Below are 144,179 nucleotides of genomic sequence, written 5' to 3' on the forward strand. Positions count from 1 at the left end.
ACAGAGACCTTTTGCTACTTTAAATCTCCATCTGGCTGCTACAAAAAAATTTGCTTTCAATGGCTAGAGTCAGGTTGGCTGGTACACAGCTCTGTGTCATGACTCCTTTGGACTCATTTGAATATGAATAGTGTCAGATATTATGTTTAACAAGATCACACTGCCAGTGGAGGGAGAGCACTTGCTTTCTTCAAACAATGTTCTTCCTTAGGAATACTTTAAGAGTTCTTATTTATTTATTCTTTATTTACCAACTTCCAAAGCAAAACATGGGCATTTTAACAATCAAAACCACCCTTTCACGATTCCGGTTGGCGCCATAGACACTTCACCTTCTCTTCATTAATTCTAAATCTTCCACGTGCATGCCTGGGTTGTGTGCATGAGCATTGAAAGGGAATAATTAGAAACATCTGTTTACATTTACCAGGAGCAGATATTAAAGGAATTAAAATAAGCATAATCATCACAAAACAGCTTAAAAAACTCAATATACGAGAATGTCTGAATACCATGAGAGTGCTATATAAACTTCTATATAAATACACTATATGAATGCATCACTATGTGAATACACTATATGACATAAAAAGATCTTTCATTAAATGATATAAATAGCAAGCAAATTTAACATGTACTAAATAAGTATTCGGGAATATTCATTTCTATTATTAATTTACTGAACAGCCCGCCAGTGTGGTGTTTGAAGGTAATGGCACATGTTGGGTTGATGGCTGTAGTTATTAATGGCATCAGGGCCTGGAACAAGGCAGAACATCCATGCTCTGAGGCAGCCCTCAGACACCCATGCTGCAGCCCCGTCAGAGACCTGTGGTTCTAAGGCCCTGACCCACGTCTCCCCGTTGTCATGTCAGCTGTTGCCATGGAGTTGCTGGGTTTTGTTCAGAGCTTCTTGAAGTGGTTTGCAGTGAGACTGTCCTAGCATCCACCTGAATCTGAAAGCACGTGGGAAGATTGTGTTCTTGCAGTTGGCCCAGCACAGACTCTGCTCTCCACGGCAGTGCATGGCTAGAGCTGTCCACATGCTGCCTTTCAGTACACATGTGCCTGCTTTCTAAATATAGAAGTAGAGTTTCCTGATTTTAATGAAATTAAAAGGTTCAGTAAAATTTTAAGTCAAAATAATGATCAGAATATGAACATGCAAAAATAAGAATTGCATAAGGAGCTTTTTAAAATTACCAGCACTGGGTCTTACCTCCTGCAATTCTGATTCAGTGTAGCTGGGGTGGGCCCTGGAATTGGATGGGGCATAAGGAAAGAGAAAGAATAAAGATGACAAGGTACAACCAGATGGAGCAGTCTCCTCAGGTGGCTGAGGAGAAAGTCAGTGCTCAGAGGAATACCCGGCCTGCAGGTAAAAATGAAGAGTTAAACATCTTAGGAATGAATGATCTCACCCTGGAAGAGAGGAGGAAGGGGGCAGGGCAGGGATGAGCCTAGGCAGGCGAGCCTTGAGACCTGGATGAGGGGGGCTGGACTGGAGCCCTGAGCCCACAGCCATTGCAGTAGAAAGGGCAGGAGAGTGTTATCAGAGGCTGAGCAGTGTCCTGAGAATGGGCTTCAGCCCTGCTGCAAGCTGCTTAGATAGCGTCAGATGAGGGCAAAAGAGTGCCCTCTGGAGGTCGTTAGGCAACCTTGCTGGGCCCGGGCTGGAGATGGAAGCAAGTCCCAGGTGAATGATGAAGGGATAAATTCTAAAGAACTCTCAGTATAAAACCATTAGAAAGGGTGAACAAATCATAATAAACATCATTTAAATGTGTCACTTAATTCACAGAGAAATAAGAGAAAGCCCCAGGAGCCACAGAAAAGGACAGAGATTCAATTTGGAGAGAAAGCTGAGGATGAAAGTGTTGTAAGCTGCACTTGAAGACCTGGGGTCATTTGCCCCATGTAACCAAGTGGCTTGAGGTTAGTGGTCAGGCAGAAACAGAGAGACTAAAGAATTCCACAAAGCAGAGAGTTAAAATTGAGTCTTTATAGAGCAGCACACTCAGGGGCTACACACCCATTGGAAGGGTGGTCTAGAAAAAAATTCCCCAACCATCAAAGGGTGATAAGAAAATGTCTGTCTCACCTGGGCCTTAGGTAGCATGGAAAACATCTGCCCTGAGAATTTGTATCGTATACCTGTACTAATCTCGATTTGGGGTTTGACTTAAAACTGTGGAGAAATTTTCACTGAAAGTGATCCAAAGTTATCAACCAATCTGGAACACTGGATGAAAGCACGTGCAGATCTTTTATGAAGGGACACACTGGCAACCCAGTTTACATAGAACTTCTGCTTATTATTCAGCAAATGTTTATGAAATTTCTCTTATGTGCTGGGCACTGTCCTAGCACTGCGCTGGAAATAGATCATTGAACAAAACAGACAAACATTCCTGTTCTCATGCAGCGTACATTCTAGCATGGGAGAAAGGAAGTAAGCGTAATAAATAAATATATCAAATAGAATGTAATCAGGGTTGACAGGAAGGGAGGATGCAAGGGATGAAGGTTGCCATTGTCAGAGAAGGCTCATTAAAAATGTGAATTTGAGTAAAGACTTGACTAAGGTGAGGAAGTCAGCCAGAAGGTTATCTGGGGAGACAGAGTCCCAGGCAGAAGGAACAGCTAATGAAAGGGCCTACAGCGGGATAGCGCCTGGTTGTTTGAGGAACAGCCAAGAGGGTATTGTTGCTGAGGTGAAGTTAGCAAAGGAGATGAGGTCAGAGAGGTGGTAAGTGGGCCAGAGCACAACTACTTGGGCTTTACTTCCATAAAATAAGGAGCCATTGTATGGTTTTGAACACAGGAGCAAATTATCTGACTTAAATTGTTAAAAAGTCACCTGTTGAGAATTGGAGCATTGGAGAGCACAGGTGCAGGGAACTGGTCTACAGAATTCTTAACCTCATGGTCATCTGTAGGCACTGTGCTCAAGCAAGGGAAGAGCACAGAGGCTTGAGAAATGCCACACAACCAGAAGGTGGACAAATCACTCACGTCTCCAGGTGTAATATTCTCCCAGTTTGAGTATCTTTCTAATATAAAGGTATTGAAGGCAGCTTGCACAAGCAATATGGCTGTTTCTCACAGCCAGTTCTTGGAGCACCTTTGCATAAATGACATATTTGAGTCATTGCATCCTCCTTGGAAACCTATTAATCAAAGATAGTTGCTGGAAAATAAAGCTATGTATCTGATTATGCACACACACACATGTTGCAGACTATATATATATATAATTTCCTGAACAGTTTGGTGTCTTTAATGAATGTTATTCAGATAAATACTCATTTAAAATAAAGCAGAATATGAAATGACTCCTCCCCAGTTTATCATACATTCCAAAAGTGCATTCATACAATGTTTGTGCTGAGTTCGAACATCTGTTCCCACATGGAGTGTGAGACATTTGATCATCTTGTATATTCTTCTATTTAACCCACAATATATCTGAGGTCTGAAGTTGGACTCAGCCTACTCCAGACACCATAGGTAAGCCGTTCTTCTGAGGTGCAGTTTGGGAGTCCAGGAGCTCATCTCTAATCCATTGTCATGGGGACACTAGTGGAAACACAGCCCACCCTCCTACTGCTGCTGCTGACTCATGATCCAGTTCTAGATGTGGAAGGTATTTAGGAAATTGGGTCAACAGAACCCAGTGACTGAATGAATGCTGGATTTCAGATGTGAAAGAAAGAAGAGGTTGGTGTATATAGCCTGTTTTTGGTTTGGTTCAGAAGATGGGTAGATGCTAGCAGAGAATGGGGAACAGATTTGAGGTAGAAAGATAATGAGTTAATTTTAGACACATTGAACTTGGTTTACATGTGGGGCATCTGGGTGGAAAGATTCAGAAGGCGCTGGATCCATACATGGACATCTCAGAAAAGTGAAATAGGCCAGAGACACTGATGGAGGAACAAAAACCTGGAGGCTGGAGTTAAGAATAGGAGATGCTTCTTGCTCCTGGTTCCTTGATGCTCAGTTTGGGAGAATCAATTTTACAGTTAAAGGGGGCTGTGCAGGGGCACTTAGTGAAATGTTTTTTGTATACAGAGGGGTAGTGGGAGGTAAGCCCTGGGGCACCTGAAGGTCAGATTAGCCACAGCAGATCAGGCCTGGCAGGGTGACTGGTTTGGTATTTTTATTAGTGCTGTAGCTGTTATACAAATTTGTGTTTAATTTAAATTTGTAATTTCAACATATTTCACAGCAGAAAAAATGTTTTATGGAAAATCTAGTAACCTGATACATTTCAGGAAACAATCTTGCATCTTTTGCATTTGGATACTGAGTAGAAGATGGAACTTGGGATTTTAGAAGCAAAGAGTGACGCCTGCTTCAGGTGGTGCTGAGAATTCTACACCAAAGTATTAGGCTGAGTCTTTCTTTCTGGCATCTTGGGATAGTAGAGAACAGTAGGGTTTTTTAATTTAATTTTATGTTTTTAGAGTTTGGCATGTACTTGACATGGAGCAATGGGCTGGGGATCCTTTTTCATCAGGTGCTGGGGGGCTTTTGGGATGATGACTGGCGCTGCTCTAGGATGAGGGAAGAGAATGTATAATTTTCCAAATGCCTATTATGACTCAAGCACTGTGTTAAGCTTTGTTAGCTCAGTTAATTGTTAGAGCACTTTTGTAAAATGAGCATTTTTAGTTTCATTTTTCCACATGAGGTTGCTGAGGCTCAGAGTGATTAGGTAACTTTTCCAGGCAAGGCACAGGGCAAGAAGCTGACCTGGTGCTCTAAAGTGTCCTGCTGCACCACCTCCTGCAAACTAGCCCCTGCTGGAGATTTGTTTAGCCAAGGACATCTCTTTTAAATTTTCCTGGTTCTCATTGGTTTAGGTTGAATTCTCGATTTTTTCTGATACTACATAGTTTTTTGTCCTTTGAATGTAGGCCAGTATAATCATTTTGCATTTTAAACTTACTGGACTCCAGAGAAATAGCTATGGTATCTTTTCATACTTGAAAAGAAAGGCAACTTTTCAAAATAATTTATGTCCTATGCCAGTTTTTCAGATGGCTGTAGAGGACTGGGGAACTTGTAACTATTTTCAGCAGCCCATCCAGATTTCATACAGAGGTGACTAGTTCATCTTCTAAATATATTTAGCATTTAAGTGGATGAATAAAAATTGCAGACTATGAGCCTTTCAGCAGGTATAATAGCTATATGAAGACCAGAAAGCCTCAGCAATCTTCCTCTGCATTTGCACACCAGCTTCCTCCCCTGCCAGCTACAGACTTAGTAGGTATTCCTTAAATATACACTTCTTTTGCATTGTTGTACACTTCTTGGCTCCTCGTGTGTGCCCTCTGTGATGCTAATCACTTCAGAGTGTATGACAGGCAGACTTCCCAGATGGGTAAATGGGCTTATAGTGAAAAGGCTAACCCACCTTTGCCCAGCGAACAGGAGGTAGACTTGAGATTTGGGCATTTTTGAGTGCAAAGTGCCTTCTCTTAATCACTTTAATTTTACTTGATTTGATTTGATGAATACCCCACCAGAATGTGAGCTACTTAAAGGTACAAATGATATCCTCCTCATCTCTGGGTCCATAGCACCCAGCAAGGTTCTTGGCCTGTAGTAGATACTCAATGAAGGCTTGAGGCAGAGGGAGGGAGGAGGAAGGGTGATCAGAAGGAGGTGGTCTTGCTTTATTCTCATAGATCACCATGTTACCAAACTCAGGTCCAGATGCTCGCCACTCAAAAGCCAATAATTGTGAGGCAAGTGTTGGTAGAAAGGAAAGTTGCTTTAATCAGAAAAGCCAGCAATCTGGGGAGAAGGTGGACTCATGTTCTGAGACCAACTCCAAAGATTCTGCTCAGTCATGACAATTTTTAAAGATAAAAAGGGGAAACAATCACAGTTAATCATCTAGTTAGGAGGTCAGATTCTTCATCATTTTTCCACTGTGTGCAGAGCTGCTGACTTCTGATTTTCCTGTGGAAGCTGTCTTGCCCACATGGTCCGCCTGCAAATTTGCTAAGGGGGAAGCTGGACGTAAAGAGTCAGTCATTCTTTAACTACTTAATTCTTCATTCTTACTCTATTTAATCCAGGAAAGTAATCAACAGATTAGGCAAGGCATTGTGTACCTTCAATAGAGCAAAAGCAGGAGTTAGGTTAAATGTTACCTAGTGATCTCATTTTTATAATTAAGGCCTGAGGAAAACAGAAATGGGCAAACAGGAAAGGAGCAAAAGAGCTGCTTACACTTGTCAGACATCATTCCATTTCTATGGGATTAGGGACGAAGTTCTGTCTTCTGTAACTTCTTCATGCTGACATAGGGTGCTGTATTCTTAGAGTGGAGGATATAGAGACAAGGGTCTGTACAATCTCTTTACTGACAATTTTAGTTTCCTGCTTACATATATGGGCAGAACAAGCTATAATATTTTGATGCCCACAAAGATGTAGATTATTATGAGCAATAATGTTAATCCCATTCTCTTAAGGCCAGTTCTTGGAATTGTGCTAGCCATAGATTTAGTACTGCTCAAGATGGAGCAGCTTATGTCACGGCTACAGTCTGGTCATCACGCAGTTAGCTTGTTCCCTCTGGTGGCAGTTATAGTATCTGTACAACGACTCAGGAATGTGCATCAGAAACTGAAGGATTCTGTGACTCTATTGTCCTGATCATTAACAGCTTGAGCCTGCTCTTTTGTGACTCAGGGAGGCCTGAGAGATGTATGTTTTTCTACAAACAAAAGGCAGGGGTCGTGGAGGGGCCTTTGTTCTTGGTGTGGCAGGGGGGTGGCCTGTAGGGTTCTGCTGGGTTCCAACCACATGAATTCAACAAATGGAAGCCTAGGTACCAGCGAAGTCTGTTGTGGGAGGGGAGATGGATGCAGTGTTGGATACTCATTTTTAGGCCATTAAAAGGAATGGATTAGGATTTTCTAAATAAATCTTGTTAACAGAAGTGCCAAGATTCCCTCAGCCTAATTTTAGTTGCAGAAATGCCTGCAAAGGAAGCCTCCACCATCCAGGGCTTATATAAGCTTCTCAGAATAATTTTCTGTCCTCCCTGACCTGAGAACAACTTACCTGTGAGTTTTTGTCTCGTAAACTTGCTGAACCAGAAGCAAATGCAGGTGTCCTGTGGGTTTCACAGCTGCAGTTAAATATTTAAATTTGGCTTGGAGATTGCATTTCTTTCTCAGGATTAGTAAATTTTTTCATTTCCTGTGCTGAGGAAATCTAGTCAATTACCTAATTGCAGAATAATGAGTAGTGTTTCCACTTTCCAATATGTATTCTTGTCATTTTAATGCGATAAATACCAACAAATTTCTGCAAGCAGGAAGAAACATTATTGTTTATCTCTTATTGAAATGTATTTGAGCTGCTTGAGTTATACACCTAAAGGTTTTATTTTGTTGTTATTTGTTGTTACCACTGCTGTTCAGTATATTCTCAGGAGATTTTAAAAGGACAGTCACCTATGCATAAATGCTTGGCCCCTGAATGCCTCATATTCAAGAATGCCTGTTCCCAGCCCCCTTAGACTTCCTGCCTGCCCCTCGTCTCTCCCTGCCCCAACCTCCGCTACCTCAGCCCACTGGCTCCCAACCACGGGAGACTATGGGCTGGGCTGGTGTCTTACCCAGAAACTGTGGCATCTGACTTTTGCATGAAATGGAATTTTGTAATCTGGCGTAAAACCTAGCAACCCTTGTGTCATGTTTTTTCAATGAGAAAATATGACACAAATTTTAAACAAATGACTTACAAGCTTATGGAACCCCACCTACTAGTATTTGCTGTCCCTTTGTGAAGCCAGTGTAAAGCCTTCAGGGACAGGCCTAACTGGACTTCAGGGTTTCATGTTGTTTGATTTAATACACACACGTAAACAGAGAGAGAGAGTGGAGAGGGCCCTGAGTTCATTTAGTTATCAAAGAATCAAAGAGCTTTCCCATCCCTAAGAGAAGACCCAGGAATAAATGGCCCTTTAATTGAATGCTTTTGTTTTTTGTGATTCTTTTTAAGAAAGATTCTTTGTTTTGAAAACAATTCCTGAATATTTCTTCATGCTGATTCCAAGTTCATCCTAAACCTTTTATAATACAGAGAGAGAGAGAGAGAGAGAGAGAGAGAGAGAGAGAGAGGTGTTCCAGGCATTTTATCTTACCTAATGATTTTGATGAACTATCTTAGTTCAAACCAATTCTAACTGAATAACTCACGATTATGCATTATACCCCAGAAAGTCCCAGTTCTCAGTGGCCTGGAGAATTCTGGATGAAGATACACTTGCATTTTCCCTCTCACTGCCTGACCTCTCTCCAGTGAATCCCATCTCCTAGGAAATCAACACTTTTACTCAGGGCCTCCCACTTACCCGGTGCCAGCCCCATTCCATGGTTGGATCTGCACCTAAACCGGAAGCCGGGTGTTCTCAGGGTGCCCAGGGCTGTTCACACATCTGCTAACACAATGGGTGTGAGTCAGTATTCGTGCACACACAACCAGTATGTCAATTAATTAATTTATAGGAGGGTACTTTATAAATGCTTGAAGTACTACAAATCTCAACCCTCACCCAAAGCACGGTCTTCTAAAATCAAATGATATCAGATTATAACCAAAGGAGCTTTGTGAGCTAGATTCTGCAGCATGTCTGAAGAATGTGGGGGTGGTGTGCAGAGTGGAGGTTATGGGGGTCCCACCTGCAAAAGAGGAGATTCTGCTTCTCTGGGACACAGGGCCCTGTTACTGCAGCCCCACTGGCAGCTGCTGTTTCTGTAAACCCTGATCTCTGGGCCGGTACCTGCTCTTTCTTCTGCCAACATGCTCTGTCTAGATGTGCTGATATGGCTGGGTGTGCCACAGCCAAGAATCAGTGCATGGAGACCACTGTCCCTTCTTTGTGTGTGCGAATCTAAGTAAGCCCCTGGCACCAGAGAGGGACCTGCTGGTCCTCAGCACCCACTGCTCCCAATGCCCACTACCCCCTCCTGCCCGCTCCTCCCAGTCTCCCACTTCCCCCATGCCTCTCCTCCATACTCCCTGCTCCTCCCCACTGTCTCTCCTGGAGCTGCAGCCTCCCTGCAAAGGGTGGAGGTGGGGAAGGAGGGGACAAGCACGAGTTCCTCTCAACCTGGTGTCCCTTTCACTGTGCCATGGACCTGTAGACTGCTCCCTGTACCCAGGTGGATCACGCCACAGAATAGAAAAGATGAAAGGGACACAGTAAGCTCAACAAAGGCCCAGGAATGGAGATGCTCGTCATTGCCATCAAACCAGTGCTGCCTGGTTCTAATCCCTATGACCCTTGGAGCCCCCGAAAGCCCTTTATTTAAGAAATGCCACTTCAGGGTCTCTGCCATGTCCCCTTTCTTCCTCTAGAGTCTCCCTCAGCTGCACCATGTTTGGGGGTGACACCCAAGGAAGACGGCAAGGAAGGCTCAAGATGGCCCTATGGGGCCACCCCCTTCTTTGCCTCTTCCTCCCCTTGTGCTATCCTGGGGCTCACTAGCACTGGGTGGTGTGGTGGCTGATTCTGTGAGCAGCACCCTGTCTGTCTCATCTTGGTGTCTAGTGCCCCAGCACGAGCTCCAGCAGCACAGGGCCTCTGCCTGGCTGTTATTTGAGAGGCTCCACCCCTCGCAGCCCTGTCTCATCTCTCTGCTGCTTTTCATACCAGCAGATATCCATGCAGACGGCACCTGAGTCCACCTCAGTGCTAAGGTCAAAGACCAAAAGCTTACTTCCCCACCTCTACCTTATGTTCCCTGAGGAGTCCAGGATTCCTGCTTTCCACCCCTTGTCCACTGCCATCTAGATCTCTGTGGATTCCTGGAACTTTTACAATCTCAAGGTATCTTCTTTTTCTGAGGACTGACTCAAATCCAACCCTGGCAGACTCTCCAATCCATACAGATTGCATCTCTTCATGGCTGTGTTCCTTGGTCCCCGCCACATCACTCCAAACCTGGAAACCAGCAATTTGTCTGGGATTCCTTGGAGGAAACAGACCTTCACAAGGCATCTGTCTACAGAGTAGCTGTGCTCAGTGTCTGCAAGGATGAGGGGCTTTGGTGGTGCCATATTTCTCATTACTCCCCTTCAAAAATATGTTACTGTATGTGGCTGCATCCTCCACTCTCAGGGGCATCTTTGCAGACCTCACCCACCAGGCTGGTTTATTTGGCTGCATAAAACCTCACCCTAGAGCTGTGAGGCTGAGACCTGCTCCCAGAGGGAGGTGGCCTCAACTTCAGACCCCACATCCCCGAGTTACTTGTGTTTAATGGGATGGGGGGTGGGGAGGCAAATTGTTTGAGCTCTCTAAATTTTTCTTTCTTCATTGATTGGGGATGGTAATGAGAACAGCAGTAATATCTGCCTTGTATTTAAATAAGATGATATAGCATGAGGCCTGGCACTTGCTGCCAGCCCACGTTAGCTGCTGCTGGTAGTGTGTGCGATGCTCCTCACTACCCCTCCCAGGAGTCAGTGCCATGGCCCCCCAGTCGCACAGTCTCCCATTAGCTGTCCCCCAACTGCACAAGAGAGCAGAGGGGGCTTGTTCTGTAGAGTCACCTTTCCTTCATCTGCCTCTTTTTTCTCTGCAGGAGAATGAAGTGGGATACTGACTAGTGTCCCACTGATTTCATGATGCCCTTGCTTTCCAAGGCATAGCCCATGCAGCAGATTTGGGTTTAAGTACTACTACTTTTTCTCCCTCTGTTACCTAAGCTCTCCCCTACCGCAGTCCACTCAAATCACTCAGCAAACCCCCAAGACCAAAACTGAGAGTTGCTGCTGATGCTGTAGAGAGCAGCAGAATCCAAAATTAGACCCTGATCCTGAGCTTGCAGACTGTGAATGACAGCTGGGTTCCCAGGGCCAACTGACACATGGCAGTGCCTCCACCCTCATGGCAGCCCATGTGAATGCCAGCTGGAAGGGAGATGGGAGAGCAGTGCTAGACTTCACAACTCAGGCGTAGGATGAGAGCTTAGAAACCAGGAGAGAAAGATGAAACTCTTCTATTTCAATAAGAATGCAATTTGGAGGGTTATATTTAAATTGAAAATCCTTTAGCTGCTCCTGCTAATTTATCTCCGTCTTGTTATGCCACCAAAACTTTGCATGTTTCAGTTAAAATGCATCACCTACATTAACTTAATGGTAATGCGGGGGGCATGATTGAGAACTTTACAGGCCATTTGCATCCCAAGGGTCTACATCAAGCCTACTATCTGTGACTTCCTAATCAGCACTCCTTTTCTCTGTCCTCCCACATCACCTATCAACAAGCTCTCCCACTCACTGAGGACTTTGCTCATCACCCGTCTTACCCATTGAACTCGCCATTGCAAAACTGATCTTCCTCTCCTGCAGCTTTGTGCTTAAAACATAGCCTTATTACTATTCAGGTATGGCAAGGCCAACAGGTCAGGAGACAGCTATCATTGAAAAGAGAGTTTGTCACCCACAGACCCCAAGAGAAGGGGGCATGCCATGCCATTGTGGAGGGGATGCCTGGGGAAGCACCAGGGCAGGCCACAGAGAGTGAGCCTTTATTGTAGCTTCCATGGAAAGAATGGGCATGGCCAGGCTGGGTAAGCAGGCTTAGGATTGGCTAGTTTGAATAATTAAAGTAGGCCCTGGGACCTAGTCTATCCTTAGTTGCCTGGTACCTGAACGTGGAATGAAGTACTGGCCTGGAGTGTGAGAACCTAATAAAGAAGGCAGTTCGAGGTATGAGCTCTGGGGTGGTTGGTTTGCATATGAAAAGTACAATCCAGCACTTGGCAGAGTTGTTTGATCGCTCTAGGAACTAGAGGGAGAGAAGGCAGTCCCTCCAGGGCCCAGAGATTAAAGCATGAGAAATCAGAAAATAAATGACATGTTCAATACACACGGTTTTGTCACCTGCTACTTGGAAACCTTCAGTGTTCATTGGCTTTGGAGCTGGTGTTTGAGTGTTTCCACTTTATGGTCACTGCCACAGGGTCCTGCCTTGCCCACAACTCTTTACTTTCCTCCTCTTGCACACCAAGTTCCAGCAAAACTGCACTCCTTGGGGTTTCTTGTCAATTCAGTAAAAACAACGGTCTTGGTATGACTTTTCATGCCCCTACCTCGTGTCTAGCTGACCAAGGCCTATCTTCAATACCACCTGCTTTGTGAGAATCTTTAATTGGTGGTGGGGTTTTTTTGTGTGTATGGGATTTCACACAGTTAATACCAGGCATAGACCTCTGCCGTGTAGGTGACTAGGAAAAAATTCCCGTTTCTTCTCATCCACTGAAATGCTGCCTCTCCTTCAAGTTGTAGATAAAATGTCAATAGACTCCCCAGGCCATTTGCATATTTTGCTTCCCTCTCTTTCTGATTTTTTATGGGCACTATAGCTTAAAACTTCTTTTGTTCATAGTTGTTTAGTACGTATTGGTTTTGTCACTTCCTTGTCTGTGACACCACCTGGAGAGGAGCACAAGTGTACTTTGGCATTTTGGAGGCTCCTGTGCCCCAGCACTCTTGCAGTCAGTAACAGATGGGTGTTATTGGGTTAGCAAGCTCTGAGAACCGCCCTGTGAGGCAGCAAGAAGAGTCTGCCTGTCTGGGATGGATTCTTTAGCTGATTTGTCATCCCGCCTCTCACTGCCTGCAAAGCAAGGGTGTTGCAGACATGCTCTGCCGGTGCGTGAGCCTAGGCGCTCCTGCCTGTAACAACAGTGATTTCTCCTTCCCTGGTTGGAGAGTTTACCGCCTCACCTTTGGATTTTCAGCTTGTATCCTTCCACGACAGGGTTTAGGATGTCCAGTGACTATGACCAGATTTTTAGACCTGATCGTTCTAGACTTGAACAGTGATTGCCAAAAAGAATAGAAATTTAAAAATAGAATTTCCATGCTCAGCCTCTGATTTGTCTTTTTTCCCCACTTTCTTACTGCACTAACTTCTCTGCAAAACAAAAACATGGGGTCATCTGCCTATTTTGCTTCTTACTTTGTTGGCAAGCCTGTGGGGCTGCACTGCCCCTGGCTCCCTCTTCCCACATCTGGTTTTAGTCCCATTTTCTCTAGATGTCATCCTCTAGAGGTGATGACATGTCCCAGTTAGTGTAGAAATGGCTGTGTAGTGTAGAATGGCAACCTAGAAGGAAAGGAAAATGTGATGCATGAGGTGTAGAGACCCTCCCACAGGTCATGGTGTCTCCAACTGGTATTTCTATTCCAGAGGTTTTCTATTTACAGCTGTGTGGAGGGCAGAAGGAGAGGAGGAGTCTGACTGCAGAGAACTCGTAGCCAGGCCTGGCCTGTCATGGGCGGCTCAGGCCTAGGTTTGCCTGGTGAGAGGAGGAGGACCTAGGCCAGCGCACGGGTTCCCTGCCAGCACCCTGATTTTATGATGACTTTTTGGGGGGCCTTTATTTCTAGGTTATCTCTTAAATGCCAATTTGTATAGTCTGCTTCTTACCTAAATAAAACAGAGAACTTATAGACATGATGTACACCTATTAAAACTGGTATTTGTGTTTACAAGAAAGCAGCCACTGCTTCCTAACTCTATCTGAAAATAACATCCATTTCTCCTGGATTCCAACCTGAATTGGGCCAGTTGTGGAGGAAACAGGCCTCTGGCTGAGCACAAACTCATTTTTTTCTTTTCTTTTTTATTCCCCAGGATTACACCTTGACCATGTATTTTCAACAATACTGGAGAGATAAAAGGCTCGCCTATTCTGGGATCCCTCTCAACCTCACGCTGGACAATCGAGTGGCTGACCAGCTCTGGGTGCCTGACACATATTTCTTAAATGACAAAAAGTCATTTGTGCATGGAGTGACAGTGAAGAACCGCATGATCCGCCTCCACCCCGACGGGACGGTGCTCTACGGGCTCAGGTCTGTCTGCCCTGTGGGCTGGGCTCGTGGTTGCATGGTGCGCTGGCCTTGAGTTTTCACTGGAGGTGATTACAGTAAGTGAGGCCATGTCCTCAGATTAAGTTAAGAGACACCCATGAAACACTTGGAGCTCTGCAGAAAAAAAACCTTATAAATCTAAGATTTGGGGCATTACTGTTACTATAAATAGACATCAAACAAGTGAAAAACAAACTCCTCGGATTGAGTTGATATAATTGGGTTGCCGTATCTAAGAACACAGATTCTCTTGGGGTGGATTTCCCATATCATAGTCACAAAGGTCTGTAATTAATATCACCCTGGTACTTAAGAGGCTTTCAGTGAAGTTTCCCAAAGCCATTTGCAGAGTTGAAAAAATGTCTAATTATGCTGACATACAGTATAGTCTCCATGGAGCTTTATGAGGTGGTGCCACCAATATTTATGGGAATGAGTAAATGTGAGGCTTCCTGGTGAGAATCGTCTCTCACCAGGTCTCATAATGAAGGCACATGAATTGGGAAACCAGACTGCTGTCTGGAACCCTAAGGAGGTCCTGGGCTTCCCTGGTTACACTGGAAACCACTAGGCCTTCCCGTGATGCTCCACCACTGCTGGTGGTTAGTGATTTTGACTTTCACTGAACAGCAGCCTTAGCAATCTTTGTCTCTTGTGTTGATTTAGCACTGGTTTTTGTTTTGTTTTGTTTTAGAGTAAGTATGTCTGTGTCTTTCTTGATCTCCTGGGCTGAGAGTGCCCAGAGGCCTTCCAGGAGGGGCTCACAATCTGGAGTGGGGCACAGGTGGATATCTTGGAGAAAAGGTTTATCTCAAAATGTTGTGAATCTTTAACTGAGACTCCAACAGTTCTAAAGAGTAATCATAACAATGTAAGCTTAGATACACACCACTGTGACTTTTAGTGCTTCAGGGAGAGTAAAGGGAATTATTTAACATTGCCTTAAGTAGAAAATGTTAAGTGACTTCCTCAAAACAGCAGCATATAGAATGAGAGTTGGAATTTTAGCAAAAATCAGACTTTTTGAACTGTAAGAGAAAAAAAGTGGCACGTGTCAACTAAGCCATGGTGTTACTCCAAAAAACATCTAGATGATGTTTCCTTGGGATGTTTTCAGCATTTTGTATTTTTGCCTGGAAGTGAGAGATGTGGTTGAAAAGTTCTGGAGTTCTGAGAAGTACAAAAATCGGTTGTTCAAAAGATTATCCAGAGACCATGTGAGCATAAAATGAGGAGTCATGTCCTTCATTTACCTACCCACCCCCAAAAAAGTGAATAGAAATGTGTGTATGTTTGTGTGTGTGCATGTGCATAGTGGGGGCGAAGCAAAAGGAAGCAAATACCAGTAAAAACTAGGCTAGGCCTTCTTGGCTTTTTAAACAAAACTTGCTATTTGGGTTCTTTCCCTTTTTATCTTTGCATTATTTATTTTCTCACCAGAGTTAAAGTATGTTAGTTTGTCTAAGACAAAGAGCTTTCATTCTGTTAGGATAGCATCTGAGTCCACTTGGGCCACTGTAGCAAAAACCCACAGCAGACACTTATTTCTCACACTCTGGAAGCTGGGAGTCCAAGAGCAAGGTGCCGGCAGACTTACTGTCCAGGGAGGGTCTGCGCCCTCATTCATGGCAGGTACCTTCTCACTGTGTCTTCACGTGGTGGAAGCTGTGTGGTGTCTCTTTTACTAGAACACTAATTAATCCCATTCATGGGGTTCCACCCTCATGAGCTAAGCCCTCACCTCCCAATACCACCACATTTGGGTTCAAATATTCAAATATGAATTTGGGGAAGGACTTAAACATTTGGACCATAGCAGACAAAGTGATACAATATGAATGAAAGAACTGAAATAAATTTCCAAACTCCACTTGAAAGTGTTGGATTTCATACCATAAAACAGGCAAGAATAAGAGAAACCAAGAGATTAAAACTGTATCTTTATAACTTAGCTAATACTCTGACTGTAAATCTTAATATAAAAGTTAAATAAGGGGCTTCCCTGGTGGCGCAGTGGTTGAGAGTCCGCCTGCCCACGCAGGGGACACAGGTTCATGTCCCGGTCCGGGAGGATCCCACATGCCGCGGAGCGGCTGGGCCCATGAGCCATGGTCCTGAGCCTGCGCATCCGGAGCCTGTGTTCTGCAATGGGAGAGGCCACAACAGTGAGAGGCCTGCGTACCGCCAAAAAAAAAGTTAAATAATAATGTAATAATAAGCTATGGGATACTTTTAATAATAAACTTTGTACAATAATCTAAAAAAAGAATCTCTCTAATGAAATTTACATTCATTATACATCTCAACCTCTAAATCAGTAAGTGAATTTCTAAATCAGTAGCTGTTTTTATCCAAATGTAGTCTCAATATACCCCTTAGATCTTTATTTAGAACCTTATTTTTTTTCTTTTTTTTTTGGCTGCATGGGGTCTTAGTTGTGGCATGCAGGATCTTGCACTGCGCACGAGCTTCTGTCTAGTTGTGGTGTGCGGGTTTTCACTCTCTAGTTGTGGCATGAGAGCTCCAGGGCATGTGGGCTCTGTAGTTGTGGTGTGCAGCCTCCAGAGCGCATGGGCTCTGTAGTTTGTGGCATGCGGGTTCTCGAGTTGAGGCACTCAGGTTCAGTAGTTGTAGTATGCGAGCTTAATTGCCCCACAGTGTGTGGGATCTTAGTTCCCTGACCAGGGATCGTACCCATGTCCTCTGCATTGGAAGGCGGATTCTATACCACTGGACCACCAGGGAAGTCCCAAGAACCTCATATTTTTTAAACAATTCTTCCATCTGGACCTGGACAAGCTGTCAGAAAGGAAATCTAAATAACAGACCATATTCCACACGTGCTTATCAGCTACACTGTGCCATCTGAATTCCTTTTGAAATTGGCTATTCTAGAAATTTCTGCCTTCAGATTTGAAAAAGAAAAACACATAGCTATAGAGATTAATTTGAATTTGAAGTAATTTGAATTTTTGGACAAAAAGCACATTAGTGCTTCAAAATACTGGTAATTTTATTAAATTCATATAAATACATATTCTGTGTCATTCTGTGTGAACTGAAGTACGATTTATATATATTCCACAAGATACACACATGCACACTATATGTATTGTGTTTTTTGATAACAAAGTATGAGTGCCACTCTCCACCCTCCCCTTGGCCCCAAACCCTACCTTCCCTCTGCTCTTGTTTTACTGTTGTACTTGCTGGATCATGTTGGTGATAGGGCAAGACAAGGATGGCCAGTGTTAGTAACCTCAGTGATACATTGTATCCTTTTGGTAAATAGGTACCAGGGCCTGGACCTGGAGGGGGTCTGGTGTAGCTGAGAGCTTGAGTGTGTTAAGCTCCCCAAGGACATTCATGGAGCACTGGGGTCGTTGTCAGTCTCCTGCTTGTAAGGTATTGCTCATGATGGCTAAACCCAACAGAGATTACTTTCCTACTGGCTGTATCCTTAAGATGCTAGTTGACCTGGCTGTGTCCTTGGGACCTTATGATCGAATTCTTCTCACCACTGGAGACTAGGATTGGCCTTCACCCCAAGTAACCTGCAGTCATCCACACTGGTAGGTCAGTCACCATTTAGCTCTTCTGGGCTCCTTTGTCCAGGCATGTCCAGCCATCTCAGTACAGGATCAATGGTGGCTTTTCCTTTATCAAGAGTAGATGAGGATCTCTGGCTGGGGATGAGCTCTCCATGATGCAGGTTTGTACATCATCTCAGACTTATTCTGGGAAATCATTAGTCCATTACTCTGATGACTCTGCAGAAGTGGTTGATGGCTGCTCACAAAGATGCTGGAGAGGGATCATGTTCACGTAGTGATAAAAGGTAGTTTTAAATCATGAACTCTTTTTTCAATGATTCGTACAGCCCCTGAGTATGAAACTTGGGCTAACACTAGCTTGATGTTACCTGCTTGGGCTCGGCTGAATGAGACAGTGAACCAAGCTTCTTGTACAGGTCCAAGTCACTGTGTGGTGTAAGAAAATGCTCTTGATAGGGCATATATACCATCTTGAAATAAAACTTGGGCTCTTTGAAAATTTCCTTTGGGCAGCCAAATCTTTTCAGAAACTAGGGAGATCTTGGCTGCCTAAGAGGCTCACAAGTCTTGGTCCTGTTCCCATGACAGCTTTTCTGTTTCCTTTGGTGCCAGGCTGAAATTTTCTGCTGTCTGTCCCTATTCTGTCTTCCCATCTTTCTTTTTCAAGTCAGCCAATCACCTGATATCATTGAATATCTTACCTGCACCACTAAGGATACTTTGTAATGTGATCTTCAGGCCATGAATTTTGTGTCTTCAGACCTTTTTTCTGAGGCTAGGAATTGGTAATGGGTTCACAAAATAGTATTTGATTTGCTCCATAAAGAACTTGGATGTCTGAGGTTGAGTCATCTTCATCAAAACAACGTGACTGAGAAGCTTACTGCAAAATTTGTTGGAAAATATCTTGTAAAATTCCCACTTGCTGTCAAAAATGGCTTGAAATTGTTAAAGTTGCCATTCCCATACTTAAACGGTTGATGCAATATTAAAATGAACCTAGAACTTCATTCAGAAGATTCAAATTAAGTCATCTAATTGGTCTGGCTGCCATCTTTTTCCAAAACTGTATTTTTAAGTTGGTTCTGGCCAAACACCTTTTTCCCCCAGAAAAGATGTAAGCTCACAGAATTAATAAGGCCCACATGATTTGAGTGCAGGTGTGTTTAACTCCCAAACTCTTGTTTTGTCACTGCCTCCCAATTACTTTTATGTAAGTAAAAAACATATTGATAAGTTGCTTTCCAAAAGGATTATGCCAATGTTTACTCCCACAGCAATATATTACATATTAGCTTCAGGGTTGTGAAACCTGGCTTTGGGTTTCATCATTTTTTAAGCTACTGTAAATAACCTATTTACTTCATCCCTTGAGGCTGGAGAAAATCACCTGTCTCACTTTAAATTAAGGCTCACAAAATCCTCTATTCTCCCCAGTCACATTCATTCTTCCCATACTTTTAAGAGCTCTTTCACACCTTCACTTCAGGCATCTCTCTTCACTGTCATTTGATGATATTACCTTAAACTTTAATTGAAAACACAGTAACTTCTTCATTTTGCTATTTACAAAGAGACCATTCCACATACCTGCTACTCATACTTTGCCTTTTCTCTCAAAGTGGAAAGTGGGTCCCTGAGCATTTCAAGAGTCAGCTTCTCCTTGGTATCCTCTCTCTACTTGAGGATTTGGCTCCTGAAATTCTAACCCCTCTCGGTTTACCACTGTTCTCCTCTCTCACCATGGTTCTGGTATGCATACCTTACTTCTGCTCTTCAGAAATAGTCAAGGATTTTTCTGTTTTAGAGCCTTTGCACATGCTCTTTGCTGGATGCAATACTTTGTTTCTAGATATTCATGTTTTTAGCATCACAGTGTAATTAGGTAATTGAAGACAGTTCACCTGGTCCTGCTCTGATCACCTATTCCCTTTTTATTATACCTTCTTGTTTTATTTTTGTCATAGCACTTATCCAGATCTGACATGATCTTGTCATTTTATTGCATTTCTTAATTTACTGACTCTGTTCCCATCCATGATGGTGGGGAGGCCACCATCAGAATATAAATTCTCTGAGAAAAGAACCTGTTTCTTGTTTATTATTACCTCCCCCAAATCTAGAGTAGTGCTGGGTAGAAAACAAGGAAAAAATATTGTATCAGGATTAAGTTTAAATTCCAATTCTTATTTCTATAGTGCTTTATTTTCTATTTAGATTCTTAATCCATCAGAATTTATCTTGGTGTACAATGTAAGGTAGCTGTCCAGTGCTTTTCTTGTCAGATGGTTAGCTGTTTATTCCAGTACATAAGTTTATTCTTCCATATGAGCTTTAGAAACATTTGTTTTATCAAATTCCTAAAAATATAATGTAAGATGTTGGTTGGAGTTTTGCTCAAAAATATGACTTAAGAGAAGAACAAATGCTATATGATATTCAGTCTTTCCTACATAACCGTGACACATCTGCATTCATGCATGCCTTCAGTCATGGCTTTTAGTAAAGTTTTGTCATTTTCTTCATAGACAACTGCTCATTTCTTGATAGGGTTATTCCTGTCTTTTATAAGTGTGGTACCATTAGGAATGGGATATTTTTACATTATCTTTCTAGCTCTCATTGATACGTGGGGAAGCTATTGATCTATTTGTTTATGGCTGTCTTTGCTTATGAATTTGTCCACTATCATATCCAGCCAGGCTATTCTCTTACTATGTCTAATAATTTAGTTAATACTCTTGAGGATTTTAGTCTTACAATTGTATTGCTTATAATGATTTTTTAATCTCCATTTTTATTGGTTTTATTCATATTTCTTTTTCTGTTTTATTGCAATGGTTTCAACTTACAGGAAATGAAAAACAGTAGGGATAACAGTGTACAGCATCCCCTAGTTCTTCATTATAGTAAGAGTGCTTCTTGTGCCCCACCATGAAGGATGATTTGCACTCTTAGTTTAATGTAGTTCTGACTCATTCTTTTACTTCCTTTAAGTATATACATACATACATACTCTCATTTTCTGGGAACTGTGTCATGAGTTGAATAACAGATATCACCAATTTATGGACTTTATATTCAGGAAATAATTATAAATCAGATGACTGACCCTAGATGGCTTTTTTTACATATCAGAAATAGAAATAGATTTTGTTGATTCAACCTCTCTTTATACATTCGTTTTCCTTTTTTAACCTGTAACTATGATGTATTAATTTCCTACTGTAATCTATCCTTGAATTCCTGAGATAAATCCTATTTTATCATGGTGGGCAATACTCTTAAGAAATTATTAAGTTTGTTTTGCTCATGGTTAATTTATAATTGTTCTTTTAAAAATCTGTCGACAACCAGTTTATTGGTAATCAACATACCTTGTGATCTAGTCAGTGCAATCTTATTTGTCCCCCACTATCCCCCTAAACACTATTAAGTGAGGTATGAAATTTCTTTGCCTTGGGTAAAAATTTGGGCAGATTGCATCATTTTCTGCCAGTGTTTTAATAGTAGTCTTTTTCCATTTTTATATTACACAGGAATTCTCAGTTCAATGTCTAATATTAAATGCAGATACAGAATTAATATTTTCCCTTCCACAGGCCAGCCCTATTTCAGGCTGGAAGCTTATCATGGCAGAGGAAGTGTAGTTGACTTCTCAACTTCGGTGCTTCTGCTTCTCCTTTGTCCCCCCCCAATCCATCTTGATGGCCTACATATGACCTCCTCTGGTTTTGAAGGTTTATTTTAGGGGGTGGAGGGAAAATAAGTAAGAAAGGTGTTACTTGAACTGTACCATTTCCTGGTGGCTTCATGCTCTCTGGACCTCAAAGACATGCAGAATTAGCTCTTCTCAGAGCTTCCACCATCAGGCAGCTGTCTCCAGGTGGCCCCTTGACCAGCACTGGGGGTGGGAAGAGTGGGAGAGTAGGATATGTTTCTCCATGGAGTCCCTTGGAGCAATTTCCTTAGCTCTAGGACTCCGTCCTTCATGGACACATCCCATCTCTCCACCCATCCATGCAGCCCTAGTATAGAGGATCCAAGAAATCTGCAGGTCCTCCATTTTCCCATGGAGCCTGTGTGTGATCCACAGGAAATCTGCCTGCATTCCTAGTCTAACATCCAAGTCCTATTCAGTCTCCACTATGCCGCCACCTGTACACCAGGTGTGAAGCATCCACCAGTCTTCCTAGAGACCCAGCTGAAAGATGTTAATCTCCCTTAGTGATGGCTAGAAACTCTATTAAGAACTCTATCCTGAAGTTAGTTCCCTCTCTCTCATTACTCTGACTTGAATTAACGTTCACAACTTGGCTGAAGATTCCAAGAACCATGAACCAATTCAATGAAATTCACTAGTAAATTATCCAATGGTGAGGTGGTAATGTAGGGCCCTTTTACACAATTGTGGTATATATCATATAGATTCTATTAAATATATTAATAGATTATATCTATCTTTAAATCTCTTTGTGTTTTGACATAATATGAATCAAGAAGATTTCTCTTGATCTTTTTTGTGTTTTTGTATATTCTGTAATAGATTATATCATATGGTAAATATCTGTTTCTAGAATGAGTTGATATTCCTGTAAGTATTTTAAAAATTTACCTATAGACATATACAGTTGACCCTTGAACAGTGTGGGGGGTTAGGGGCACTGACCTTCCACAAGTCAAAAATCCACATATACCTTTACAGTCGTCCCTCCGTATCCTTGGTTCAGCATCTGTGAATTTAACCAACTGTGGATCGTGCAGTACTATAGTATGTATTTATTGAAAAAAATCCACATGTAAGTGGACCTGTATGTTTCAAACCCATATTGTTCAAGGGTCAACTGTACTATACATAAAATGTTTTTTATAGATGCATGGGACTTTGAATAGGCTCTTGAATGACATTTTCCACTCTGGCACACATGGCTTTAATTTTTGCTATACTTGCAGGTCTCTCTAGATTTTCTTCTTATATCAATCTTGAAAATTCATGTTTTTCTTTAAAACATCCTTTTTATCTAGACATTCTAATTCATTAGCATGCATGTATGCATTGCCTTCTAGAATGCATTGTTACATTCCCTTCTTCATTTATAATTCTGTTCAGTAGCATCAAGAAATACTTATCTATTGTATATATATTTTTTAAAGAGCTAGGCTTTAATTTTATATCATAATTCTGTTCATTAATTTCTGCCTTATCTTTATAAACATCCTCCTCTTGCTTTTAAAGCTCTCTATTGGGGAGTGATGTCAGCAAAATGGCAGACTGAGAAGCTCCAAGCTCTTATTTCTCCGCAGAAACATCAAAAAACAAGCAGAAGTTGTCTGAACCACTTTGTAGGAGCTCTAGAAAATATTCCAAGGCTTATAGCAACCAACCAAATGCCAAATAAAGAAAAATCTAAATTTGAAACAGTAGGAAAATTTTGTGGCATTTTCCCCTGCCATTTCCCCACCCCCTCCCTGGTGCAGGGGCAGTTTTGATCCTGAGCAAGTGGCAGCTCAGTTACCAGTTCTCTGGCACTGGAGGAAGCAGAACAGACCTTATTTATGAAGCATTATATACATTTGTTCTAAACTGTCTGGAGAATACCTGAAGGACTGAAGCAAGATGCTCATCTCTATTTTGCATAACTCAGAAAGCAGACAGGAAAAGAGACAGGTACTACTCATAAAGACTTCAACATGTCTACAGACCCACAGATATCTAAGGCAAGAGATTCTGAGTGGAAATATACAATAGACCATCTGAGGCCCAAAGGAGAAGCTAGGATGAGACTCTTTGGAAAATTAGGTCATTCAAAAAGCAGCCATGCAGAGTCAGGATCAAAATGGCCAACGAGTAGGAAGCAGAATTCACCTCCCTCCACAGAAACATTGCAAATACATCTACAAGTGGAACGATTCACACAGAACAGCTACTGAGGGCCAACAGAAGACCTCAGACATCTAAAATGACACAAAAACCTCCATGTAACACAAAAACCTCCATGTAACTAGGTAAGACAAAAGGAAAAAGAAAAAGAAGGAATCAGAATGGGGCCTGCACCCTGGGGAGGGAGCTGTGAAGGAGGAAAGGTTGCTGCACCTTGGGAAGGCTCCTAACCAGTGAGGAAATTAGACTGGAAAGGGGGAGTTTCAGAGCCTAAGAGGGGGAGAGCAGCAACTGGTTTGTGAAAGGCAAAACAGAGAGTAAACTGCACAGAGGGTGAGCACTGCCACTCTGCACTCTCCAACCTGAGATACTCCTCTGTCAGAGGTTGGGCATTGAGTGCTGAAGCTCAGACTCCCAAGCTCAGTCCCAGAGAGAGGACCAGGGTTAGGTGCAGAAACAGCCAGAAGAGGTTGGGCCACGGCAACTGAGGGTGTACTAGGAAGAAGGCTGGGGCTGCCAGAGAGGCAAGGAACCATTGTTGGGAGGCACACAAGAAGAAGGGAAGGCCCACCATAAGAACTTCTTTCCCTATGAGCACTCCCAGGCAATAGGAAACCACCTACAGGAGCTCCAGAGGCAGACACAAGTTGCTGCTGCCATCTTGGGCTACAGAGGTGGGCACTGGCTGACTCTTCCAGGCCTGCAGGCAGATGCCAGGCCCTGCCACTGCTGACCTGGAAGGGCACCTACAGCTCCCGACACTAGTAATTCCACCAGCGGGTCCCAGGACCCACCCCTGCTGACCGGGATGTGCACAGACAGCTTCTCCCACTAAGGAATACTGCCAGTGAGTCTCAGGACCTGCCCCTGCTGACCCGGAAGAGCGCAGACAGGTCTAGCCACTAGGAATTCCGCCAGCAAGCCCCAGGACCTGCCCACACTGTCCTGGGAGGGCATGAATAGCTTCCACAACTAGGAAATCCATCAGTGGGTGCCAGGACCTGCCCCGTTGTGCTGGGAGTGCACAGAAACCTCTCACTACTAGGAACTATGCCAGTGGATGCAGGGACCCACCCCGCTGTCCTGTGAGGGTGCAGATAGCTCTCCCCACTAGTAAATCTGTCCAGAAGAGGGACAAAAACCACAGCTGAGCCCCAGGGGCTGTGTAATTAATGAAGAAGAGCTGAAATCTCTCCTCTCGGCTGTGAACTGTGGACGTACTCTTCCACTGACATCTTCCTAAATTCAGTGCCTGCAAAACATCCAAAGGACAACAAATGCTCTTACAGCTGAGACGGGTCCTGATTTAGCAGCTGTGGGCTCTCTGGGCATGTACACATGGCAGTTGGGCCAGAGCAGAGTCTGAGCTGCCTCCATTGTTCCCACAGAGGGTCCAGGTGCATGATTACTGCAGTCCTGGGACCTGACCTCAGTGGGCCTGTGCTGGTGGCCAGGTGAAAACAATTCCTGAGAGTCACCAGGGCCAATTGCTGGCATACCCACAGTTAAGGTGGGATCAAGAGCAGTGCCAGCAACAGTATACTTTGTGAGCCCACATAACGAGCAAAAGGGGACACAACAGAGCACATTCACAGGTGAACAGCTCCAGAGGAGGAACACACAGTAGATTCTCTCCCAGTGGGAGTGCTCCAATCCTGCCTACCTCACACTGCAGATCAGAATCAAAGCTAAGAAACAGATCTGGGGGCATCTACCCCAACAGCTAGGGAGCAGACTCTGCCCCTGAGAGGTCAGTGACAACCACAGGGAAAAGGGGGAGCCCTGCTCAATACCCAGGGCAGGCTGTGATCACAACACAAATCAAACCCTCTATCAAGGGGATAATGGCACAAGCCTGTGGACCAACCTCACCTGCCAGGGGGAAGACACCAGAAGCAAGAGGAGCTACAATCCTGCAACCTGCAGAAAAGAGACCACAACAGATTTTTAACAAAATGAGATGACAAAGAAATATTTCACAGATGAAGAAGCAAGATAAAAACCTAGAAGACCAACTAAATTAAGAGGAGATAAGAAATCTATCTGAAAAAGAATTCAGAGTAATTATAATAAAGATAATCCAAGACTCAGAAAAAGAATGGAGGCACAGATTGAGAAGATACAAGAAAAGTTTAACAAAGATCTAGAAGAATTGAAGAAGAAACAGAGATGAACAATACAATAACTGAAATGAAAAATACACTGGAAGTTATAAATAGCAGAATAAAGGAGGCAAAAGAACAGATAAGTGACCTGGAAGACAGAATGGTGGAAATCTCTGCCATGGAACAAAATAAAGAAAAAAAGAAAAGAAAAGAAATGAGGACAGTCTCAGAGACCTCTGGGACAACCTCTGGCACAACAACATTCGAATTATAGGGGTCCCAGAAGAAGAAGAGAGACAGAAATGGTCTGAGAAAATATTTGAAGATATTATAGTTGAAAACTTCCTTAACATGGGAAAGGAAATAGTCAAGCAAGTCCAGGAAGAGCAGATAATCCCATACAGGAGAAACCCAAGGAGGAACACACCAAGACATGTGTCATGTGTCAAGCTAACAAAAATTAAATACAAAGAAAAAATATAAAAAGCAAGAAGGGAAAATCAACAAATAACATACAAGGGAATCCCCATAAGGTTATCAGCTGATTTTTCAGCAGAAACTCTGCAGACCGGGAGGGAGTGGCAGGATATATTTAAAGTGATGAAAGGGAAAAACCTATATGCTACCCAGCAAGGATCTTATTAAGATTCAATGGAGAAATCAAAAGCTTTACAGACAAGCAAAAGCTAAGAGAATTCAGCACCACCAAACCAGCTTTATGACAAATACTAAAGGAAATTCTCTAGGCAAGAAACATAAGTGAAGAGAAAAAAGAGGAAGGGAAGAAAAAAGACCTACAAAAACAAACCCAAAACAATTTAAAAAATGGCAGTAAGAACATACATATTAATAATTACCTTAGAGGGGTTGAGGAAGATGGCGGAAGAGTAAGACGCAGAGATCACCTTCCTCCCCACAGATACATCAAAAATACATCTACACGTGGAACTGCTCCTATAGAACACCCTCTGAACGCTGGCAGAAGACCTCAGACCTCCCAAAAGGCAAGAAAGTCCCCACATACCTGGGTAGGGCAAAAGGAAAAACAGAGGCAAAAGAATAGGGATGGGACCTGCACCAGTGTGAGGAAGCTGTGAAGGAGGAAAGGTTTCCACAAACTAGGAAGCCCCTTCACAGGCGGAGACTGTGGGTGGTGGAGGGGGGAAGCTTCAGAGCCGCGGAGGAGAGCACAGCAACAGGGTTGCGGTGGGCAAAGCGGAGAGATTCCCACACAGAGGATCAGTGCTGACCAGCACTCACCAGCCTGAGATGCTTGTCTGCTCACCCACTGGGACAGGCGAGGGTTGGGAGCTGAGGCTCAGACTTCGGTCAGATCGCAGGGAGAGGACTGGTGGCGAGAACACAGCCTGAAGGGGTTAGTGCACCACGGCTAGCCGGGAGGGAGTCTGGGAAAAAGTCTGGACCTGCCAAGAGGCAAGAGACTTTTTCTCCTCTCTCTGTTTGCTGGTGCGTGGGGAGAGGGGATTAAAAGCAGCACTTAGAGGGCTTCCCTGGTGGCTCAGTGGTTGCGAGTCTGCCTGCTGATGCAGGGGACACGGGTTCGTGCCCCATTCTGGGAGGATCCCACATGCCACGGAGCGGCTGGGCCCGTGAGCCATGGCCGTTGAGCCTGCGCATCCAGAGCCTGTGCTCCGCGTTGGGAGAGGACACAGCAGTAAGAGGCCCCAATACCACAAAAACAAAACAAACAAAAAAAAAAACAGTGCTTAAAGGAGCTCCAAAGATGGGTGCAAACCGTGGCTAACAGCGTGGACGCCAGAGACGGGCATGAGACGCTAAGGCAGCCACTGCTGCCACAAAGTAGCCTGTGTGCGAGCACAGGTCACTATACCCACCTCCCCTCCCGGGAGCCTGTGCAGCCTGCCACTGCCAGGGTCCCATGATCCAGGGACAACTTCCCCGGGAGAACGCACGGTGCGCCTCAGGCTGGTGCAACGTCACGCCAGCCTTTGCCGCCACAGGCTTGCCCTGCATCCGTACCCCCCCTTCCCCCTGGCCTTATTGAGCCAGAGCCCCCGAATCAGCGGCTCCTTTAACCCCCTCCTGCCTGAGCAAAGAACAGGTGGCCTCAGGCGACTTACATGCAGAGGCAGGGCCAAATCGAAAGCTGAACCCTGGGAGCTGTGCGAACAAAGAAGAGAATGGGAAATTTCTCCCAGCAGCTTCAGGAGCAGCGGATTAAATCTCCACAATCAAGTTGATGTACTCTGTGTCTGTGGCATACCTGAATGACAACAAATCATCCCAAATTGAGGAGGTGGACTTTGAGAGCAAGATTTATTTTTTTTTCCCCTTTTCCTCTTTTTGTGAGTATGTATATGTATACTTCTGTGTGAGGTTTTGTCTGTATAGCTTTGCTTTCACCATTTGTCCTAGGATTCTGTCGGCCCATTTATTTTTATTTTTAAAAATTTTTTTCTTAATAATTATTTTTTACTTTAATAACTTTATTTTATTTGATCTTACTTTATTGTATGTTATTTTATCCTCTTTCTTTCTTTTTTTCTTTCTTTCAACTTTTTCTCCCTTTTCTTCTGAGCCATGTGGATGAAAGGCTCTTGGTGCTCCAGCCAGGAGTCAGTGCTGTGCCTCTGGGGTGGGAGAGCCAACTTCAGGACACTGGTCCACAAGAGACCCTCCAGCTCCACATAATATCAAATGGTGAAAATCTCCCAGAGATCTCCATCTCAACACCAAGACCCAGCTTCACTCAACGACCAGCAAGCTACAGTGCTGGACCCCCTATGCCAAACAACTAGCAAGACACAACCCCACCCATTAGCAGAGAGGCTGCTAAAATCATAATAAGGCCACAGACACCCCAAAACACACCACCAGACATGGACCTGCCCACCAGAAAGACAAGATCCAGCCTTATCCACCAGAACGCAGGCACTAGTCCCCTCCACCAGGAAGCCTACACAACCCATTGAACCAACTTCAGCCACTGGGACAGACACCAAAAACAAAGGGAACTGTGACCCTGCAGCCTGCAAAAAGGAGACCGCAAACACAGTAAGATAAGCAAAATGAGAAGACAGAAAAACACACAGCAGATGAACGAGCAAGGTAAAAACCCACAAGACCTAACAAATGAAGAGAAAATAGGCAGTCTACCTGAAAAAGAATTCAGATTAATGATAATAAACTGATCCAAAATCTTGGAAATAGAATAGAGAAAATGCAAGAAACATTTAACAAGGACCTAGAAGAACTAAACATGAAACAATCAACATTGAACAACACAATAAATGAAATTAAAAATACTCTAGATGGGATCAATAGCAGAATAACTGAGGCAGAGGAACGGATAAGTGACTTAGAAGATAAAATAGTGGAAATAACTACTGCAGAGCAGAATAAAGAAAAAAGAATGAAAAGAACTGAGGACAGTCTCAGAGACTTCTGAGACAACATTAAATGCACCAACATTCGAATTATAGGCATCCCAGAAGAAGAAGAGAAAAAGAAAGGGACTGAGAAAGTATTTGAAGAGACTATAGTTGTAAAGTTCCCTAATATGGGAAAGGAAATAGTTAATCAGGAACAGGAAGCACAGAGATTCCCATACAGGATAAATCCAAGAAGAAACACGCCAACACATATTAATCGAACTATCAGTAACTAAATACAAAGAAAACATATTAAAAGCAGCAAGGGAAAAACAACAAATAACACACAAGGGAATCCCCATAAGGTTAACAGCTGATCTTTCATCAGAAACTCTGCAAGCCAGAAAGGAGTGGCAAGACATATTTAAAGTGATGAAGGAGAAAAACCTGCAACCAAGACTATTCTACCCAGCAAGGATCTCATTCAGATTTGATGGAGAAATTAAAATCTTTACATACAAGCAAAAGCTGAGAGAGTTCAGCACCACCAAACCAGCTTTACAACAAATGCTAAAGGAACTTCTCTAGGCAAGAAACACAAGAGAAGGAAAAGACCTACAATAACAAACCCAAAACAATTAAGAAAATGGGAATAGGAACATACATATCGATAATTACCTTAAATGTAAATGGATTAAATGCTCCCACCAGAAGACAAAGTAGGGGCTTCCCTAGTAGCACAGTGGTTGACAGTCCGCCTGTCGATGCAGGGGACATGGGTTTGTGCTCCAGTCTGGGAAGATCCCACATGCTGCTGAGTGGCTGGGCCCATAAGCCATGGCCGCTAAGCCTGCATGTCTGGAGCCTGTGCTCTGCAATGGAACAGGCCACAACAGTGAGAGGCCTGCGTACTGCAGGAAAAAAAAAAAAAATACACAGACTGGCTGAATGGATACAAAAACAAGACCCATATATATGCTGTCTACAAGAGACCCACTTCAGACCTAGGGAAACATACAGATTGAAAGTAAGGGATAAGAAAAAGATATGCCATGCAAAAAGAAATCAAAAGAAAGCTGGAGTAGCAATTCTCATATCAGGCAAAATAGTCCTTAAAATAAAGACTATTACAAAAGACAAAGGAGGACACTACATAATGATCAAGGGATCGATCCAAGAAGAAGATATAACCATTGTAAATATTTATGCACCCAACATAGGAGCACCTCAATACATACGGCAAATACTAACAGCCATAAAAGGGGAAATCGACAGTAACACATTCATAGTAGGGGACTTTAACACCCCACTTTCACCAATGGACAGATCATCCAAAATGAAAATAAATAAGGAAACACCAGCTTTAAAGGATACATTAAACAAGATGGACTTAATTGATATTTACAGGACATTCCATGCAAAAACAACAGAATACACATTTTTCTCAAGTGCTCGTGGAACATTCTCCAGGATAGATCATATCTTGGGTCACAAATCAAGCCCTGGTAAATTTAAGAAAATTGAAATTGTATCAAGTATCTTTTCCGACCACAACGCTATGAGACTAGATATAAATTACAGGAAACGATCTGTAAAAAATACAAACACATGGAGGCTAAACAATACACTACTTAATAACGAAGTGATCACTGAAGAAATCAAAGAGGATATCAAAAAATACCTAGAAACAAATGACAATGGAGACACGACGACCCAAAACCTATGGGATGCAGCAAAAGCAGTTCTAAGTGGGAAGTTTATAGCAATACAATCCTACCTTATGAAACAGGAAACATCTGAAATAAACAACCTAACCTTGCACCTAAAGCAATTAGAGAAAGAAGAACAAAAAAACCCCAAAGTTAGCAGAAGGAAAGAAATCATAAAGATCAGATCAGAAATAAATGAAAAAGAAATGAAGGAAACGATAGCAAAGATCAATAAAACTAAAAGCTGCTTCTTTGAGAAGATAAACAAAATTGATAAACCATTAGCCAGACTCATCAAGAAAAAAAGGGAGAAGACTGAAATCAATAGAATTAGAAATGAAAAAGGAGAAGTAACAACTGACACTGCAGAAATACAAAAGATCATGAGTGATTACTACAAGCAACTCTATGCCAATAAAATGGACAACCTGGAAGAAATGGACAAATTCTTAGAAATGCAAAACCTGCCAAGACTGAACCAAGAAGTAATAGAATATATGAACAGACCAATCACAAGCATTGAAATTGAAACTGTGATTTAAAATCTTCCAACAAACAAAAGCCCAGGACCAGATGTCTTCACAGGCGAATTCTATCAAACATTTAGAGAAGAGCTAACTCCTATCCTTCTAAAACTCTTCCAAAATATAGCAGAGGGAGGAACACTCCCAAACTCGTTCTACGAGGCCACCATCACCCTAATACCAAAACCAAAGATGTCACAAAGAAAGAAAACTACAGGCCAATATCACCGATGAACATAGATGCAAAAATCCTCAACAAAATAGTAGTAAACAGAATCCAACAACACATTAAAAGGATCATCCACCATGATCCAGTGGGGTTTATTCCAGGAATGCAAGGATTCTTCAATATACACAAATCAATCAACGTGATACACCATATTAACAAATTGAAGGAGAAGAACCATATGATCATCTCAATAGATGCAGAGAAAGCTTTCGACAAAATTCAGCACCCATTTATGATAAAAACCCTGCAGAAAGTAGGCATAGAGGGAAATTTTCTCAACATAATAAAGGCCATATATGACAAGCCCACAGCCAACATCATCCTCAATGGTGAAAAACTGAAAGCATTTCCACTAAGATCAGGAACAAGACAAGGTTGCCCACTCTCACCACTCTGATTCAACATAGTTTTGGAAGTTTTAGCCACCGCAATCAGAGAAGAAAAGGAAATAAAAGGAATCCAAATCAGAAAAGAAGACGTAAAGCTGTCACTGTTCGCAGATGACATGATACTCTACATAGAGAATCCTAAACTTGCTATCAGAAAACTACTAGCACTAATCAATGAATTTGGTAAAGTAGCAGGATACAAAATTTATGCACAGAAACCTCTGGCATTCCATACACTAATGACAAAAAATCTAAAAGTGAAATTAAGAACACACTCCCATTTACCATTGCAAGAAAAAGAAAAAAAAATATCTAGGAATAAACTTACCTAAGGAGACAAAAGACCTGTATGCAGAAAATTATAAGACACTGATGAAAGATATTAAAGGTGATACAATAGATGGAGTGACATACCATGTTCTTGGATGGGAAGAATCAACATTGTGAAAATGACTCTACTACCCAAAGCAATCTCCAGATTCAATGCAATCCCTATCAAACTACCACTGGCATTTTTCACAGAACTAGAACAAACAATTTCACAATTTGTATGGAAACACAAACGACCCTGAAGAGACAAAGCAATCTTGAGAACGAAAAATGGAGCTGGAGGAATCAGGCTCCCTGACTTCAGACTATACTACAAAGCTACAGTAATCAAGACAGTATGGTACTGGCACAAAAACAGAAAGATAGATCAATGGAACAGGATAGAAAGCCCAGAGATAAACCCACGCACATATGGTCACCTTATCTTTGATAAAGGAGGCAAGAATATACAGTGGAGAAAAGACAGCCTCTTCAATAAGTGCTGCTGGGAAAACTGGACAGGTACATGTAAAAGTATGAGATTAGAACACTCCCTAACAGCAGACACAAAAATAAGCTCAAAATGGATTAAAGACCTAAATATAAGGCCAGTAATGATCAAACTCTTTGAGGAAAACATAGGCAGAACACTCTATTACATAAATCACAGCAAGATCCTTTTTGACCTCCCTCCTAGAGAAATGGAAATAAAAACAAAAATAAACAAATGGGACCTATTGAAACTTAAAAGCTTTTGCACAGCAAAGGAAACCATAAACAAGACCAAAAGACAACCCTCAGAATGGGAGATAATATTTGCAAATGAAGCAACTGAGAAAGGATGAATCTCCAAAATTTACAAGCAGCTCATGCAGCTCAGAAACGAAAAAACAAACAACCCAATCCAAAGATGGGCAGAAGACCTAAATAGACATTTCTCCAAAGAAGATATACAGACTGCCAACAAACACATGAAAGAATGCTCAACACCATTAACATTAGGAAAATGCAAATCAAAACTACAGTGAGATATCATCTCACACATGTCAGAATGGCCATCATCAAAGAATCTAAAACAATAAATGCTGGAGAGGGTGTGGAGTAAAGGGAACACTCTTGCACTTCTGGTGGGAATGTAAATTGATACAGCCACTATGGAGAACACTATGGAGGTTCCTTAAAAAACTACAAATAGAGCTACCATACGACCCAGCAATCCCACTACTGGGCATATACCCTGAGAAAACCATAATTCAAAAAGAGTCATGTGTCAAAATGTTCATTGCAGCTCTATTTATAATAGCCAGGAAATGGAAGCAATGTGAATGTCCGTCATTGGATGAATGGATAAAGAAGATGTGGCACATGTATGCAATGGAATATTTCTCAGCCTTAAAAAGAAACGAAATTGAGTTATTTGTTGTGAGGTGGATGGACCTAGAGTCTGTCATACAGAGTGAAGTAAGTCAGAAAATGAAAAGCAAATACCATATGCTAACACATATATATGGAATTTAAGAAAGAAAGAAAAAAAAAAGGTCATGAAGAACCTAGGGGTAAGACGGGAATAAAGACACAGACCTACTAGATAATGGACCTGAGGATATGCGGAGGGGGAAGGTAAGCTGTGACAAAGTGAGAGAGTGGCATGGACAAATATACACTACCAAACGTAAAATAGATAGCTAGTGGGAAGCAGCCGCATAACACAGGGAGATCAGCTCGGTGCTTTGTGACCACCTAGAGGGGTGGGATAGGGAGGGTGGGAGGGAGGGAGAAGCAAGAGGGAAGAGATATGGGGACATATGTATATGTATAACTGATTCACTTTGTTTTAAAGCAGAAAGTAACACACCATTGTAAAGCAATTATACTCCAATAAAGATGTTAAAAAAATAAATAAACAACTACCTTAAATGTAAATGGATACAATGCTTCAGCCAAAAGACGTCGACCAGCTGAATGGATACAAATACAAGACCCGTATATATGCTGTCTACAAGAGACCAATTTCAGACCTATGGCTACATACAGACTGAAACTGAGGGGATAGAGAAAGATATTCCATGCAAATGGAAATCAAAAGAAAACTGGAGTAGTAATACTCATATCAGACAAAATAGACTTTAAAATAAAGACTGTTACAAGAGACAAGGAAGGACACTACATAATGATCAATGGATCCATCCCAGAAGAATACGTAACAATTGTAAATGTATGTGCACCCAACATAGGTGCACCTCAATATATAAGGCAAATGTGAACAGCCATAAAAGTGGAAATTGACAATAACACCGTAATAGTAGGGGACTTTAACACCCCACTTACACCAATGAACAGAAAATTCATAAGAAGGGGCGGTGGTTGTGTGATTAATTGGGAGTTTGGGATTGACATATATACACTAATATGTATAAAGTGGATAACCAATAAGAACGTGCTGCATAAAAAAATAAATTAAAAAAGAGAAAATTAGTAAGGAAACACAAACCTTAAATAAAACATTAAACCAGAAAGACTTAATTGCTATTTATAGGACATTCCATCTGAAAGCAGCAGAATACACTTTCAAGTGCACATGGAACATTCTCCAGGATAGATCAAATCTTAGGTCACAAATTAAGCCTCAGTAAATTTAAGAAAATTGAAATCGCATCAAGCATATTTTCAGACCACAGCACTATTAAATTAGAAATCAAATGCAGGAAAAAAATGTAAAAAACAGAAACACATGGAGGCTAAACAATATGCTACTAAATAATCAAGAGATCACTGGAGAAATCAAAGAGGAAATTAAAAAATACCTAGAAACAAATGACAACTAAAACAAGACAACCCATAATCTATGGGATGAAGCAAAAGCAGTTCTAATAGGGAAGTTTATAGCAATATAGTCTTACCTCAAGAAACAAGAAAACTCTCAAATAAACAACCAAACCTTACACTTAAAGCAACTAAAGAAAGAAGAACAAACAAAACCCAAATTTAGTAGAAGGAAACAAATCATAAAGATCAAAGCAGAAATAAATGAAATAGAGATGAAGAAAGCAATAGCAAACATCAGTGAAACTAAAGTTGATTCTTAGAGAAGATAAACAAAATAGATAAACTTTTAGCCAGACTCATCAAGAAAAAAGGGGAGAAGACTCAATAAAACTAGAAATGAAAAAGGAGAAGTTACAACTGACACTACAGGAACACAAAGGATCATGAGAGACTACTACAAGCAAATATATGCCAATAAAATGAAAAACCTGGAAGAAATCGACAAGTTCTTAGAAAGGTACAACCTTCAAAGACTGAACTAGGAAGAAATAGAAAATACGAACAGACCAATCACAAGTAATGCAATTGAAACTGTGATTAAAAATCTCCCAACAAGCAAAAGTCCAGGACCAGAGGGCTTCACAGGCGAATTCTATCAAACATTTAGAGAAGAGCTAACACCTATCCTTCTCAAACTCTTCCAAAAAATTGCAGAGGAAGTAAGACTCCCAAGCTCATTCTACGAGGCCACCATCATCCTGATACCAAAACCAGACAAAGATACTACAAAAAAATGAAAGTTACAGGCCAATATCACTGATGAACATAGACACAAAAATCCTCAACAGAATACTAGCAAACACATTAAAAGGATCATACACCATGATTAAGTGGGATTTATCCCAGGGATGCAAAGATTCTTCAAAATATGCAAATCAATCAGTGTGATACACCATATTAACAAATTGAAGAATAAAAATCATATGATCATCTTAATAAATGCAGGAAAAGCTTTTGACAAAATTCAACACCCATTTATGATAAAAAGTCTCCAGAAAGTGGGCATAGAGGGAACCTAGCTCAACATAATAAAGGCCATATATGACAAACCCACAGCAAACATCATTCTCAATGGTGAAAAACTGAAAGCATGTCCTCTAAGACCAGGAACAAGACAAGGATGTCCACTCTCACCACTGTTACTCAACATAGGTTTGGAAGTCCTAGCCATGGCAATCAGAGAAGAAAAAGAAATAAAAGAATCCAAATTGGAAAAGGAGAAGTAAAACTGTTTGCAGACGACATGATACTCTACATAGAAAATCCTAAATATGCCACCAGAAAACGACTAGAGCTCATCAGTGAACTTGATAAAGTTTCAGGATACAAAATTAATGCACAGAAATCTCTTGCATTTCCATACATTAACAATGAAAAATCAGAAAGAGAAATCAAGGAAACAATCCCACTTGCCATTGCAACAAAAAGAATAAAATACCTAGGAATAAACCTACCTAAGGAGGCAAAAGACCTGTGTACAGGAAACTATAAGACACTGATGAAAGAAATCAAAGATGATACAAATAGATGGAGAGATATACCATGTTTGTGGATTGGAAGAATCAATATTGTGAAAATGATTATACTACCCAAAGCAATCTACAGATTCAGTACAATTCCTATCAAATTACCAATGGCATTTTCACAGAATTCTAACAAAAATTTTTACTATTTGCATGGAAACACAAAAGACCCCGAATAGCCATAGCAGTTTTGAGAAAGAAATACGGAGCTGGAGGAATCAGGCTTCCTGACTTTAGACTGTACTACAAACCTACAATCATTAAAACAGTATGGCACTGGCACAAAAACAGAAATATAAATCAATGGAACAGGATAGAAAGCCCAGAGGTAAACCCACGCACCTATGGTTACCTAGTCTATGACAAAGGAGGCAAGACTATCAAGTGGAGAAGACAGTGTCTTCAATAAGTGGTGCTGGGAAAACTGGACAGGTACAGGTAAAAGAATGAAATTAGAAAACTCCCTAACACCATACCCAAAAATAAACTCAAAATGGATTAAAGACCTAAATGTAAGGCCGGATACTATAAAACTCTTAGAGGAAAACATAGGTAGAACATTCTTTGACATAAATCGCAGTGAGATCTTTTTTGATCCATCTCCTAGAGTAATGAAAATAAAGACAAAAATAAACAAATGGGTTCTAATTAAACTTAAAAGCCTTTGCCCAGAAAAGGAAACCATAAACAGAAGAAAAAGACAACCCTCAGAATGGGAGAAAATATTTGCAAACAAAGCAAGTGACAATGGATTAATCTCCAAAATATACAGCTTATGCAGCTCAATGTCCAAATAACCCAATCAATAAATAGGTGGAAGATGTAAATAGACATTTCTCCAAAGAAGACATGCAGATGACCAAGAGGCACATGAAAAGATGCTCAATATCATTAATTATTAGAGAAATGCAAATCAAAACTACAATGAGGTATCACCTCACACCAGTCAGAATGGCCATCATCAAAAAATCTACAAACAATAAATGCTGGAGAGGGTGTGGAGAAAAGGGAAACCTCCTATACTGTTGGTGGGAATGTAAATTCGTACGGCCACTGTGGAGAAAAGTATGGAGGTTCCTTAAAAAACTAAAAATTGAACTACAATATGATCCAGCAATCCCACTCCTGGGCATATACCTGGACAAAACCACAATTCAAAAAGATAAATGCACCCCAATGTTTATTGCAGCACTATTTACAATAGCCTGGACATGGAAGCAACATAAATGCCCATGGACAGACAAATGGATAAAGAAGTGGTGGTACATATATACAATGGAATATTACTCAGCCTTAAAAAAGAAAAAAACCAAAATTATGCCATTTGCAGCAACATGGATAGACCTAGAGATTGTCAAATGGAGTGAAGTAAGTCAGACACAGAAAGACAAATATCATATGATATTGCTTATATATGGAATCTAAAAAAATGCATACAAATGAACTTATTTACAAAACAGAAGTAGAGTCATATATGTAGAAAACAAACATAGTTACCAGGGGATAAGGGGTGGAGAAGGATAAATTAGGAGATTGCGATTGACGTATACACACTACTATATATAAAATAGGTAACTAATAATAATCTGCTGTGTAACACAGGCAACTCTACTCAGTACTCTGTAATGGCTTATACTGGAAAAGAATCAAAAAAAGACCCATTCAAAGGAACAAAATAAGTTCACAGAAAGTATTTTTGAGTAAGCCCAGACATTGGACTTATTAGATGAAGACTTTAAATTGTCTATCTGTATTATGCTAAAGGAGCTAAGGGAAAACATAGACAAAGAAGTAAAGGAAATTAGGATAATGATATATGAATAAAATGAACAAAATAAAATAAAGAGATAGAAATTACAAAAGTGAACAAAAATTCTGAAAAATACAATAATTGAAGTGAAGAATTCGCTAGAGGGGTTTCTGAGCAGATATGAACAGGCAGAAGAAAGAGTCAGCAAATTTGAAGATAGGACAATTAAAATTATTGAGTCTGAGGGGAAAAAAAAGATTTAAGAAGAGTGTATAGAGCCTGAGGGACTTGTGAGAAACCATCAAGGGCACCAAAACATGTATTATGAGAGTCCCAAGAGATGAGAGTGAGAAAGAGGCAGAGAGATTATTTGAAGAAATATTGGCCACAAACTCCCCAAAGTTGATGAAAAACATGATCTACAAATCCAAGAAGCTCAGTGAAATCCAAGTGGGATGAAACCAGAGGCCCACACTAAGACACATAAAATCAAACTGTGAAAAGCTGCAGACACAGAGAGAATCTTAACCATCAAGAGCGAAAAAGCTTGTCCCGTATAAGGGAGCCTCACAAAAGATTATCAGCCAGTTTTTCATATGAAACCTTGGAGGCCAGAAGGCAGTGGTATGATTAAATATTTAATAACTGTTGAAAGGCCAAACCTGTCAGGAGAGAATTCTGTATCTGGCAAAAGTGTCCTTCAAAAGTGAAGAGGAGATATAGAGAACAAACTAGTGGTTACCTGTGAGGAGGGGGAAGTGGGGGAGGGGCAATATAGGGTAGGGGAGTAAGAGGTACAATCTCTTAGGTATAAAATAAGGTACAAGGCTATATTGTACAACATGAGAAATATAGCCAATATTTTATAATAGCTATAAATTGAGTATAACCTTTAAAAATAGTGAATTACTATATTGTATACCTGTAACTTGTACAGCAACTATACTTCAATATAAAAAATAGGAATTCATAAATTCTCAGATAAAACCTAAGGGTGCACCTGAAACTCTTGCAACATTGTAAATCAACTATACTTCAATAAAAAGGAAAGAAAAAAAAAAACAGAAGGGCCAAGCAAGGAATTAAAAACAAACAAACACAAAAACTGAGGGACTTTATTACCACTAGACATGGCCCACAAGAAAGGCTGAAGGGAGTTTTTCAGGTTGAAATGAAAGGATGCTAGACAGTAACTTGAAGTTGTGTCAAGATATAAAGATCTCCAGTAAAGTGAATAAAACTGGTATTATTTTAATTTTTGTTTGTAACTTCTTTATTTTCTACATTATTTCAAAGACAAGTGCATAAAAATAATTATAAATATATGTTATTAGGTACATAATGTATAAAGATGCAATTTGTAATGTTAATAACATGGAAGGTGCAAAGCAAATTGAGTATATGTGGTTAAAGTAAAGCTGGTATCAATTCAAATTAGATTGTTATAAATTTAGGGTGTTATATATAATCCCCATGGCAACCATAAAGAAAATATCTATAGAATGTACACAAAGGAAATAAAAAGGGAATCAAAACAAAAAAAATCAACTAAACAGAAAAGAAAACAAAGATGGAGGAACAAAAGGCTCTAGGACATACAGAATACAAATAGCAAAATGGCAGAAGTGAGTGTTTGCTTTTCAGTAATTAAATGTAAATGAATTAAACTCCTCATAGAAGAGCTAGAGATTGGCATAATGGATAAAAATTAAAACAGGATCTATCTCTCTGCTCTCTATAAGAGACTCACTTTAGATCTAAAAATCTAAAGATCAAATAAATGTAAAGTGAGAGGGTGGAAAATGCACTCCATAAAAATAGTAATCAGAAGAAAGCTGCAGTGGCTATACTAATATGGAAGAAATATCCTTTAAGTCAAAGGCTAATAAGAGACAAAGAAGAACATCATATATTGATGAGTCAGTTCCCCAAGAAGATAAAACAGTTATAAACATATATGCACCAAACGTCAGAACTCCAAAATACATGAAGCAAACATTGCAGAATTGAAAGGAGAAATGGACAGTTCTACAATAATACCAAAACTTATGAGATGCTGGGAAACAGTGCAAGGAGGGAAATTTATATCTGTCTACACACCCGTTAAAAACAAGAATTCAACTTTACACCTTAAGGAACTGAAAAAAAAAAAGACTAAATTAAACCTAAAGCTAGCAGGAAGAATAAAATAATAAAGAGTAGAATAGAGATACATAAAATAAAGTAATAGAACTGTGTAGAAAGATCAGTGAAACCAAAATCTGGCCCATTGAAAAGATCAACTAAATAGACAAACCTTTAGTTAGATGGATGAAGAAAAAAGAGAGAAGATGCAAATACCTAAAAGCAGAAATGAAAAGGGGAACATTTCTACCAATTTTATAGAAATAAAAAACTTTATAAGAGGATACTATGAAAAATTATATGCTGGAAAAGTGGATAACCTAGATGAAATGGACAACTTCCTAGAAATTATACAACCTACCAAAACTAAATCATGACGAAGTAGAACATCTGAACAGACCTATAACTAGTGTGTTGAGTCAGTAATTAAACCTCCCAACAAATAAGCCCTGGACCAAATGGCTTCACTGGTGAATTCAACCAAACATGTAAAGAATAATTAACCCTAGTTAATGCAAACTTGAACTCTTCCACAAAAACTGAAGAAGAAAGAATTATTCCTTACACATTCTATGAGGCTGACATTACCCTGATACCAAAACCAAAGATATTACAAGAAAAGAAAACCACAGACCAGTATCTCTTACAGATACTAATTTAGAAATCCTCAACAAAACACTAGGAAAATGAAATCAGCCCCATACACCATGACCAAGTGGGATTTAACCCTGGGATGCAAGGATGGTTCAATATGGGAAAAGGACATTAACAAAATGATGGGGGGGAACACATGATCATCTCAATTGAAGCAGAAAAAGCATTTGATAAAATTCATCATCCTTTTATTACAAAAATGTACAAAGAACTAGAAATAGAAGGAAACTTCCTCATAAGATAAAGGCTATGTATGAAAAACTCACAAAATCATATTCGTTTGTGAATATGTAAAATGGTTTCCCCTAAGATCAGTAACAAGTCAAGGATTCCTGCTTATGCCATATTTTTTCTAACTGGAAAGTAAAAAGTAAAATTGTCTGTGTGCAAATAATATGATCTTATGTAGAAAACCTAAAGATTCCATACAACCCCCCCACCCCAGAACTGTTACATCTAAAAAACATATTCAGTAAAATTGCAGATTTCAAGATCAACATGTGAAAAATCAGTTGCAGAGTATGGGGGTTGGGGAAGGATCTAGATGTCCGAGTAAGAGGATGTGGAGCTCACCTCCCGCCAGGAACACATCAAAAATACATCTATATGTGGAAAATTCTCACGCAAAACTAACTAGAGATTGGCAGAAGGACTCTTGTACAACCAAGACTAAGAAAGATACACACGTAATCAGGTAGGAAGGAAAGAAATGCAATTGGGTCAGGATCTATGCCCCTGAGAGGGGACTTAGAGGAAAAAAGACATTACATGGGCAGACACCCACCTTGGGGAGTGAGCAGCTCAAGCCACAGATTGAGTGTCCCAGTCCTGGGGCCCTATGCTGGGGAGACAAGCCCTCTTGGCTGGTTGGAGGACTGTTGGGACTAACAAGAAAGTGGTGGGAAGCCTGGATTCCACTCGTGAGGAGCTCACATGCTCCTAGTTGAGTGAACACTGTGAGGAGCTCACACGCTCCTAGTTGAGTGAACACTGGCTCCACTCTCTCCATATTGCAGCATGGCACTGGATCTGGGGCAGCCATGACCGGGAAAAGACTCAACCGTGGGATGCAGAGGTAACCCTGTCCCAGGGCAGAGCCTGGGTGGGCAGCAGCAGCCATTGTTAGCACTTACTCAAGCAGAGCATCAGAAGCAGCCCAGATCTCTGATGGTGGCCCCTGTACCACAGCTCACCTCTCCATACACCTGAGAGTCCACATGCGCCTTACTAACCCTGCAGAGCTGTTCCACAAGAGGGTGGAGGCGGCAGAGGCTAGGGACAGTGATTGGCAGGGAGGGACAAAGGGGACTTGCACACAAGGCTGCATCTGAGCAGAGCACAGGCAGCATATTGAACCTCTGTCTGTGCACGGGCGCTACTTGCTTCAGCACTACTCGCCTCTGGAGAAAAGGTAAAATCACACACATAAATGAAACAGAGCTAGTTCAGGTATGACCCTTGGGGCTTCCACTCCAGTAGCTTGGGATCTGAGCTGGCCCCTGATAGGGTGGTGATGACTGCTGAGCAGAGAGGGAGTTCCACCACACACCCAGTGCCAGCTCTAGTCCCTCCATCTCTGACCCCACCACCTACCTAGGTGATAGCTGCCAGCACACCCAGAGGAAAGACGTGCCTTGCACCCAGCTCAAATCCAGCTCTCCCATCAAAGGCATTGTACACAGTCTTTATAGGGATGCTTTCACATAAGAACACCTGTTTAAGACTGCAATAGGTAACTGTTTCCGCTAAATTCATATAGGCAGAGAAAGTTAAGCAAAATGAAAAGGCAGAGGAACTACTTACTCTCCATTGAAAGAGCAAGAGAAAACCACTGAAAAAATAAAAATGAAACAGAAATGAACAATTTACCATATAAAAATTTAAAGCATTGATAATAAGTTGGCTAACTAAACTAGGGAAAAGAAGAGATGAACACGGTGAAAATTAGACCCAATTAGAAATGAAGAGTTCAATAGCTGAAATAAAAAACACTAGGAGGAATGAATAGCAGACTAAGTGATACAGAAGAAGGCATAAGTGATCTGGAATATAGAATAATGGAAGTCACCCAATTGGAACAGCAAAAAGTAACACAAATTAAATATTGAAAGCATTTAAAAGATTTCTGAGGTAATATTAAGTATACCAACATTTGCATTATGGGGATCCCAGAAAGAAAAGAGATAGAGAAGGGGATTGAAAATGTATTTGAAGAAATGATGGCTAAAAATTATCAAACATGAAGAAGTAAATGGATATCCTCTGTACAGGAAGCACAGAGGGTCTCAAACTAGATGAAGCCAAACAGAGCCACACCAAGACATCATACTTCAATTCACAAAAGTTAGAGAATTCTAAATGCAGCAAGAGAAAAAGTCACATACAAGGGAATCCGCATCAAGCTACCAGCTGATTTCTCTGCAGAAACTTCACAGGCCAGAAGGGAGTGGCATGATATATTCATGCTGAAAGGGAAAACCTGCAACCTGGGATACTCTAGCCAGCAAGATTATCATTTAGAACAGAAGGAGAGAGAACTTCTCAGACAGACAGACAAAAACTAAAAGAGTTTATCAACACTAAACCTACACTGAAAGAAATGTGAAGGGTCTTCCCTAAGTGGAAAAGAAGTTAGAATCTATAGGAAAGGGAAAATCCCACTAAGAAAGGCAATTGTGTAGTAAGAACTGAGGATCCACCACTTACCCTAGTAAAAAGATTAAAAACTGAAAAATTATAAAAGCAACTGTAAGTATAATAAACAGTTAAGGGATAAACATGACCATGTAAAATATGACATCAAAAACACAAAATTTCGGGGAGAGCAGTAAAGACATAAATCTTTCAGAATGGGCCTGAACTTAAGTGACTACCTGTTTAAAACAAGTAGATACAGTTTTATGTCCACATCTATGAACCCCATGGCAATCTCAAATCAAAAACCTATAGTAGATACAAAAAAAAACTAAAAAGAAAGGAACCCAAGTGTACTACTAAAAAAAAAAAAAATCATTAAACCACAATGGAAGAAACAAAAAGAAGAAATGAATAGAGAATAACTATAAAGACAACCAGAAAACAAGTAATAAAATGGCAGTAAGTACATTCCTATTAATAACTTCTTTAAATGTCAATGGACTAAATGCTCCAATCAAAAGACAGCATGGGTGATTGGATAAAAAAAAAAGTCCCTTCCATATGCTGCCTTCATGAGACTCACTTCAGAGCTAAAGGTACACACAGACTGAAAGTGAAGGGATGGAAGAAGATATTTCATTCAAATGCAAAGGGCAAGAAAGTGGGGGTGGCAATACTCATATCAGACAAGATAGACTTTAAAACAAAGTCTATAATGAAAGACAAAGATATAAATATACAATGATAATAGGATCAGGCAAGAAGAGGATGTTACAATTGTTAACATTTATGCATGCAATTCAGGAACACCTAAATATATAAAGCAAATAGTAACAGACATGAAGGGAGAAACTGACAAAATGCAATAATAGTAGGGGACTTGTACACCCCACTGATGTCAATGGACAGATCATCCAGAGAGAAAATCAGTAAGGCAACAGCAGTCTTAAATGACACAATAGACCAGTTGAACTTAATGGTACCTATAGGACATTACATCCCAAACAGCAGAATATATACTCTTTTCAAGTGCACATGGAACTTTCTCCAAGATAAGTCACATACTAGGCCTCAAAACAACTTTCAACAAATTTAAGAGGGTAGAAATTATATAAAGCATTTTTTCCAACCACAACATTATGAAACTAGAAATCAATTTTAGAAAGAAAAATGGGAAAATAACAAATGTGGAGACAAAACAACATGCTACTACAAAGCCAATGGATCAGTGAAGAAATCAAAGAGGAAGTCAGAAAATACCTCAAGACTAATGAAAATGGAAACACAACATTCCAAAATCTATGGGTGCAGCAAAAGCAGTTCTAACAGGGAAGTTTATAGCAATACAAGAAAAATTTCAAATGAACAACCTACCCTACCACCTATATTAATTATAAAAGAAGATCAAACAAAGCTCAAAGTGAGCAGAATGAAGGAAATGATAAAGATCAGAGAGAAAATAAATAGAGATTAAAAAAAATAGAAAAGATCAATGAAACCAAGTGTTGGAAGTGAAATTGAATTGTAATTAAAAAAAAAAAAAACCTTCCAGCAAACAAAAGTCCAGAACTGGACGGCTTTATAGGGGAATTCTACCAAACATATAAAGAACTAATACCTATCCTTCTCAAACTATACCAAAAGATTAAAGAGGAAAGAACATTCCCAGCTTCATTCTATGAGGTCACCATTACCCTGATACAAAAACCAGACAAAGACACTACAAAAAATAAAATTTCAGGCCCAAATCTTTGATGAATATATATGCAAAATATATGCAAAAATATTAGCAAACCGAAGCCAACAATATATAAAAAATCCAACAATATATCACAACAATATATATATCATACACCATGATAAAGTTGTATTTATTCCAGTGCAACAAGGATGGTTCAACATTAACAAATCAATCAATGTGATACACCACATTAATAAAAGGAAGGATAAAAATCACATGATCATCTCAGGAGACACAGAAAAGGTATTTGACAAAATTCAGCATCTGTTCATAATAAAAACTCTCATCGAAGGGGGTATGGATGGAATGTATCTCCACATGTATCAACATAAAAAATGTATCAACATAAAATATGCCATCTATGAAAACTCCACAGCTAACATCATACTGAACAGTGAAAATCTGAAAGTCTTTTCTCTAAATTCAGGAATGAGACAAGGATGCCCATTCTATTTAACATAACATTGAAAGTCCTAGCTGCAGGAATCAGACAAGACAAATAAATAAAAGGCATCCAAATTGGAAGAGAAGAAGTGAAACTGTCACTATTTGCATATGACATGATACTTTACATAGAAAACCCTAAAGTTTCCACTGAAAAAAGTATTAGAACTAATAAATGAATTCAGCAAGGTTGCTAGATAAATCTGCTGCTTTTCTATACACTATTAATAAACTATCAGAAAGAAAAAGTAAAAAAAAAAAGAAAACATACACCATGATGTATATGTAGCAAAACAGAAATAGACTCACAGATACAGAGAACAAACCACTGGTTACCAGTGGTGAGAAGGTAGGGGGGTAGAGTAGGTTAGGGGTATGGGATTAAGAGATACAGACTACTATGTATAGATAAGCAATGAGGATATATTATATAGCACAAGGAATTATAGCCATTTTCTTGTAATAACTTTTAATGGAGTATAATCTGTAAAAATACTGAATCAATATGCTTTACTCCTGAAACTAATATAATATTATACATCAAAAATGCTTCAGTTAAAAAAATAAAATGGAAAAATATCATCCTTAGAGATATGGAGAAAAAAGTGATAATAGGCAACCTTTATTAAAAAAAAAAAATCAGGTGCATTTCTATGTACTACCAATTAACAATCCAAAAAGGAAACTAAGCAGTTTCTTTCACAGTAACATCTAGAAGAATGAAATACTTAGGAAGAAATTTAATGATAGAGGCAAAAGACTTATGAACTAAAAGTATAAAAGAAAGAGTAAAACTATATGACCATGTGACTATGATTTGGCCCAAGAGCTATAAAAGGAACTTTGGCAGGGTTCTTGCCAGGATATCTCTGTAAAACGGAGGGGGTAAGAGAGCTTTGGCTCTTCATTTTCTCCTGGCTGCTAGTGTAGAAGGTAGATATAATGGCTGGAGCTGCAGCAGCCACTTTGAATCAAGAGATGACCTTGAGGATAGAAGCCACATGCTGAAGGAATACATAAGCAAATGGAAGGACATCTTATGTTCATTGATCGGAAGAATTAATATTTTTTTAAGATGACAATACTACCCAAAGTGATTTACAGTTGCTATGCATTCCCTTTAAAAATCGTAATCACATTTTTTTCAAATGGAAAACTCCATTCTAAAATTCATATGTAATCATACGGGACCCCAAATATTCAAAGCAATCTTGAAAAAGAAGAACGAAGTTGGAGGTTTCACGTTTCTTTATTTCAAAACTTACTATAAAGCCATGGTAATCAAAATAATGTTATATTTGCATAAGAACAGACACATAGGCCAATGGAATAAAGTAGAGAGCCTAGAAATAAACTCTTGAGTATATGATCAGATGATTTGCTTCAGGGGTGCAAGACTACTCAGTGCATAAAGGAGTGTGTTTTCAATAGATAATGCTGGGAAAGCTGGGTATCCTTATGTAACAGAGTAAAGTTGGATGCCTACCTTATACCATATACAAAAATGAACTTGCAATTGATCAAAGATATAGTACATAAGAGCTAAAAGTATAAAACTCAAATGGACAACCCAAATGTCCATTAAAACATGAATGAGGTATATACATACAATGGAATATTATTCAACCTTAAAAAAGGTTTGGAAATCTGGTACATGCTACACCATGAAAACATTATAGTAGGTGAACTAAGCCAGACACGAAAGAACAAATGTTGTGTGATTGCACTTATATGAAATACCTAGTATCAGTAAGAATAGAAGTTGCCAGGTTACCAAGTCCTGGGGGGAGGGGAGAATGGGGAGTTATTGTTTAATGGGTATAGTGGGGTTTTTTTTAGATGATAAAAAAGTTCTGAATATGGATAGTGGTGATGGTTGTGAATGTAGTTAATACCACTGACCTGTACACTTATAAATAGTAAAAAAAGGTAAATTTCGTGTTATGCATATTTTACTTTAACTAAAAAAATTCTTTGTTTCTTATTGAATTCTATTTTGTTCATTTGGATGCTGTTTGTTTTTGCTCTGTTTAATAGAGCTCAGTTTCATACTGATTTTCTGTCCTGTACATCTTCTCTGTGTTTTCAAAGCTTTGTCTTCTTCCTCTGCCCTTAGGAAGGTTTTACAAGTTGGCCCTCTCCTTCCCACTCTGACTGTGGTCCCCAGACCAGCAGCAGCAACATCATCTGGGAAATTCAGAACTACAGACCTACCCCAGATGTCCTGCTCAGAATCTGCATTTTAACAAGATCCCTCAGTGACTTGTGTCCCCTCCGAGTTTATGAAGTCATTCACATCATTAAATGGCTTTCAGCTGTGTAATTCTGCTGTCTCTGTGTTCAGTACAGATTTCAGTTCAGCACTTACGCTCCGATTCTTTGCATTCTTTTCTCAGTTTTACATCATCTGTCTATGCCTTCATCTCAGGCTTTTCTTTCCTTATGTCTTCCTATCCTTGTTTTAAAGAGAATTCATGCCTTTTGACAACCAGACCAACATCTTCCCAAGTTTTCAACTTTCATTTTGCATGCTTGCATACTTTTCATAGAATATCTCTTTGTTTTATTCATAATGTTTATCCTTAGATGAGCAGATCCATGGAGACTAAGTGATATTCTAATGAGACTTTGGACATGGCGACCTTGGCCCCCTTCTGTCTCACGCTCACATTGGAAGCCTTAGTCCCTAGGATACAAATCTGAAGATTGGGTTAATGCATTCCCTTTGTTATGCCTAATTGCCATTCTTTTACGGTAGGCCCTCCCCTCAGACTGCTGGTTAACCCACTGAGCCATGAAGTCAGATGCAACGTAAGATACTTTGAATAGTCTTGGAATGACACCTTCTACTCTGGCCTGCTTGTTTCCATGCCCTGTGGATATCTGCCTCCAGCTGCAGTGGCTTTTCTTTGAGGTGATAGGTTGTGTGCATTTGACTTTGTCGTCCAGCCACTTTCAACTAGAGAGTGTGTCCTGTAAAGCTATGGTGGCGAGGGGGCCGGAGGGAGAAGGAGGCTGGGGGAGAGGGAAGGGGAGGGCGGGGGAAAGGAGAGGAGAGAGAGAGAGTTAGGGAGGGAGAAGAGCTGGCAGGCTGCATTAGCAGGCAGGGCCAGGTCTGTCACCCTGCCTGGCTCACGCTGTTTCTCACCCTTTCCGATGGAACTTACCGTGGTGATGAAGATGTTCTAAAATCTGTACCATCCAGTACAATAGCCACTAGCCATAGGTGACTATTGAGCACTTGGAATTTGGCTAGTGCCTTAGAGGAACTAAATTTTTAATTTTATTTAATTTTAATTAATTTAGAATTTAATTATAAATAGGCACATGTGGCTAGTGGCTACCTTTCTAGATATAAACCCCACACACACCTCCCAAGTACCATCATTAGATCCAGATGGTTGGGGAGATTCAAAATCTCAAAGTACTTTTTTGATTCTTTCAAAATATTTCCTTCCTTCCTCTTAGAGAGTTGAACCTAAGTATTTTCCTTGAGACTCCCTCAGTCATCCACCCTGACATTTCTGTTCCTGTCAGGTGCTTGAGGATCTGACACATGCTTTCTTTTGGTTTTGGTTTTTAGCATTATTGCTGGTTTTGGCCTTTGAATTGCTTTATCACCATATTGTTTGAAAATCAGGACGTGGCCCATCTCATTTGCCTAATGTGACTACTCATTTCACCAAGATTTATGTTCCTACAATGCTAGTGGATTTATGCTGAAATCCAGAAGTAAATGCTCCCGTTGTAGGAAAATACTATCTGCTAAGGGCTTTGCTATCTTATGGTACCCCTGAGAAGTATCAGGTTGTGATGTCCATTTATTTATAAGATAATTTATGCTTTTCTATGTGTGTAGTTACTTGCGTTGGTTGTTGTATCTGTTATCTATGCCCACAGCATTGCTGCGTAACAAACAGCTGGAAAGCCTCAATGTCAAATGATAATGAGTGCTCATTGCTTGTGAATCTGGGTGATTAATCAGCACCTCTGCAGATTCTGGCTGGTTCACCCACAGGCCCAGGGATGGGTGGTCTCTGCCCCTTATGTCCGTACTCCTCCTAGAACCAGCAGACTTATATGAGCGTGGTTTTCTCACAGCAAAGGCAGAAGTACAAGGGGACCAGAAACACAGAATGTCTCTTGGAGGCTAATCTTGGGACTGTTAGTACACACATTCTATCGGACAAAGCAAGGCACAAAGTTGGCCCATGTTCAGAAGCGGGCAGACAGCTCCTCTTTAGTGAGAAGAGCTGCAAATGACATGGCAAAGAGAGTGGATACTGGGGAAGATGAAGGAATGGGGCTGCCAACACAATCAACTTTCTATAGCAATTTTCCCAGCAACATCCTCAACGAATCTGCACAGCAGAGGCCTTTGGACATTTCTGTGCGTGTATCTTCTTATATTTATTGTAAAATAAAACAAAAATTGGGGCAACTTCAATGTTCGTTTATGTCCTGTGCCCTCTCCACATTGAATAATAAGCACTTGCTTTAGAAGGATGCTTGGTCAGTCTGAATTATTTGATTAGGTCCTTAATCCTAGCATCTGAATTTCTATTCTTGGAAAAATGATAGATGCCTCCACTGCCTGGTGCACCTGGGGTGAAGCCAGGAATGGAGATGAGTAACTTACCTGAGAGCAGTTGCAGAGGGCTAAGTGATTACCTGTAAGGCAGTACCCCAGGTGTACTGCTGTTCTGGGGCCATGGGTAACAACCATTGCCCAGGGTTCTCGGACATTTGGACATCCCCAGTACAAGCCAGAAGTCACACAGGACGTGCTGCTAACTTGCTCCCGGTCCTGCTAGTTTGACAAGATTGTGATCAAAGGGCCAGAACTCTGCCTATGGCTGCATTTTGCTGCAGTCCTCACAGCCATGGAAACTAAAGCTTATGGGCATTAACATCAGCCTGCTAAGGACTCATTCTGCAGCCGAAGGATTCAGAGACCACCAGGATGTCAGCACATAGAGCGTCATCCAAGCACCTTTTTTTTTTCATACATAATGGAATGTTTTATTTTTATTTATTTATTTATTTTTAACATCTTTATTGGAATATAATCATCCAAGCATATTGACCAGGGAGGCTCTCAGAGGGTCAGTAAACATTCAAAGTCAGATCTCCTGCTGGGAGTGCTTGCAGGAGGGTGGGTATCCCCTCTGGCTCTTCGATTTGGGGGATTGAAACCAAGAAGGGCCAAGCCACCTCTTTTCCTTTCCACATTTTGCTTGAGTTCCACGCTGTCTGTTAGTCCAGGACACCTGCCATGTGCATGTGGCTGCGGTTCTAGGCACTTATGACTGCAGGGGACCAAGCCCTGCTCCAGGCTCCCCAGAGGACAAGCAAGGGCCTGCAAGTCAACAAATGGAAGGACATTCCAAGGGTAGATGGTCCTAAGTATAATGACGATACTAAAATGGGTGATGAAAGGAGAGATAGCAGGGCTGAGATACTTTAGTTCTACAAGGCCTCTGAGAAAGCTAGTCAGGGACATTTTAACCTCTGTTCTCTCTGGTATTTACTATGAATCTAAAATATTCGTATAAGTGGGGAAGAGAGTGTGTGCATTGCCTTGTGATTCACTGTAAGCGTGGGTCCCAGGCTCAGCTCAGAGTCCCCCTTTCCCAGCAAAGACAGAGAGAGAGCAGTGTCGTACCTCGGCTGACAAGCAGGCGTACTACCACCACCTAGTAGCTGTGTTCCTGAGCAGCCAAAAGCGATATTTCCACCACAGCCTCTCCAGGCGGTCTGTGGAGAAATCTGTGTTTGTGGGATGACACAAAGAGTTTGTGTCTGCCCTTAATATTCTTTTTAATTGGTGGAAATTTTAAAATGGAAGTGCTGATACCAAAGTAGATCTCATAAGCTTGATATAATTGAGACAAAGTTAGAACCCTTTGACCTGCTAAAAGCTGTTCTTCCCAGGAGTAGTTTCTAGATGGTGTCCAAAGATGGCAGGTGTCTCATAATAGGATTTTAAACTTGTTGGGATGTTGCTGCCCTTATAAACTTCACATTTATTCCTCGAATTTTCATACTTTTGACTCTTAAACATATCTTTAGGGATATATCACTTATAATAGCAGGACTACCTACTAAACTCTACCCTATTCCACAATGGGCAAAATATCACTGCTGTTGCAGCAAGTGTAGCCTTAAAATATTTATTTTCTCCCCTTACGTAGTATATTTCCAATTTGTCATACATATGAGACATATACATGTATATGATCTCTCTGTGTGTGTGTATATATATATATATATATATATATATATACACACACACACATGTATATAACATATTCCTCTACTGAATTCGCTCTTCTTTGAAAACGAGAATCTCATTCCCCGAGTAAGCTTTTAAAAGTTGAATATATTTTGTAGTTTAAGGCAGAAGAGGTGTCAAGGAGGTAGATGAGTGAGTGCAGGATTCAGGCTGCCTGGATCTGAATGCCACATGTGCCTTCCAGTAGCATTGTAAATGTTGCCGACCTCCTTACTCTTTCTGATCCTTGGTTTGCTCATCTGCAAAATGGGAAGAATAACAATACCTCTACAATGTGGTTGTTGTGAGATTAAGTGCATGAGTGTTCAATTGCTGAGCACGGCGCTGGGCCCAAAGCCAACTCACAACCAGCCTTACATAAAGTTCAGATGTGACTGCATGCTACGACTAAAAACAATGGATCTACTGGAGAGAATTCCTCACGCAATATTTCTTATTGACTTCACCACTATTTCTTAGAAATAGTGGAATTCTCAGCTTTCAGATGGAAGTGGAGCTAGAAGTTGGTTAAAGTCTTTTCTCAGGACAAATAAAATTGATTAGAAAAAAATACAAAAGGTGTGTGTGTGAGCGCATGCGTGTTGGGGATTATGCAACTAGAGCTCGAATGTCACTGGGGCTTCCCTGCCCTTGGTCCATCTCCATTAACTAGGCTTGAATTCTCATTCTGCAGACTATGAAATACCCTCCTATGGTTTCTACAAAGTCCCAGGGGTGCAAAATTTGGTCATTTCATTCAGAAGGTCCAGTCCCCAAACCTGTCATGAGTTTAGCCAATGTGGATGATGGCCTTGTGGCTTGGGGAGGGGTTTTGGCCTGCTGTCCCCTTCTTGATCTCTTTATTCTCCCCTTTCTTTTTTTCTTGCCTTTCTGTCCCAGTGGCAAAAAGACCTCTTTCCTTCCACTGTGTCATGAGTAGGCTCTTATGACTTACTTTCCACCATAAGAGGGTTTTCTGTGTATTTCTTCCATAGGAAGAAGAGTAGCACATAGATGTCTATACCTTATTCCTCAAGTCAATAGGAATAGGGCTCCATATGATAGCCAGTATGATACCAGAATGAGAAGACAGGACAACAGCTGTACTAAAGGTACTCACCAATTCTATTAGCTTCATGCTTCCCACTTCCAATGATTCCTATGAAACACTCTACATAATATCACAATACATGTGAGTCTCCAAACAATTTGGATGTGTGTGTGTGCACTTGTGTGCATGTATATTAATGACGGTGATTGGGAATAAATAAGGAAAAACAAACAAAACATGGTAATCTCAGTTACTGAGTCTTCAAGTGAATAGGTACTAAAACATGTAGGAAAATTTAAAAATTTGAACATTTCCAGTAGAGATCTTTTTCTCTTATTTACAAAAATTTGTAATTTTAGCAGAACTTTCTTCTAATTTTGCCTTGTAGGCATCTTGTATGGATGTTGGGTTGACAACCTGCCATAAAACATGCCAGAATTTCAAAGTGTGAGGCTGGTTCTTCAGTTGGCTAGGAAGTCAGATGATGTAGAAATATATACCAAAGAGCTATGTGTTGACTTCGGATAGAATGTAATCCACTCTTTGGAATGATAATTGGAAGTGTTATGACATTTGGAAAGGACACAGTTTCATCATTGGTGTGGATCTTATAGCATATGTCTGCACGGCACTTGCATGCTATTTGCAAAGAAAAAATTAGCGTTGTCCCATGATTGGCAAATTGGTTGACGTTTTCCCTCACTGTTCTTCTCAGTCATTGAAAAGTAGAACTTTCCTCTACCTGCTGCTTAACCCAATGCTAATAGAAGGACATGCTTTACTCCTATTCCTTTAGCACCGGCACTTAGGTTCAGTGAGACAAGCCCAACATAATTAGCACATGACTGGTGTCTGATGGGTGTTTTGGAGCAGAACTTGCTCATGTTGCCTGAGTGGTAGGAGGTTTGTTGTGAATGTTCACATGGAAGGCTGTCTATAGAAAGCTCAATACTGGGCTTTGAGAAGGGTGGAGTCTAGAATGTGGCTGGGATTTCAAGGTAAATCTAGGGATCTCAGGAGAAGACATTCTCACTTTTTCCTTCTTAAGATTCACCATTTAATGAGCACAGCCCGGGCCGCCATTTACACATCTTCCATATCAGCTCTGAGATGCTGCTCCCTGAGATGTGTCGTACATGTCCTGCAAGGCTGTGTGCTATGGCCCAGGCTTAGCTCTGCTGTCTCCTGAACCATCAACTCTCTGCATTGTCTTCACCTCTGTTATGCTTTCTCATGCCTGACTCTCCAGTTTGAAAATAGCATCACAAGCCTCTAATTCATGAACTTGCAAGTTTAGCTCCATTCTCATCTTTAATTCATTCTCATGGAAGAGAATCCCTTTAGCTCCATTCTGCCTTTTAACTCAGGCCACATCCTATATTCTTGTTCAACTAATGGTTGGCTGTGCTTGATTCAGGGACCCAGCCCAATCTGGTTAGCTGGGACTGTGGTGCAGAAGGGGTAGGATTTCGAGAAAGAGAATAAAACATGGTAGCCTAATCGTTGCATTTTCAACAGAGGCTTTGGGTAGGTTGGTTTCCCTAAAATGAGGCTTTCGGCAGAGTAGGAAATGAACTTGACGTTTCTCAAAGTGTTTTATCTCCATGTACAGTGGGTTTAACCATTGCACGGCAGAGGCTTAACCGTCCTTAGGCCACGATATAAATTCTTTCCATGGCTGCAGCTGACCTCAAGGGAAGCTAACCCAAGTTTTCATTCATAATCAATAACATACAAGCCAAATATTCTCTTTGAAAAGGTAGATGATCCTGTGGTGAAAAGCCCTGGAGCATTAGCCCAAGAGGCAACTATAATAAGACAGAATCAAATAGAAGCTTGGCTCACATTTCAAGAGTGCAGCCTGTGGATTGGGAGCTACTTGAACACTTCACACTGAAAGTCAACGAATTAAATTGTAATCTAATCAATGTTGTTACCATAGGTAAGTTTTCTCTGTGCTACAAAAGTTAGAGCGTCACTAGACAATGAGGCAGAATAAAAATTGAAGACAAGAGCTTCCTAAGAAGCCCCTTTCTCTTCCCTTGATTATCCAAAGTCAACAAGTTTGCATGAATAATTTTGTAATTATATATGTACTGCTTTTTTGGATAAAGCTGGCCTACAGTATAATGAAAACTTGTCCATTTAGTATATATCATGAAATATGTTTAATCAGGTGTGCTTTGGGGAAGGGGTCCTACCTGAGGGTTACTCAGTGTTTATCTAGAAGCAGTTTTTCTGCTGTATTTCTCATCCCATCTTTAATATCTGCCCTCACTCTGTGTGTTTCAGAATCACCACGACCGCAGCATGCATGATGGACCTGAGAAGATACCCTTTGGATGAGCAGAACTGCACCCTGGAGATTGAAAGCTGTGTGTATCTGTATTTCTTTTTCATCCACTTTGTGTTTTAGGCCTTTTTATCATTATTTGGCATGGCATATATAATTTTCTTGACATAGTTTTTAACTATCCTAAAGATTAGAGGTTTAATCCTCCACTCTGCAAATATCACTTTCATGACAGAGAGAGGGCAAGAGAAAGAGAGAGACAGAGACAGAGGCTCAGTATAAAAGAATCCTCCACTCTGATCTAAGAGAGTCTGTTTGCTATGCTGAAATAAAAGAAGACAGATGCTCTTCATCTCGACCCCTTCAGTGAGAAGAGAGCAGACGCCGAGAGGCGGTCCCTCTCAATGTGCTTCATCAGGCACAAGTGGCTGTACTCCTGGGACCCTCTGCAGTTGGAGTAAACCTCATTTCCCATTAGGAGCTCAGCTTTACAAGCCAACTATTTCTACATCTTGGCAATTTTCTTCAATTTGAAGAGTATTCAGATGCCTTATTGATAGTTCAGTGTTGAGTGATACTTCTCTGTGAGGGACGAGAGCTGCAGCCACGTAGTCTAAGAAGAAAATTTCCTGCTCCCTGACCTGCAACCCTGGCATATCCGGTTATGGCTGCTGCTGTTGTGTCTTCCCCTGACCCACCATAGACTGGTTTATCATTAGCCTCAGTTGGATTTCGGGTTGTCGGTATTTGTATTGAATTTTGGGGGGATGGCAAATGACTTACTTTGCAGCACATTCGATGCATGTATAGTGAGAAGTGAATGCCTTGGTGAATGAACACACTGGGAAGCTGTACTGGTGGCAGGCCAGTGTTTAGACCCCTCACTGTGCCCCTCACTTTCACACGGCATCATGGCCCTGCTTTCTGAGAGCTGTGCTTTCAGAAGATGAGGGACGTGAGATCATGTGGCATGATGCATAGTATATTTAGTATGAAGGCTCAGGGGAAAGATGATGGTTTCCCAATAGTTGAAGGGCTACTTTAGGAAGTTAAGTAGATTCTGTGTGGCCAGAGGACACAACTCCAATGAGTTGATGAGAGTTTCAGCAAGGCAAATTTGGGATCTAAGTGAGGAAGCAGCTCCTATTCCAACTGTGAGCCGTAGTGAGTGGCGTTGAAGAGTGTAGATTCTGTTTCCTTGATGTTTAACTAAGGTGGAAGATGGGCAGGAAGGTCCGTTGTCAAAGAGATTTCCTCAGAGTGTGTGAGGTCCCTCCCCCTCAGAGAATTCATGATTAAAGCAGTTGAACAGAAGAGGGATTCTCCCAGTTTTCTGGTGACCTGACTACACACGTGTGCAAAAGTTTTTATTAAAGTCAAGATGCAAATGTATGGAAGAGTTAGCCAATTGAAGATCTGGTTGTCCCGCTGGGGGGCATGTAAGCACTGGGCACAGCATGCTGATCTGAGCCACAGCCAGAAGGCCAGAGGGGCTGGACTGGGTGGGCAAGGGAGTGGGCGTGGATGTACTTAACAACGCACACAGGGACCAGTCCTGTGGGTTCTTGGGGTCCTATTAAGGACTTTGGACTTGTTTTGCTAATTGCATTGGGAAACATTTGAGTGCTTTAAGCAGAAGAGTGACTTGGTAAGATGTGTGTTTTATTAGCGATCGCTCTGGCCGCCAGGTGAGAATGCAGTGTAAGGCAGTCGGAGGGAAGGGCAGAGACAAAAGGTGTGCCCACCGTGATCCTGGAGGCAGGCCAGCAGACAGGACCAGGGAACCAGCAGGGGCTGTGGGGGGCAGTCATCCCCACAGCTTTGGTCTATTTGTTTGTCTAACGTCAGATATTTAGTATCTGCCTCTTGTTGTGTTATATGTTCAAATCAAAAAGTCTGTTATATTCATAGGCTACTTTTCTACAGGTGTGAGTTTTAATTTTCCTTACCGCTAAAGTTGACCTAATTCTTTAGAAGACTCCTGGGTGCTACAAATAACATCAGACACTATTGTCCTATTTAGTCATTCTCGGGAAGCATTGATTAATTACCGAGCGAGCATGAGACCATGCCAAGAGTTGGCTTTGGAGCTATAATCTGGCAAATGACCACTCCTCTTTCTGCTGAGACCACTGCTCAAATCTCTAAGGGCCAAGAGGGTCCCTACAAAAGGTGTTTCTAAGGACGGCCAAGCTCATGGCCAGGAACACCTCATGACACCATCCAAAAATGCCTGACTTTATCAAACATTGATTGGTCAAATTCACCCTCAGTGTTTTAACTTTTTAATAGTTTTTGAGAGAGCTGCCTTTCTAGAATTCTTCATACTCAAGTTCTTACTTTTTCTTCCAACTATCTTATTCAGTGCTATGAATATGTTTTTAATTCATTTATGTGCAGTCGAGGCCAGCCCTACAATTAGTCTTTGCAGACAGAACTTTGGTCAGAGCACTCTGCCTCCACAGTTTCTCAGCCTGGTTCAAATCGGACAGCAGAGGTAACGTGAGAATATTCGAAAGTTAGTTCTTTGATGATGCTTCTTTTCACAGACAAGCACATCAAACAAATTTACTTCAAACATGGGCAAGCTGTTACTTCCATTTATTAGTGACACTTTAGACAAAATAATGCTTCATTTCTGCCATGTCCTTGCTTCTCTCTCCTGGCAGATGGCTACACCACAGATGACATTGAATTTTACTGGCGTGGTGGTGATAAGGCTGTTACTGGAGTGGAGAGAATTGAGCTCCCACAGTTCTCCATCGTGGAGCATCGTCTGGTCTCCAGGAATGTTGTCTTTGCCACAGGTGAGTCCTGCATCCCCTCATACTCCCTGGAAAGACACTGGCTGCCTGGCCATGATGCTATCATTGTGAAATACCCTGCTGCTGATTCACAGTGCTGAGTCAACCAAAAAAGGACTGTCATCAATATTTCATCATTTTCTCTACCCTTTTCTCTGTATCTAGAGGGGATGGATAAGCTTTGATGGGTAGGAAGGAGCACCTGACCAGGAGATGCTCTCTGTACTGGTTATTGAAAAGTTAAAAGACTGAGGGTGAATTTAACCAGCCCTTGTTTGATAACATAAGCAGCTTTCATTCTGGGCAGACAAGAGGCCACTGATGGCCTTGGAGGCAGGAAGGAAGGAGAGGGAGGAAGACCTGAGGAGGCAAGTGCTGTGCTGTCAAAAGTAAGAGACCTTCTCCCCACTTCTGGGCTGGCAGTCAGCCCTGGTCCAGGAACCTGGACACCTGCAGTTAGTGATGCCTCTTCAGACATGGTCATCTGCTCCTAATATCATCTGGGAGGCTGCCCTGGCCTGGGTTTCATTGTCAACTTTGTTTCAACTGTCCAAAGACAGAGTAGTTATCTTCTACTCTCCTGTCTGAACTTGCTGAGGTTTTATTAAGTTCCAACCATGTCTCTCACAATGGGAAGTGCTTTCTCGGTGTTCTTACTGAATGCTGTGCTGTAGCTGAGAGAATAAACAAAAGCGCTCCGTAAAGTGTAGGGTATTCTAAAGACCACAAACTCTGGGTGGAGAATTCTCAAGAAGGCAGAGCTGGGATCTCCCATCTTGGCTTTCTCCTGACAAGGTAGCTTAAACCACACCAAGTGGATGGTGGTTAGCCCTGGTCCTGTGCCAGCATTCATGAAGCCTGCGGCCTTCACTCTCTGCCTGTAGCCTCTAGCTTGAATGCCTGTGACCCATGGCCACCTTGAATCTCTTCACCTGGCCACCTTCTACTCATTCTTCAGCTTAATCGAAACGCTTTTCCTCTGTGAAGGTTTGGCCCCTGCTCTGCCCACACACTGCCTCCCCAGGTTGGCTTAGGTGACAGCTCTGCATTCCTTCAGTGCTGCACTGACCACCAGTGCCTGTGACTTCAAGGAGACCCCTCCCATAAGAGAGGCCTGTCCTGGGCACGGCTGACCCCACTCCCCGTCCCCTCCTTGTGGGATGCCTGCCATGCTGCGGACATGCAGCCAGTCCGCACTGGGCCCGTTTCTCTCCTCTCTACCTCAGCCTCAAGAACAAAGGGACGTGCAAGTAGAGACAGAAGCCTGAATGTTTAAGGTCCATCTTCATGGCGGTGCCACCTTCTCCTGTGTTGCAAGACGTCCTGCAAATGTGCTTGCAGTCCCTGTAGAGTACGCACGGAGGTGCTCACCTTGGGTGGGTGGTGAGGCCAAAAGGCACATGGGCTTATCATTAAGGAATAGTTTCCACAACCAAGAAAATTGCCCTGTGATGTGTTGCAGAAAATGATTTATTGCTTTTAAAACTGGATTTCAAACTGTTCCATGCTCCAAATGATGTGAGCAGAGGTCTGCTCAGAACGCAGGGATAGTCTTGTCTTGGTGTAGGAGTCCTGCCCATGCCTGCCTTTGTCTAGAAGATTGCAGATAGGGCTGTTAGGGCACTGCCAGGAGGCCCTTTTATTGCATTTTCATGCACCCTCTTGAAAGCCTGATGAGGCGTCTGTGGAGGGTGTGGTGCTTCCATGGGAAACTGCAACCACATAGAATGGCCTTCCTGAATCCTCTTGCTCAAAAGCACTGGAGCCACTTTTTTCTAGGTGCAGTCTCTGTCTTTCTTTTAACTATGTGTATGGCAGAACATATCCTAAACACATCTGGAGAAGATACACAAGATCATGCCCTCAGAATGCAGTGTTGAGTCCTCTTTTCTGTGCTCACCAAGTTTCTGCATTCGCAGGGTGTCACCAGGAGCTCCGTATCAGTCAGTTATAAACCTCCCATCCTTCAAAGACCGTGCTTTAAAATTATTCTAATTTGCTTACTTATGTAAAAAGGTCATAAGCCACATTGTTACAAAACTATTTCAAAATTAAATATACTAATTTATTTTCCTTTACACAAGTGTTCTGAATTAATGAGGTTTCAATCAGTAAACTGGACTGAAGGATTCTGTAGCCTGAAAGAGAATTCTCAGAAAGGGGACTAGGAAAGACACAACACTCTGGAGGTTTCTGGAGATGCTCCTTCTCAGGGTCATGCAAGCGAAATTCTGTGGCTGGCCCACCTCTCCCTTGTCCTGCCTCTTTGAGGACCTTGTGAATGGCGTCTTGCTGTGGTTTCCCAAGGTGTAGAGTCCTAATCCACCTCCTGGGTAACATGAGGTTGCAGGCTGCAGGGCAGGGAATACATACAAAAGGAGTCGTGAATATTCACTCAATGGCTGGCATGAACTAGGCATGGGGCTGAACCCTGGGTCAGAGAGGGAACAGGGAGTGTCTGGTCCAGTGGGACTGCTCACAGCCTGCAAGCATTCAGCAGTGTGCCCCGGATGACATCAGGTAGCCTCTTACCTAGTGGGGTGTTTAGCGGGAATTGAGCCACAATAAGAGAGCTCGAGTTCAAGAAACAGTATATACAAGGTTTAAAGAGTCAGACCCTGGAGCCAGAACTGCCAGAGCTTAAGTCCAGACTCTGGAACCTTCTAGCAGGGTGACCCATGATGATCTTTCTGAGAAAAAGAGGACATTGATAATATCTATTTGGTAGGATTGTAGAGGATTACATGAGTTAGTATAAATAAAGAGCCTAGAATAGGGTGAGCACTGATTAGCTTTCATTAATTAAATTGCGTGGGTCCAGGCATGAGACATATTTTGAGGAGTCTGAGAATAGACACTCCAGTGGCTGCCCAGAGCTTTAAATATTAGAAAATGTATGACATTATTCTCCTGGATTATTGAGCATGATGTAACTGACTCCTAATTGCTTGTCTGAGGGTTTCTTAAGAATAGGGCTTGTTTGGGATTCATATTTGTATCCCTAATACATATCCCAGCATCTAGCCCACTCAATAGTTTGAAAACTGCATGGTTGTTGAATTACAAGAGGAAGTTTGACTGTCATTACTAAGTATGTATTCAACCCTAATCAAATGAATTGTTTCTGCAGAAGAGATACTATATAAATTAATAACATTATATGTTCAAATATTTAATGTACTAAAATATGATGTTTTAAAAAGAAAAATCCACATAAAACCTCTTTGTACCTGGGGAGGAAATTAAGTATGCCTTTGCCCAGAAGGAGGGAGCTTTGTTCCATGAGTGCATTTTAAAGAAATAACTGAGTTAGTTCACCTCAACAATAATTATTCCATTTCTGCCATGACTCAGCAAATAGGTTTTGGAAAAAATATTTCGATCCCCTTACAACTCAAAAGAAAATGAAGTAAAACTTTATTACTCACTGTTATTTCTAACAATAACAATGGCGTGCTACATTATAATTCATAGCACCTTGTGTTCGAGATTTTTCACTAATGTCCCTGGGAGACTGGTACTTGACAAACAAATTAGCCCAAGTTAAAGTATAGGAAAACTGATGTTCAAGAATGATAATGATTTGACCAAATTTACACAGTAAAGCTAGAAAGGACAGAAATTAATCCACAAGGTTCCTGACAAATAGGAAACCCTGATATATTTTTTGACAAAGATTTTAAAAACTAATATTTTTAAGCTTTATTTAAATGATTATTTTCCATACTTTTATATATTAATGTTATAAGCTACACAGCGTGTAGCTGTTGGGATGACAAACAATGTCTACTGTGCCTGTCCACGGCATCTGTGTCATTCCTTCCCTTACTTTCCAGTATTAATGGGCTGTACATTCTTTTTTTTTAAATTTAATTAATTAATTAATTTATTTATTTTTGGTTGCGTTGGGTCTTTGTTGCTACACGCAGGCTTTCTCTAGTTGCGGCCAGTGGGGGGCTATTTTTGTTGCAGTGCGTGGGCTTCTCATTGCAGTGGCTTCTCTTGTTGCAGAGCACAGGCTCTAGGCACGCGGGCTCTAGAGCGCAGGCTCAGTAGTTGTGGTGCATGGGCTTAGTTGTGCCACGGCATGTGGGATCTTCCCGGAACAGGACTCAAACCCGTGTGCCCTGCATTGGCAGGTGGATTCTTAACCACTGTGCCACCAGGGAAGTCCCTATGGGCTGTACATTCTTGATGAGCAGTGCTTTTATGCAAGTTTCTAAAACGGATGTCGGGATTGGAGGCCTCCAAATTCTTAATCCAGAGACCTAGAATTGATTCATCCAATGTCCAGAAATCCTTCATGGCAAGAAATGTGCCTCTGCCTTCCAGTCCATCCTGCATTTTGCTGGCAAATTAGTAACCATGCAACACTTTGCTTTTTTTATTGACGTATAGTTGATTTACTATGTTGTGTTAGTTTCTGGTGTACAGCAAAGTGATTCAGTTATATATTTATACTTTTTCATATTTTTTTCCATATGGCTCATTACAGGATATTGAATATAGTTCCCTGTGCTATACAGTAGGACTGTATGTAGTAGTGTGTATCTGTTAATCCCAGACTCCTAATTAGTCCCTCCCTTACCCCCTTTCCACTTTAGTAACCATAAGTGTGTTTTCTATGTCTGTAAGTCTATTTCTGTTTTGTAAATAAGTTCACTTGTATCATATTGTAGATACCACATGTAAGTGATATCATATGGTGTTTGCCTTTCTCTGACTTCATTTAGTATGATAATCTCTAGGTCTAGGTTGCTGAAAATGGCATTATTTCATTCTTCTTTATGGCTGAGTAATATTCCATTGTGTGTGTGTGTGTGTGTGTGTGTGTGTGTGTAGATATATATAGATAGATAGATATCTATAGATAGATATAGATAGATAGATTACCATGTCTTCTTGATCCATTCATCTGTGGACAGATGGACATTTAGGTTGCTTCCATGTCTTGGCTATTATAAATAGTGGTCATGCAACACTGTTTTCATGAAGCCACTTTTCAGCTCCAGAACCTGTGATGACTTGCCTTTGCCTGCAGCAGCAAGGAATCCAGTCTCCTTCACCGTGGATCCACATCTAGCTCTAACCTCTCCTCTTCAGTTTAGCTCATAAACATCCCCAACACAAAACTTTGTTTTAGTTGCTGCATTCATCTCTTCTTCTCTCCTCCACTCACTCCTGCATGCTGCCTAAAGACTTTTGCTCCTATTACAGCCCACATTTGATGTATTCTCTTCCTCTTTTTTCTATTCATATCCAGTACATTCATCAGTGGACAGTTGAAACACCAACATCTCTGATTGGCCTTCCTTGAGCATCTCTGCCAATTATCCTTTTCCTTTGAAAAGCTTCGAGTCACAGTCTGACTGTATCATTCCTCTATCAATTGTCATATGTTATTACTCTCACTCTCTTATATATCTGGCATTCATTTAAAATCTTCTGAATTAATTCATTTGTTCATAACCATATGTTCAGGATTCCCACAAAATACCAAAACCTCGATTACAGATTCTGCTTGAAAGTCAAACAGAGAAGAGAAAAAAGAAATCTTTCATTAGATCCGTGGTATATCATTGACTATTTAAATCCACTGGATTTCTTGGAAAGTCCTGAATCTATTACCAATATCCCTTCTTGATTCAGAGCTATATTTTTTAAGGAAAGAGTTTATAAAGTGAATACTCAGATCATTCTTTAGCACCTACAGTCTATAGAATTAAGCCAAACCTGAAAACACGCATGGGGAAGCCTTTCCAAGAAGGAAAAGGGAGACCAGATTAAAGAGAAATAATGAAAGAAGGGAGCAGCTTGCTGTCACCTAGATGTGAGATTACCTGATGTTTCATTTCTGCTTTAACCCTAGAAATAAAGTATGTTTTTACTGCAGTTCACAGATTTCTACTTTAAAGTGTGATCTAGTTCTATATGACTCATTAGTGGTTTATGGTTGAATTTCAGAAAATACTGAAAATGTATTTTTAAAAATAAGTGCAAGTTGAGATTAGTCTTTGAAATCTTTTGATTGAAACCTGAAAAGATATTGTCCTTCTATACAAGCTTTGGGAATTGTGTAAGAAATTTTTACTGAACTTAGCTTTTAAACCTGTTCTAGATAGGCAAGCCATAATTATTTAAATGTTGGGGTTTGAAAACGTCTTTCAAAAAAACTTAGCAAAGCAAGTATTATATCATTATTTTCTGCTTACTGAAATTAAGCCAGTGAGTGACTCAAGCAGAATCTCAATAAAGGAAATATTTTCATTCTTTTATCTAATTTCTACTTAGTTAAACATAATAAATATACATGTGTTGCTGAAGTACTTGGGATGTGCCAGAAATATCAAGTTGAATGACCTTAAAGCAAACAGATCTCAATTCATTAAGAAATATGTGAAAATTTTACGTAAATTGTCAAACAGAAGTTGGTGGACCTTCTAAAAGAATGTAATTAATTAAAGCAAGACACTCCTAGGAAGGTTTAGAATTTTTCTCATGCTTTATTTTTAATACAAAGACTTATAGATTTTTATGACTTTAAGGATAATCTTTATAACTTTTCTGTATGTGTACATACAGAAAAATATTTAAAATATAAATATAGTACTAAGTGAATTATCAGAAAATGAAAATCGTGTAAAAAAGGAAAATCAGGTCAAAAAGTAGAATGCTGTGGGCACTCCCAAGATACACACTATGACCCCTCCTAATTTCTTTACATCCCTCCTTCTCAAAGGAAACCACTATCTTGTTACAGTATAGTTAATTTTGTATTTTTGAACTTTATTGAATGGGATAGTAGAGTTTAAATTATTTTGTGACTACCTTCTTTAATTGAACATTATGTTTGTGAAATCCATCAGTATCGCTATGGTTCATTTATTTTCCTTGCTATACTACTGTGTAAATACACCACAATTTATTTTTCCAGTCTACTGCAGGTGGAGATTTATGAGTAATGCCACTGTGAACATTCTTGTACTTGTTTTTTTGTGAATAAATGCTCACATAAATGTTGAGAATATGCTTAAAAGTGTAATTGTGAATGTTCAAGCTTAATGATTATGCCAACCTGTTTTCCAAAGTGGTTTTACTAACTTACATTCATAGCAGTAATGCCTGAGTGTTCCTTTCGCCCCACAACGACCTTGCTAATATTTCACATGGAAGTCACCTGTCGGATGTTGGGTGATGTCTTGTGGTTTTAACTTCCATTCCTCTGAGTGCTAGTGGGACTGAGCACCTTTCCCTAATGGCTCTTTGGAGAGCCTCTTTTGTGAATTACCTATGCAAGTCTTTTTGTGTGAATTTCCTGTCAATAATTTATTGGAGTTATTTATAAATTCTGGATGCAAACTTATACAGGTATAATGTGTTACAATAATGTACTTTTTACATTGAGACCTACAGTCCACCTGGAATTCATTTTTTGGTGAAAGGTGTGAAAGTTTCATTATCTTCCACAGCATCATTGCACTTGCAGCAACACCTTTGTCATAAATTGTTTGTATGTGCATGGATCTGTTTTTGACTTTGTATTCTGTGCCATGGGTTTATTTATCCATCTTTGTACACTTCCCTCACTGTGTGGATTGCTGTAGCTTTTAAGTAGAGCAGATCCTTCCTTCCCTTTCTTTTTATTTACTATTGATGATTATTTTTGGCCCTTTACATTTCCATAAAACTTTTATAATCAGATCATTAATTTTCATTTAAAAAATGGTTTGGCTTTTTATTGGGAATGTATTAGTTAATTTAGTGAAAAGTGACCTTGTTATAATTCTTTCAATCTGTATATATTTTATCTCTCATTTTGGTCTTCTTTAATTTGTCTCAATAACATTTAGAGTTTTCTGTGTAGAAAACTTGTACATCTTTGTTAAACTTTTCTATATGTTTGATATTTTCTGATGTTATTATAGATGGTAAAATTTTCTTAACATAATTTCTTATTTGTTGCTGGTATATAAGGACACAATGATTTTGTATTGAACAACCTTGCTAAAGTTTTATTACCTCTATTAATTTATCTGAGATGGTATTTTTACCTATTCCTGAGCACTGGAGGGGCCTTTGTACATTTGGATTCCATATTTCCTCATTCTGACTTATATATGCTATTGTCATTATGTCTTATAATTTTATATATATTTTAAACCCTGTACCATATTATTATTGTTATTAGATGCAGGAAATTTTCACTTAGATGTAATTATAAATAATCCTCTCTTCTTTGTTATTCATTCTTTCCTTTACCACCAAGTCTATCTGTGAATGTTTCCTTCTGCCTAAAGAAGAATATTTTTAAAATATTTTCTTTAGTATGAGCCTCCTGGTCAAATTTCTTCTAGGGTTTTTTTTTTTTAAAAAAAAAAAAACAACAACCTGTGTATGACTTTATATCATATTTATTCTTATAGGATAAATTTGCTGGTTACAGAAAGATAGGCTGGCATTTTTTCTTTTTCCATTTGAAGATATGACTTCATTTTCCCTGGTGTCCATTGTTTCCATTGAGAAGACAGTTGTTGGTCTAATTGGTGCTACTTTCAAATTAATCTGTTTTTCCTCCCCCTCCAGATCCTTTTATAATTTTTCTCTTTGTTTTGATTTCACTGGCACTTACGATGTACCAAGATATAATTTTCTCTCTAATTATTCTTCTTGGAGTTTGTAGATCTTCTTGAATCTTTGGCTTGAGGTCTTTCAGCAGTTTTAGAGCTCTGTTAGCCACCATTGCTTTTCCTCCATTTTCTCTCTGCTTTTCTCCTTCGAGGGTTCCAATTTCAATTCTGACAATTCCAACATTGGATCTTGTTACTATATCTTCTATCTTGTCACTATATCTTCACCTTGCTTTCTGAATTTTTTATTTTCTCTTCATGCTTCACTCTGGAAATTTTCTTCTGGTTTATCTTTCAGTTCAACAGTTCTTTCTTCATCTGTGTCTAATCTGCTAGTATTGTACATGGGAAAATTATAGATGTAATTCAAAATCTATGATGATGTTTTCTTTCTTCAGAGAGAATTTATGCTTGCCTCTATCAGGCATCTAGAGGCATTAGCAATCCAGAACAAGCTTCATTTACTTTCTGGGATTTGGGTAATGCTGAGTTCAGATTCATTCCTTGTGCATGCTTGAATCCTTGTGATTTATCTTTACATCTTGGACAGAGCTCTTTGGAATCCCTATTTGATGGTGTCTATCTCCAGTTTTTGCTCCCTTTGTTCCATGAGTCTGTCAGATGTTCTACTTAGCTTCTCATCTTTCTGTTATAGAAACTATAGCTATCTGAAACGTGGAGCTCACCTCTCCCAGTTTACTTTTTCTCCCAAACCTTAGCCCAGATTCTTACTGGCTTGTTATCGCTCCAGTGCCTCTAAGGAGATGTATTTAAGTTTTGTCCATTTTTCCCAGTTGTTTCCAATAGAAGGGTTACCTATTCCACAATACTCAAACACCATAGCTTATTTTTCACTCCTCTTTATTTTTTCAGAAAAATTTACAGTTGTTTCTATATTTAATTCTTATTTAGCTTGGACTATTAATTACATGAGAGTAAAAAAGAAGAAAATTTGGGGTACATTTTTTATAATCACAGTTCAGTAAATATAAATTATTTAATTCTGTATTTTTCTGATAACATTATAGAGAGGAAACACTTATCCATAATAGTGTACTACTGAGGAAAGTGCTGTAAAGCTCAAAGTCAGGAGATCTGGGTCCTTGGTTGCAGCAATACAAAGCTGTGAAAATATGAGCAAAGCACTTCAATGGCAGATAGTAAGAGGATTAGGTTAAAAGAAATACTGTGTTAAATTTATTTCAACAAGCATATCCAGCTAACAATCAAAGAGCCCTTTAAATATCACTCTGGACACGGGATCACTTCATTGGGACTTCAGCTTTTGTACTGGTCTTGAATGTACTTCTGCTGACCCACAAACTTTGGTATATATGGTTTTTGCCAAATCTGAAATTTACTCCTAACTTTTTCATTTTCTTTGAGCCAAAAGACTGAGATTTTTGATAAATTCATGGAGAACAAGTTACTTAATATGCCTCTTTAATTATGTGATGTTTTTATTTCTCTCCTTTTTTTCCGGGGTACATTTGGACTGATACATTCTGACTTCATTTCAAAATACTTCTGCCAAGATTAGAAGAAAGAAAAAGAAAAGAATCCAAAAATAAATGATGATGATACATTTCTGTTAAGATACCTGAATTTTCTATTCTTCAAAAATCAACTTTCAAAATACTATTTTGCTTTTCAATTATGATTATGAAACAAATTACAAAATTTTTAAAAGTCTGCATGTCACACCCTTAATACATTCACTTAATTTTCTCTAGAGTCCATTCGTGAACTCTGTGCTTTAGTTTTTTCCTAAAGTAAAGCCCTGTGATCAAATTATTACTCATTGGGTCTCTAAATAGCATCTACTATTGGTCTAGAGCCAATATTATATGAAAGGTTAGAAGAAGGAATTATCATCTATATCTCATTGTCTTTTAAATTCCAGAGACAAATTCCCGTTCTTTTTTCCCCATCGACTGTTTTTAGAAGGATACTTAGAGACAAGTCACCTGTGCTTACTAGCCAAATACTACTAATCTCTCAGTGCAAAATGGCAGAACTAGAGCAAACTTACTCTCTCAGTGCCAAAGGAGAGCTTAACTATCTCATCTTATTGCTATGAAATCACTTTCCTTTAAGGGCTCCTGACCTATGAAAAATGTCTCACTACAGAAGCCAGATTTCCTCAGAAATTCATTGTCCCACACCTCCTTTGCAAAGCTAACTCTCGTCTATCTTCATCTTTTAGAATTGCTTTTAAGACTTCCACACAATTTTTAAAATATGCTCAGTGGTAAAAATGCTTAGATTACAGAATCTTGAGCACAGAAGTCACCACAGAGGAGAGAAAGGAAAGGAAGAAGGAACTTGCTTTTATTGAGTGTGTATTTGCAGCCAGATAGTATGTTTGGTACTTGATATGAATGAATTAAGCCATTTAATTTCCAGTAAAGTACACATAGTAGGTATTCTTTTTCTTATGACAGAGTTATTAAAATGTAATTTACATACCATAAAATTTAAGCATTTAAAGTATATAATTCAATTGTTTTTAGTGTATTTACAGAGTTTTGTAATCATGACCACAATCAATTTCCAAATATTTTAATCACCCCAGAAACCCTGTACTCATTAGCAGTCACTCCCCATTTCCCCCAATCTGCCAACCCTAACCCTGGGTAACCACTAATCTAATTTCTGTTTCTATGGTTTTGCCTATCCTGTACATTTCATGTGAATGTAATCATACACTATATATGGTCTTATATGTCTGGCTTCTTTCACTCAGCATGATGTTTTCAAGGTTCATCCTTGTTGTGGCATTTATCGATACTTCATTCCTTTTTATTGCTGAATAATATTCCATTGTATGACTATATCATTTTTTGTTTAACCATACATAAAGTTGATGAATGTTGGGCTGTTTCCACCTTTTGATCATCAGGAATAAAACTGCTATGAACATTCATGCACACGTTTTTCTGTGGACATAAGTTGTCATTTGCATTACATATGTACTTAGGATTGCAACTGCTGGGTCATATGATAACTATGTTTAAGCTTTTGAGGAACTGCCAAACTGTTTTTTAAAGTGGCTGTACCATTTAAGTTCTATAAGCAATCATGAGGGTTCTAATTTATCCACATCCTTACCAACATGTATTATTGTCTCTCTTTTTTATTGTAGTCATCCTAATAGTATGAAATGGCATCTCATTGTGTTTTTGACTTGCATTCCCTTAATGAGTAAGATGCTGAGCATCTTTTATGTACTTACTAGACACTGTAAATTTCTTCTTTGGAGAAATATCTATTCAAGTCCTTTGCCCATTTTTAAATTGGGCTGTTTGTATTTTTTGTAAACCTTCTTTATATATTCTAGATATAAGTTCTTCATCAGATACATGATTTGCAAATATTTTCTCCCTTTCTGTGGACTGTATTTTCATTTTCTTGATGGTTTCCTTTGCAGAATAATAGTTTATAATCAATGGAGTATGATTTATATTTTTTCTTTTTTCACGTGTGATATTCTTGCCCTAATTTTACACACAAGGAAACTAAGGGTCTGAGAGGGTAGCCAGCTTCCTAAAGGAATATCCCAAATAAACCCTGAGCCTGAAACTGGATCACTCAGATGCCCCTGCTCTTTGCTTCAGAGTCATAAGATAGAACATTCTGGCTTTACTGTGGAGGATCAGAAAGAGAATCATTGCCTGGTTGAGACAGTCTGAAAAAGTTTTGTTTTTCCTCTTTCTCTCTTTCCTATTTCATATATCTCCTTTCCTTTATGGAATTTTTGAACATATATCAGTTAAGGTGACTAGCAATGCAGGTGAGAAAGTTAGGAACACCATTCTGAACTTTAGGTTGTTTTATAAAGTAAAAAAGGTAGATATTAAATGAGACAGCGTCATAAAGACCCCAAGAACAGCACCAAGCTCACAAAGCTTCCTAGGCCATTGTGACAGAGCCCCCACGGTGGCCGCCTTGGAGGGGGACAGGTATATGTACATAGGCCAGCTCTGCTGCAGTTGCTAAAATATCAGCTTGTTACTTTATAGATACATTTGAGTGGCTCTGATCACTCCGCAAAGGTGACATGATACTCTGCATCCACATTTTTATGAGTTCTTCAACAATATTAATGCCTTAGAAAGTGCTATTAATTGAGGCTGGATGAGAGATCCAGAGCCTTGTTTCTGGCCTCAACTTTTAGTGCATCTGGGGAGAAAGGGTTGAGATCAGCATCTTCGATAGATAGTTTTATGAAGGAAGCCCTGAACCAGAACAATGAACTTGTATTTAGGGACTGTACCTTTGTCTTTTTACTCAGCATCTACTTGTGGACCTGATCACATCTGCATTGGCACACAGACTTTAGGGCTTCTGTGCCTTTCTGTTGTAATTTGTAAGCTTCTATTGCTCTTTTGAAGGTTATGTCTTGGTGCAGCTGACTCACTACTTCTGAACTTTAAAGCCACTTATTATGATCATTTGAGGAGTTTCTCCATAGATATAGGATACATCAGGACATCTGTTGTACCAGTGTCAGGACTTTATCTAACAGAGCTACACAAAGACTCTATGTGTTCTTGAAGATGCACACCAAATGGCAAAAGTCTTTGCCTAGAAGAATGGGTCTTGACACCTCTGAAGATTCTTGTGTTTATTAACATTCTGAGGTCTCTGTCTCATGGTATCTTGAAAGGCTTTTCTTCATTTGGCCCTGGTGGATCTTTTACCTTGAAGGCTATTCTGCTTCTCTGCCTGTAAAGACTCTTATTCAACCAGTAGTATCTCAGTTTAGATACTGTGAAACCTTTCTTAAACTTGTGCCCTAGAATATCCAGGGTAGCCCTTACCTGCGGTTTACAGAGGCCAGTTCTGTATGAGTCTCTCTGACAGATTAGGAGCTAGTTGAGAGCACAGACTATCCTCTTATTCATCTTTGTTTTTCCTCCACTAACATTGCCACCTGTGGGATTAGGAGATTGGGATTGGGGGGGCGGCACATGGTGAATGCCTAAAAATTTTGTTGATTTGAAGGTATATTTCACATTTAAGAAATAGAATGTATTTACTAAAAGAATACATAAGAAAATAGTATATTTTCTTAATTCTATGTTCTGTGTTAATGAGTACCTTGGTGAATACATAGTTTTGAAATCTGAGTAATATTCCCTTTCTCAGGGTCACTAATGACCTTCCAAGTGTTTCACTATGCAATTGTATCATTGGTCCCCATGTTGCCTGGGGCAAGTATTCTCAAAAGAGTATCAGTTGTACTTCATTGCATAAGTATCAATATTTGCCTTGTAGGGAACAGTTTCCCTAAAGAAGATGCATTTTGGAAAAAGTTAAGAAAGTTGACTCAGAAAATGGAAAGTTGGGGAATATGGTAGATTGCATTATCATTCAAAAAATATTTGTTGCACTTCCCTGGGAGAGGACTGAACTGTCCTACTCCAGGGACATAAAGATTGACAGTGAGACTTGCTCTGGACAATGAAATGTGACGGGAAGTATGTGTGGCACCTCTTCCACAGTGTCCAGCTGTCTTCCAGATAGGGGAAGCTAAGTGGCTATGGAGCACAAGAAAGAAAAAAAAATCTTTGTTGTAAAGCTACTGAGATTTGAGGGGTCTTTTGCTACTACAACATGAGCCAGTCTATCCTGATGGAATCAAACAATTCCAAGTAGAGTGGATATAGTGACAAATATTTGGAGCATAGAATAGCAAATGACAAGTAAAGGCATAATATTGCCATGAAACTGCAAACTAAGATCTGATTTTGAAGTTACTTCAGTAAAAATGTTGAAGTTGTGGGCTTCCCTGGTGGTGCAGTGGTTAAGAATCTGCCTGCCAATGCAGGGGACACGGGTTCAAGCCCTGGTCCGGGAAGATCCCACATGCCAAGGAGCATCTAAGCCCGTGCGCCACAACTACTGAGCCTGTGCTCTAGGGCCCGTGTGCCACAACTACTGAGCCCATGTGCCACAGCTACTGAAGCCCGTGTGCCTGGAGACCGTGCTTCACAACAAGAGAAGCCACCGCAATGAGAAGTCCGCACACTGCAGCAAAGAGTAGCCCCCACTCACCACAACTAGAGAAAGCCCATGCACAGCAACAAAGACCCAACGCAGCCAAAATAAATAGATAAATAAATAAAATCAATTTATTTTAAAAAATGTTGAAGTTGCTATGGGATTTCAAACTAATATTTAATAGAGTTACTGACTGTTTTGAGTATTAAACTTGCTAAAGAGTCACATAAATAAACCAAATATGCCTGTTTTCTTTTTCTCAGTACACAGATGCATTTATTAATCGACAGAGATGGTTTAGACGTTTAGCTAGGCATGACAGTATATGAAAAATACAGTACCTCACAAACTCTGCCTAGGGGTATGTACAGCTTACTAAGGAAGATCTTACCTTGGTAAATATTAATAATTATAACTTTAAAGAAGAAAGAAAATAAGAGGGTAATTACTTACACTTGGAGGGAAGAAAAAGAAAGGATTTATGGATGATGTGGCATTTGACCAAGGCCTTGAAGTATGGTTGAAAGAAGACATTTCTTAAGGGGAGAACAGTGGGTGTCAATCAGCAGAGGCAAGAAATATGAACAATTATTTTGAGGCAATGACGATACTTCTTGGCTAGAAAATGTTATGTTTAATGCAGAGACATGGTGGAAAATAAAACTAATGTTAAATTGGGAAAACATTTTGGAGAAGCTAAAATTCCCAGATGACTATTTTAACCTTTATGTGAAGCCTTAGAAGTTGTTGAACACGGGATGACTGTGCTTGTGAAACATATGGGGCCGGGGACCCAGAGGTGTTAAAGCCCAGGCAGGGCTCTGACTTGGTTCATGGGCACATCATGTCTATGGACATGTCCATGTCCATGTCCATAGACATGGAATGTACTATAAAACAACAGAGTGTATCAAATCTATGTCAACAGAAGCTTTATTTCATAGAGGTGTTGGAAAACTTGGTTAGTTGTTTGTGGAACAAAAACCAACAACATGCATGTTCAAATTGCCAAACCTCAAAATAAGTTTGTGGTTAGCTCTCTATTGTGAACTTATCTAAACCTAAAAACAGGTTTTAAAAATCACAGGGAAAAAAATAAAATGGATAGACTCAACTACATAAAAAACTTGTTTTTATATGTCCCCCACTTTACCCTATTCAGGTTTTTAAACAAATAACTGGGAAAATGCTTGCAGAGGATACAAGCAAGTATTAGTATTAAAAGAACTTTAATGAATAGGTAAAAACAGTAAGAGGAACAAAAAATGGGAAAGATGAATGAATAGTGTAATTAGATTATTTATAAAGTTAAAATCAGGGGAAAAACAAACATTTAGGAAGTGATCAATTAAAGAAAGTGATTGAAAGGACAAATTTTCCCAAGGAAATTAACAAAAGTTATTTTTAAGAAATATTATGGGGCTTCCCTGGTAGCACAGTGGTTGAGAGTTCGCCTGCCGATGCAGGGGACACGGGTTCATGCCCCGGCCCGGGAAGATCCCACATGCCGCGGAGCGGCTAGGCCCGTAAGCCATGGCCACTGAGCCTGCATGTACGGAGCCAGTGTTCCGCAACGGGAAAGACCACAACAGTGAGAGGCCCGCGTACCACAAAAAAAAAAAAAAAAAGAAAAGAAAAGAAATATTATGCAGTATTGTTATGTTTACAAAATGAGATAGGCACTTCTATAAAGTACTCATAGTGGCATGTATGCTTGTGTGGTTCTTTTGCAAAGTAATTTGGGAATATATATCAAAAGCCTTCAACCTTGGCTTAGCAATTCCTCTTTTGGCACATTCATCCTAAGGCAGTAAGTTTAAACATAATGAAAGGACTCTGCTCAAAGGTATCCCTAAGAATATTACTTACGTTTTGTAAAAATGGAAGTACCCTAAATTTATTGCAGTCAGGAAAATGTATTTATAAACTATAGAATGCATGTGTATGTATTTGATGGAAAATTAGGAGAACTTTAAAATTGTATTTATAAGTAATTTGTAATAAGGATGAAAGTGTTTATGCTATGGTGACAATACAATATATGCATTTGATCAGAGTTATATAAAAGAAACTATACACACACAGGCACATAAAAGATTGGAGGAAATTTCCAGATTGTCAGCTTTTAAATGCTGGGTCCATTAGGCGATTTCTTTTCTCCTTTATATAATTTGGCTGAAAATGTGGTTGATGCTAAAGTAAGAGCCAAGAGGTTAAAGTCTTTCATCTACTACGTAGAACAAACAGTCATACGAATGAATCAGACTGGAAAAGGTATAGAATATAGGGATAAAACCAGAAAGGGATGTGGAGTAAAGTCAGGAAAATGCATATACTTTGAGGCAGGAGGAGAACAGGAGCCTGTCAGGCTTGGAGTAGGAGGAAGACAAGAAAAGTGAGGCCTCCTGAAGCTTTGGGTGGAAGAATTTCAGGAACAGAGCACCACCCATGAGTGAAGGCAGGAGGGGAGGAGGCAAGGAAGTTGATGATTAGAGAAGGTTGACCTTCCAGCGACCTCAATTGAGTCCAGAAAATTAAGAGCTGAGAAGTTTGAAACTGATAAAGTGGGCTATTGAAATGGACAGGAGGAAATGGAAGCCACACTTGCCTTGCTCCAAGAAAAACAAAATCAAACAGAAAAGGCAAATATATAGCTATAGGTGGCATAAGCAGTGGGCTTTTTTCTCTGCACTGGCAGTGGTGGTGGGGTTCAAGGCTGTCTAAGTGGGATGTGCACATCAGGAGGTTAGCACTGGGATTCAAATACAGGAAAGCAGACTGGGTGCTTCTCCTCAGCTCTCCTTGATGCCTTTCCTGTGGTTGGAGCAGAGCATCTCAGAGTATACTCCTGCCCTCTGTGCCTCTCCAGCTCTCGGGTGGGGGTCCCTGAGCTATCCCAGGCGTTCCAGGGTCAGTGCCTCAAACATCTGTGCACTGTTGCTCTAGATGGACTGACAGGGGATGACTGATAAAAAACCATTTTGCTCAGTAAAGCCTTGAGCCAAATCTCCCCTATCTACAATGGAGAAGAATGGGACCATTAGTTGAAAACTAAATGAGATATTTGGCACTATTCTGTGTTCTAAGCTAAAGCCTTCCCCCAAAGTTTTCTCAGGGACAGTTCTCAGCTGAGTATTTAACCTTAGAAGAGTATCCTCGTCATGACCTCATACATAGACTGAAAATCATTCCTCTCCCAAGTTCTTGATGGGTACCATTAGGCGCACGGAGGCAGATTGTATGGTTGTGGACCACCCCTCCGTTCTGGACTTTTCAAATGCATGCTGTTGACCCCTGGAAGTCAAAGCAAACTCTTTGTCTGCTGTGTCTGATCTCCAGTGTAACTCCTGTCTGTTTACCATAGGTGCCTACCCTCGGCTCTCACTGAGCTTTCGGTTGAAGAGAAACATTGGATACTTCATTCTCCAGACCTACATGCCCTCTATCCTAATTACAATTCTCTCATGGGTGTCCTTCTGGATCAATTATGATGCATCTGCGGCTAGAGTTGCCCTTGGTATGTGCTATTTTTAAATGATACCTAAAATGTAAAGTCACCATGTCATTACAATATTAAGGGAGTTCAAAGACTATAGTTCAACTACAATTTTTTGACATCATGACACCAGTCTTGCCCATATAGTCACTTTTTATCTTGAAACACTAATTTCATGCATGATTCTCTTGATGTGTTAATTTAATTATAAGGCTCAAATGTGAATTTTCATGCCTATGAAAGGGAAAATATGCTTGCCGAATACTTGCATAATAAAACTATTTTTGACACTAATTTTAAGCAAGGATTAACATCTCCTGTTCAAAATTATTCTATGGCCCAGAAAGAAGACTTGATTAATTGTGTGCATTCTTTTTTAAGTCAGAAAAACAGTCAAATGTTATACCATATAATTGGAATTACACAAATTAATGAGCATTAAAATGTGACGTTAAATTCTGAGTGGTTCCCAAGAACTCTAGTGATCTCTTCTGGCCATTGGTCACTTGACAACTGGATTATTAGCTGATGTACAATATACATTATACGTTCCAGTATGATTTCTAATATTTTTTAATTATTAAGGGAAGGCTTATATTTTCAGAAAAATTATTTTCTACTGAACTAATTATTATGAAACTGCATGGACAAAATAATTATTTAAATACATTTTAGGTAAGTACTGAGCTTTTAGAGCTGAAGAGCAATTGTCCAGTTTATCCCTTCTTTGGGTAGGGTTGAATTTAATTCCTGGGAGTGAAGTCATCAATAATACCTTTCAAAATTGATGGGAAAGAATTACAACACATCTGCTGGTAGCCTGCAGAGAAGCATAAGAATTCAGGGATCTGCTTGTCCCTCTTTCTTACTTTTTCTATTTACCATCTCTTCCCAGGAATATAAGTTGCTTAGCATCATGCTTCCAGGAGAATGTGTGTACATGTGTGTAAGTGGACGTCTGGTTTAGATGCAAAGACAGGTGACTCTCACTGATTCAAGATTAGATTTCTTTTCTCATGAAATAACATTTAACAGTGACTTATTTTTTTTCTAATGAAATAACATTTAACAGTGACTTAAGAAACTTAGGTAGTTATCTCTAAAGTATTAGGTGAATGTAAAAACACTTTGAGCAGAATAAGGTATCAAAAAATCAGAAGTGCTGTTAATCTATTTCTAATGGGCTTGGTAAAGGAAAAATCTCTCGAAAAAACCTTCAGGATTTTTTACCACCTGCAGAGGTTACCCTGTAACATCAGTCCTTTCTGTAGGTTTTGCCTTTTTTGTTATGTTACTAGATTGCCCTTTGTTAAACTATTTTCTCTTCTCACCTGGAAAATTCACAGCTAAAATGAATTTGCTAGGGCAGATCCAAATTTTGTGGAGCTGCTAGCTTATACAACTTCAGGAGCTCTCTTTAAGGGAAAGAATATTAAATACAGAATTTCCGGAACCCCTCCCGAGCCTGTAAGAGGCCTGTATTAGAGAAGATCAGAAGCTGAAGCTTCCTGAGCTTCCAGGGAATCTGCCTCAGAGAATCTGTTATTTTTGAGGTAATTAGAGAAATATGAGTACCAAAGAACCAGAATTATCTGGCATCATCAGAAGAGAGGTGTACTGAAAATGCAAATTTCTCAATTTTCTGGATGATCCAAATTCTATAGCTCCTAAATTGTAAACATCGTCTTCCACAATATTAAATAGATAATCTATCTGGAGTGGATTAGAGTCAACATAGCCTCATTACAGCGTATGAAAGTAGACTCCACTTTTTCTTGTCAACTCAGTATTGTTACTATAAACTTCAGTCATGCTTCTGGGATGTTTTCATGTTCATGAAAACATGAACATGCTTCATGTTTTGCTGGGACAGAGGAGTGGTCTGTCCAGACTGGCTAAGGCGTTACCACTGGAGGTGTGCAGGTTCTGATGGATATCAGAAGTCTGGGAGGCAGAATTGAAGGCATTTGCCAGTGTTGGGGTGGACCTGAGGCCTGGAGGTCGAGAAGGCAGCTGGGATCTCCAGGCTGCAGTGTCTGGCCAGATTGATGTCCAGCAGGTCCCGCTCTCAGCGTGGGACCCCAGTCCTCTCACTCCTTGTCTCCCAGCTTCTGCATAAGACATGGTCTCTGAGCCTGGGCCTGCAGGACTTGGGAAGTGACAGCACGGCAACTCCAATTGGTTAAGGAAAAGTGTATCATCGGGTAATGAACCCTAAATAACAGCAACAACAACAACAATCATTAAGGCTGAAACTTACCAAATACTCAGGTTCTAAGTTCTGTGCAAGGTCATTGGAAAGTGGTTACCTGATCCATGGTGCAGAAGATCCATAGCATGATAGGCAGGGTTATCGTTCCCATTTTACAGAGAAGGGAGTGAGGTGCAGAGAAGCTACATAACTGGTGCAAAGTCAGATAATATTAAGTGTCAGAAGAAAGATTTTAATCCAGTTTGTCTGACTTCAGGGCCCTTAACCACTACACGTGATTTCTACAGTGTCAATAGACAATACACAGAAGGGTTCTTTGGTCTATTACATTGTAAAAATGATGGATTTTTTTAAAAGCTCAGCAAGAATTATTATTAACCATTCTTATTAAGGAATCTCTCAGAACCTTTAAGATGCTAATGTGCTCAGTACCTCTTGGAGAGGATATGGCCATGGTTTGGGGGGCTTTGATTGGAGAACTCCCCCTCCCCCAGCTCACTTCATGTGTCTTGTCATGAACTACACCCTTTGAAATGTTTAGAGTGCTGTTTGCCTTCATCCTGAATGATTGCACAGTGGTGAGTTCTCCCCACTTCTAAATGAGGTCTTAGAGGTGTGGGTCTGCACAGAAGGGTGCTCAGTGAAGACCTCCTTGGCATGTCCCTCCAGCTCAGGGCACTGTTAGACCTGGAATTGTCAGGGGTTGTCTCCTCTGAGAAGGGAAACGCTGGTTCTTCACCCAGTTGTGCTGCACAGATGCTCTGTGTGCTTCAGAATCTTATGCCCAGGGTCTGACCCCCACATCCGTTGAACTGTTAGTGTTAGAAGCCGCCAGACTACAAAGTTGGGAGTTGTAATTACATGGTCATCCTCAAAAATCCTGAAGTCCACTTATCAGTGAATAATAGTATTGGTCCTTCTGAAAGTGAAAATTTACACTAAAATAATTTAAGTCACATTATTTAGGTCACAAAGAAGAAAAATTAAATATCTTTTGATTAAATGATATAAATTATATTTTTATTTCACAACCTTCTTTATAAATGCAGTTTTTCAAGCATAATATTTCCTTAATATAAATGAGAAATAATTTGAGGCTAATAGTTAGCAAGACAACAGCTTGGTAAATGTATGAAGAACACAGAAGGCACCACTCAGTCTCCCATTCTGTCTTTGGATGGGGTCCCCTTTAGAGATTAGAAGTTCAGAGAGAGCCTGCCGGATCTGGGTCTCCTGCCAAGAAACTGGAGGCTACCAGAAAATGTATTTTTCTGTGATGCTGATAATGATAACATCTGTTGTTGCGAGTGTTAACAATGCCAGTTACTGTTATCCCATCACCGTGGTGTTTAGACTTCACAACACATTTAGACAACAGTTGTGGACCTATCAAGTTCATTCAGGTCCTGCTGCTGGTACGTGGTGGTGCAGGGCTTTTGGCCTGCGCCATGTGGTTCTACTATCCAGGCCGTGAACCATCGCATCCACCACTCTCCACGGTTATCTTGATAGGAAGGAAAATGATACAAAGAATTAGAGAATGCATGGCCTTTCAAGCTAAGAGGTCATGTGATCCCAAGCTGGAAAGCCAGGGAACACTCACCACAAAACCTTACTCTTAAGGGACTCCTTGAGCTGGCACTGATGGGCCTGAAGCCAGCATCCTTGCCCATTTTCCTCGCCTTTGCCAGGCTGAGTTCTCGTTGACATGTGCTGGCCGTCCCTGTTTTGTGTTACTTTAGCCCATTTTCTGGGGACATCTACTGAGGCCTATGTTATACACATCCACTCAGAATAATCAACTGGAGAGCCAAAGCAACGACTAAAGCAGAGCACTTTCCAAAGTCCATTTGGAAAGAAAAAAATAAGTTGTGGCAACAACATTACAAAATTTTTGAATAATAGTGAGAACAGCTAATTTTGTAGCACCTGCATGGTGTTTTTGCACTTCTTTGTAAACTATAATTATCCCATTGCCATTTTCAAATCTTAAAAGTCCCCAGGTACACCTGAATTTTATGTTAAAGGCGAGTCTTAAAATATCCTGACATCTTTGACTTCCATATATTCATCGTCAGCTCTTGTTTGCAGTCAGACATGAAAATAGGTTCTCTGCTCCTCGCTTCCCTCATCTCCTGCTAACAGCAGCTCAGCATGTGTGGGATGGAAGCCTGGGCTCTCTTCCCTCTTCTCCAGGTGGTCACTAGTGAGGGGAGTCCTACACTCTGGCACTCATCCAAGGATGGGATGGGAGTCCAGAGGGCATCAGACTAAAACGCTTAACAAACCCAGCCCCTTCCCCGGAAAGTTGAGTGGGGGTCCAGTGGGGTCAGAGAAGTGGTCTGGTGGGACCATGTGTCTGGGTGGTCAGCCTCTTGGGCTTGCACTGCCTGCTGGTCTAGGGGACATCATTGGTTTTCTGGGTTACTACGGCTGAAGGACCATGGCTGAAGCTCTCACCTTGCAAGTCTCCTTGAGAGAAGTCCTCATGTGGCAATGACCCTCTCCTTTGGGTCCTGGAAGACACATGAGTAATCACATTCCATGGTACCAGTCAAATGGGTAGAAAAGAGTTGGCTCTTTGGAGCTGCCTTACTTTTTTGAGACTTCTTAATATTTCAAAAGTACTGTCTCAAAGAGAGCAAGTCAGCTGCAGTAATGCCCGTGCCACTGAGAAGTGAGTGATGCAGTTCATTCCCACACATGTAGCTTCATTCAGCTCAGCAGCTCTGGTCATGTCATGAGCCAATGGGTCCCCTGCTCTCTGTGGCTTCAAATCATCCCATATGGAATCTTTATACACCAAGAACATGCCCACTGCTATGGGAGAATTACAAAATATGGTCCTTACATGTTTTTAGAGACTAAACTGAGCTCCCTTAGAGAAAAATGGTATTATTCACCTGATACTATCTAAAGAATTCAAAATAATGACATTTAACAACAAAAAAAATACCAACAGAGATCTGGCCACTTGCCCCAGAGCATGGTAAGATCCTATACTTTGGGTAAAATCATTAGCCCTTGCCCACAGCCAACATGTGCTGCACAGCTTATTAGCCTCTTTCTTAGCTGGGGTGGGAAGTTGCTACATGAGGTAATCTGTTCTCCGGAGCTACACTCGAACATTCCCTCTCTGAGCTAAGGACTGGTTCCCGTCCTTAGCAGCTTTAAGTCATTGCCTCATTCCCCTTGCTTTAAGGCCTTGTGGTAAGAATCATTTTCTTCACTAGTGGCCACACATGGCCTTCCTAGATTCCCCAGATTCATTTTCTTCCCAGAAACTTCTCACCCAGACACTTAGTGTTTTATGATAAATTCCGGGTTTATTTTCATTTCTTACAGCTTTCATGCAGGGCAGCCTCTGCCTTGTCCCCAACCCCTCTCCATCCACCTCCATCCACGGGCCAGGTGCAGTGGGAGGCGCCTCCCAGGTGGCGCGGGCAGGGAAGAGATGTTAACTCCCCAGCCTGAGGTGTGACCTGCCGCCCAAACTGTGTGTTCTATATTCTGTTGTGTTTCGATCACCCAACAATATTCAACCGTGATTTTCAACTACTTCACACTGTTTGAGAAAATAAAGCAGGAAAGTGAAAAGTGAGGAACTGAGCGGTGGACCTGCAGGCTCTCACGCTCCCATTTCTTTTACAGGGATCACCACCGTGCTGACCATGACGACCATCAACACACATCTTCGGGAGACGTTGCCCAAAATCCCCTATGTCAAAGCCATTGACATGTACCTCATGGGCTGCTTTGTCTTTGTGTTTCTGGCCCTTCTGGAGTATGCCTTTGTCAACTACATTTTCTTTGGAAGAGGCCCTCAAAGGCAGAAGAAGCTTGCGGAAAAGACCGCCAAGGCAAAGAATGACCGTTCAAAGGGTGACAGCAACCGGGTAGGCCTCTCGGCCTCGGCCGCCCCCACTCTGCCTTTCCCAGACCTGCAGACCCCGCGGCATCACGGCCTTTGAGTAGGAGTGATGCAGGCTTGTTGATTGTAGCCTGAAAGGTGGCGTCTGCAAGTCACTGAGTTTTATAGAAAAGCAAAATTGGTGCAGAAATTGGAGAAGCCAAAAGCTTGCCAGTTTCCTGTGAAAAGAAAAGGAAAGATATAGGAATGAATGGATCTCTGGGGTGTGGGGCCCAATCTTGACAGTCAAAAGCATTTTCAACAATGTTGCAGTTTTCCTTCAGTGGTCAAATTACAAATGTGATAGCCAGCATGCTGTTGTTCTTTGCACGGTGTGGACAGCCCCCTCTCTCATCTGCCCTGGTTCAGGGTCCCTAGTGCAGGGCAGGAGCAGTGCACTGTCCCAGGGCTCTCGTACATCTGCCCTGGCCCAGCCCTGCTGGCTGTGTTCTGCAAAATGCCAGGCAAGCAGCCCAGGACAGCAGCAGCCAATCAGGGAGCTGCTCTAGGACCCATGGGCTCTGAACCCAGAGAGAGGGCACCAATCAGGTCCCTCTCCAGCCCCCCTCATCTCACGCTTACATCCTTCCAATTACAAAGTTTGCAGTTAGATGTCATTTCGGTTTATTTTTTTAATAAAAGGAATATGTTATTGCAATTATAAATACTATTTTAGTGAAAGCACATTGTCGTTTCTATAAAATTTTTATCTTTATCCTTTTACCTCTTGCATCCCTTCAAGTCCTCAAAAATATACCTCCACCCGTTTACATACTGGGCTTGTTGCTATATTTCTTCACTTTTAAATTCTTCTTACTAAACATACTTATTTCTCAAGCTCGTGAAGTTTCCTTGTTCTTTCTGGTGCTCTTGGTGCATTGCCGGCCCAAGCCTCTCCCAGGGGTGCAGAAGCTCCCTGGAGGAGTGCTGTGCCTGTGGCCCACCAGTGGCCCAGAATAGGTCCCTGGATGTTCATGAATGAGTGAAGGTAAATGACTGTAAATGGCTCCTATCCTTTCAGCAACACATAAATAGACTTGGTCAGAGAAACTAGGATCTGTGAATAAAATCAGGCTTCCACAGGCAACATGACCCTGAATTTCTTACTGGAAACTATACTTAGCACCATACTGGTGTGTTTCTAAATTAGTCCACATCCTATTATGCATACACGGTATACTTTAGTAATACTGTTTCCAAGGAAACTAGAATTCATCACATCATTATTTTTTCCATTACACAGACACGCAGACACATACAATGCTGTTTTTCCAAATTCCCTCATAATTTAAACAGATTTAAATTTTATTTCCTTTCTTCTAAATGACACTCTTTAGAAAGGTTAAATTGTTTTGCTACAGAAATATCTTTTTGAGTGTGAAGCTTAAAATTTAAAACAAAAGGAAACAAAATCCCCCAAATCTCTAAATCCACAGACGAAATTAAGCAGAATGTAGAAATAATATATTATAAATCAGATGCAGAGGAAAATTCATGAGTCCATTTTTACTGTTTGCTTTTCTGAAAATTTGTTTCTGTTTTCCCAACAGTTTTCTTAAAGCCTTTGCATGTTCATATTTTTAAAAATCTGTAATTGTAGACATCAGCTCAGACATACAAATGCATGTATGCTAGTTTTAAATGCATATTTGATGCTCTTAAAGGTAAGCATTAAAAGCTGTTGCTGACTAGATGGCAAACAGGCACATGAAAAGATGCTCAACATCACTAATTATTAGAGAAACACAAATCAAAACTACGAGTTATCACCTCATACGGGTCAGAATGGCCATCGTCAAAAAATCTACAAACAACAAATGCTGGAGAGGGTGTGGAGAAAAGGGAACCCTGCTACACTGTTAGTGGGAATGTAAATTGGTACAGCCACTATGATGAACAGTATGGAGGTTCCTTAAGAAACCAAAAATAGAGTTACCATATGATTCTGCAATCCCACTCCTGGGCATATATTTGGAAAAGATGAAAACTCTAATTCGAAAAGATACATGTACCCAAGTGTTCATAGCAGCTATATTCACAATGGCCAAAACATGAAAACAACCCAAGTGCCCGTCGACAGATGAATGGATAAAGATGTGGTACATATATACAATGCAATATTACTCAGTCATAAAAAAGAATGAAATAATGCCATTTGCAGCAACATGGATGGACCCAAGAGTATCATACTAAGTGAAGTAAATCAAACAGATAAAGTCAAATATCATATCATTTATATGTGGAATCTAAAAAAAAAAGATGATAAAATGATCATATTTCCAAAATAGAAATAGACTCACAAACATAGAAAAGAAACATACGGATACCAAAGGGGAAAGTGGGGGGAGGGATAAATCGGGAATTTGGGATTAACAGATACACACTAATATATGTAAAATAGATAAACCACCAGGACCCTGTATAGCACAGGGAACTATATTCAATAGCTTGTAATAACATATAATGGAAAAGAGTGTATGTATATACATATATATGTGTATATATATATAAAACTGAATCACTTCGCTATATAACGAAACATTGTAAATCAACTGTACTTCAATTTTAAAATATTGTTGCTGACCACACCTAAGAATTTAGTGATAATTTTAAAGTAGAAATGCACCTCCCAAAAGTTCATATCACATGATCCAAATGAATTAAAAGAAAGTAAAGAATAAAAAATTTAATGCAAAACAGAAATGGCACTATGCACAGGCCAACAGTTTCAAGAGTTCTTTGTAATTATAATTATTCACTCATTCATTTTCAGTGATATCTCTTGGGATTGTTTATCAGTATGGCCAGCAATGGCCTCAAGGAGCCCCTCTGTCATAGTTGGGAGCCAAGAGGCTCGGGGGCTGAAGCTTTTCTTGGACTGATGGACACTGGGTGACAGCAAGGACTTGTACTGTCATTGTCTTTGCTTGTGTCCTGTGAGAGATCTCAGGGTGGTGTCCTCAGGGGCTCTGCAGGCCACCAACGTGACCATGACGCTATTGAACCTAATGTCAGACCATGAGTAGATTTTCCTTAAATTTAGTGATTGAACTCTATTTTAACTTAGTGGCAGTGTTCACATAGTCAGTTTATCCTCAGATCAGTGGTGCAGTGAAAATCCTGACCTTAATTTATTTGTGCTTAACCTCTGTTTGTTCCTGAGTTGTTTCTATACCCAAGAGTTAGTCTTTGGTTGTAATGCATGTATTATGGTTACAAGCCTTGTGATATTTTGCAAGTTGACCAAATGGTATTTGAATTTCATGAAGTGGCAGAAAGTCTTGCCAAGGAATCAGAGCTGCTGGCTTGACATCATTCCTCTTACTAAAGAGCAAGATTTCATTTCTCACATGATAAATAGTTCCTTATTTTCCTGAAACTAGAGTATTTTACTCATTTTGAAGATTGAAGGTTAGTAGAGAATGAGACGTCAACAGTGTGCCAATCTGGTGACAGATTCTTGGAAAAAGTGAAAATCCCTCTAGGATACATTCCACATGAGATGTTTTTCATCTCTGAATGTTTCTGCCTGTCCAGGTTTTGAAGTGGGAAGAAAAACTACATTGAAATCAATGAATCTAATTATAGTAGATATGAGACAAACTCCTCAAAATAAGTAGTATTCATGAAATGCTTCAGAAATTACAAGTCATCGCTGTCATTCTATACAGGACATTTTTACAATCCCATCTGTTTTAAGATTTAAATTCTAGATGATAGGAAAACATTAGCATCTCTTCTGGAAATATTTGTTTAAAATGTTTGGTTTCTAAGATTTAAAAGATTTTAGTAACCCTTTAATTCTTGCAGAAAAAAAATACCTTCTAGTAGTTTCAGTGTAAATTTTCTACACACTGGTTCACGTTTAAATGAAAATTATGCAAATGTAAAACTATGTCAAAAGCAGCCAAACTAATTTACTCTAAATTCTTATTAATTCCATGTATATGTTCAAGTTCCTTTTGACATGATTGTTCCATTGTAGCTGTTCACCCCACTCTGAAATGGAGCGATGCAACCATATTGGTTCTCAAACAGCTTTGAGGCAGCCACAGGTGTCAGATAACCCTGGCACCCCAACTTTGTAAACATTGACAACATCAGGTTCGGCTTCCCTCAGGGTGGGCTTCCTTCACTGGAATCCAAGAGTGCAGACTTAGACCCACCCTCCGAAGTTCTTTTCCAAATGCACAAAACTGGCCACAAGTGATAAAGGAAGACAGGATACTGATTCGTACAGATTTGTCATTAAATCTTGAAAAATCAACTCAGCATCCAGTTGACCTTACTTCTTATGTTTTTTTCACTCTCCCTATGCGCTTCCTGAAATCACCATACACCTTATTATCTCTTTGCCTTTGATTCCCTCTTCCCAGAATCCCTCTCTTTTTTGTCCACATCTCCCCCTCCTTCAAGACCTAACCCAGATGCTCTTCTCTATGATGTTTTCCTGATTTTGTCTACCACTTGTTCCCATCCTGCCTCTGACAATCCCCACTCCAAGCAGGTGGTCTTGTCCCTGTTCTTCTAACCTCCAGGGCACATGCTCTGTGCTTCGGAGATAGATAGCAGGTCACATTTCATGTGGCCACTGTGCCTTCTGTCCTAGACAGCATCCCATTCTTTGCATCTACCAAAAGGTGCACACTGGGGCTGGATGTGGTAAGTGCTCAGGGAATGTGTGTCCATGAATGAGTAGTGTTTGTCATCTGGTTCCACTGAAGCCACGTGTTTTCTCACTCTTCTAGTGGGAAGGGGGGGAAGGTTCATAAATGTACCTTTTGTTTTTTCTATTTAGAACTATATCTTTTTAAAAAAATTTTATTGACGTATAGTTGATTTACAATATCGTGTAAGTTTCAGGTATACTGTACAGTGATTCAGTTATACATGCAAATATGAATGTATACATACATAAGAATCTTTTCCAGATTCTTTTCCCTTATAGGTTATTACTTCACGCTACTATGTATAAAATTAAAGCCAGGTGAAATTCTGCGTCATTAGAACCATCAAAGTTCTACCTAATAAACGTATCACAGAATACTCCTTTCCTTCTTTAATAGTAGACATTCCTTTATTGGTGTTTTGTTCTACAAAGTCATTCATCACAATCCCCTAGATTTTGATAAAAGGAGATTTGCATATGGCATTTTTGATAACTAGAAAAGAGATGGAATTGTTGGCATGTATTTTAAAATGTGCTTTAAGGGCAATAGGCAGTACCTTCTAAAATGCATTTGCTGATTATTTGAAGCTCTCACCTGTTCCACCCCTTGAGGGCAAGGACCTTCTCTTACTCCTCCGTGCATTTCAGTAAAGGCCAGCTAATCTGCCCATCACCCTCACCTCCTTGTTGCCTTAGGGCCAACTGCCCACAACTTCCGAAGCAGGTCCAGACCACCCCCTTCTTAGGGAAGGTGATGTCTTCTGGTGGCCCCAGCACATCCCCAGTTCCTAGGTGGTTTCTACAGAGGACATGCTACTGCCCAGTCCCTTGCTGGCCTTTCCTTTGCTGTCTCCTCCTGTTTCAGCCACACCTTCATTTACCTGTTGGGCTGCTCCTCCCACATGACTCAGCTCCAAACCACCAGATGGATGCCTCACTGATCCCCCAAACAGGAAAATAGACTTTTTTGTTGTAAGGATTTTACTGCCAGTCATTCCAGGGAGAGATGATGAAAAGAACAGATACAGAACACAAGTCCTTACAAAGGTCTACTATTCCTGGTACTTTTGAGATACAAGCCCCATTAGAATTTTAACCTCCATTTTAGAATAAAAAAATAATAAAACTTTAATTTTCTTCTGGCAGTGCTCTGCTTCTTCCCCAAGAATGGGTCTCCATGAAAAGCCTTCTCCCTAATACGAATGGTATTATCTTGGTCTATTCGTGTCTCCCGGCACCCCCAGGTGGGCTGTCTTCCATTCTCAGGAGACCGTAGACCACAGTCCATCCCACCTTGGCCCTTCTCACTCATCATGCAGGAACACGGAGCCCAACCCAGGCTAACATGGGCCAGCTGCTGCACCCTGAGTCCACATTGCGAGTATTTCTTCAGGGAGCTCAGGAAGGGCCAGGAGGCTGGGTGGGAGTAGGGTGATGAGTAACTCTCTCTCCACTCCTTTCTCACCTTCTTAACTGCAGAGATGCAGAAATGACCAGGTGGTGGTGAAGCATCACTGAGTGTCCTGCGTGGTCTAGAGGAAATGCTGGGATGGGTTTCAGTGGCTGGCGGGGAGCAGTTACCACCTCCTGGCATTTCGCTCCCAGACTGCCCTCAAGGAACAGAGACCAGTGCAGTGCACACCAACTAGGGTCTGTCTCTTCACTTTCTACCTTCAAATCCATCTTTTATTCTTTATTCTGCCACTTAAGTTGGGTTTCAGAAATGTGTCACTATTTCACTTAGAAATCACTTTTATTTCTCATTACCTAAAGGGTAAAGGTGAAATTCCTTTAATGGCTTGACTCTCATCTGCTTGCCATTCACCACCAGGTTTTCTTTCCTGTAATGATAAGGTGATAGGTAGATGCTGCCAGGGATGAGAATGACAGTCACCTCCTCTACCTCCAGCTGAGCATGGGCCAGGAGTTGAGCGTGTGCATCCATTCTCTCCAGGACTTGAGTCCCACTAGTTTGCCCATCTCAAAATACTTCAGCCACTCTTCAAGTCTTTGTATGTATGTTTTTCTGGCTTTTTGCCTGAGAAATTTCTACTCATTCTTGAGGCCCAGTTCAAATTCATCACCCCTCTGAAATCTTCCCTTTTGTGTCCTATAGTAGTTTTGATTACAGCCACACAAACTTAACACTTAAAACAACACCCAAATGTTATCCCGCAGTTGGGTCAGTCAGAAGTCTGGGTATAGTGGGGCCAGCTCAGTGGGTACCATGGTTCCTTGTGGTTGTAGAACTGAGGTCCCCGTTGCCTTGCTGGCTGTTGGCCAGGGCCCATCTTTTCTCCTAGAGGCTGCCCCTTTCTTCTCAGGCCTTCCCTGAAGTTCTCAATCAAGGGTGAATCCAGTCCTCACGCTTCAAATCCTCTTGGCTTTCAATTTCTGCCACATCTTTCAGACGTTCTCTTCTGCTTCGAGCTGGAGAAAGTTCTCTGCTTTTAAGGTCTCATGTGATTAGATTGGGCCCACTTGGATAATCTAGGCTACTCTCTCTATTTTAAGGTCCATGACCTTAATTATGTTTGCAAAGTCCCTTTTGCATAACATACTCAAAGGTCTAAGGAGAAAGGGGTGACATCCTGATGACCACACCTTTCCTTCCCCAAGCATAATTGAGTGGTATTCTGAAACCAAGGGGGGGCGGGGGGGGCACCTCTGAGTCTTTTTTTGTGCCTTTGTGCCAGAGCCTGAGTGGCCCAGGGATGTTGGCAGCCCTTCCTGTGTCTAGACAAACTTGGTGTCTGGGGCCATCCTACCTGCAGTCCAAGCACCACTCAGAGATCTGCACGGGCCCCTACTCTTCATGTTGGGAGTCTTCTCTCCCAACCTCACCTCCTGTACATCTACCTTAAGGCCTAGCTTCAGGCATGCTCCATGAAAGTTTAGTGGCAGACCAAAAAGTAAAATGGACCATTGGCGTCATCATGAAAGGTCTGAAGCGGTATTTAGCACAGAATAAAATGTTATTTTAAAGTTTGGCTCCGATGTAAGAAAGGACTTTAGCCTATCTTAAACATAGCTCTTAAAAAGAAGGTCTCCTGCCAGGAGTGGAATTGAGTGGGGATATTGTATTTGGGTGGGGGTCTTTATCTAATCCACCAAGGTCATTAGGTGTGTCCATTCATCACAGTACTCGCTTGTTTCTTCATGGTAATTTGGATATTTTTGTACCATCAGAAAAGGAGACAAATCAACTTCCAAAGAAGAATGGGAGAGTTTAGTTTCTATCCAGTGTATAGTTGTGAAAAATGGTTATAATACCTGTTAACATCTTGAAAGACATTTGTACTTTAATCTTGTCTTCAATAAGGACTTGTACCCATAATGTGGAATTTCAATTTGAAAAGGGCCCCCTTATTTTATCTAATTTTCTACATGAGAATTTTTAAATCAAGGAAATCAAAACTCTAACCTGCAGTTAAGCCCACAAAATGACACTTTCCACTAAACTAGAGTGCTGGCTTTGACAGATGTGCAATTTCTCATACTATATGTGACATGGCTGGCTGCATGACGTAAGTCTGTCCTGGGTTTGTATGTAGAAATTAGGTTTATTGGCATGCTATGCTAGCTGTCTAACAATGTGTGTTTTCTTCCAATTAGGTGGATGCTCATGGAAATATTCTGTTAACATCGCTAGAGGTTCACAATGAAATGAATGAGGTCACAGGTGGCATTGGTGATACCAGGAATTCAGCAATATCCTTTGACAACTCAGGAATCCAGTACAGGAAACAGAGCATGCCTCGGGAAGGGCATGGGCGACACATGGGGGACAGAAGCATCCCGCACAAGAAGACCCATCTACGGAGGAGGTCTTCACAGCTCAAAATTAAAATCCCTGATCTAACCGATGTGAATGCCATAGACAGATGGTCCCGGATCGTGTTTCCATTCACTTTTTCTCTTTTCAACTTAGTTTACTGGCTGTACTATGTTAACTGAGTGACTGTACTTGATTTTTCAAAGACTTCATTTAACACTGAGTGAAATATTACTCTGCCTGTCAAGTTTTTATACCTGTACACACACAGACACACACACACAGACACACACATATATACATACGCAATTGTATATATATGTGAACTTTCTCAGCATATATATAAAATACACGTGTATATGAGGATGTATGTGTATATGTTTATACACACAGGTGTAAGTACCCATGTGTATGTCAAACAAATACACATACATATATACATTTTGCAGCTATGGACAATTTAACACAGGATGCATATTAAAGAAAGTCATAGTTTTTTCTTTTTTAATTGAAAGGGACAAGCATCGTCTAAATATTATGCCTTGAGAATGAGGGCGCGAAACACAATATCATCCCAAAATGTGTCTTTTACTATCATTAGTTAGATGTTTTAGTTTAAAAATCAGGAAGAAACTTAGTTATTCTTCGAAAACTCATACAGTGGTATTGCTAGTTTAAAACCAGTCACACTTCATACCCTCTCTTTCAGTTTATTAAGTGAAGGCTTTTCGGCTTTCTTGGCAATGGGATTTGTTTTCGTGGGGCAGACTTTTTCTGTACGGTTCCATGGGTGGGGTGAGCCTCTGGTATGCGCTCACCTGTTTCTTAAACATAGGTAGAGCCCACATTGATGTCTGCACGTCCATCTTTTGAAAGCCCATCGGGGATGGATGGCATCTCATTGTAAGTACTCTGCTGTACAGTGTATTTCTCTGCTCACTTGGAGTGGATCCAGCTTCCGCATCATGTGGGACACGGCAGCACATTTTGGCAAAGTTGAGTTGACATTTCAGTCAGTGAACACGTGCTCTACATCTCTTATGGATTTCTAGGCCTGGTATCTAACGGAAAGCTTAGACGTCTCAGGTTATTTGTTACTCTAAAGTAAAACCATCTAGGATGAATTTCCCCCTTGTCTTTAAGTTATCAATCACTCATAACATTGTATGTTAATATCAAATATATTTGCATAATATGCATATATATGTATATTTACCAAGATTTTCTTTCTTACTCTTGCTATCATGGCAGCATGCGATGTCATATTTTCTTTCTGTGATGTAACTACTTTCTGTTCTCTAGAATTAAGATCGAAACGAAAAACATTTCTGTTCAATTTCAGAAACCAAGAAACATCCTCATGCCTTTATTTCTATATCTGACATATTTCACAAGCACATCCAACTACTCCTAGTGTAACTAGGATGCTGCAGGAACACGACCAGTCCACACCATGCATCACCCAGGGACCCATGACCGTTCTCTTGAGGCAAAGGAGAGCAACATGACAACAAACACAGTCACTTTTGGTTCCTTCCGATCCACAGCCTCATCAGTATTTGGACTTTTTAAAGCTCGTAGAAACAAGACAAGGTGCACCGGTTTCATAGATGCAACCTTAACTTACTATTTAGATGAGATCTTTCTAAAGAAAAAAAAAGAGATGATATATTTTTTGTAAACAATATTTCTATCACAGGCATCCATAAACTGAAATGACTACAGTTGTGCAAACAGATGTCACAGTGAAGTTAAGCATTTGGAGAAACAAAAAAGCAAAACATTCAGGAAAGAACTGCTAAATTAATACTTTATCCCAAAATGCCACATATGCCTCACCCTCTCTGTTCTATCCAAAACCAATGACCAGAGTCTCGCCCAGTATTCTCAGAGCTGACCCCAGTTTTCCCCACTGGTAGGGGTACCACCCTCCTTGCAGGTGTATGTGCTGTGGGCTATCCCCAGGAGCTGACCACTACTTGATTTACCCTGGTGGCTGATGACAACCTTTAATTTGTAAGAGTTTGTAACAGGTCAAACCCACCATCAGGTAGTACACAGACCACAAAGTCTCATGCTAGAAGCAGTGACCAATTTTTATACCCTTTCCCCTCTTTCATTCTTATCTTTCTTCAGCATCTTCTCCCAACCACTGCTCTCTGGTTTTACTTTTATCTGGAGACTAGCCAGTGACTTCTTGTTCCTTGGCTTTTTTCTGACAATTTTTTTTCATGGGTAACAATGGGGGAATCCTAAAAGTTAAACAGATTGGGAAAAACCTTGTAAGTGGCCTTATCATTGTTAACATGTTAAAGAAAAAAAAAAAAAAGGACATTGTGAAGACCTTATCCCTTTCAATACTTCAGGTATCTTCTTCTGTATCAGTGATTCAAGGAGTGAGCTCCACATGCAGAAGAGGGACCCCAAAATGCAAATGAACATGGACAAAAGTGTCAACGGTTGATTTAAATGTACAATTTATATATTCAGAACTGTGACATTAATTCTTTCTGGGAGAAAAGTGATTCAAAATGTTTTTGATGCATAGTTAAGGTACCCAACTGTCAAAAGCAGAGACCCCGTGGGGCTCAGAAGAACTGCAGTCTACGTCCCAAGATTTTCTGGATATAAATTTGCATGGTATAGTCATAATAGCTTTTGAGCTTTTTATATGCATTTGGCACCGAGACTGGGATCCACAACTTTGTAGACACTGCAATGACGTTAAACATAATAGCTATACTATAAATAGTGTTTGTAACTACACACACACGCGTGCACACACACACAATTACATACATATATTCTGTAAAAAAAAAAAAAACTTTTTGAGATCCTTGGGTATGTGTTTGCTTTACTCCATTTTAGAAGAAAACCACTCTTCTTCTAATAAAATTATTTTATAGCTTCTCCATTTTTAAAAGCTGTGAGAAATGTTGAGAAGCAGAACTCTGTGCTGCCAGAAGAGAGTCGAGGTTGGCTCTCTGTTCTATTACGATGCCCTTTCATTACTGCACAGCAGTTCCTGGAGCCAGTGAGTGTGGTGTATTGATGAATCTGAACACGGACCCCTGGCATAATGTGAGGTGGTTGTTACCCTCGTCCAGACCTCTTGAGTAAGGAGAGAAAAGTTGAAATTGGAATCTAATGGTATCTCTTTCTCAACAACTGAACGTAATAAAAAGTTGATTTTCTACATAGCCCTGTCTTTCCAAAATGCTTCACAGGGGCTCAAAGCATACAGAAGAATCTTGTTATGAGTTTGTTATTACCCATATTCGAATATAAGTATATTCAAGACAATCCCAGAGCCCTACTACATAAAATCCCGACAGAGAAGGATGGATAACACAGAGTAATCTTTAAAACAAGTATTGTTCTTGTTCACCAGCCCCAGGACTGTAGGGGGTTTCACTGTCTATACCATGATCCACTTGTTTTCCTCTGATCTGAGTGACCTCAGTGTATATCATGATAATGTTCCTGTCCCATGTATATGTGTAGTACCATGTGTTTCTAGTGCCAGCACCCAGAACTTTGGACATGTTCAGTCGTTGACATCAAGACACTTCTCACCGTCCAGCTATGGGATTAATGTTTTCACCAAGGAGATCATCCTCTCAGAGGTGATGCCAAGCACGTGGGGACTGGTTTTAAGGGGACAGGCATACTGCAGCTGGAGGTGTTCATTTTCAGCATCTCATAGATAATCCCATTGGTGTTTGTCCCACAATAGTGTCTTCTAAAAAAGAGGATGTGTCCAACTTTGAATCTCGTGGCTTGAAATGATAAACCATCCCATAATTCTTAATTTAGCTCTCCATCTGAAAACCAGTTCATATTTAGGGCCATTTTAATGTAAGCAAAACTGAACAATCAGTGAAATATTTTGTTACTTGTGGAATAGAGTCCAGCTCTCACCTTACATGAGCTATTGGCCAGGGCAACATTGAATCGTGGAGCAAAGAGCTGCCCAGGTGGATTAAATTTTCCCAGGACACAACTAGTGTGCCTTGGATTGATTATTACCTCTTCTACTGCATTGAAAGGTGCCATGTTTTCCTGAAATTCCCAGCACCTGGGTAAATAGCAACCTCCCAGAGAGTGACTCATGTACCATGCCTCTCCCTAGGGCAAGCCCCAGAAACAATTTTGTCATTCTTGTCTCATATTTCTACTTCATGAGTCAGTGAGTGTGTTCAAGGTAAGTACAGGATTATTCTAATAGGAATAGGCGATTGCTGTCATGATCAATTCCCGCATTGATTTCATTTCATTGTAAAGATCAATTAAAACCCAATTTTGCTTAAGCACATTGATGTAATTTTTTTGGTATTATTTGACATGAAAAAAACAGCAAAACTGAGTGATAGATACAATATGAAACTTGTTGATGAATGACTTCAAATTTATTAAAAAAGGACTAACTGACTTCAATGTGAAGGGTGATTTTTTTCCCCTTGTCTATTTTCAAACTAGTGTGGTTATTTTAATTCTAGGTATTTTTAGTCATACATTCCCATTTCAATTATGCTGAAAGTAAAAAGAAATAAGCTCAAAACTGACTGTATGAGACCAATTTGAACCATGACATTTTTTTTTAATTGTGATTTATTCTGAACATCAAAGGACAACTAGACACACAGATCCACCTTGCTCCTCTCTTCAAAAAAGTGATTTCAGAGAGAATTATTTCTATATTAAAGGCCAGGAAACTAACCTACCAATAAGCTCTGGCACAGGTGGTGTTGGTCCCTACTCTTTAGCTTTTCAGGACTAAAAAGCAATTTCCCTTGTTTCCTCTCCAGTGGGAGAGTAACAAGCAATGTCTCTGAGTGAGTGAGTGAATGAATGAAGATGCTCAGACACCTCAAACCATACAGAACTTTTACTGACACACATTTCTAGGCCCCTGAAATGCTGCTGGCTCACATGTATATGCTATATATAAAAGGAAAGTGTCCCACAGCCAGCTAGGATTTAATAGAGGCTTAGCTTCCAATGTGCCTACTCTAAACAAAATAATACAGTCTTTGGTAATTCTTTACATGCCACATTTTCTAACCTATGGACAAGTTTTTTACCTCCCTCGTCTACTTTGGGACCCTGACATGGACATATTTCACACTAATTCTCTGTCTAGGACTGGCACTTCACAGTAGGGACATTTCTCACTTCATTAGGCTACAACACTATTCATTCAGATGCCAAGATTAAATTACCAATAACTGCAGAAAAAAGGATTTTTGAATTTTGATCAAATTTCTTAAAGTTTCTTTTAAAAGCATCTCACTTTTGGTTGACAAAGAAAGCCTCACTGAATGCAAGGTCCACCCAGAATCCACTTACTCCTGGTCCACGTGGCTGCCACGGGCCACGTACACATTTGGCACCATTTCACAATTCTTTCTTACCTCCTCTTACCAGCTTCTAAAGGAGAGGGAATGTCAACTCTCCTTTGAATGGGAAAACTCTTCTTCAGGGAAGATTAACTCTTTGGAACCTGTGACATTTGGCCCCTTATAGGACTAAAACAGCAATGGTTATCGATTGAGGCACTCCTGGTATTAGAGGGACTCACATTCCATGGCCCTTGCCTTTTATATAAATAGGTTCCACTTAGAATCCATAGGCAAGCAATGTAAAGGGAACCTGTAAGAAAAATGCAGTCCACAAAAATGGCTGACTTTAAAAGACGTCTGCTGCAGGTGTGGGTGTGGGTGTATGTGTGTGCATCTTGAAACCAAATAGGAAACTACTTAGTGGCCCTGGTAGCCATTGATTGCAAGAAAATATCTTGCAATGCATTTCTGATTTCCCTAGGGTCCAGCTTGACTCTCCATTCTTGAGGTAAAGGTGCTCACGCCCCATCCTTCCACGCATTTCCCTTTCCCTTTTCTCATGCCCTATCTTCTTTTTTTGTTTGTTTGGGTTTTTTGGGAATTTCTCCTTTGAAAATTAAAAAGTGATTTTGATTACCTGTTGCTTTCAGAGCAGTTGAGACCTTGATGTTAGCACTTCCAGTTCCTTTCCTGAAATAGAAGAATCAACTGTTCCTCTTGCATGTTGAAGCATTAGCTGTGCACAATCATTCACCTTGTCAAGGGGGCTTGAAATGCTGTATTATAGGCCATGTTTATCTCCCATCTTCTGTTAACTGTAACTATATTTTTACATTATCAAGGTCAAAAACATTTACATTCTGCCTACAATCATAAGATTTTACTGTTTAACATTATGTTTATAGAGTGATTCTAAACTCTATAAGTAATAAACTCTATAGGTTGAAAAGTAATGAACATCTCACATCATTGAGTAAGTACAGTTCAAGGTTTAGTATTTCAGTCGAATGTATTAAGATACATATTAGAAGAAGGAAAAAACAGAACTCCTATAGTTAAGAGTTTTTCTGCCTGGAAAGTGTGATCAGTTGAGGATGTATGAAAAGAGAGATGTCATCTCTTACTGCTTCATGGAGGTTGAGAACTTTTACATTCAGCACTGTGACTGTACTTCAGCCTTCAGTATTTTACTTATAAATTATTCTATAAGTTGAAAAATATTGAAAAACTTTGATGTTATCAAGTATATAAGTATCATTCAAAGCAGAGCTAAGCAGTCTGCTCAGACCAATTTAGAAGTCCAGTGACTTCCTAGGACTATTTGAAGGAGAATATTCCTAAGGTCCAGATTAAATGAACTACTTTTTCCTACACTACTTTAGTTGATCCAAACCTTATCACATGCATGTTTGCATTAGGACTTTCCTAGATTTATTCCCTCCCAATCACCCATAAATATCCATTCTGAGGTTTCTAATTTGCATTATTTTTTCTTAATTAAGAAAGAATGGTATGCTTTCTTGACCATGTATATAACATTATCTACCACCTTAGTCATTAAGTTTATTGTTTGTTATTGTTTTTCTTAATGAAAATATTCTTCTTGGCATTGACTGACTTCCCATACAAATGAGAACTGCTTGCCTTTTGGACCTGCTGCAAAACTCTCATCCTATGATTTCTGGATTAGTTCCAATATTTCGAAATAGCCCATGGCTTCCTCTTTCCTGGTTTTATTCTTCTTTTTTGCCAAAGTTCATCCTCAGTTAATGTCTGAGGAGTAGGTATGAGACAGAAGGTTTCTGAGGCTTTGATTACCTGAATTCATTCCCTGGTCCTTTATATTTAATTGGTAGTTAGCTAGGTATTGACGTGGATTGAAAGTAATTTCCCCAGAACTTTGAAATCACTGTACCATTGTATTTTACATTCCAGTGATGCTTATAATGAGTTTCATACCAGCTGATTCTAATTTACTTAAATGCACTAACCCCCAACTCCTCATGCCCCTACTCAACTTGCTTTTAGGACATCTTTCTAATATTTCAGAAAGGTTTATTTAGTGTGAGTCTTTTTTGTATATTGTATTGGATCCTGGTTGAAACTCTAAATCTAAAGATCTATATCTCTGAGCTCTGGACACTTTTCTTATATTATTTTTTAGAAAATCCTCTCTGTCTTTTTTCGTATGCTCCTACTACTCAGATTTTGTACTTAATGGTTTGCTCCTTAATATATAACCTTTCTTTCCTGTTCTAGTATTTCATTTGTTAGCTATGTGTTTGGGGTGATTGACTTTTTCTTTTAACAATTCTATTTCATTTTCTAAATATATTTTTAGAAGTATAAATGACATATAAAAACTGTACATGTTGAAAATGTGTAATTTGATAAAGTTTGACATATGTGAAACCATCATCACACTCAAAATATTGAACATATTCATTCCTCCCAAAGTTTACTTGAACCACTTTGTAAATCTCCACCCTACTCTAAGACACCCATTCCTATCCCCAAGCAACAACTAATGTGCTCTCAACAAATGCCACACTAAAGATTAGTTTCTTTTTCTAAAATTTTATATAAATGAAATTAGAGTACACTCTTTTTTCTCTAACTTCTTTCACTCACTATAATTATTTTGGGATTCATACATGTTGTTGTACTTTTTATTGCTGAGTAGTATTCCACTGTACAGATACCCACAGTTTGTTTATCCATTCACTTGATGACAGACATTTGGATTGTTTCCACTTTTGGAACATCCATATACAACTTTTGCATAGACATATGCTTTCATTTTTCTTGGGTAAATATCTAAGAGTGAAATAGTTGGATTTTATGATGGTGTAGGTTTAACTTTTTATAAAACTGCCTAACTGTTTTCCAAAGTGGTTTTACATTTCACCAGCTGTGTTTGAGGGTTCCAGTTTCTCCACATCTTCTCCAGCACTTAGTATGGTCAGTATTTCTAATTTTATCCATTCAATAGTTACATGGTCATATCTCCTTTTGATTTTAATTTGCATTTCCTTATTGACTAATGATGTTGAGCATCTTTCCATGTGTTTTTTGTCATCTCTTTATCTTCACTAAAAAAAGGTTTGTTTAAATCTCTGTTCATTTTTAATTGGTTTTCTTGTTGTGTTTTGAGAGTTCTTTATATATTTTAGATAAAAATCCTTTATCAAACATGTTTTCTAACTTTTTTCTCCCTGTCCATGGCTTGTCTTTTCATTCTCTTAACAGCTTTTCAGAAAGCATATGTTTTAAATTTTGATAATTTATTTTTTCTATTTTTTTCGTTTATGGGTCATATATATGGTATTTTTTCTAAAAAATCTTTGCCTAATTATAGGTCACAAAGATTTTTCCATATGTTTTCTTCTAGAAGTTTTATAGATTTAGGTATTACATTTAGACTTATAATACATTTTTTGTTTTGTTTTGTTTGTTTTTTTGCGGTACGTGGGCCTCTTACTGTTGTGGCCTCTCCCGTTGCGGAGCACAGGCTCCGGACGCACAGGCTCAGCGGCCGTGGCTCACGGGCCCAGCTGCTCTGCGGCATGTGGGATCTTCCCGGACAGGGGCATGAACCCATGTCCCCTGCATGAGCAGGCAGACTCTCAACCACTGTGCAACCAGGGAAGCCCTGGCTTTGTTTTGACATTTCCATATAAATTTTAGAATCAGTTTGTTTCTCTCTCTCTCTATATATATATATATATGTTCATTCTCTCTATATATTCATATATATATGAATATGTAAATTCATTCTTATAATGTGATTAGGGTTACAATGAATTTATGCACCAATTTGTGGAGAACTGCCATCCTAACAGTGTGGGTTTCTTGACCTTGGCATATTGATACTTTGGACTACATACTTCTTTGTCGTGGAGAACTGTTCTGTACACTATAGGATGTTTACCCACATCCCTGAGGCCTCTACTCACTAGATCCAGTGTCAGAATCTGCCTCCTCAGTTGTAACAACTGAACGTGTCTTCAGATATTGCCAGATGTCCCCAGGGATGGACAGTTGGCTGAGAACCACTGCTCTGGATCTTTTAAAATTTCTCTTAGCAGTAGTTTTTGGTTTTAAATGTAGAGACTTGTACATCTTTTTTTGGGTTTATCCTTATATTTAATATTTCTTGGATGATGTAGTTTTTTAAAAAACTTCAATTTCTCATTGTTGCTAGTAAGTGGATATGCAGTTGATTTTTGTATATTGATCTTTGTCTTAGTATAGGCTGCTCTAATTTTTAAATCTCACTGAGAATAGCAAAGGTTTTCTTGGATCCCCAAAGTATTAATTTTTAACACTAATTTTTCTGTTTTGTTCATTGTGGTATTTTTTATGCCAGTAGTTTTCTTTCTAAAACTGGTGGCCTTTTGTGAAATGTTTTGTGAGTTAGCTTTATCTGGTTTTCTTTGTATCATATATCTCGTGTGTTTCTCTTTTACAACCAGCTTTTTCCTGTAACTATTAAGACTAAATGAGTGGTCTGAGTATGTTTCTGGGGCTTCAGCAGGAATGTTTTATTTTAGAGTGAGCAGAGAGGTGACCTAAATGCTGGGCACCCCAGTACCAAAATAAAAAGGGCTTTTCTTTTCTGGGCTACTTATGCCCTCTCTAGGAGTCTAGCTCTTCATAGGTAATTGTTTTTCGTGTATTTATTAAAGATGTCTGTGCTTATTTGTTGTTGCTCATTTGCTTGTTTTATCCTGGTGATGATACACATTGTATGGGTTGGAGGGAAGGGGATGGAGTGGTGTTTAGTGTGGAGACCCGCTGGGACTGATTGTTCCAAATAGAGATTTCCAGTAACCCCTCAGCTTTTTGGACACCTCTTTCTCATTCCACTAACATCCTTTATAGCCACTGTATGGGCCTATAAAATCCAAACTATTTACTTTCTGGCCTTTACAGGAAAAAAAATTGCAGACCCCTGCTTTGATGCTTTAGATGAATCAGAAGCACATGGTTTGGAAACCAGCTTTTTAGACACAATAAAATTCTAGTCTTTGGTTCCAAAAAGGCTTTTCTCCTCAAATAATTACTCTTATCTTTATTATACGGACTGAACACAGTAAAATTTTCCAGTACACTGCCTTGAGTTAGCAATGGATTTCTTTTCCCATCAAACCTATATCTGGTCATAACTTTAGCCAAATACTTCATTTATGGATCCTTTGCTCATTTTCTGAATGAGGAAACTTTCCTTCAGAAGACAAGTCTAATAGTAAGACTTAGAATAAAAAATATTCATAGTTTTAAATAAACCAACTAAAAATTATTTAGCATTATTGTTTCAGAAATTAAATGATCTTACTTACCAAAATGAACATAAAAAATTGCTGGATTCACCAGAGTGATTATTCTTCACTCTCAAAAGAATAAGTCTCTTAATAGAAGGAGAAAAAAACTACTTATGTAGAATCTACTATGTTGGGTTATTTACAAGATTTATATACAGTATCTTAATAGAAAAATAGTATTATTTCTCCAATGTTAAAGAAATGTGAGCTAAAGGGAAAAAATAAATTTCAGAGCCCTGAATCTTTGATAGATGACGTCCTCTTTCCATGTCCTATCTATTTAAGACAAAAATCATTATTTGTGGAGATTTATTGCAAGGCGTAACTTTTACTCTGAGTATGTCTCTGGGGTTTACAAATAATTTAAATAAAGCTGACTGTCTCTAATAATGAGAATTGAGTTTTAATACAGAAAAATCAATGAGAACAAAAGCTTCTTCAAAAGATTAAAAAATTGAAAAAACAGACAAGTTTACCAAGAAAATAAGAGAAACTAGTTAAATTATTAGAATTAGAAATTAAATAGAAGACATTACTACCAACTTTACACAAATAAAAAAGATTATAAAGGAAAACCATGAACCACTGTACACCAAAAAATTAGATAACTTAGGTGAAATGGACAAATCCTTAGAAAGACATAAACTGCTAAAACAGACTTAAGAAGAGATAGACCTTCTAAATAGACCTGTAATAAATGAAGAAATTGAACAAGTAATTTTTTAAATTACCCACAGAGAAATTCCCAGATGCAGATGACTTCACGGTTGAGTTCTACCAAACATTTAAAGAAATAATAGCAAATCTTCACAAACTCTTCCAAAATGTAGAAGAGAACACTTTCCAAATCAGTTTATGATTTCAGTATTACCCTTATACCAAAACCAGGCAAAGGTATCACAAGGAAATAAAATTAGAGATCAATATCTCTTATGAATATGAATATAAAAATCCTAGTAGACTAAACCCAGTAATGTATTAAAAGAATTCTATACTATGACAAAATGGAACTTATCCCAGAAATCCAAGGTTGGTTTTAATAAATTAGTGCAATACATCATATGAATAGAATAAAAAATAAAAATCACACAATCATCTCAATAGATGCAGAAAAGACATTTGAAAAAATTTAAAACCCATTCATGATTTAAAAAAATATTCACCAAACTGGAAACAGAGGGTCTGCCTCAACCTGATAAAGGACATCTACCAAAACCCACAGCTAACATCATACTTAATGGTGCAAAAGCGGTATTTTTCACCCTAAAATCAGAAGCAAAACTAGATGTCTTCTCTTGCCACTTCTATTCAACATTGTGATGGAGATTTTAGCCTGGGCAATTAAACAAGAGAAAGAAATAAAGGGCATCCAGATTGGAAAGGAAGAAGTAAAACTAACCCCATTTGTAGATGACATGATCATATAGAGAATCCTAAGGAATTTACTAAAAACCTGTTATAACTAATAAATGAGTTGAACAAGGTTGCAGGATACAAGATCAAAACACAGAATCAGCTGCATTTCTATACATGTAATGAACAATCCAAAAATGAAATTAAGAAGACAATTCCATTCACAATAGCATCAAGAAGAATAAAATATTTAAGGATGGATTTAACAAAGTGAAAAATTATACTCTGAAAACTATAAAGCATTGTGTTTTTTGTTTGTTTTTTCCTTCGAGTTTTGTTGAGAGTTAATTGACATACAGCACTAAGTTTAACATGTACAGCATAATGATTTGACTTACATACATCATGAAATGATTATCACAATAAGTTTAGTGACCATCCATTATCTCATATGGATACAAAATTAAAGAAAGAGAAAAAATTTTTTCCTTGTGATGAGAACTCCCAAGATCCACTCTTTTAACAACTTTCATATATAACATACAACTGTGTTAATTATATCTATCATGTTGTACATTATGTCCCTGGTACTTATTTATCTTATAACTGCAAGCTTGTAAATTTTGACTACTTTTATCCAATTCTCCCTCCCTGTACCTTCCCCCCGTATAAAATATTGTTGAAAGAAATTAAGGAAGTTCTAAATAAGTAGGAGAACATCCCATGTTCACAGATCAGAAGCCTTAACCTCATTAAGATGGCGAATCTCCCTAATTGATCTATAGATTCAACACAATCTTTATCAGAATCTCTGATGACCATATACATGCACAAGATGATTCTAAAATTCATATGGGATGGCAAGGGACCCAGAATAGCTAAATAATCCTGAAAAAGAAGAGCAAAGTATGAGGATTCACACTTAATTTCAAAATTTACTACAAAACAATGACAATTAAGACAGTATAACATTGGTACAAGAATAGATATATAGATGAATAGAATAGAACTGAGTCTAGAAATAAATCCACACATCAATAGTCAACTGATTTTGACAAGGGTTCCAAGAGCATTCAATTGGAAAAGAGCAGTCTTTTCAACAGATGGTGCTGGGACATTTGAATAGTTACATACAAAAGAATGAATTTGGACCCTTACCTCACACTATATACTGAAATTAGCTCAAAGTGGATCAAGGAGCTACATGTAAGAGCTAAAACTGTAAAACTCTTAGAATAAAACATATGGGTAAATCTTCATGACCCTGGATTTGGCGAAGGAGTCTTGGACTTGTCATCAAAGCACAAATGGAAAAAGAAAAAAATAGACAAATTGGACTTTATAAAAATTTTAAAATTTTGTGCCTCAGAGAATACCATCAAGAAAGTGAATAGACAATCCATAGAATACAAGAAAATATTTGCAAGTCATACATCTAAAAACGTCTGTATCTAAAATATATAACAAACTCTTACATCTCAATAATAAAAAGACAAAAACTCAATTGAAAAATAGACAAAGGATCCGAAAAGAAATCGCTCCTAGGAAGAAATACAAGTGGCCAATAAACACATTAGTCATCAGGAAAATGCAAACCCAAATCACCACTTCATACCCACTGGGATGAATAGAATTTAAAAGTCAGATAACAAGTGTTGGCAAGGATGTGGAGAATTTGGAACCCTCATACACTACAGGTGAGAATGTAAAATGGTGCATTCACTTTGGAAAACAGTCTGGCAGTTCCTCAATTGATTAAACATATAGTTACAATTTGATACAGCAATTCAACTCATAGGTATACGCTCAAGAGAAATGAAAATATATGTTTACAGAAAAGCGTGTACATGATTACTTATAGTAACATTATTCTTAATAGCCAAAAGGTGGAAATAACGCAAACATCCAACAATGGATGAATGAATAAACAAAATGTAGTATATCCATACAATGGAATATTTGCCCATAAAAAGGAATGAAGTACATGTTACAACGTGGATGAACCTTGAAAACAGTATGCTAAGTCAAAGAAGCCAGTCACGAAAGAAAACATATTATATGATTCCATTCATATGAGAGTCTAGGAAAGTAGATTATTGGTTCCTCAGGACTGGTGTGGGGTGGGGTGGGTACATAGCAGAAAAATAGCTAAAGGGTACAGAATATCTTTTTGAAGTTTAACCATAGTGATGGTTGCACACTTCTGTAAATACCATTGAATTATACACTTTAAATGGGAGAATTATATGGTATATTAATTATATTTCAATAAAGCTACTAAAAATTGAGTTTGGTTGGTAGCAAAAAATTTTTTTTTAAATAACAGTGGTTTGAGTAAGATATGTTTAATTTTTATCACATTCAAAATATTTGGAAGTAGCCCAAATATCACAGTCCAAATTTTCAAGGACCCAGGGTCCTTCCAATTTCTCATGCTCATCTGGCGGCTAGATGCCAGCTCTACTATCTGAGGTTAAAAAAACAGGAAGGAGGAAAGGTGTGGGGGAAGGTCAGGCCCCTCCCCTTTTAATGACACATCTCAGAATTGTACCTACCACAATTGGCTGCGGCCTAGTTACATGGCCGTACCTCTATGAAGGTGAGGATGGGGAAGAAGAACAGTTGTAAGGGAACATTGGCAATCTCTGTCATGTTAATGAAGTAAATCTTTAACTCAGGGTGGTCACATAAAATGTAATGCTCTACTAAAATCTAAAATGACTTTGTTACTGAGTTATGAGGTGGGGAGGGTGAGAATATTTAATTAAAAATATAAAAATAACAAAGATCTATATCAGAGATTCTGAGTGACATTTAGTCAATATAATCAGTTATCAAAAATAAAGGTTTGGGCTTCCCTGGTGGCGCAGTGATTGAGAGTCCGCCTGCCGATGCAGGGGACACGGGTTCATGCCCAGCTCCAGGAAGATCCCACATGCCGCGAAGCGGCTGGGCCCATGAGCCATGGCCACTGAGCCTGCGCATCCGGAGACTGTGCTCTGCAACAGGAGAGGCCACAACAGTGAGAGGCCCGCATACGGCAAAAAAAATAAAATAAAATAAAAAAATAATAAAGGTTTTATAAGCTACAAAGAACCAAGCTTAAGATTCAAGAAAGCAGCTGATATCAGGCAGCTTTGAAGTAATAGGAAGATAGATGACGTTTGGTCTCTCCACAAAAAAGGAAGCAATATAGACTCAAAAAAATCAAGTAAAAGAAAGCTCATTCAGATCAATTAAAAGTTCAGGAAGCATATATTCCTTTTTATATCCTGTCTCTGCTATCATGAAATAGAAATGTATACTAGGAAAAGCTTTTCATAAGTGATGACATTTGGAAATAAAATTTTTTTATTTTATTACAAAATCTTGAGAACCAGAACAAAGCAATTGTTGGTGTAGTTAGGAAAGTAATTTGATTCACAATCCTTATTTTTGCCTGATTACAAATACTGACACTATCAACGGTTTGAGGGGGAAATTTAATAGCCAGACATGTTTCCTTTACCTTGAATTCATAGTTCACATTGTGGGATTGATACTGGTATCACTTCTGTCAACTGATGTATCAGTAAATAACACACGAGGAATCATTTAATAACCAGAAGAGGTATTGGTATTTAATGTGAATCATTTTTATTTGCAAACTAAACTAAGTAAAACGGTAGATTTGTATCCTCACACTTATAAATGTAAAAATAACTATCATAATAAAAATAATCATAAACATTGTAAATGATGGCTTACAATAATAAAATTCTTGGAAATAGAAGGAACTCATTCATAGACCTTATTTGAAAGTGTCTGGGAAAAGAAGACAAATAATGCATGGATATAAAAGGAAAGAACCAAATTTCTCTAACTTTTCTCTTGCTCTAGAAAAATGTTACTAGAATTATATGTAAGAACATTTGATGAACCCAAAAAACCTGGACGCAAAATACTTTCTAGCTATGTTACCTTGGAGAAATTAATTAGTCTTCCTGAGCTTTAGTTGTGTCTGGTACAGAATGATAATAATCCTCATCTCCTAATGAGAGATTACATTAAAGTACTTGCAATCTTAATAGGTACTAACTTTCCCTATTCCACTCTCCCTCTTTGCTCCTTTGTGGAAATGTGTCAAGATCACAGTAGAAAAAAGGCACAAAATCCAATCGTGTAGGCCACAGACATTTATTTTTCCCTTAATTGGTTCCCAAATTGGTATTGTTCTACAATTTGGTTGAGGACAACAGTTGATAGAAGATGCTCTGACTGAAGGGAGCTTTCATATGACATTGGTTCTGGAGTCAGCCCCACGTAACACAGGATATTTTTATCCCACAGCTTTGTGTCCCAGGCATGGGCACATCTATGCCTCCTAATTGACTCCCGGAAGCCTGGGAGCTGAGCAAATTGGCTAGAGGAGAGGAGCCAGGTTCCCTTCTTCTCCTGCCCACTGGCTGGCTGAACTTCTCCAGGGCCTCACCAGCCTTTCTTTTCTCTACGTGGCACTAACGACGGCTAAGGGACTAATAAGCACATCCAGACGAATGACTAATAACTTCTCTACCATCAGCTCTCATTTATCACAACCAGATCATTTGACCTTCAAATTATCTCCAAGAAAACCTCCCTTCTGAATATTTATTGACATTTCAACAACTCTTCTTAATTAAGTACTTTATAGGAATGAACAAGATCTTTGTTTACTCTAGTCCAGCAGAAGCGTGAAGAGTCAAAACAACACCATTTCTGCTCTGTAGATGTCGAGAAGAACTTCACCAAGAAGGCTTTGTTGTGCTTCAGATGGGTTCCTCATTCACCCAGCTGGCATTGAGTGTGATCCTGGATTCTGGGCACGTGAAAAAATACATTTGCTGACCTTGAGGAGACAGACATGCAAAACGGTAATATACAAAGAAAAGTATCTCATGGAGGGCACAGTGGAGAACAGGAGACACATCTAAATCAGCCTCGTAGAATCACAGGTGGGACAGAGGAGATGGTGCATGAGCTGGGCCTTGAGGCAAGGTTTGCATGGCTGCAAAACTGGGAGAATGCCTTGTGTCATGGCACTGCAGTGTGACAGAAGAAAGATCAGTCCTTTGTTTCTAATGTAAGCTTTCTGAGTAGTGAAGTAATCCTTTTCCTACAGAGAAGCCCTCTCTCTATGGTGGTTTCACTCTTTAATGTAACACGTGAATCTTCAGAATCTTCAGAATATCACAGGCTCCCACTTTCATACTTTGATTTTAAATAAATCAAAATATTTAATTATTTGTATATTTATTATTTCAAGCTGTTTATGACAGGTTGTCTGCATTCACTGTTGTATGTCATTGGCCTCCATTTGAAGTGTTATGCTGTGCGATTCTTATTTCACTAGTAAAGCATATACATTGCTACTTTGGTTGTCACCTGAGCAACGATAATAAAGGGCTCCATGTATTAAATTTTTACATACATTATCTCATTAAATAATATACACTAATGATGAATTTTAGTTATGGTTATTTTAAAATCTCTGTAAGCCCCTTTGTCAGCTAAAGAAAAATATTAAAAATTTAGCTACTTTTCTAGAAACAGACTCACAGACATAGAGAATATACTTGTGGTTGCCAAGAGGAAGGGGAGGTGGGGGAGGGAAGAATTGGGAGTTTGGGATTAGCAGATCCAAACTATTATATGTAGGATAGTTAAACAACAAGGTCCAACTGTATAGCACAGGGAACTATATTTAATATCCTGTGATAAACCATAATGGAAAGGAATATGAAAAGAATATATATGCATAACTGAACCAGTTTGTTATACAGCAGAAATTGACACAACATTGTAAATCAACTATACTTCAATAAAATTTTTTTTTAATTTGCTGTTTTTCTTTATGTGAACTTTAGTTTTTTGAAAAAAGATTTCCTTTGAATTGAACCAATAATTCTATTTAGGTTTTGTATGATCTATAAATATATCGTTAATAAAAAGTTTCCTTAACATTCATCATACTATGTACCTATGTGTTTCAATAATTAATGAATAAAATTTTTATTTAAAAGATGTTTTTATGAAAATGATTGAAGAATCTATATATTTATAAAGAATAAACCAATTCAGATGCATAGAGACATTTTTTCGATACAGTCCTGGGAGTCAAGTGGTAATAGAATTTAAAGGTCATTTTCCCCACACCTACCCAGGGCAAGTCACCTTTTTTAAAGCTGATTTGAACAAAAGGGTAGAAGAAAAAAATCACCTCCCTGGGAGTGGAAGAGATGGCAAGGTGGATGTGCCGTATAGAGTCTGTGAATCGGCTGACACCCTCAGTGACACGTGGACGTTTTCCCTTGACTTGTTCTGTTCTCCTCCCCTATCGCTTCTCCAAGCCTGGCCATGTGAGTGGGAAGGGAACAACTGCACACACCAACATGGCCTGGATATATAAACGGCTCTGCATCCTCATGGCCTTCTGACTGATTGATGTCAGACTCTTCTCACTGCTGTTTACGACTGGAGAATATGTAAATTACTTAACATTCTTCCCCAGGATAAATATTAACATTGTATCTTCAGTGACAAAAATGAAAACTTTTAAACCAGAAAACAAAGATAAAAAGAATATTTTCGGATTTTGCTAACAATGAATAGTTTAAGGCAGAATTTTCCCCTGGATTTAAATTTTTTTAATGTTATTGTTTTGTAATTGTAATGTGATAACTAAATTCTATTTTATCTTGTGCATAACAATCTAGCATGGATGCTTCTCTTAAACAGAAATTCATTTTATCAGCTCTGCTTTAACAGGAAAGTATATTAGCTTCTGTTCACCAGTGAATATTAAGGATTAGGAATACAATTTTTGAAACAATGGTGTAGCTCGGTTGAAAATCACCAACTTTATTTTCCAGTTGCCTGAATTTCAGAATTAGTTGACACGAATTGAAAGAAGGCCCACAATGTATGCTGCTGGTGGGAATGTAAATTGGTGCAGCCACTGTGGACAACAGTAAGGAGATATTTCAAAAACCTAGAAATAGAGCTACCATATGACCCAGCAATCCCACTCCTGGGTATATATCCAAGAAAAACAAAAACACTAACTCGAAAAGATACATCCACCCCAAATGTTCATAACAGCACTATTTACAATAGCCAACATGTGGAAGCAACCTAAGTCTCTCAACAGAAGAATGGATAAAGAAGCTGTTGTATATATACACAAGCCATAAAAAGAATGAAATTTTGCCATTTGCAAGAACATGGATGGACTTGGAGGGTATCATGCTAAGTGAGATAAGTCAGAGAAAGACAAGTACTGCATGATTTCACTTATGTGTGAAATCTAAAAAATACAACAAAATAGTGAATATAACAAAAAAGAAGCAGACTCACAGATATAGAGAACAAATTAGTGGCTACCAGTGGGGAGAGGGAAGGGGGAGGGGCAATATAGGGGTAGGGGATTAAGAGGTATAAACTAGTATGTATAAAATAAGCTACAAGGATATATTGTATAACATGGGGAATGTAGCCAATATATATATATTTTTTTTTTGCGGTATGCGGGCCTCTCACTGTTGTGTCCTCTCCCACTGTGGAGCACAGGCTCCGGATGTGCAGGCCCAGTGGCCATGGCTCACGGGCCCAGCCTCTCCACAGCATGTGGGATCTTCCCGAACCGGGGCACAAACTCGTGTCCCCTGCATCGGCAGGCGGACTCTCAACCACTGCGCCACCAGGGAAGCCCAGCCAATATTTTATAATGGAGTACAACCTTTAAAAATTGTGAATCGCTATATTGTACACCTGTAACTTACATAATATTGTACATCAACTATACTTCAATTTTTAAAAATTAATAAATAAATAAAAGAAGGACCACAAAACAAAATAGAACAAAAATCTGTTATGAGTAACAGATTGGGATTATATTCCTTTAAAGATTTTCTTGGTCTCATCTAGGGCTCATTGTCCCTCCAAGCAGAGCCAGAGACAGGCATTCAGGTTTAGCTGATTTATTGGGGATGTTCTCAGGTGAAGGGAAATCCCAGCATAGACTGGTTTCTGTCCCATCCTAGCAGTGTCTTTGTCTGCCTGTCAGTCAATGGCCCAGGTCTGGGGGGACATGCCTCCTCTTTGGAAGAGGGCGGTTCCCCAGAGACTGTGAGGGGCAGTGGGCCCAGCTGTCCAAACACACCAGCAATGGCTCAGGCAGCCACCTGGAGGGGGCAAGTGGATCCCTGTGGAGCTGTGTTAGATGCCCTCCCAGAGCTGACCTCCAGGTGGCCCTATGGCCTCTCTAAATTGCGCTATTGACATCTTGGGAAGCGGAGATCTCCCTGGTTTGGTTTTCCTGTAGAAGCTCTCCCTAAAGGGGTGCCGTTTGGCAGGTAAACCACACACAGTGCCAGAACTTTCCCACAGAGACGTCAAGCCTTCCAGATTTTGGTAACGCACAGGTGAGAATAAATTAACACTGCTGAGTAAAAGGAGAATGACCCCAAAAAGGAGAATTGTTCATCAGTAACAACAACAAGGGGACTCTGTGGGTTCCCGAGTCACAGAAAACATCCTCATTTGCTGAGAAGAGGTCTCCCACCCGCTGTGCTGTGACACCCTAAATAAAGCTGTAACCATCTGAGTGGGGAGGAAGCAGAGGCCTGCTGCCTGACAGCCCAAGGTCTGCAAGTGTGGGGGGGACAAAGGGACTTGTGTCGGTGCTAACCTGGGCAGTCTCTCTCCTTTCCCTCAGTGCGGGAAGAGCCAAAAAGCAAACGCTGTCCGATGCTGCCTCTCCAGGAGCTTTCCCGCCGCCTTCTGCCTCCCACTGCTTTACAAGCCACCAGTGATCCGGAGCGAGATTTGAGGAGCAGCTTCCTGGGGCTGCTGCTTTAGTCTCATGTTCCAATACAGCAGAGAAGCATTCTGGGCCTCCGATGCAATGCTCATTCAGTTGCATAGAGGTCCAAAAGCAATTTAAAAATCATCACTGGATATTCTTCTCTAAGCTGGATGCTGTGCCTGGTGCTTTCATAGGCATGTTTATTGTTTTCTCACATCCTTAAAAGAGTTATAGGACGCAGCATTATTAGCTCCGCTGACAAGAGAAAATCCTACAGCCGTGTCACCAAAGTAACCTAAGTTGAAGAGCTGAGAGAATGCTGGTCTAAATTGAATTAGATGGTGCTTGTGGGTTAAAGGTGATTAATTTACTAATGAACTTATTTGTTCATAGGTAGTTAGAAAGCAGAGAAGAGGGGAACCTAGGCCAGTCTAAAGGGGAAAGGGAGATGCCCTTGTTTGTAACTCTTGTAGTATCACTGACCATTAGGAAGGATTCTGTTACCTGATGTGGAATGTCTGAACGGGTACCCCTGCCTTATGGCTAAAGGAGTAAAGGAGTCTTACCTCGAGGCAGCAAGGATTTTGGGGAAAATATATGTAAGTATATATAAAGATATCTATACTCACACTAAGTCTGGAGGAGTGACTCCCACCTGCCCAGGAACTCACTGCACCTGCTGTGCATCTGTCACAGCCAAGAAACCTTGAGCTTAGGAAACCTCCCTCTTATAAGAGGCCCAAGAAAACCTACTTCATCTTATTACCACACCCAGGAGATGAACATGCCCTCTGCCTTCCAAGGCTGCCACCAGACCCGTAAAAACCCCATGGCAACTGGCCTCCACCAGGCATCATCTGGCCCTGTTAGACATGCGAACTCCAGGGCCCGCCCCTCCAGCCTCCGCATGAGACTCTCTGGGGAAGGTTTAACAGGCCAGCAGGTGATTCTTTGAGAAGTTGGACTCTACCTCAGCGCCCCCTTGTTTCTGATTAAGTTACGTGCTGCTGTGTAGGCGGCAGAGTGCTTTCAGGCCCAGGAGGTGCTTATGTACAGTGCACCCTGCACATCCACGGGCTGTTGGTCAAATTCGCGGGTATGTAGGTCAGACTGTACCACACCATTTACATAAGGAACTAGAGTACCTGTGGCCTTGGCTATCCACAGGGATGGGCGTGGAGAGGCTGTTCTGGGACCAGTCTTCCACAGACGCTGAGGGACACCTGTATCTGCTGATGGGAGGTATCCTCCAGCTGACCCACATACCCTGGATTGCAAAGCGTTTTCTTAACTATGTAGTCCTCGAGATAATTTTATTACAGTGATCTCACTGATGTACAATCTCTCATTTTCTTTTAATTTCGTACAATTATAACATTGAAAATGCAGATGACAGTTTGACATTCACAAAAATGTAGTTTTAATTAGCATGTTGATTGCTTGATCTAAAAAGCCAGATGCCTAAATATCATGAAAGGTCACATAGAACAAACCTTCAGTTTTCATCTTTCAGTATTCTAATTTTATTGAATTAGAAGTGATTTTATTTAGTTGCTTTAGAAGGTGATTTTATTTAGCTCTCCACCCTACCTTTTAAAAATTTTATTCTTTAGAATAATTATGGAAATTCAAATCTCATAAAAGGAAGAAAAAAATAAGATTATGCAAGTCCTCCCCATATCTGCTTTCATTCCTTTTCCTTTCCTAGTATCAAACATTTATAATAAAATCTCAGTGTATAAAAAAATTGTAGCATATCGATACAAGGAAGAGTTCTTCGCTTGATGCAAATTATTAAGAAGACAAGTTTAAATAGAGTTTCATTTAGAAAGTGATTTTAACAAAACTATCATTCTAAGGAGGTTAGAGCACCATGTCCAGTTAGGTGAACTTTCCACAATCTAACTTAAAATTAAAATGTCATCGACACTCCCTGTACTTCCATTCAATAAGTGTGGCAATGGAATTAAATTAAGATGGGTACTTATTCTTGGGCAAACACAGTCTGAGCTATACCCAAACTGGGTTCACTAAACATCTCCTCATTCTTGCTCTATCGTGCTAGAAAAAATAAAAGCTAATGGGGAAATTAATGTGAAAATTGAGATTCAACTTAAGTTCATATTAGAACAATTTCCAATTGTCTTCTGTAAAGTGAATCTGGTTGTATTATTAATTATGGAATGTTTCATCTCTACGAATCCCAAGGGTTTGGTCATCTTGTAACCTTTTCTTCTTCATGCCTATAGCTTGCAGTTCTTCAGTAGTAATTGATCTCACTTTCTGCTCTGGCTTGAATTAGCAAGGGAAATGTTAAGTTTCTCTGATTGGATCTTATCTCCTTAACACAATATAAGAACACCCTCAATTGAAAAGAAACTTGATTTTAATAATTTAATCAATATTATAGGCTTCTGTAATATAAATAATCACCCACATTTTTAAAGTGTAATTTTGTATGTGTTGATTAATAAGCACAGTCAGACCCATCTGTCTTAGAGTTACTACCTCACAGGAGGAGTTCTGCCAAAGCAAAGTACTTGATGTTATTTGCCCAGAATCTTGCATTGGCATAGGCAGGAACTGAGTGGCAACATTTTTCCATTTATCTTTGTAATCTGATGTGTCAGCATACAGCTGTTCATAGTACTCCCTTATAATTCTTTATATTTCTGTAAGGTCAGTAGTGATGTCTTTTGTCAACTCAAACCTACTATTGAGCCCCTCTAGCAAATTTTAAATTTCTATCATACTTTTCAATTCCAGAATTTATATTTGGTTACCTTCATAATTTCTATCTCTTTATTGGCATTCTTTATTATTCAATTATTGTTTTCATACCTTTATGTAATTCTGTAAACATAGTTTTCTTTAGTTCCATGAGCATTTTATAAGAGCTGTTTTTAAGTCTTCATCTGTTAAGCCCAACATCCTGGCCCCCTCAAAGGCAGTTTATAGGGCCTATTTTATTTCTTGTGTATAGTCCACACTTTCCTATCTCTTTGCATGTCTCATCATAATTTTTTGTTGAAAACTGGAAATTGTATATAATATATTGTAGCAACTCTGGATAATGATACATACCCTACCCTTTCTGAGGTTTGTAGTTTGGGGTCATTTTGTAGTTTGTTTGGTCATTTTGTTTAATGATTTTGGGGGGACAAATTGCCCACAGTATGCAGTCTCTGATGTCTTTCCTCAGGATTTCCCTCTTATTTTTATCTTTTAGCCTGGCTTTCTAGAGGTCACATCCTGAGTGTACTTTAACTACTTTTTAGTCAAAGTTGTGCTTAAGCCCTCAACCAGGTACGTTTTTACCTTTTACTATTTGAGGAACTTACTGTCTCGTGTCCTCCCCTCATCTCACATCCCTCCGGAGACTAGTAGTTCTGAGGTTATATCCCCAGTTGCTCCTGACAGGGTGCAGCCTTGGGTATATGCAGTCTTCTGATCACTAGGGATGAATGGAATTGTATTTCTAAGCCTGGCTTCCCGTGAGCTGCTCCATGTCCAAGCAGCTTATTTTTACACCAGTGTTTGATCACAGGTTGTTTTAACCCCCTGGGGCCTTTAAGAGTAAAGGACTTTTACTGATGGATGTACAGGTGGCTTGAAGAATTTTTTGAAGTCTGCATCACAGTGTGCTTTGATTTTCCTGAGTTGGTACGGTCCAGGGCATGTGTACATTCTTATGGTCCCTCATGAGGGTGATCCCAGGAAGGCTTTTCTTGTCTATCTCTTTCCTTGATTCCTCTGTTAACCTCAAATTCAATGTTTTTCCAATAGGGATTTTTGGATTTCCTTAAAGTGGTCTTCTTTGCCCAGTTTTGTACTGATCAAATCCACTTCAGATTTACCAGGAGAGAAAGTAATCTAGAGAACATCTAACATAATTACCAACGTTTAGCAAGCTTTCTTTTGCTAGAGTTATTCTGGGCTACATTATATGGTCCTTAGATATTCTGAATAGAAGGATACACAATGCATTGCTTCTGGCACTCTTCTCACCTTCACTCCACTTATACCAATCATATTTGTGAAGATTAAAGGCATACCTTGGAGATATCAAGGGTTTGGTTCCACACTACCACAATAAAGTCAATATCACAATAAAGCACATCACATGAATTTTTTGGTTTCCCACTGCGTATAAAAGTTATGTTTACATTATTCTATAGTCTACTAAGTGTGCAATAAAATTATTTCTTAAATAACCATTTACATACCTTAATTAAAAAATACATAGTGCTAAAAAAATGCTAACCATGATCTGAGCCTCCAGAGAGTCATAATCTTTTTGCTGGTGAAGAATCTTGCCTTGATGTTGATGGCTGCTGACTGATCAGGGTGGTGGTGCTGAAGGCTGGGGTGGCTGTGGCCATTTCTTAAAATAAGACAGCACTGAAGTTTGCCACATCAATTGACTCTTCCTTTCATGAGCAATTTCTCTGTAGTGTACAATGCTGTTTGATAGCATTTTACCCACGGTACAACTTCTTTCCAAATCAGAGGTGATCCTCTACAACCCTGCCACTGCTTTATCAACTAAGTTTATGTAATATTCTAAATCCTCTGTTGTCACTTCTACAGTCTTATCAGTATCTTCACTAGGAGTAGATTCAATCTCAAGAATCAAATTTCTTTGCTCATCCATTAGAAGCAACTCCTCATCAATTAAAATTTCATCATGATATTCCAGCAATTCAGTCACATCTTCAGGCTCCGCTTCTAGTTCTCTTGCTATTTCCACATCTGCAGTGACTCCCTCCACTGAAGTCCTGAACCCCTCAAAATCATCCATGAGGTTTGGAATCAACTTATCCCAAACTCTTGTTGATGTTGTGTTAGCAGACATGAAAACAACATTCAACTCACTGTCTATCTCCACCAGAGCCCTTGGATGACAGGTACATTGTCAATGAGCAGTAATATTTTGAAAAGTATCTTTTTTCCTGAGCAGTAATTCTCAACAGAGGGTTTAAAATACTCAGTAAACCATTTTGTACACAGATGTGCTGTCATCCAGGCTTTTTATCCATTCAGAGAGCACAGGCAGAGTAGCATAATTGTTAAGGGCTCTAAGATTTTTTGAGTGGTAAATGAGCATTGACTTCAACCTAAATTCACCAGCTATATTAGTCTAACAGGAGATTCAGCCTGTCCTTTAATGCTTGGAAGCCAGGCATTGACTTCTCTTCTCTAGCTATGAAAGATGACATTGAAAATCTGTTGTTTAGGGTAGCCACCTTCATTATTTTAGCTAAATCTTCTGGATAACTTGCTGCAGCTTCTGTATCAGCACTTGCTCAGCAATAAACCTGCTTTTCTCTCTTATCATTTGTGTGTTCACTGGAGTAGTACTTTCAGTTTCCTTCAAGAACTTTTCCTTTGCGTTCACGACTTGGCTGTTTGGTGCAAGAGGCCTAGCTTTCAACCTATCTTGGTTTTTCACATTCTTTCCTCATTAAGTTTAATCATTCCTAGCTTTGATTTAAAGTGAGAGATATGCAACTCTTCCTTTCACTTGAGCACTTAGAGACCATTGTAGGGTTATTAATTGGCCTAATTTCAATATTGTTGTTTTTTAGGGAAAAGGAAGGTCTAAGGAGAGAGAGGGAGATGGGGAAACAGCCAGTTAGTGGAGCAGTCAGAAAATACACATTTATTAAGTTCACTGTCTTATATGGGTGCAGTTACAAAACGATTACAATAGTAACATCAAAGATCACTGATCATAGATCACCATTAATATATGTAATCACAATGAAAAATTTAGAGAATTACGAAAATGTGACACAGACATGAAGTGAATAAATGCTGTTGGAAAAATGGTGCTGATAGACTTGCTTGATGCAGGGTTGCCTCAAACCTTCAATTTGTAAAAAAACTCACTATCTGTGAAGTGCAATAAAACGAGGTCTGCCAGTATATTTTCTAGGCGATAATGCACCCTCACTTCCCCCCAACTCTCTGGCTATCCCGCCAAAAGAGCTTTTATGATTAGATGGATTGCCAGATATTTTTCTTACTAACATATATTTCTTAGACATTTGAGTTGGGTTTCTGGTAGTACACCCAAGACGATATTTTCTAAACACTTTCAGTTGGGCTTGCAGACAGAATCTTAACAAAAATGGTCACTTTTACATGTTTACACTGCCCCCTTCACTATAGTTTGAGTGTAAATTTCTTGGAGATTCTGGCAGAATACTGTCAACCCTATTGTTCAATATTGTTGTAAGTTTACATATTTTTCTGGATATTCACAGGTGTGTTAGTGATAAGTTAGAAGAGGTTGTGGTTGGGAATTCTTAGCCCTGTGGCATTCTATGTCGGAATCCCAGTGCATGCAATTTGGTATTAAGGATAATGTATAAGCCTGGACTGAGGGTAAATTAATTAGATCAGTGGTTTTCATAGTGAGTTCTATATCTGGCCTAAAAAGAAAAGTCACATAAATCTGTGATGCTGTGCCCCAACCATTAGAGATAAACAAAGCACATTATCATTCGTAAGACTCTGAGAAGCCCTGTAGCCAGTAGACTTCTTGAATTCCCTGTCTTTGGCACTGCACTTTGCTTGTCACCTAAGTTAGCCCAAATAAAAAGGGACTGAGAAGATGTTAAAGGCAATACCATAGGGAAACAAATTTGCCACATAAAACTACAACTGGAAAATAAAATCTGAGGCTGTTTCTGCCATCTTTGGTGGAGCTGTCTGCTCCTCCTTGTATGTCTGTTTTGTTCTCCTGTTGCTCTGTGCAGAAATACTTTTTCTGTAATTCTAATCATCCCTACTGTGCATATGATTTTGTTTGGGAAAGGGGTGACTCCATCTCAGGATATATGCCATCTTTTAGTTCTAACTTCCTTCATAGCTTAAGTAGTCCAGACTCTCACTGTCTCAATCTCAAAGTCTCCAGAGAGAGTACTGACCCAGCATGGGTCAAAGGTCCACTCCTGGCCCACCAGTTGTTGAAAGAAAGGTCAGTGACACATAGGAAGTTTACGGGTTATGTGCAGAGTCAGTTTTCAAAGGTGAAGCTTTTGAGTATGGAGGAGATAATTGGCATATCTGTCTGTTCTATTTCTCAAACCTAAGCTTATTTGACAGTTAACATTCCTTTCACATGAATGACACTTACTAACATTCATTTTAGATGGCAAACATTTGGAAACACTAGTGTAGGAAAGATGGTCACATGGAAGAATATAAATCTGTGAAGGTAAAGAAGATGAAAAAACTATTGGAAGTTCTAATGAGAGAAGGTTCTTCTGGCCTGGGTTTCCTTGTATTTGCCTTTAATTTCATTTTGAGAAAATTTAAAAATGCGTCCATTAAGCAGGATATGTCATTTGTACAATGAAAATTCTGTGGTGGGAGATGGTATAGCTTAAAAGATAGAAATTTGTTAAGGTACAATTCACCTTTCCTCCCACTGACTTCTTTGCTGAGGGAATTTATGTAAAAAGGATGAAAGACTAGACGGGAATCAGGGATTAATTTTATTAAAAACTAAGAAAAGTGCCTGGTGTTCTAATTTGAATTTCTCTGTTAAAAGCTGAATTTATGTTCATGGTGTTTTGTTTATTTGTTTGTTTGTTCTGGGTTTATTTTAAACCTTATAAAGTGGGTATTATTATGGTTGAATCATCCAAGACATCTTTTTTTCACTGAAAATTGCATTGCTAAAATTAATTCATATAACTTCACTCATATAATCATAATTTTTCTTTCCATTTCCTGGCTATGTTATAATTTATTTACCTATTTCTTGATCATGCACAATTTTTGCTATCAAAAAATAAAACATTTCCTTAGACATGCTTGTGCAGCTCTCCACATGCACATGTATAAAAGTTCATCTTGGATATGCTTAGAAAAAGAGTTGCTAGGTCGTAGGGAATATGATGGTCAACTTATAAGGCACTGCCAAACTGTTTTCAAAGATGGTTGTACAAATTTACTTTCCCATCAGCAATGAATAAAGAATTGCTTGCTCCCCATTTTCTCCAACATTTAGTATTGTTGTTTAGTATTGTTTAGTATTAGTTATTTTGCCAATAGAATGTCATCTCTTTGTTGTCTGTTTTGCGTTTCCATGATCACTGATGAGGTTTGAGTCTTTTATGATTTGGCACCAAACAGGTTTTCTCTTTTCTATGAAATGCCTTTTCATGTGTTTTACTCATTTTTCCTTGGAATTGTTGCTTTTACTTATTGATTTCTAAATCTCATATATAGTCTTATTAGCAACCTACCATTAGTTATATGTTGAAAACATGTTCTCACAATTTGTGGCTTTTCACTTTCTTCAAAGCATCTTTTTATAAACAAAAATTCTTCATATCAAAATAGTCAAATGTGTCCATCTTATAAAGACTTTTTCTACTTGCATGTTAGGAGTTCTTCCTGATCCAAGATCAGAAAGATTTTTCCTTTGTTTTCTTTCAAAATTTCAAAGTTTTGCTTTTGATGTTCATGGTCTTTTTAGGAGGCCCTCATGTGTTCTCATGCTTTCTTCTTCTCTGACCATTTTGTGCCATACCACTAAGCATGTGTCATATAGGACCCTAACCACTGTAATTTGAGGAATGGCCTACCCAGGGTACATCCACAAGTGTAACACGTGATTGTGTGACCCACCATGACACATGATGCATAGCCCAGTCACTGTCAGGTTCTAACAAAGCAAATTAACTCTTCCTCCCGTGTGCAATGTTCTATAAAGGGTAGAAAGAAGGGCTAGGATTGTTTCCTCCACTAATTTCCAATTAGGGGAGAAGCTTAGGTAGAAGTTGCATGTTGCTTATAAAAGAGGCAGATACATGATGACTAAGGGAACGCTGCTCCCCCTCCCTTGACATTCTACTCTTCTGGGTAGAGATGAAAGTGTCAGGCACACTTAGGATCATGGCTTCATCCAAGTTACCAGACCTCACCGAATCTCAGACTCTTCATCTATAAAATAAGCATGCTAACACTACCTCCCTTGAATAGCTCTAAATGACATAATGCATGTCTTGTGACACATGCAGTGCTTGAAGCAACAAAAGAGCTCAATACATATGTTGACAATTTACTATTACATCACGGTTTGTAAAGAATAAGTGCATCACTGTATGTCAGTGTTTATATATTCAATAGATTTTATGTCTTTGTTTCTTCTAACCATAAAATAACTTGGATAGATACATACAGAGCATTAAATTATTCAGTTGTTTCACAAGGTGTGTGGAAGTGTTTTAACATCATGTCCAGAAGGATGACTTATGTTAACCAAAGATAGAATACAAAAATTCAACAAGATTAGTAAGTTAAGGGAGCCAAAAATATTTTATCAGGTATTCAGTTTGGGGCTTGTTATGTACAGTATTGCTGTAGAATAACTATCATATCTGTTACTGACAAATATTTTTAACTTGATTAATCCTTACTGTACCAGGAAAAAGAGTCATTAGAATTTACCATCTGGGTCCAATGGAACCTTTCTACTTTTTGTTTCAATGAAGGTTTTAAGTTATTATATGAATTAGCTACACAAAGATAAAGTGATAGTAAAAAAAAACTTTGTTCAAACTTTTAATAGAATTTTATATATTGCAAAATGAAATTTTTATTTTATTTTTTCTGGTTTTGGAAATTATATATACACCAAATGTACAACTTTTTTTAATGCTACCATCTGTCATGCATAAACCTGTAAATACTGATTACAGATTTTAAATACATCTCTAATAGGTTCTAGGTTATCATTACTTCTGTTTTTCTTGTGCTTGTATCATCAAAATCAAATACTTTTGAAATTTTGATTCATAATTTAAGAAAGAATAATCACCTTCTTTACACCATGGCTACAAACATTTTCACTTTTAGATTAACAACCAACTCGGGAGACTGCGGGTGGCGGAGGGGGGAAGCTACGGAGCCGCGGAGGAGAGCGCAGCAACACGGGCGCGGAGGGCAAAGCAGGGAGATTCCCGCACAGAGGATCGGTGCCGACCAGCACTCACCAGCCCGAGAGGCTTGTCTGCTCACCCGCCGGGGCGGGCGGGGCTGGGAGTGCAGGGAGAGGACTGGCAGCGTGAACACAGCCTCAAGGGGTTGGTGCACCATGGCTAGCTGGGAGGGAGTCCGGGAAAAAGTCTGGACCTGCCGAAGAGGCAGGAGACTTTTGCTTCCCTCTTTGTTTCCTGGTGCGAAGAGAGGGGATTAAGAGCGCTGCTTAAAGGACCTCCAGAGACAGGCGCAAGCCGCGGCTATCAGCATGGACCCAGAGACGGGCATGAGATGCTAAGGTTGCTGCTGCCACCACCAAGAAGGCTGTGTGTGAGCACAGGTCACTCTCCATACCTTCCCTCCCGGGAGCCTGGGCAGCCCACCACTGCAAGGGTCCCGTGATCCAGGGACAACTTCCCCGGAAGAACGCACGGCGCACCTCAGGCTGGTGCAACGTCCCTCCAGCCTCTACTGCCACAGGCTTGCCCCGCACTCTGTGCCCCTCCCTCCCCCCAACCTGAGTCACACCCCCGAATCAGCTGCTACTTTAACCCCGTCCTGTCTGAGCAAAGAACAGACGCCCTCAGGCGACCTACACGCAGAGGCAGGGCCAAATCCAAAGCTGAACCCTGGGAGCTGTGCAAAAAAATGAAGAGAAAGGGAAATCTCTCCCAGCAGCCTCAGGAGCAGTGGATTAAATCTCCACAATCAACTTGATGTACCCTGCATCTGTGGAATACCTGAATAGACAACGAATCATCCAAAACTGAGGAGGTGGACTTCGAGAGCAAGATTTATTATTTTTTCCCCTTTTCCTCTTTTTGTGAGTGTGTATGTGTATACTTCTGTGTGAGATTTTTGTCTGTATAGCTTTGCTTTCACCATTTGGCTTGGGTTCTGTCCGTCCATATTTTTCTCTTTTTTTACTTAAAAATATATTTTCTTTCTTCATAATTATTTTTTATTTTAATAACTTTATTTTATCTTCATTTTATCCTCTTTCTTTCTTTCTTTTTTTCTTATCTTCTTTCTCTTTCTTTCTTTCTTTCTTTCTTTCTATTTTTCTCCCTCTTATTCTGAGCCGTGTGGGTGAAAGGCTCTTGGTACTGCAGCCAGGAGTCAGTGCTGTGCCTCAGAGGTGGGAGAGCCAACTTCAGGACACTGGTCCACAAGAGACCTCCCAGCTCCACGTAATATCAAATGGCAAAAATCTCCCAGAGATCTCCATCTCAACACCAACACCCAGCTTCACTCAATGACCAGCAAGCTACAGTGCTGGATACTCTAAGCCAAACAACTAGCAAGACAGGAACACAACCCAACCCATTAGCAGAAAGGCTGCCTAAAATCATAAGGCCACAGACACCCCAAAACACACTACCAGACGTAAACCTGTGCACCAGAAAGACAAGAGCCAGCCTCATCCACCAGAACACAGGCACTAGTCCCATGCACCAGGACGCCTACACGACCCACTGAACCAACATTAGCCACTGGGGACAGACACCATAAAAAACGGGAACTGCGAACCTGCAGCCTACAAAAAGGAGACCCCCAAAACAGTAAGATAAGCAAAATGAGAAGACAGAAAAACACACAGCAGAAGAAGGAGCAAGATAAAAACCCACCAGACCTAAGAAAGGAAGAGGAAATAGGCAGTCTACCTGAAAAAGAATTCAGAATAATGATAGTAAAGATGATCCAAAATCTTAGAAATAGAATCGAGAAAATGCAAGAAATATTTAATAAGGACATAAAAGAACTAAAGAGGAAAAAACCAACGATGAACAACACAATAAATGAAATTAAAAATACTCAAGAAGGGATAAATAGCAGAATAACTGAGGCAGAAGAACGAATAATTGACCTGGAAGATAAAAGAGTGGAAATAACTACTGCAGAGCACAATAAAGAAAAAAGAATGAAAAGAGCTGAAGACAGTCTCAGAGACCTCTGGGACATTAAATGCACCAACATTCAAATTATAGGGTCCCAGAAGAAGAAGAGATAAAGAAAGAGACTGAGAAAATATTTGAAGAGATTATAGTTGAAAACTTCTGTAATATGGGAAAGGAAATAGTTAATCAAGTCCAGGAAGCACAGAGAGTCCCATATAGGATAAATACAAGGAGAAACATGCCAAGACACATATTAATCAAACTGTCAAAAATTAAATACAAAGAAAACATATTAAAAGCAGCAAGGGAAAAACAACAAATAACATACAAGGGAATCCCCATAAAGTTAACAGCTGATCTTTCAGCAGAAACTCTGCAAGCCAGAAGGGACTGGCAGGACATATTTAAAGTGATGAAGGAGAAAAAACTACAATGAAGATTACTCTACCCAGCAAGGATCTCATCAAGATTTAATGCAGAAATTAAAACCTTTACAGAAAAGCAAAAGCTGAGAGTTCAGCACCACCAAACCAGTTTACAACAAATGCTAAAGGAACTTCTCTAGGCAAGAAACACAAGAGAAGGAAAAGACCTACAATAACAAACCCAAAACAATTAAGAAAATGGGAATAGGAACATACATATCGATAATTACCTTAAATATAAATAGATTAAATGCTCCCACCAAAAGACACAGATTGGCTGAATGGATACAAAAACAAGACCGATATATAGGCTGTCTACAAGAGACCTACTTCAGACCTAGAGACACATACAGACTGAAAGTGAGGGGATGGAAAAAGATATTCCAAGCAAATGGAAATCAGAAGAAAGCTGGATTAGCAATTCTCATATCAGACAATTAGACTTAAAAATAAAGAGTATTACAAGAGACAAAGAAGGACACTACATAATGATCAAGGGATCGATCCAAGAAGAGGATATAACCATTGTAAATATATATGCATCCAACATAGGAGCACCTCAATACATAAGGCAAATACTAACAGCCATAAAAGGGGAAATCGACAGTAACACATTCATAGTAGGGGACTTTAACACCCCACTTTCACCAATGGACAGATCATCCTAAATGAAAATAAATAAGGAAACACAAGCTTTAAATGATACATTAAACAAGATGGACTTAATTGATATTTAAAGGACATTCCATCCAAAAACAACAGAATACACATTTTTCTCAAGTGCTCATGGAACATTCTCCAGGATAGATCATATGTTGGGTCACAAATCAAGCCTTGGTAAATTTAAGAAAATTGAAATTGTATCAAGTATCTTTTCCAACCGCAACGCTAAGAGACTAGATATCAATTACAGGAAACGATCTGTAAAAAATACAAACACATGGAGGCTAAACAATACACCACTTAATAACGAAGTGATCACTGAAGAAATCAAAGAGGAAATCAAAAAATACCTAGAAACAAATGACAATGGAGACACAACAACCTAAAACCTATGGGATGCAGCAAAAGCCGTTCTAAGAGGGAAGTTTATAGCAATACAATCCTACCTTAAGAAACAGAAACATCTCGAATAAACAACCTAACTTTGCACTTAAAGCAATTAGAGAAAGAAGGACAAAAACAACCCAAAGTTAGCAGAAGGAAAGAAATCATCAAAATCAGGTCAGAAATAAATGAAAAATAAATGAAGGAAATGATAGCAAACATCAATAAAACTAAAGCTGGTTCTTTGAGAAGATAAAATTGATAAACCATTAGCCAGAGTCATCAAGAAAAAAGGGAGAAGACTCAAATCAATTGAATTAGAAATGAAAAAGGAGAAGTAACAACTGACACTGCAGAAATACAAAAGATCATAAGAAATTACTACAAGGAACTCTATGCCAATAAAATGGACAACCTGGAAGAAATAGACAAATTCTTAGAAATGCACAACATGCTAAGACTGAATCAGGAAGAAATAGAAAATATGAACAGACCAATCACAAGCACTGAAATTGAAACTGTGATTAAAAATCTTCCAACAAAAAGAAGCCCAGGACCAGATGGTATCACAGGCGAATTCTATCAAACATTTAGAGAAGAGCTAACACCTATCCTTCTCAAACTCTTCCAAAATATAGCAGAGGGAGGAACACTCCCAAACTCATTCTACGAGGCCACCGTCACCCTGATACCAAAACCAGACAAGGATGTCACAAAGAAAGAAAACTACAGGCCAATATCACTGATGAACATAGATGCAAAAATCCTCAACAAAATACTAGCAAACAGAATCCAACAGCACATTAAAAGGATCATATACCATGATCAAGTGGGGTTTATTCCAGGAACGCAAGCATTCTTCAATATATGCAAATCAATCAACGTGATACACCATATTAAAAAATTGAAGGAGAAAAACCATATGATCATCTCAATAGATGCAGAGAAAGCTTTTAACAAAATTCAACACCCATTTATGATACAAACCCTGCAGAAAGTAGGCATAGAGGGAACTTTCCTCAACATAATAAAGGCCATATATGACAAGCTCACAGCCAACATCGTCCTCAATGGTGAAAAACTGAAAGCATTTCCATTAAGATCAGGAACAAGACAAGGTTGCCCACTCTCACCACTATTATTCAACATAGTTTTGGAAGTTTTAGCCACAGCAATCAGAGAAGAAAATGAAATAAAAGGAATCCAAAGAGGAAAAGAAGAAATAAAGCTGTCACTGTTTGCAGATGACATGATACTTTACATAGAGAATCCTAAAGATGCTACCAGAAAACTATTAGAGCTAATCAATGAATTCAGTAAAGTAGCAGGATACAAAATTAATGCACAGAAATCTCTGGCATTCTGATACACTGATGAAAAATCTGTAAGTGAAATCAAGAAAACACTCCCATTTACAATTGCAACAAAAAGAATAAAATATCTAGGAATAAACCTACCTAAGGAGACAAAAGACCTGTATGCAGAAAATTATAAGACACTGATGAAAGACATTAAAGATGATACAAATAGATGGAGAGATATACCATGTTCTTGGATTGGAAGAATCAACATTGTGAAAATGACTCTACTACCCAAAGCAATCTACAGATTCAATTCGATCGCTATCAAACTACCACTGACATTTTCCACAGAACTAGAACAAAAATTTTTGCAATTTGTGTGGAAACACAAAAGACCCCGAATAGCCAAAGCAATCTTGAGGATGAAAAGCGGAGCTGGAGGAATCAGGCTCCCTGACTTCAGATTGTACTACAAAGCTACAGTAATCAAGACAGTATGGTACTGGCACAAATACAGAAAGATAGATCAATGGAACAGGATAGAAAGTCCAGAGATAAACCCATGCACATATAGTCACCTTATCTTTGATAAAGGAGGCAGGAATGCACAGTGGAGCAAGGACAGCGTCTTCAGTAAGTGGTGCTGGGAAAACTGGACAGGTACATGTAAAAATATGAGACTCGAACACTCCTTAACCCCATACACAAAAATAAGCTCAAAATGGATTAAAGACCTAAATGTAAGGCCAGAAACTATCAAACTCTTAGAGGAAAACATAGGCAGAACACTCTATGACATAAATCACAGCAAGATACTTCTTGACCCACCTCCTAGAGAAATGGAAATAAAAACAAAAATAAACAAATGGGACCTAATGAAACTTCAAAGCTTTTGCACAGCAAAGAAAACTATAAACAAGAGCAAAAGAGAACCCTCAGAATGAGAGAAAATATTTACAAATGAAGCAACTGACAAAGGATTAATCTCCAAAATTTACAAGCAGCTCATACAGCTCAATAACAAAAAAACAAACAACCGAATCCAAAAATGGGCAGAAGACCTAAATAGACATTTCTCCAAAGAAGATATACAGATTGCCAACAAACACATGAAGGAAGCTCAACATTATTAATCATTAGAGAAATGCAAATCAAAACTACAATGAGATATTATCTCACAGTGGTCAGAATGGCCATCATCAAAAAAACTAGAAATAATAAATGCTGGAGAGGGTGTGGAGGAAAGGGAGCACTCTTGCACTGCTGGTGGGAATGTGAATTGGTACTGCCACTGTGGAGAGCAGTATGGAGGTTCCTTAAAAACTAAAAATAGAACTACCATATGACCCAGCAATCCCACTACTGGGCATATTCCCTGAGAAAAACATAATTCAAAAAGAGTCATGTACCAAAATGTCCATTGCAGCTCTATTTACAATAGCCAGGAGATGGAAGCAACCTAAGTGTCCATCATCAGATGAATGGATAAAGAAGATGTGGCACATATATACAATGGAATATTAGTCAGCCATAAAAAGAAACAAAAAAGAGTTATTTTTAGTGAGGTGGATGGACCTAGAGTCTGTCATACAGAGTGAAGTAAGTCAGTAAGAGAAAGACAAATACCGTATACTAACACATATATATGGAATCTAAGAAAAAAAAATGTCATGAAGAACATAAGGGTAAGACGGGAATAAAGACACAGACCTACTAGAGAATGGACTTGAGGATATGGGGAGGGGGAAGGGTAAGCTGTGACAAAATGAGAGTGTGGCATGGACATATATATACACTACCAAACGTAAAATAGGTAGCTAGTGGGAAGTAGCTGCATAGCACAGGGAGATCAGCTAGGTGCTTTGTGACTACCTAGAGGCGTGGGTATGGAGGGTGGGGGGGAGGGGGACGCAAGAGTGAAGAGATATGGGAACATATGTATAAGTGATTCACTTTGTTATAAAACAGAAACTAACATACCATTGTAAAGCAATTATACTCCAATAAAGATGCACAAAAAAATTAAAAAAAAGAAAATGTGTGGAAGTGTGTCTCAAATGGCCATTTTTCTTTGATTTGTAAGTTATTAAAGAGACCTTAAAAAATTCAGTATTTGCCACTCTAAGATTGATTTGAAAAGAATTGGTTTTACTCAAAGTAATATATTTGTGTATACGTTTTTGAAATCAGGTAATGAATTCTGAAATTGATTTTAAAGAGTCCAGTCAAATACTCATATTTCCATTTTTCCTTAATTCTATGAAAAATGGATCGATATTTGGAGATATGATATCCTAACCAAGGCGTCTATTAAAACTGATTTTTCGAAAAGCTAGCACCTTTTATTTTTTTTCTTTTTCTTTTTAAACCACGATTAAGTGGAATTTTATGTTTTTCCTAGGGAGTGTGTAATTTTTTTCTGCCCCTCTGTGCCTACCATGAGCACCACTCATAACACATGATGCGAACGTCTTGGCGGGGCAGGATGTGAGGACACTGGCAGGATGAATTCGTAATGAGTGGGACTTGAGTTCAAGGGATGGGTGATGAGGACTTGAAGATCTCTTTCACATCCATCACTGTAGTTACTTCATTACAGCCACTCCTCTGCACAGCTTTTATTTTGGCATGAATGACTGCAATTGAAAAATCGATATGTGTTATTGAAGCTTTGGAGAAAAATATGGATGGTTTATTCCTGCCAACTCCTGAGTCTCTCTTAAAGAATCACTCCTGTAATTATGGTCATGTCCAAGCTGCCCGAATGCAGGCAAAAATGCCCCCAAAACAAAAAAAACAAAACAATACCAACTCAACAATCAGTACAAAAACTCTTCATTTCAACATTATTTACCTCATTCCAGTCACATTTGCATATATACCTGCCTTCAGAATTTTTGCACTTAAGAATTGTATCAAGTAAATAAGAGTGCATAAACATCATAAAAGATGAAAGAATACTGTGATACATTCTTTGGCAAAATAGGATGGTACATATTTTTGTCAAAAAATACTGTGAAATTCTTACAGTTAAAAGACTAGCTGGATGAAAATGCTGTATTTTCTTTTTGTCCTTATAAATGTATTGTTAATCTATTTGAGAAAATTCATCTAGGATACTGTCATCTAAAGACATATGGTTTAAGATTTTGTTAATATGATCAATTTCATCATTATTAGAACAATCTAGAGTGTTGCTATATGTATCTTTGAATTCATCTAGTAATCCATCCAATAAATGTGAAATGTTTTCTCCAACTAATTTCAATAAAGATCTTTCTAAAAAGTGATTACAATGATAAAGTTTCCAGACTTGTTTTATACTTTCTTTAAAAATGATGTGACATTTGGGGAAACATAATAAGAAAATTAAAAGATGGTGTAATAGATAATCTCCCTATTGCATCATTCTTGTAGGCAATGCCATTGCTATTAGTTTTCTATAGATTTAGCATTTTAAAGAAATACTCAAGGGAGATTGGATCAAGATGGCGGAGGAGTAGGATGTGGAGCTCACCTTCTCCTTACAGATATGTCAAAAATACATCTACAGAGGCAGAGTCAAGATGGCGGCATGGGAGGATGCAGAGCTCCTCTTTCTCCACAACTAGGGCATCTGCCAGATTCTGATGGGAGACCTTGATGCCCAAGGAGATAGGAGGAACCCCCGAGTGACTGCGTAGGATATGGGGGGGATTGGGGGGGAAGGAGAAGTGGAGGCCAGACACTCTGAAGGGTGACTGGGAGAGGGAAGGGGTTCCCATGCCTGAAGGGACCCTCAGAGGCTTGGAGGGTCAGGTGAGGTGTAATGGGTGTTTTCCCTGCCCATTCGGGCCCTGGAAAGCCTGCTGTGGTCCTGGACCAGGTCCTATGCCTTCCGGGGGTCCCTCCAGCTCCATTGGGCCTGGGTGTGGGGGAGAAGAAAAGGAGAGGAGGATGGGGTAAGGGCTCTTCAGGATTGGAGGATCACTGGAGGCGCGGAGGGCATTTCCCCCATCCACTCAGCCCTGGAAGCCTGTTGGGCTTCCAGGTCTGGCCCCCTTCTTTCTGGGGGCCCTTCTGGCTGCATGGGTCCTAGGGGCATATGAGGGAGGGAGGGGGGAAGAAGAGAGGCCAACAGGAAAGGACCCTGTAGTACCAGAATATCGGGAGGAATGCACTTAGCATTTCCCCCACCAACTTGGGCCCAGGGAGCCTGCTGGGGTCCCGGACCTGGTCCTCTTCCCTCCAAGGCCAGAGGCACTCCTGGGCTGCTCCTGCCACATTGACCCTAAGCCCCATCTCCCACCCCCCAGGGCCTTTTCTGGACCTGTGGGTCATAAGCATAGGCCCCGCCCACCATCTAAATCCCACCCCTATGTAAGTCCTGCCCCACAACAGCCAAGGCTTTTTCTGCCTTTTTTTTCTCCTCTTTTTTGCTTCTGTGGTTCTGTTTTACCTTCGTTTTTGTTTCATCTACATTTTTATTTTTTCTAACGTATCTGTTAGTTTTCTAATCTTATTTTCTTTTTTACTCTTTGTTATTGTTCTGCTCCTTTTTTTCTTTTGCCAATCCATGCAGCTTGTGGGATCTTGGTTCACAAGCTGAGTGTTGGGCCTGAGTTCCTGTGGTGGGAGCTCCAAGTTTGAACCACTGGACTAACAGAGAACCTCAGAACTTAGGGAATATTCATCAGAGTGAGCTCTCCCAGACATCCTCATCTTGGCACCAAGACCCAGTTCTACCCACCAGCCTACAAACTCCAGTGCTAGAGGCCTCAGGCCAAACAACAAGTAAGACAGGAAAACAATCCCACCCATCCAAAAAAAAAATGAGATGACAAAAAAATATGTCACAGATGAAGGAGCAAGGTAAAAACTTACGAGACCAAATAAATTAAGAGGAAATAGGCAACCTACCTAAAAAAGAATTCAGAGTAAAGATAGTAAAGATGATCCAGAATCTCAGAAACAGAATATAGGCACAGACTGAGAAATCACAAGAAGTGTTTAACAAAGATCTAGAAGAACTAAAGAACAAACAAACAGAGTTGAACAACACACAATAACTGAAATGAAAAATACACTACAAAGAATCAAAAACAGAATAACTGAGGAAGAAGAATGAATAAGTGAGCTGAAAGACAGAATGGTGGAAACAACTGCTGAGGAGCAAAATAAAGAATAAAAGAATGAAAAGAATTGAAGACAATCTCAGAAACTTCTGGGACAACACTAAATGCATGAACATTCTAATTATAGGGGTCCCAGTAGACGAAGAGAAAAAGAAAGGGTCTGAGAAAATATTTGAAGAGATTATAGTTTAAAACTTCCCTAACATGTGAAAGAAAATAGTCACCCAAGTCCAGGAAGCACAGAGAGTCCCATACAGGATAAACCCTAGGAGAAACACAACAAAATACATATTAATCAACCTTACAATAATTAAATTAAAAGAAAAAATATGAAAATCAGCAAGGGAAAAGCAAAAAATAACATACAAAGGAATCCTGATAAGGTTATAAGCTGATTTTTCAGCAGAAACTCTGCAGGCCAGAAGGGAGTGGCAGGATATACTTAAAGTGATGAAAGAGAAAAATGTACAACCAAAATTATGCAGCGAGGACCTCACTGAGATTCGACAGAGAAATCAAAAGCTTGACAGACACACAAAAGCTAAGAGAATTCAGAACCACCAAACCAGCTTTATGACAAATGCTAAAGGAGCTTCTCTAGGCGGGAAACACAAGAGGAGAAAAAGACTCACAAAAACAAACCCAAAACAATTAAGAAAATGGTAATAGGAACATATATATCAATAATAACCTTGAATATAAATGGATTAAATGCTCCAACCAAAAGACACAAACTGGCTGAATGGATGCAAACACAATATATACACTGTCAACAAGAGACCCACTTCAGACCTAGGGATACATACAGACTGAAAGTGAGGGGAAAAGGATATTCCATGCAAATGGAAATCAAAAGAAAGCTGGAGTAGCAATACTTGTATCAGATAAAATACACTTTGAAATAAAGACTCTTACAAGAGATAAGGAAAGACACTACATAAAGATCAAGGGATCAAGCCAAGAAGAAGATATAACAATTGTAAATATTTATGCACCCAAAATAAGAGCACCTCAATACATAAGGCAAATGCTAACAATCATAAAAGGGGAAATCAACAGTAACACAATAATAGTAGGGATTTTAACACCTCACTTACACCAATGGACAGATCATCCAAGCAGAAAATTAATAAGGAAACACAAGCTTTAAAAGACACAATAGACCAGATAGATTAAGTTGATATTTATAGGACATTCTGCCTGACAGTTGCAGAACACACTTTCTTATCAAGTGCTTATGGAATATTCTCCAGGATAGATCACATCTTGGGTCAAAAATCAAGCCTCAGAAAATTTAAGAAAATTGAAATCGTATCAAGCATCTTTTCTGACACAACACTCTGAGATTAGAAATCAATTCGAGGGAAAAAAAAACCTGTAAAAAACACAAATACATGGAGGCTAAACAGTGCATGACTAAATAATCAAGAGATCACTGAAGAAATCAAAGAAGAAATTAAGAAATACATAGAGACAAATGACAATGAAAACACGATGACCCAAAATCTATGGGGCTCAGCAAAAGCAGTTCGAAGAGGGAAGTTTATAGCAATTAAATCTCACATCAAGAAACAAGAAAAATCTCAAATAATAATCTAACCTTGCACCTCAAGCAACTAGAGAAAGAAGAAAAAAGAAAATCCAAAGTCAGTAGAAGGAAAGAAATCATTAAGAACAGAGCAGAAATAAATGAAATAGAAAGGAAGAAAACAATAGCAAAGATCAATAAAACTAAAAGTTGGTTCTTTGTAAAGATAAACAAAATCGATAAACCTTTAGCCAGACTCATCAAGAAAAAAAGAAAAAGGATGCAAATCAATAAATTTAGAAATGAAAAAGGAGAAATGACAACTGACACTGCAGAAATACAAAGGATTATAAGAGACTACTACAAATTACTATATGCCAATAAAATGGACAACCACGAAGAAATGGAAAATTCTTAGAAAGGTAAAATTTTCCAAGACTGAACCAGGAAGAATTAGAAAATATAAACAGACCTATCACAAGTAATGGAATTGAAAGTGTAATTAAAAATCTTCCAACAAACAAAAGTCTAGGACCAGATGGCTTCACAGGCAAATTCTCTCAAACATTTAGAGAAGAGCTAACACCTATCCTTCTCAAACTCTTCCAAAAAATTGCAGAAGGAGGAACACTCCCAAACTTGTTCTACAAGGCCACCATCACCCTGATACCAAAACCAGACAAAGATATCCACAAATAAAGGAAATTACAGATCAATATCACTGAGGAACATAGATGCAAAAAATCCTCAACAAAATAGTAGAAAACAGAATCCAACAACACATTGATCATGCACAATGACCAAGTGGGATTTATCCCAGGAATGCAAGGATTCTTCAATATATGTAAATCAATCAATGTGATACCATATTAACAAATTTAACAATAAAACCATATGATCATCTCAATAGGTGCAGAAAAAGCTTTTGACAAAATTCACCACCCACTTAGGGTAAAAAGTCTCCAGAAAGTGGGCATAAAGGGAACCTACCTCAACATAATAAAAGCCATATATGACAAACCCACAGCCAACATCATTCTCAATGGTGAAAAACTGAAAATATTTCCACAAAGTTCAGGAACAAGACAAGGTTGCCCACTCTCACCACTCTTATTCAACATAGTTTTGGAAGTCCTAGCCATGGCAATCAGAGAAGAAAAGGAAATAAAAGAAATCCAAGTTGTAAAAGAAGAAGTAAAGTTGTCACTCTTTGCAGATGACATGATACTATACATAGAAAATCCTATAGATGCCACTAGAAACCTACTAGAACAAATGAATGCATTTGTTAAGGCTGATGGATGAAAAATTAATGCATAGAAATCTCTTGCATTCCTATACACTAATGATGAAAAGTCAGAAAGAGAAATTAAGGAAACATTCCCATTTACCATTGCAACCAAAAGAATAAAATACTTAGGAATAAACCTACCTAAGGAGGCAGGAGACCTGTATGCAGAAAACTATAAAACACTGATGAAAGAAATCAAAGATCACACAAACAGATGGAGAGATATATCATATTCTTGAATTGGAAGAATCAATATTGTGAAAATGACTATACTACCCAAAGCAATCTACAGATTCAGTGCAATCTCTATCAAACTACCAATGGCATTCTTCACAAAATTAGAACAAAAAGTTTTACAATTAGTATGGAAACACAAAAGATCCTGCATAGCCAAAGCAATTTTGAGAAAGAAAAACACAGCTGGAGGGATCAGGCTTCCTGACTTCATACTATACTACAAAGCTACAGTAATCAAGACAGTATGGTAATGGCACAAAAACAGAAATATAGATCAATGGTACAGGATAGAAAGCCCAGAAATAAAACCACACACATATGGTCATCTAATTTATGACAAAGGCAAGAACATATAGTGGAGAACAGACAGCCTCTTCAATAAGTGGTGCTGGGAAAACTGGACAGCTATATATAAAAGAATGAAATTAGAATGCTTCCTAACACCATACACACAAATAAACTCAAAATGGATTAAAGACCTAACACTATAAAACTCTTAAAGGAAAACAGGAAAAACAGTCTTTGACATAAACCACAGCAAGATCTTTTTTGACACACCTCCTGGAGTAATGAAAATTAAAACAAAAATAAACAAATGGGACCTAATTAAACTTAAATTCTTTTGTACAGCAAATAAAACTATAAACAAGATGAAAAGACAACTCTCAGAATAGGAAAAAATATTTGCAAATGAAGCAATGAACAAAGGATTAATCTCCAAAATATAAAAACAGCTCATACAACTCAATAACAAAAAACCAAACAACCCAATCAAAAGCTGGACAGAAGGCCTTAATAGACATTTCTCCAAAGAAGACATATGGATGGTCAGTAGGCACATAAAAAGCTGCTCAACATCACTAATTATTAGAGAAATGCAAATCAAAACTACAATGAGGTAACACCTCACACCAGTCAGAATGGCCATCATTAAAAGGTCTACAAATAACAAATTCTGGAGAGGCTGTGGAGAACAGGGAACACTTCTACATTGTTGGTGGTAATGTAAGTTCGTACAGCCACTATGGAAAACAGTATGGAGTTTCCTCAGAAAACTAAAAATCAAGTTGCCATATGATCCAGCAATCTCAATCCTGGGAATATACCCAGACAAAGCTATAATTCAAAAAGGTACATGCACACCTATATTCATAGCAGCACTGTTCACAGTAGCCAAAACATGGAAATAACCTAAATGTCCATCAACAGATGAATAGATAAAAAAGATGTGGTAATATATATAATGGAATACTACTCAGCCATAAAAAAGAACATAATAATGCCATTTGCAGCAACATGGATGAAACTAGAGGTTATCATACTAAGTGAAGTAAGTCAGAAAGAGAAAGACAAATACCATATGATATCATTTATATGTGGAATCTAAAATATGGCACAAATGTACCTATCTACAAAAGAGAAACAGACTCATAAACATACAGAGCAGACTTGTGGTTGCCAAGGGGGAGGGGGGAGGGAGAGGGATGGACTGGAAGTTTGGGGTTGGTAGATGCAAACTATCACAATCAGAATGGATAAAAAACAAGGTCCTAATGTATAGCACAGGGAACCGTATTCAATATCCTGTGATAAACCATAATGGAAAAGAATATAATAAAGAGTTTATATATGTGTATAACTGAGTCACTTTGCTGTATAGCAGAGATAGGCACAACATTGTAACTCAACTATACTTCAATAAAAAAAAAAGAAAGAAGAATGTTGAAAAATAAAGAAATAACTCATTTACTACCTCACAATTCTGTAGGTCAGGAGTCTAGGTACAGTGGGTCTCATCTCGGGTCCTCTGCCTAGGGTCTCATGAGACTGAAATCAAGGTTTCGGCAGTACTGCGTCCCTTTCTGGAGGCTTCCAAGCTTATTCAAGTTCTTGGCCCACTTTAATTCCTTGTGGTTGTAGGATTGAGGTTGCTGTTTCCTTGCGGGCTGTCGGCCAAGGGCTGGTCTTGTGCCTAGAGGCTGCTGAATCCCTTCTCAGCTTTCTATGTGGCTCCCTCCAGCAGTGTTGAGTTGAATCTCTCTCACACTTCAAATCTTCCAGCTTTTCCATCACCATATCTCTCTGACTCTAGCCAAAGAAAGTGCTCTGCTTTTCAGGGATCATGTGATTATACAGACCCACTTAGATAATCCAGGATTATCTCCATATCTTAAGGTTACTGGCCACTTTTGTCACATAATGTAACACATTCACAAGATCCAGCGTTTAGGGTGTGGATAGCTTGGGGGACCCATTCTGCCTGACACACTGTCTTTCTTCTACTTTCTTAATATCCTATAATTTTTTAAGCGTATATGGATGTAATTAATGGTCAAGGATGAAACAATTACTAGGGTACTTAAAATATAAATGTTTTAATATACAGGAAAAATTAAATCACTAAGATCCTATACTGTATCTTAGATATATTAAAGGATCCAATGGGCCCATATGTTAATTATAAAATAAAATACTGTTCTGTGCCAGCCTTAGCCTTTCAATAGCCAACATTGTGGCTGGAGGGGCCCTTGTGTTTCTTATTATGATTGCAAGATACCCTCAGCAATAACCATCAGGAGACTTTGAAAAAGTAACAAGTTCTATTACTCAGCTGAATGGAGAGTACAAAGCATGTCTGGGGCCACACAGTGAGATCATGGGCTCCAGGGTGGGAGTCTAGGGCTTCTCGGGCTCACTTTTTATTGGTGAGTTTAAAACCTAAGAGCTGGACGAAAACGAACCGAAAACAACAACACGTGATCAAACAGTCAGTTACTGAATCAACTGAAGATCTCTGAACAAAGGAGCTTCAAGGGGACGGCCTGGCTCTTTATCCAGTCCTGTGGCTGGCAGTGTGTTTATTTGAGACAACTTCTTTGAGGTGGAGGCCTCAGCAATCAAAGTCTAAGTCAGGCACTTGCATATGGAAAGAAACAAACAAAAAACAACAACAACAAAAAATCAACTGTCAGGCTTACACTACAAATACAGTTTATTTTATTAAAAATTAGTAAAACTGCTTTTTTTTTGGATGGCTCCTAAGAAAGGATGAAAGTGTTGTAAAATGTAAATCCTTATAGATAATTTGAACTGCTTAAAAAGAAACTCAAAAATTAAAAGTAGGTCAAATGGAACTTAATCGTTTTCCAAAGGTTAAAATCCAAACTGTTGTTCAATGTGGACATCTGTGTAGATGGATAGAACAAAAAGAAAATTCTTAGATTTAACAGTTTGGGTTTAGGTCCATTATAATAAATTTCACTGAAACTTGTTAAGTACTGAAAGAGACTACCAAGTGAGATAATAGGTTTTCTTTTGCTTCGATATCTTTAAGAATACAACTGAAAAGTGGAAAACCAATGTTATAATCTATTAAGAGTCTTTCTAATCCTCTCACTTTGGAATTTCTTTTTATGTCTTTTTAATGCCCCTTAGGAGTCTCCTCGCCCTGCCACCACACATATACACTTTGATTTGTTTGCTTTTTCATTGTGATTGGGTCATGAATGTTGTCAGTGAGGCTGCCTGGAATTATGAAAAGTACCCATAAAATTAAAAAATTAGCTCCTAGTAAATTTCACTGCTTAATAGCTATATAGTCTTATTAATCACCAAAGCCATGCGTATTTCAGAAAGTTGTTATACGTACTAATAAAATGATGGGGCTACACATGCTTTGTAATGTGGAATACAGTTATTAAATAGTAAGAAGTCACAGAGATGTGATGTCCCCGCTCTTTCTTCTCATTCTTAGATGTATGGGTTCTTCCTTTTTTTTTCTTCATGGGATTTCCAAGGTTCCTGCCCACTGCAACAATGTGTATATGAACTCACTTCACTTTCTCACTTTCTCTACTTGTCAGATATCTTGGCACATAAAATCAGTCAAATGCAAGTGCTCTACATGCAGAATCCCCAGGACTGCTCTACATTACCTTGATAGGACAGAATTATGTCACCAAGTCAGAATTTCTGATATAAATATATAGGTTGGTATTATTTTTCTAGTTAACAATTTGAGCTCATAGTTCCTGATCTCCTGTCAATAGGTAAAAATAAATAAGAAAAACATCCAAAGTATATTTTGATGGTTTATTTTATGTGTCAACTTGACTGGATCATGGGTGACCAGATATTTTCCTAATCATTATTTCTGGGTGTGCCTGCTGGGTGTTTCCTGATGAGGAATCTCTGGATGAGATGAGCATTTGCATCAGTGGACTTGGTAAAGCAGATGCTCTCCACCACATAGGTGGGCATTATCTAATCCACTGAGGGCCTGAAGAGAACAACAGGTAGAAGAAGGAAGAATTTGCTCTTTTTCCTGCCTCACTGTTGAGCTGGGACAGCTCACCTCACCTTCTGCCTTTAGCCAGACTTACACCATCAGCTCCCTGTGTTCTTAGACCTTCTGACTCAGACTGAACTGTGCCACTGGCTCCCCTGGTCCCCAGCTTGCAGATGGTAGATTGCATGAGCCATTTCCTCATAATCTCCCTTTGTCTCTCTCTCTTTATACATATATGTATATATATGTATACACATACACACACATATATGTATATATATATATTTGTATGTACTTTTAAAGGAAATACATATATTATCACATTGTGGTTTTTCTTATGTTTTTAACCTATATTTGTATGATATTTGTGGCAATAATGTTAAATAATTTATCACCCTGGCCTTAGAATTTGTTTACCTCAGCTTGAATAGAGTTTGCCACATAGGAGCTGTGCCTCCTTGGGTGGGAAACTAAACCTTCTAACTTCAGTTTCTTTATCTGAACAATACTGTGAAGATTAAAAAGAATGATGCATGTAGAAGACCTAGCTTCATTTGCAGAGTTAATTAATTAATTAATCTATCTCAGAATTATTAATATTGTGTGGACATGTGAGTTAATAGTGAAACCCCAAAGTCAGTGAGTATTTGTACAGTTTTTTTTAAATGGGCTATATTTAGTTTTATACTGTGAAATATTGTGCTGTATTTGTCAAGATTACCTGTTTCAACATTGTATGGCATGAGAGGTAAATTTTCAAAATAATTATTCCTCTTTACTAACTTTAATAACTTGAATGAGGAAGGTCATCTTAAATTAAACGATGTGGGTAGAGAATAGTGAAGAATTTGAGGATTCAGATGTGCAGTGTGCAGCTGTTGAGGACTTTTCCTGAGGTGTCTTCAAGTTGTCACTCGGCTTCTCATAAAAGATTTCCCCATAGGTTACATAATTGTCTCCTGAGTTATAAATTCTAACAAGTGTAAAGTGTTGTACAAATAGCAAGTCTTACTTACGATGATGAGTGTGCTAGAGTTTTGTGGAAATTCAAATTATCGATCATTCTGAGAAGTAGTCAAATCGAAATGGAAATTTCAAATATTTTAATATTTTAATGTTAAAAGGGAAACATTTTTGACTTAACGAGATGTTGAACACCACACCAGAAAAGAAGGGAAGATTTAGCAGACGTGTTGCTGGCCATCTGGTGTATTCAAAACACTTGAAATTTGTCAGAACCAAATGAACGTGGATCATGCCTTCTTCCTAGGCTGGCTATGCTCTGTGTGTAAAACATAGAAGGAACTGGCTCCTCATTTCACATCATGACTCAAGTCAAAGCATTGTCACTTATAGAAGAGGAATATAACCGTTCTCTACTCTGTCTAATCATCTCTGGGCCAACTTTGAGCTTAACAAAGTGGAAACTGTGGTTTTTGTAGGATGCTTTGTTAAGCAATTAAATATTTCCAGAGCCATAAAAATATACAAAGTTTCTAGCTCAATATGATAATATTAATTTCAGAAGGTCCTTATATTCATCTTAGCCAAGGATTTATCTAGTTAATCCTTTGGTTAGCTGCTGATTTATTCCATTTATTCATCCATTTGGTACCAAAGTTTCTGTTCTTCTCAGTCTAATCAATCAGAAATGTTGTCTACTACATAAAATTATTTTGATAATCTGTCAGTTACTGACTCTATTTTAGACTGACAGTGCTAACAGATTTGCCCCAGGTTAGTTCTCCTAATTGTTTTGATAAAATAATATATCATAATTTTTCCACATTTTAATGGATTTATTAAAGTTTGACAGAGATCTGAAAATCAATAAAAAGTCTTAATTTTATAGATAAGAAAACTCATTCATTTAACAAATACTTACTATGCATCTATTTTTAAAACTTGTTATTTTGAAATAATTTTGGACTTACAGAAAATTGCGAAGATAGTACTGTGAGTTCCTGTATGCCCTTCACAGAGTTTCCTTAAATTTTATCTTCTATGAGCATGATAAATTTATCAAAAGTAAGATAGTATATCACAAATTTATGAAACTCATACTTTATTCACTTATTACCAGTTTTTGCACTGTCCTTTTACTGTTCCAGGGTCCAATCCAGGGCCTCACATCCAACCTGGAATTTAGTTGTCATGTCTCATTAGAGTCTTCCTTGGTCTGGGACAGTTCCTCACTCTTTCCTTGTCTCTCATGACCTCAGCAGTTTTAAAGAGTAGTAGTCACAATTTGGGTTTACCTGATGTTTTCTCATGGTTTGATTGAGGTTACCCTTTTTGTTCAGTGCATCATATCAGGTAATACACAATGTCTTATTACATCTTGATCACTTGGTTATGATGGTGTCTTCTGGGTTTCTTCACTATAAAGTTATGAATTTTCCCTTTGGAATTAATAAATATCCTGAGAGAGATACTTTGTGATTATGCAAATAGCTAGTTTCTCCTTTTCTCACTGACTTCAGCATCTATTAGTGGATCTTGCCTACAGTGATTTTACTTTGGTGTTTGCTTCATGGTAATTTTATATTTCTCTCAATCCTTTTACTTTCATTAATTGAAAATTTTCTGTAATGAATCTCTTTATTTAATAAATTATATATATATATCAGTATTAACACAAGCATATTTATGTTATCTTATGACTTACTATTACTATTCAGTTTCTTAATCAAATTGTTTCAGTTTTGGCTACTGGGCATTCCTTCAAGTTGGCTCTTATCTCCTTTCAACATGCTACCATTACTTTGTGTGTGTGTGTGTGTGTGTGTGTGTGTGTGTGTGTGTGGCACGCGGGTCTCTCACTGTTGTGACCTCTCCCGCTCTGGAGCACAGACTCCGGACGCGGAGGCTCAGCGGCCATGGCTCACGGACCCAGCCACTCCGCAGCATGTGGGATCTTCCCAGACCGGGGCACGAACCCATGTCCCCTGCATCGGCAGGCGGACTCTCAACAACTGCGCCACCAGGGAAGCCCCACCATTACTTCTTAAGCTCTTCCTTACTTTCTGACACCAAAAGGTCTTCCAGGTTCATCTTGTATTTTTGCTGTCCCAGCCCTGGAATCAATCACTTCTCTAAGGAATTCTGGTTCCTTCTACTAGAAAACAGTATTAGAAACCAAGATATAGGTGCTAGAATTATCACCCATGAAGTGCTAGAAACTTGATGAATTATAGTGAACAAACAGATCAAAACTCCTGCTCATATGGAGCTTGCTTCTAGTGTGGAGTGTAAAGGGTCATCTTCTGAAAAAATGTGCTAAATGCTAAGGGTAAATCTCAGCAGGAAGAAAGGAAACAAATATGCTGGAGACAGAGGGGATGTTGATGGAGATCAGAATGCAACATTAAAAAGAGAGATTAGATTGTGCCTTATTGAAAATGTGACATTTGAGCAAAGACTTGAGGAGGTAAGGAAGTTATCTTGGTCAGCTTGGGCGGCTATAACAAAATATCATAGACTGGATGGATGTTTTCCAGGAGGACCTCCCTGTTATCACTACCTCATTCATTTTTACTCTGTTTCTCTTTATGAACTGATTTCTCACTGCTTCTTCATGGATGATAAACTCATCCTCTTGTGAGAAGTATAGAAGTCTTGAGCTAGGAGAACAAAGGAAGATATCCTTGTAATTCTCTGAAAAGCTGAGAAATCAGGCATGTGCCCTCAAGGCAGGATAGCAGACCAGTGAGTGAAAAGTCTTGAGAACTCTCAATTATAGGCAGGCAAAAACTTCCCCTAAAACTTCCCCTTGGGCTAAAAAGTCAAATAGCTTCCAACTCCACAAAGTATGGGTTAGGGTGGGGGTGGCACTGAGGTGTGGTGCTTCCCAATACAAACACTGCAGATCAAGAGAAGCTTCCAGTACAGACTTGTGGTTGCCAAGGGGGAGGGATGGATTGGGAGTTTTGGATTAGCAGATGCAACCTATTATATATAGGATGGGTAAACAACAAGGTCCTACTATATAGCACAGGGAACTATACTCATAATCCTGTGATAAACCATAATGGAAAAGAATTTGAAAAAGAATGTGTATATATATGTGTAAATGAGTCACTTTGCTGTAAAGCAAAAATTAACACAACATTGTAAATCAACTATACTTCAATAAAGTTAAAAAATATAGAAGCATAGGGGGGACGAGGGGAAGATGGCGGAAGAGTAAGATGCAGAGATAACCTTCCTACCCACAGATACACCAGAAATACATCTAACGTAGAAAACCTCCTACAGAACAGCTACTAAATGCTGGCAGAAGACCTCAGACCTCCCAAAAGGCAAGAAAGTCCCCACGTACCTGGGTAGGGCAAAAGAAAAAAGAATAAACAGAGACAAAAGGATAGGGATGGGACTGGCACCAGTGGGAGGGAGCTGTGAAGGAGGAAAGGTTTCCACACAATAGGAAGCCCCTTCACGGGCGGAGACTGTGGGTGGCGGAGGGGAAAGCTTCGGAGCCGCAGAGGAGAGAACAGCAACAGGGTTGCTGTGGGCAAAGCGGAGAGATTTCCGCACAGAGGATCAGTGCAGACCGACACTCACCAGCCTGAGAGGCTTGCCTGCTCACACGTCAGGGCAGGCAGGGCTGGGAGCTGAGGCTCGGGCTTCGGTCGGAGCGCAGGGAGAGGACTGGGGTTGGCGGCTTGAACACAGCCTGCAAGGGGTTAGTGCACCACGGCTAGCCAGGAGGGAGTCCGGGGAAAAGTTTGGACCTACCGAAGAGGCAAGGGACTTTTTCTTCCCTCTTTGTTTCCTAGTGCGCGAGGAGAGGGGATTAAGAGCGCTGCTTAAAGGAGCTCCAGAGACGGGCTCAAGCCGCGGCTAAAAGCGCGGACCCCAGAGACGGGCCTGAGACGCTAAGGCTGCTGCTGCCACCACCAAGAAGCCTGTGTGCAAGCACAAGTCACTATCCACACCCACCTTCCAGGAAGCCTGTGCAGCCCGCCACTGCCAGGGTCCCGGGATCCAGGGACAACTTCCCCGGGAGAACGCACGGCGTGCCACAGGCTGGTGCAACATCACACTGGCCTCTGCTGCAGCAGGATCCCCCCGCACTCCGTTCCCCTACCTCCCCCCGGCCTGAGTGAGCCAGATCCCCCGAATCAGTGGCTCCTTTAACCCCGTCCTCTCTGAGCGAAGAACAGATGCCCTCCAGCGACCTACATGCAGAGGCGGGGCCAAATCCAAAGCTGAGCCCAGGGAGCTATGAGAACAAAGAAGAGAAAGGGAAATCTCTCCCAGCAGTCTCAGAAGCAGTGGATTAAAGCTCCACAATCAACATGATGTACCCTTCATCTGTGGAACACATGAATAGACAACGAATCATCCCAAATTGAGGAGGTGGACTTTGAGAGCAAGATTTATTATTTTTTCCCCTTTTCCTCTTTTTGTG

At 39.5% G+C, this 144,179-nt stretch overlaps 1 protein-coding gene across 1 annotated transcript; it reads left to right on the forward strand.

Annotated features, from left to right (window-relative positions):
- The first annotated feature begins 13,690 nt into the window (after nucleotides 1-13,690).
- GABRB3 (gamma-aminobutyric acid type A receptor subunit beta3) lies at nucleotides 13,691-91,085 on the forward strand. Its single transcript, XM_022598833.3, has 6 exons — nucleotides 13,691-13,908; nucleotides 55,296-55,378; nucleotides 57,966-58,103; nucleotides 76,098-76,250; nucleotides 82,093-82,337; nucleotides 90,636-91,085. The coding sequence occupies exons 1-6, from the start codon at nucleotides 13,703-13,705 to the stop codon at nucleotides 90,975-90,977; spliced, it is 1,167 nt and encodes a 388-aa protein (XP_022454541.2). The 5' UTR covers nucleotides 13,691-13,702; the 3' UTR covers nucleotides 90,978-91,085.
- The last annotated feature ends 53,094 nt before the right edge of the window (nucleotides 91,086-144,179 follow it).

The sequence above is a fragment of the Delphinapterus leucas genome, chromosome 2 (assembly GCF_059928025.1).
Source record: "Delphinapterus leucas isolate spDelLeu-1000000601 "Yukka" chromosome 2, BTC_Dleu_Yukka2, whole genome shotgun sequence".
NCBI lineage: Eukaryota > Metazoa > Chordata > Mammalia > Artiodactyla > Monodontidae > Delphinapterus > Delphinapterus leucas.

Coding starts and splice junctions, on each gene's coding strand:
- GABRB3 (XM_022598833.3), top strand. CDS start 13,703: ATGTATTTTCAACAATACTGGAGAGATAAAAGGCTCGCCTATTCTGGG. Junction 13,909..55,295: donor ACGGTGCTCTACGGGCTCAG/GTCTGTCTGCCC, acceptor TGTGTGTTTCAG/AATCACCACGACCGCAGCAT. Junction 82,338..90,635: donor CAAAGGGTGACAGCAACCGG/GTAGGCCTCTCG, acceptor TCTTCCAATTAG/GTGGATGCTCATGGAAATAT.